General features: G+C 34.8%; 2 protein-coding genes across 2 annotated transcripts; both read right to left on the bottom strand.

The window, feature by feature from the left end:
* Nucleotides 1-5299: 5299 nt before the first annotated feature.
* LOC149570756 (leucine-rich repeat receptor protein kinase HPCA1-like) lies at nt 5300-11597 on the bottom strand. Its single transcript, XM_089823301.1, has 19 exons — nt 11230-11597; nt 10735-10855; nt 10484-10555; nt 10322-10396; nt 10163-10234; nt 9884-10045; nt 9727-9801; nt 9573-9644; nt 9336-9404; nt 9158-9229; nt 8891-8965; nt 8731-8802; nt 8502-8636; nt 7931-8409; nt 7692-7844; nt 7449-7585; nt 6729-6957; nt 6388-6638; nt 5300-6019 (listed from the first exon to the last, which is right to left on the bottom strand). The coding sequence occupies exons 1-19, from the start codon at nt 11315-11317 to the stop codon at nt 5498-5500; spliced, it is 2931 nt and encodes a 976-aa protein (XP_089679427.1). The 5' UTR covers nt 11318-11597; the 3' UTR covers nt 5300-5497.
* A 23940-nt stretch (nt 11598-35537) lies between these two features.
* On the bottom strand, nt 35538-89320 carry CHIP (carboxyl terminus of HSC70-interacting protein). Its single transcript, XM_089823300.1, has 8 exons — nt 89059-89320; nt 88918-88985; nt 88754-88817; nt 48405-48476; nt 37006-37139; nt 36533-36770; nt 36303-36413; nt 35538-36175 (listed from the first exon to the last, which is right to left on the bottom strand). The coding sequence occupies exons 1-8, from the start codon at nt 89170-89172 to the stop codon at nt 36056-36058; spliced, it is 921 nt and encodes a 306-aa protein (XP_089679426.1). The 5' UTR covers nt 89173-89320; the 3' UTR covers nt 35538-36055.
* Nucleotides 89321-144179: the final 54859 nt, after the last annotated feature.

Genomic DNA, 144179 nt, shown 5'->3' with positions numbered 1-144179 from the left:
ATCTTCTTAGCTTTCTAAACATATAAATTTTTCTATTTTTGGACAATATTTACAATGCAAACTTTATTTACTTTTACTAATGCCTTGACATTCCTCACAGACATATGTCTACCATTTTTTAATAACTTTTGATATACTTTAAAAAATTCAAAATAAATTATATATTATTGTTCTACACTTGATTCTATACACTTTTTTTTTTTTAAGTTTCCATTTTTTATTGTTTTGGTGCATGCACACGAATAGGTACCAAAATTTCAGGATGTAGTCAATTCAATAATTCATAAAAAAATAAAATACTCATCAAAATATTACAAAAAAATTCATAAATTCTAGATATGACTCTTAACTATCATCTTATAAAAGGGTTATGCAAAATACTAAATATAAATATGTCTTTTGTGATGCACATAAAAATAACTATGTTATGTTTTCTAAAAAAATTAGGAACTATTTTTCATGTGCGCAAGATTTGACCCACCTAATCTTATCCATTTTGTACAAACTCTAGTAATTTAGAAAGTAGATTCAAAGCACTACAATTTATATATTTTACATATATTGTCATTTTGAGTGGATTAACCTGAAATGTCTCCTCCAAGTCGTAATGTCCCCAATAGATAGGACAATAATACTTGCAAAACCAATGTTCAAATTTATACAATAATAAAATATATATTCTACTATTCTACCCTCTATCCTAACCCAACCTTAAAGACATCTCTAGATTAAGTTTTCTAACCCTTAGTTATTCAACCATCTTTTCTAGAGTGCACCCTTTAAGGTTCACATATGCATATGCTGACACCATTAGAATATTCCTTCCAGTACACTTCCTCAAGCATGTTGGTTAGATGGAGATAATTCTCGCATACCAACATTATAGAGGTTGTATCCATTAGGTAGCGTTTTGGCAAAAGGGTATTGCACCCATCTCTGGTACCAACACTTACATCTATCTCTATTGTGTTAGTTAAACGAGTAGTAATACCTATCTCTAATACTGACATTAATAGTTTTCCATTTACTTCATTGTATTAGCCAAACGAGAATGTACCTATCTTTGATACCAATACATAACATTATACCCTTTCCTTTTTAGAATATTTGTTAGTCCTTAAAATCAAACTAATAATATCTTATAATATATTAATTCCTTTCATAGTATCAAATATTTAATTATATTCTTGAATTGAAAATTAATTTTCCAACATTATTAGAATCAAAATTTAAATAAATTCTCACCCATAAATATGCTTATTATTATAAATATATGAATATAAAAGAAAATTCATATAATAAATATCTTCAACAAATAAGAACTACTTTTCTAGTTAAATAAACACTTACCTTTACATTACATACCTGCTATATTTGACTTCCTATAATTTAAGGTTTCATCTTTATGATTTTATATCCCACCCTTTTTAGAGTTAAGGTGTAAAAATAAGATGAAATCCACGTATGACATCCTTAATGTGGAAGATGCCTTATATACTAGTTCTCGCTCATTTTACTTTGTATTTAATTTTCTCATTTTTCATTCATGGATGCAATTGGAGATTCCTTGGGGCAAACTTTTTCATGTATCTTGTTATGTACTATTTGGTGTATGTCTCTACTCTATTCACCCGACTCCTTTAAATAGGGCGGGCCTACCATCTCAAAAAAGATTGTGTCCCTTTAAATATGATGACCAATATATCTAATTTAAACAATTATATTTGATTAATTTTATGTAGATTAATAATGATATGTTATTTATTTCTACTTGGTTGATAATATTATTTTAACTATATAGTTAGCAATTTGACCACTATATTATTGATCTACCTATAATCATTTAGTCATTCTAATTTATTAATTATTCAATTGTTTCAAAGAGAAATGTGGACTATTTACTATTGAATTTTATAATTAGAGGGAGATATTACATGAGTTCAAATTTACCTAATTTCATAAAAAAAGGTGTCCACTTATACCCCCCTTTTTGTACACCATCTTGGTGCACTCACCCAACTATTTTGCTCTCAATACTGATTATGCTAATTTTTGCTTTTGTAAAAAGGCAGGGCATGGTTTTAATGAGAAGGTTCTAATTAGAAAGTATAATTTATACATTCGCTTGCTTGTAATTTCCTAGGCTTGTTTGGTGAGGGAACACCTAGGCTAAAGGCTTCATACAAAGTATACAAAGCAAAAATTTATGAGCTAAATGTAAAAAATAAAAGTTGCTCTTGAGGTAAATTATATTTAAATATGACCTATGTTATTCAACATCTTCTAACAACCGTGCATTAATTATATTTTAGTTGATATTTATAAAAACTAAATTTTTGGATTGTGAATCATCACAAACATAGAAAGGAAATTATGGATTGTTTCGGTCTCTAAACTATAACGATTGGTTCTGGGTCCACAAATGCATTTAACATTTGTTAGAAGCATTAGTAGGAATGAAGGCATTTTTTCATATGCTTAGAAAAAAAAATTCACAAAGACTTGAACCAAACAACTAACACTCATTACTAAACTTCCTTTTTTGCCCTTTTTGTGTGAATGTAGTTGGAATTTTGGGTTTATTTTTATGGTTTGGGAAACATTAACTAGCATAGTTTTTTTTTACAACAATTCATGTCACACTATCATCTGTGCATTTTTCCCCCTTTTGTGCTACTTTTGATCTATTTAGAGGTTTCTCTATACTTTTGAGTCCCAAATTGATTTGCGGCCATGTATTCTAGAAAAAAATGTTACTACTATGTAAACATTTGAGCTATGGAAAAATTGGAATTTGAGATGAAAATTGGAGATTTTCATTGTAAATTTGGATACTACTATAATAATAATAAATTATAAAATTATTAAAAAAAAATTACTCACATACTATTAAAAAATAATGTTAATCTAACATTATTTTAACTAAATAAGCAAAGTTAGACATGTGTTTGAGAAGAGGAAAAGACTCTGGACATGTGTTTGACATGCATGAAGTCTTTCTCATGCAATAGACTAGTGGAATAGAAAAAGAATAAAGGAAAAGAAAAACTTGTACAACAGACAGGATTTAGATTTCAATGATTTTTGTCCTTATAGTCATTTTTTTGAATTGAGATGTAAAATCTAAGGCAGAAGGTAATGGAAGACAAATGTTTTATTGCATTTCTGAAAAATGCATTTTATTTTTGGTGCATTATAATTAGATCAAGTAGAAAATAGAAGCAGTTAACTTGTATAGTTTGTTTTAGGCTATGCAGGGTTAACTGAGCACATGGTAGGGTGCAAAAATATGTTTGAATACCTGGAGAAAAAAAATCTAGGGTTTGGACTGCACATACTACAAGTCTAATTTGTGCTAACAATTGTGAAAGCAATTCAGACGTAGCAACCGGGGTTGAGTCTATTGGGAAACCCTCAAGAATGAGAGTACGAATGAAGTAGTCTAGTGTTGGAGTGATTAGTAAGGATGGAAATTTAATTTTGGATTTGTCAACTTCAAATAAGGAAAATGAAAATATGAGCCCTCAAAAAATTGAGGGTAATGGCAAAAAAAAGGAAAGAGGAAGAGACCAATGCGTTAGTGTGTCCACTCGACTCAAGAAGATAAGAAATCGTCTAATGTAGAGGGTAGGGATGAAGCAGTCATTGATGCTTCCAATGCTAAAAGAAATATTAGGAGAAGTTCTAGATGAAAAGATATAGATTCTCCTCCTAAATAGGTCAAATTTCTTTTAAAAATTTATGATATAGAGTTTTAAGAGCTCTTTTGGATAGAATAGCTTAAACATTACACACTAAGACTTTATTCCTAAGATAAAAGTGTTAAATAGTCAAAGTTGACTTATTTTTCCAAGGTTAATTTTTCCATTAGTGTGTGATGTCTAAGGATGGCCCTTTTGGATAGTCTGCCTATAATTTTTTTGTTTAGCGTTTGAGTGAGCAAAATGGAAGTGAAATTGAAGCGAGAAGGACACCAAATGTTTATTCTTATTCTTGCCCTACATCGAGAGAGCAAGAGAGAACCTAAATTTCTCATGAGTGGAAATGGTAGTGCTAGAGATTTGGCTAGGTGGCTGACATTCGAAGAGTTAGGGGGCCCAAGCAGTAGTAATCAACAAAAGTATTCTTGGAGCATTTGCAGCATTGTTTAAAAATCCACAGCAGATTAGCCAGAGGACCAAAAATCAACAAAACTCATGTATATTATTCATAAAAAAGCACAAATTTACACACATCAATATGGGTCTCTAAAGGAAATATGGGTAGATAAGGTTATTGTGTAAAGAAACTTTGGAAATTTCCAATCAAATGCTAAAGACCCAAAATTGTTGTTTTATTCTAAGGACACGTATCTACAAAGTTACCAGTTCTTGTAAGCAGAGATTATATGTGCTTTTTCTTTCAAAATAGCCCATTTTCATGTGTTTGGGTTTTCAAGTTTTCCATGGGCATATTATCAAACTTTGCCTACTTTCGAGTCTACAAGTTCTACTCGACTCAATTGTCTAGAGTCAATCTTTTGCAGGAACAAGGAAGAGTATAATTGCTAAAAGTTGTTGACCGTTCAATGTCGATTTCAAGTCTACAAAAAAAGTATTCAAAGTTATATGACAAATAAAATCAGGAATTACGAACATAATCTATGGATGCAACTGAAACAAATGCATCAAAGCTTTTTCAAACCTGCAAAAAGAGAGAAAAGGCTTTTTTTAAACCTCCAAAACGAGAACAAAAATCCGAAAATCCGAAATAGTATCGATCTGTGGATGCACTATAGACAAATACATGTGAACAATGAACAAAGCAGAAATCAAGTTTTTAATTATCAATAAATGGATGAACTGGAGTATTTAGTATAATTTATTGAAGCCAGTTTACGATTAAAAATGCATTGTACACGTTAGACACATGTTTGATATATTCATTTTAATCTTCACTTATTGAAGCCAGTGTACGATTAAAAATGCATTGTACACGTTAGACACATGCTCAATATATTCATATTAATCTTCATTTAACAACAATAGTTCATTTGTCATTTTGTTTTAGTTTAATTAAAAAAATTTAATCTGATTTTTTAGTGTGACAGCCAATAGGAGTGTAGATAAAGCCTATTATTTGAAATATTTTAATCACTTTTAACTAACTTTTGAACACTAAACATTGGTCTATACAAACAATGGCAAAAAAATCTCAAATTTCATTGGTTCATTCAAAAAACTTTGGATTAAAGGAAACCATTAATATCCTACCGTAGGCAAGAACTAATAAACAGATAAAACAAATAAATAAATGCCAATTTAAGAAATAAAATTCTTAAAGCTGCTTGATGACTAAAACATAGGTAATGTTACATATTACAATTTTACTCGCTCTCTCCTGTGATACGTTCCATATAACAGGGCATCCTTGTTGGTTTTGGGAAATCAACGTTTGTCAGCACACCGGTAAAAATATATATCAAACAAGGAATGATTACAAAACGAATGATTACAACTCATTTGGGCTCCACGGTGGAAGGCACACTGAATCCACCACTGTAATCGAAGGAACCTTCGCCTCCCCCTCTGCCCCTGCTGGCCCCTCCCTTCTTAAGTAGGGCTGCATAAGGATGAGCATCACTTGCTACTGATGACGATGAATTGTCGTGGCCATACCCAACCTTATCGCTGGCTACAATGGCTTCCAGTTCCTTCACCACTTCACTCATGCTGGGCCTGTCCGCGGCCGCTTCCTCCACGCATCGCACTGCAACATTCACAAAACTTTCAAGCCCTGGAAGGCTGGCGTAAGAATCGGATTCCAAGTCTCTAAGCTGGATAAGCAGGGGATCCAGAAGCTCCTTGACACCATTCATTCCTTCCGTCTCTAACGCGCCTTTCACTTCACGGACTATGTATTTTCCTCGCTCGATCGGCTGCCGTGCCGTCAAGATTTCCATTAGGACGACACCGAAACTGTACACGTCGCTCTTCTCACTCAATTGCTGTGTCATATAGTACTCTGGATCCAGATACCCCTGAAAATGAAGTACAACATGCAAATTCTCATAAGCCCTTACAAATTATGACATGGGCTTTTACATGCAAATGCATTGTGATAGATGCTAGGTGGTTTCTGAATCTGATTGTCTAAATAAATTTTTAGAATATCAATGTTTCAGATCGTAATCTGTGATCCATTATCAGAATACCTGACGAAAGATGGATCACATAATATGATCTTGATGTTCATAAAAATTGTTCACATAATGGAATAAGAAAACCCCACACAAATGCATTCTCGAGACTTGAGTACCCAAAGCTCAAGAATTGGAAGATGCAACAGTGAGAAATTCGTCCAAGAGAGATGAGATGATAAAAGTGTGTCTTGTATAGGATTACTCACAAGTGTTCCTTTCACTTGGGTGGAGACATGACCTTTGCCCCCTCCATCGACGCCTCCATCCGCAACTAATTTGGACAGTCCAAAGTCTGCTACCTTGGCGGTCAGGTTTCCGTCCAACAAGATGTTGGTTGATTTCACGTCTCTGTGTATGATTGGCGGATTCGCATGTTCGTGGAGATAACTTAAGCCCTTAGCTGAACCTAGGGCAATGCGAACCCTCCTCCTCCAATCTATATAAATACCAGTTCTCCCTGCAGCGGTTTCACATAATGCAAGTTTAATTGAGAGAATACGGATAGATTAGTGAAAGCACTGGAATTAAATTGTTCCAACTCAATTACCTGACAGACTGTCTCTGAGCGTGCCATTAGACATGTACTCGTAAACAAGCATCTGCTCTCCTTGCTCAAAGCAGAAACCAATCAGTCCCACCAAGTTCTTGTGATGAACCCGAGAAAGTAACTCAATCTCATTCTTGAATTCGGTACCACCTTGCATAGAACCCTGTTGTGCTCTTTTGATGGCCACTATTTCACTTCCACCTAGAGCAGTCAAGATTCCTTTGTACACCTGAACACCAATCTCATGAATATTAATCTACCATAGACATACCTTATTGTATTACCATGCTCAATTTAAAGCCAGTGGGGGATATTAAGACCATGCCTATCAGAGCACTTTGTCATAATTGTTCTGCACTTACAATATTAAGACCAAGTCTATCAGGATGTTGAGGTTCAACTCTAAACCTACAATTTGTTTTGGAGAAGGTGAGACTAACAAAACAGAGTAGTTTCTAATTTTTGTCACTCCTCTGTTCCTTATTAAAATTAGCAACACAAGGAGCGACCTTGCGTTGCTAATCAAACTTCGCTGCTCATGTTTCACTTCTGTAGTCTACACCATAAGAGAGAACACAGTTCTGACCTTGGGGTTCACTATTCCATAGACTATATTAAGGTCTTGTTATCCGTAATGCCATCGACTATATTAAGGTCTTGTTAGCCGTAATACAATCAACTATCATTTCATATTTACAAGCGATATCAGATTAATAATACCTTTCCATAGCCTCCTGAGCCAATCACATTAGCCTCTGCAAAATTATTGCTCGCCGTTTTAAGCTCTTGAAATGAAAACCATCTGGCGCCTTTCAATTTCGGGGCTCCGCTTTCCCCACCGCTTGCTCCCCACGAAGCTATTTGAATCAGATCAGGAAAAGTGAAAAACGTTACTAATATTCTTAAACATTTCAAAATGTGCTGCATGACATTGGTTATGTTTGGGTAAACATGAGGAATTACCAAACGGTTTGCTGAACTCAAGTGCCTTTTCAGCTCTCCTCTTTTGCTTCAAAGCATAAATGCTCACACCAAAAATTAATAAGACCACGAATGCACTCGCAACTGCTATGCCTACAATTGTGCCCAAACTTAAGCTGTTCAGATTTCCCTCCCCTGCAGTCGATAACAGTGTTAAAAGAATAAAACCGCAGTTCTCAATGCATGTTCTTCAAAATAGACCGTAATATATTCCTATTTACCAGGAAAAATGTATGTATCGGCTATAAAGAAAAAGGGCCCAAATTCATGAGGGGGTTTGTATGTTTGCTTGCTCAGGGCAAAACCAATCCGCTGAATGTCTTTTCGCTTAAAATGTTTTCCGTCCGGTGGAAAAATTTGCAATTGCATGTTGAGATAATTGTTTTCGTCAAAACGAAGGCAGCAAATGAAGACATAACCTGCAGGAAGACTGAGATTGCGCCAAATCGAAGCTTCTAGCTGCTGAAACCTTGATGCATTTGATAAATCTGAGAACGATGGCGACCTGAAAATCAGTTCACCCGTTAATGGCACCTGGCATGCACAAGTGGCAGGGTTGAGTTTCTGATCATGGCCGTGGCATGATTTTGTGCCACACTTGGATAAAGAAGTCTTGTATGAAGCATCTGTTGGCGCGGGCTTGCATATTTTATTGTTGGATAACAAACTACCATCCTCACAAGCTGGGTTCCCCAACAGCCTGCAATATCATTGTTGTCAATACAAAAAAGCAATGCAGATCTAGGTCCACGCACATCCCCATTACTTCATAATTTACAGCTACAAACTTACAACAGAACTCTATTGTAATTTTCTCCCACGGCGACGTTTTGAATATTATTGTACTCAAAATCTACATAAAGAAGCTGCGGGCCTATCTCACTATCCATCTTCAGGGTATTGTTGAAAGAGTTGTGTCGAAGTTTTCTGCTCTATACAAAAGAAAAATAGTCAAATTTTCAGTTATTGAGGCAACGAGAACTGGTAACTCGGCAGTGCGCACATATTTCGTAATACCTACACTGTCTGAAGTTGAGGCAAGCTAAAAAGCTCAGGCGGAACTTGTCCTTCCAATCTCCCGTTCTCCACCACTCTGTAAAGAAATTATTTCAAATAAATAACTGCATTCTCACAGTAAAAAGCACGTAAAATCTCGGGCCAAGCTCGCTTAAATATCTTACAGCGTAGTCAACGATTCTAATTTCGGCAGCCAATCCGGAGCTGCTGAATTTGTAAATGAATTGTTACTCAGGTCTCTGCAGCATTATTAAATAATAATAAATAATAACAACGATCATATTTTAAAACATCGTTTTTGAGTAGTATAACCAATAAAAATAGGATATTTATTATTATTTATCATATCTTGGTATGAACGAAATGCAAAATAATGTGCATTGTCATCTGAAACTATTGAACAAAGGCTGTAAAGTGGAAGGTGATCTTACAAATAATTTAAGCTGTGCCTCATAGGAAATAAGTTTGGAAGAAGACCTTCCAGTCGATTGTTGGAGAGATGCCTAGTAGCATGTCAAAACGTTTCTAAGTTTTGGTCAAAACAGTATAGGTGCTCCTATAATGCCTTCTATGCTTTGTAGATTGAAAAATAACAAGTTGACATCTTACAATTCATTGATTTTTGTCAGATTTGTCAGCAGTGGAACAGAACCTTCCAAAGAGTTTCGATCGAGCCTCCTGTTTAACCAAAAAACAATGTTTTAACGTCATTTTTCGCAGACGAGTCAGGTCAACAAGGATTAGATACATCACGGGTACCGTACTCTGTAAACATACAGCTAGCTTACAAGTGACAGAACGAGCTCTCAACAATGCTAAGGGATTCAAGGGCAATGAGGGACATACAAAACCTCTAAAGTCGAGACCATACCAACAGTCTCAGGGATCGTGCCTGTCAAACGATTACTGTCAAACAGTCTGCACAAGATAATTTGTTGAAATTAGCAACCATTTTAGAACTCTGGAGGAATCCGCTCCTCGATGTTTTACTGAAACTTACACGTGAATCAGCTTCATGTCCTCGTTGAAAATCTCTGGCGGTATTTGTCCGACTAATTGATTTTTGTTGAAGTGACTGCGTTAAAAAGAGAGAAAAGTAATGGTCAGTATTAAAACAAGGACAAAAAGCAGAGCTAACTAAGGTCGATTGAACATACAAATGTTTGGCTGCCGTGAGTTTGTCTAAGCCGGGAGAAGTAGCTGTTGAAACGGGTAGCGATCCCTCAATCTGATTGTCTGCGATGTCTAACCAGTAAAGTTGATTAAGATTGCCAATTGACGCCGGTATTTCCCCGCTCAATTTATTCGAGTTCAACGCTCTGACAAGACAATACGGACGCCTTAAGGTGTCAGGTGACCTTACTGGCCTTTCATAAAAACTTTTGTATCTGTAGGTACTTTCGTGCTAAATGTGTCGGTTAAAATATTTATCTTACAGAAACGTCAAGTTGAGCAAATTCCCCAGCTCTTGTGGGATAGCTCCCGTAAAACCACACCCGATCATGATCCTGAACAGAGAAGGCTCTTAAATTGAAGTGAAAAAGATAAATTCATTTAGCCTAAAGGACAATTTCAATTAATCGATAAAAGATTACAAGGTGTCCAAGTGAAGCAATTGCCCGATGGAATTTGGAATCGGTCCAGTCAACTCTTTGTTGTAGGATAAGTCCCTGCATCAAAGAACGAAAGGTAATATAATCACAGAGTCAAGCTTAATGCTGTATAAGAACAGTTCTGCATTTGAGCTCATAGCTTACAGTGATCGGAGGTCACTTAAGGAACCGATATCGCTAGCCAGGGTTCCTTTAAGATCCATAGTTGAGAGGCTCCTACGCCATTATTAAAACGCATTAAACTTTGCATAAGTGAGCAACCTAAATTGCATATATTTCCTCCCACGCCATTCAAATAAACGCATTAAACTTTACAAAAGGGAGCGACCTAAATTGCCTTATAGTTTCAGGCAAAATTCTATGATAAAGATTAACAGGAGAAGTGCAAGACTTACAATGAGCTAACTTTAGAGTCGGTGCAGATTACCCCATCCCAATTAGAGCCGCAAGGATCTGGACCGTTCCAATCCGGGGGTGTATTTTGCCATTCCGACTTAAGTGCCCTCAGAGCAGCAACTGAGACGAAAACAAACAATTTTCACGTAAATCTCCAAACTTTTAGAAGCGCTAGGTTTTTTCTATTCCAAATCAGGGATGCTGTAAAGCTTAGGAGAAAACTGTGTAAAGCTTTAGAAGAAAATTGTGTAAAGCTTTAGGAGGAGATTCTAGAAACTTTAGGAGGAGATTCTATAAAGCTTCAGGAGAAAATTGTCCAAAAATTTAGGAGATTACTCTGTAAAGCTTCAGGCCAAAATTGTGTAAAGACTTAGGAGAAAATCGCGTAAAGCTTTAGGAGAAGTACAGTCTACAAAGCTTCACGAGAAAACTGCACAGTAGATTTTAAAGATAAAGTGAACGAGATATGAAACACGCAGGGAAACAAAATTTACCATTTTCTCCATCTGTAAATGCAATGATCCCATTCGCATAGCAAAGCAGAAGCAGACACAGCAATGCGACCAAAGCTACAACAGCCATTAATGCCGGATCTCGAAAATGTTAAGCTCTTTCGGAAGTTCAGAAATGGGAATGAGCCATCGCTCTAATGCCTACCCCGTAGAATTTGGGTTTGCGACATGAGATTAACTATTTCACGCTTTCCGGACGATTCACCGAGCACAAACAAAGAATTTGAAGCTCTTCAGACGATCGCATAATAACATTCTGATGCGCTGATGAGTCGAGTACAAGTCGATGATGATGACTCGCTCTCTTCCGACCCCTGCCGTGGCTTTGAAGGCAATTAATTTTCATCGTCGAGCCTTATCTTGAGGTCTACACCTTTTAAGTGCTCGCAGTCATGACTCTTTTAAAGTCCGACCAATAAAACGCAATCAAGTTATGATGAAATATCTTGTCACTGCACACCAAACTCCTCTGCCTATAGACTCTTCTATTCAACTCGTGAAGGATATTTTACATCTTACGGTTTTCGCAGGTTCTTTTGGGTTTTACTTGCTCCACATATTTCCTAAAGTGCCTCCAAAGTGACATGACCCGCATATATCCTAATTACTTTATCATATAATGCTTATATATTGGTTATGGTCCTTACGCAATAGACTATTGTATTGACTACAATAATTATATACATTTGTACCAATTATAATTAATAATTTTTAATAAATTTAATATTTCAAAAGTATTAAATTTATTCTTTAAATTTTGATGTGATACAATTTATTTATTTTTAATACTATTGACTCAATTGATTATATGTTATAGGAAACCTTTTCTAGAAGCTCTATCATATTGCATTTTTTGAGGTTAAATTTTTGCAAACAATTTTATATAACTTGTTAATACTAATATGTTTTTAATATGAAACTATAAATATATTCAATAAAATTATATAATACATAAATAAATTTATTGATAATTTATATATATCGACAAATTTTATTATTGGCACTCATAATTTTAATTATTATATATTATTTTTATATTTTGAACAATATTATAATATATTAGAATTATATATTCTAGAATATTTAATTAACTATACTTTCATATATACATGTTATAAAGTAACTATTACAATTTTTAAAATATAAATCATATAATAATATGATTTATATATAATATAATAATCTAATTTAACATTCTAAAATAGAATTAAATATACATTATAATAAATCTTATATTATCTAGCACAACCTTATCAATTACAATAATTTATTCTCTACAATATAATTCAAAACTATCGGCAAATACAAGCCACTATGTGGCACTTGTTAAAGAATCAAATATTGTGCAAACAAAAATCTTGGTTCTATTTTCACTTCCATACCCCTTAAATTTTATTTTTTTTAAATCACACTTCTATATGATGACATGTGTAGATATTTATTCTAGTTTTCACTTCAATATAACTAGTGCATTTGTACCTTTTAGGGGTGCAAGAGATGCGTCGATAGTGACACATAAATTTATGATTTTATTGTATTTAATATGTTGTATTTTGCAAAGAAGTACTAGTTTTTATAGTTGTTCATCATTAGTTATGTTTCTCAAATATAACAAGTGAGTTCAAATTTTAAGAAAGACAATATAGATTTTGAAAATAGAAATAAAATTGGACATGTTAAAAAAAGTCATTTAATATTGTCAATCTTAACCAAATTTATTGCAGTTTAAAATTTATACTTCTCCCATTGTAACTTATAACTCACACTTTTTATAGAATATTACATATCGAATAGTCTTGTTAGTTTCTACCACAGGCAGGATACTATAGCATCCATTGCATGCTATCCTTTATTTTGTTTGAACCAATCAGTTTGTAGTATTTTATTGAAGATGTCTATTTGTTAAAGTTATATGTTTTTTAGACATTTTATATCTATTTTGTAAAATGTGTTTTTCTATTATTTGATTGGTTCTATACTATGAACACTCATGGTGCCAAAGTTTTTTTCCTATTTTTGAAGCTATATGAGTTGATTTTTTTGGTTATACAGTAGGAGACCCCAACACCAATGAGTAGACATTTAATTCGGAGATGGTTGAATAGTTTAAATAGTTTATACAAGTACAATAATAGCCTTAGATTTCGTTAACATCATTGACTAAGTGTCTATTTTTTAATGTTTGCTATTATGAGGTGGAAAAATCTACCGACTTCTGCACAAATATTTTAGTTACTAGTACAAGAAACAATATTTCTTGTGGTTAAATACACTAGAAAATGATGTCAACCAATATAACTATTTTCCTACAATTGTCAAAGTTGTGATTGTTACATTATGGAAAATATAAGTTTCTTTTTTGCTCCTCGTATTTCCATACATCTGAATGTAATATTAGTATTGAAAACTAGTCATTTGTCAACTTTAGCATTTCAATAACTCTATTTAGTAAAACAATAAACTTGTTAGATTGATGTTAGTTATTCCATGTTTAGTTATCCGTCTTTGAAAATCAATTTGTGTCAAAAACATTTGTTTAGAATAAGATGCAATCTTACATTGACGGATGGTTTTTAAATTAGAATTTAATTTTATAAAGTTGATAAAGTTTAATAAATTATTTTTATTGCATTAGTCTGTATTTCAATTTAAAATAATCTTCATATCTATATTATTCAAATTACAAAATAAAAAATAACTTTTACATTTTTTAAAAAAAATCTAAATAACTTTTATATCTATTATTATTACTTTTAAAATAGCCTTCATTTTCATATGTTTTGAAGTTTATAAAGTAAGATACATTTAAAATTTAAAAAATTGAAGTCCAAAAAAATTTAAAAGGTCATTATTTAAAACTAGTTGTTTTGAGTTGATTACTTTATATTACTATCTTATAATGTTCCTCAACAATTTTATCTTATCTACTAGTAATCTACCCATACAACACTAATACACACTTTAAAAAACAATTGACAGGAACTAGATGCTATGTGTCTCTTGTTAATCTATTAGGAAACTTCAAGGGCTACCCCAACAATTAAGAAAATGAGAAACATAAAATTAATTTAATTTAAAAAATCAAAATTTAAGGAACTAAAAAAGTTGGGAAAAATTATTCTAATTTAAAAGTCTATTTGTAATGTAACAAATAATGAACATAACGTTATCTATGAATATTTAGCCAAAGTCATAAAAAAAATTTATTTCTAATAAGATGAAAAGTGAAGAATTAAAAATGTTATGAATAATCTATTATTTCTTTATTTTTTAAAATATTTTTTTGTAAATATACTTAAGATATTTATAAATTGAGATCTTGTATTAAAAAAAAATTAAAAGTTGAGAGTAATGAATTGGTATAATTGTTAAATTTTTATTGATGTCAAATATTACTAGTAAGACATTTTCTAACAGAGTCGAGTACCATATCAGTTGATTGATGGAGAGGATTTGAAAAGAATGATGTAAAGATGAACTAGTGGAATGGTTGAGTAGACAGGAGTTAGTATGATGGAATTACAATGGGCACTTGATCAGTTGGTACTTGACAAGATAATTTGTTGTTTAATCATAGTATGAAGTGGTGAAGAAAGATGAGTTTAAGTATAGAAAAGATGGTCAATAGAAATCAAGGAGTTATCTAATCACAAGCTTGACCGAGTAGCAGAACATTGTCGAGTAGAAGATTAAGGAAGTTAAAGTTTAAGCTGAGCGTGGAGTAGCAATTGAGTATAGTGAAGACCATGCAATACATTATAAGTTTAGTGAGATAGAACTATAGAAACTGAGCTACCTGGTGATGACCAAGAATAAGTTACACAGTAATGACTTAGTGTCGGCATTTTAACAATTTATAAAGGAATTAAAATTTGAGGTCAACATGGTTGAATTTTTGAATTATTCAAAGCATGTTGAAGATAAGGATTAATGAGTTGACGTATTTAATGCATGAATGGAGTGTGTTGAGTGATCTAAGGTGTGGATTCAAGGAGAAGTTTCTAAGGAAGAAGAAGAAAAGTAAATGGTGGATAGATTCAATGAATTTGATTAAACCCTAAGATCGACAACTATATTTAAGCTGAAAAACATCAAAGCTACCTATTTAAGGAGGCACAATATTTTTTTTTTAGTTGGGCTATTGAGTTCACTAGAGAATTCATGGAGAGAAAAGAGTTCAGAATATAGTTGCAGAGGAAAAGTGTGAAATTGTTGAAAAAGTGATTGCTTGAAGAGTTGCCAAGCAAATCATAGATGGAGAATGTGACATAGTCTATTTAATAAACTAGGAATGGCATGAATTGTGATCTATATGTGTAAAGTGAGTTGTATTTTATCATATCAAACTAGTTGTTACTTACTAACCATTGTGGTAGTCAAAATCCTTTAATCAAATCTGAACTAACAATCATTTGTAAATTATTTAATCAAGGTGGCATTCTAATGGAATGTTCTGAAGTCCTCTAACAAAGCCACTCCTAATAGAACGATTAAATCCTTTAATAGGGTCACACCTGGGTAAGTACAAGAAGTTGGGTCTCGCTTTTGGACAAAAAGTGGAAGTGTTGTTCCTATTTTTAAAATTTCTTGTCAATTAATGTCAAAATTTGAGGCATATAGTGATTGAATATATAAAAAATCAGAAATAAAAATTGTAGTGTTCGGAATCTACTTTTTCAATATGTAATTATTTGTGTACCTATATGATAGATTTTTTTTAGTATGGATCTTTAAAACCCACTTTTTCAAAATTCATGTTTCAAGACCATACCACACTCATGTACAAACATCATAATTTGACACAATTAAATGAATTTTTGTAAAACTTTTTAAAGAAAGTTACCTAATACACTTAAGATTGATGATAATATTTTTCCTTAATTTTTTATTGAATAGTTTTTATTATTAATTATTAATTGGCTATAAAGGTAAATTTTAAAACCTCTCGTGTATGGACACCATAATTTGATCAAAATTTCACTTTTTTCAAAAAATATTTTTTTAACTTCAAAAGAATTGTATGTAGATTGATGACATGTAAATTAATTTAAATAAAATCATAAAATAAAAATTTTATTAAAGTTTTAGTGAACCTCATTATTTTACATTAAGGCACCACCTTTGATTAAAAAATAATGCAAAAATAGAAAATAAAATCATACTAGTATAAAATTTATATTTCTAAAATCAGGATAGTGAGAACTCTAATGGGTTTTTGTTTTGTAAAATTTTTTTATTGGGAAGACCCTCTAAAAATTATGGCAAGGTGTGAATTTGTCAGTTCAATGCCTTAGCCAAATCTTGAGAGGTCAAGGCATAGGCTTCGCCAAATCTTGAGAGGTCAAGGCATAGGCTTGGTCTCACCAAGCCTATCCCAAACAAAATCTAAGGTAGGAGAAAAAAACCCCACCCCATGTTGTAAGAAATGGGCACCCGTTATTTGAAATTCAAAAAACGGGTACTCGTTTTGAAAGAGTAAAATCGGCATTTAAAACTCATTTAAAATCCCCCCCAAAAAATATTTTGAATTTTTAGAAATGAGTACCCATTTATAAATAATTCAAAAAAAAAATTCAAAAATGGGTAACCAATTTTTTAAAAGTGGGTGCCTATTTTTTAAATTTTGGATCAAGCACCCAAGTCTAATATGGGTCCCCGTTTTAAAAAATGGGTGCCTGTTTCTAAAATAGCATGATCTCAATGGACGTAGAATTGAAACCCAACTTCTTGCTTCTACCCACCTAATAGTGTGCTTTGTAATCTTTAACAGGGTTGGCTCTTAACTGAGCTCACTTTAGAAGAGTGAAAAAGTGGTAGCATGTTACTTGGTGGTTTTTCCCAAATTGGGTTTCCACATTAAGTCTTGGTGTTATACTTGTGTGAATGTTATTATGATGTGTTTGTTATTTATTGTTAAACATTTCTGAAAGTTGGCTATTACTAAAATAGAGAGTTGAGTGTTGGTATGAGTATGATGATTTATTAATGAGTTTCTACTTTGACCGAGTGGGATTAAGTTGTTTAAAGTTGTTAAAAAGTTGAATTGGTACATCTAGACCTGAGGATAATTGATTCAACCCCCTCTCATTTATTCTAAATCATTCTAACAATACATATCTCTATTTTGTCACATTCAAAATTTTAAACATAGTGGAAATGTGTCTTTGTTTAAGATACTCACTATTAAGTTATCATGATTGCATTAGTGATGACAACACAACAATTTGTATCAACAAATAATATTTCACGAAACCCTCTCTTCTATACAACTTTTACAAAGCATATGGATGTTTATTGTTGTCACAATATCTATCATGGCTACAAGCATAAGGTACGCATAAGTGCATTCATTTATAAAGCCAAACTATTATGTGATAGTCTTCCAAAAATGTACATCTATTCAATTCTCACATCTCCAAGAGTTGATCCATGTGCATAAAAATAAGCGTAGTGACAAACAAGACCAGCCAACATGTAGGAAAGCAATTTAGTGTAAGTTCAACTAAATACATATGCAATCAATAACTTAACCATATTTCTACTTGAAGGTGGAAGAAAACACGTTAAATTGAACATCACTTCAAGCACTTCGAGCACCATTTTGATTTCTATCTATGAGAAAGGACAAATTAAATTGAACAACAATCCTTTGCAAGAAAGTGCAATAAACATACATCACCTATCACAAAAGGAAAGTGCCTTACTTATTTTAATAATAATAAATAATACCTCAATCAAGAAGCACTTCACAAAATAAGGAAATATCTTCCCAAAATATTTACTTTAACCATTCTCACAAAGCAATTATATAAACATTTCCACACAACTTAACAAACTTTACAATGACATCCTTGTAAGCGATATAAATAGTATCTTATTCCATTCTTCAAACCATGTTGAGTTATTAGAAAAAGGTACCACTGCAAGGAAACATTGAACTTCTCAAAGAAAGTCATTATATCACAAAGTAATATTTTCATTTACAGATTATTTATTAATGTCCATTAACTTTAAAATTATCTATGTATGTATAACTTGTTCGTCCAAGATGAAATATGAATTTAAACCATAGTACCAAAATAGAAATAAAAACTATTCAACAATAAAGACCTGATTTGACTTAAGCAGGCCACTTGAATAGAAGCTCTTCCACTACTACCACTATTCTTACAAAGCTAAGCACAAAGTACTCATACAATGGCATCCACTTGACATTTCAAGAATTATCCAATAACTTTAAAATTTTCATTCAGAAGGATTATGTTATAAACATTCAAGTAGCATCACTTGGCATCTAATTCATGATGAACGATAAACACACAAAAAATAGATTTTTGAAAAGGAGAATTAAAAGATATTGAATGGGACCTAAGAACTGCAGTTATCTTTTCTTTCTTGAATGAAAGTGATCTCTTCTTCCTTGAATGACCCCTTTGTCAAATGTTTTACTTTAATCCATCTCTTGTTGCCACGTGTGCACAAAAATATGTGGAATACTATAAGGTAAGGTACCAAAAACTATGCTCATGCACCAGCTCTTTGTACAAAGATGTGATATCAAGTTGAGCATTCTTGTTTCCATAGTCAATTTTCCCTTTAGGGCTCATTTGGTTGTTGGAATATGATTTAGGAATTTGAATCTAAAACCCCTGATTTTGGATTCTGGAACTTGAAATCCATATTATGGTTTGTAGAATTTATTTAGGGACTGTTTGGTTCAAACCCAAAAATATTTGATATTTGAAATTTGTTATTCCAAGCCTGTTTGGTTCAAAATATATATAAAAAAATTACAGTGAGAAAGGTGGTTCATATCTCCAATTTGTTCAAGGTCATGTTCATGATACTTCCAACTCCACACATGTCAAAAATGTCGATGTTCATAGCAAAATAGAAATTCAAGAAAAAGTTAAAAGAAAGACCAAAAAAATTAGATATGTGTAGTACTAGTTATTTTATTTAATCCAAACATATGAGCAGGTGCAACAATAGCCAAAAAATTTCCCCTAATTTAAAAAAATTGTGTTCGTACGAATTTCCACAATAATCTTTCTAATTTCTTTAAACACTTGCTAATTTTTACAAAATGGCATTCAAAGGGTGCCCAAAGTAGATGCAAAGTGTATCATTTCTTGAAATACGTCACTCTCTTGATTACAACTCAATTAAATTTCAAAAATATGTGCAAAATAGGTGCTCCCGAATGGGCATCTAGATGGCAAACCCAATTAAATTTTACTTTAGTTGAAATCCTCATTTTCAAAAATTGGGAATTAAAACAAGAACTCCAAATAACAAGTATTTTGAGGGGAGACGAAATTCTTGTTTTGGGGGTCAAATGGGGATATTGAATCCACATTTCCTCAATTTTCAATTCTTATTTTGCAGGTGCAAAGAGTGAATTAGGAATTTCTAAGGATTCTGAATTTCAATTCGTGCTCAAATCCATGATCTAAATGGACCCTTAAGTTTTTTATCAAGAAGATTTTTATGACTTCTCCATTGAGAATTAGTGACCCCCCATTTCCATGTATATCGTCATTCACCACGTCAGTTCTTGGTGAGCAATTTTCAATCAGATTTGTAACTAATTATTTTTAAATTTCAATTATCAGTTATGCCAAAATATGCTATAAATATAATTTTGATTAAAATTTGTGAAAATTATTTACTTTCCATTTAAGTGGAAACGTATTACCAATTTATTTGGTGCCAAAAGAAGTGGTTGTGACAACTAACAAATCATTACATGCAAAAAAAAAAAAAAAAATGTAAGTGCTTTTGTAACAAAATCATGCTACCAAAGCCAACCTAAAAGTTGTATTCCATAACTGTTCATTTTCAAAATCAAGTTTACTCTATGTTCTATTACTATACTTATTGATAACTACACATCTATGGATCGGGTCATTCTTTAGAAGCATTCAATTTTTTTAACAGAAATACAACATAGCTATTATCAATGAACTTTCATTGATTGTAGACTCATATCTTCTATAATATACAAATTTTAGGCTATGATTGAAATGGATTTATCAAAACGCTTATGAAACTCTCAAGAAGATGTGATATGTAGACTTGGTGCCAGACCCCTATTGTGGCCAACATTCTTTAGCCCATGCAAATGGAGGTTTCAAAACAGTATATGGTCATCAATCAAAGGTGTAATTGAAGTTGAATTTTATTAAATGTTAAATGCCTTGGCATACATGAATGCAGAATGTGTTATCAAGCATTGACAAGGTGTGGTTGTTATTGCCTCAACATATACATCTTTCCAATTTCCCATAGACATACCTACCCTAATGAAGATTTTTCACATGAATCTCTCCCCTTTGACATCAATGGAAAAGGGTTCCATTTAATGTCAGGTATCTAAAATAATAATCTCTCTCCCTGAGATGATATTTCTTGTTGTCAAACTGATCTAAGTCCTTAAGAAATATATACAACACCTTGTATCCCAATAGCTACTTGGATCAAGCCAATATGCAACCAAAAAGGACAATCAAGTACCAACAAATTTTTATAACCAAAAACTCATAAAAAAGATCACTCAAACTTAGCTCTTCTTAATGCAACCACTCCCCCTTAAGAGAAGTACCAAGAATCATGTCCAAGTGTTGCTTTGATTTGTACTAGACTAATGCATACTTTCATCAATTAATCTATCACCCCAAGCATATCTCTGAGAAACTCAAAGGTGATTCTAAACAAAGGTTTAGTGAGAATATCTACAATTTGTTCCTTTGTTCTTACATATTTCAATTTGACTTCCTTCTCTACAACTTTCTCTCTCAGAAAATATAACTTATAGATATGTGCTTAGTCATTGAATGTAAAACAAGAATCTTTGACATGTTTATGTGAAAATTAACTATTGCAGTCACTGATTATTAATCTCCTATCGTAAATGATTATTAAACTATCAAAAATAAATTCCTAGCTAATATTGAAAAATAACACAACTCCAACTTCACTTATAAAATATGGAAAGAAATGCACAACACAATGAGCACAATATTTTCGGACAAATTGTCCCTAGAAAAACCCCTAAGGGAAAACCAGATCTATAGATGAGAAATTATATTAAACTTCAGCAAATCAAGAGATACAAAATTCTTTGCCTCTCACTAGTAAAATTTTGATAACCTCCTAATTTCTCGCACTGATATTCCCCACTGCTATTCCTATGCTCACACTATGCCTTTGCTAACATTGCAAGACTATTTGCTAACACTGCAAACTTACAAACTCATTTGCTAGCACTGCAAATGTTTCTCCAAACTTCTTTCTTGTTCTCTAAATGCCCCCTAGACCCCCTTTTATACTACTATCGTTGGTAAACCAACAACTAAGATTGATTCTCAATCGACGGTCGAGATTAAAACAACTTAACAACCCTAACCAAGTTGATTTCTAGTTGTTTCCAAAAGTGGTCAATTAATTAACAAATATTTGTCTCTAACCTAATCAATTAGTTAGCAAAACAATTACTTGCAAAATAATAGCATATGGACGAACAGCTATCCAAAGCTAACTAAACTAACAGTATATAGTACTTGTATTATCAAAAAGCATAATATCATGTTCACTAAAGGATAAACCCCTTTAACATATTTTTCATCCAAATCAACTATATGCAATTATATGCAACAACAACATACGATGCTTTTGCAGTAGATTGAAATATACAATCTTTCTTCTTTCTTAACCATGAAACCAATCCCCCACCTAGGAAGAATGCTCTTCCACTTTTGTTTTTTCTGTCATTAATGATTCCTACCCACTTTTTATCAATATAACAATATAAGGTAAAATCATTAGATTTTTCATATCATAGATTATATTCTAGTGTTCCTTTCAAGTATTCAAGATTCCTCATCATATCTACTAAATGCGATTCCTTAGGTTCTTCTTGATATCTAGCAACAATTCCAAATGCATTTGCTATATCTAGTTTAGTGTGAGTTAGATATTGTAATCCTCTTATCATAGATATGTAATCCTCTTATCATAGACATCTCAAAATCTCCTTTCATTTTATCAAAAAAATTATTACACATTTCATCATTTCCACCAAAAATAATGTCATCAACAAATACTTCAATAATCAAAAGACGTTTAGGATCAAATCTCTCAAGTTACTATTTGTACTACCTTTCTTGAAACCTAAATGTAATAAATACATGTATAACCTCGCATACCAAGTTCTTGGAGCTTGCTTCAATCCATAAAGTACTTTCTTTAATTCATGCATTATATCCCCTATTCTTTCAAAGGAGATCCATCAAGTTTCTGAATGTATACTTCATCTTCCAATTCTCCATCTAGCATCCATATGATACACTTTAAAATTGTTATTGGCTGTGTATGCCAAAAACAATTTGATTACCTCAATTGTAGCCATAGGAGAAAAAGTTTCCTCAAAATCAATACCTTCTTGTTGAGAATAACCTTTACATATCGATCTTTCCTTGTTTCTTGTAATTTCACCAATATTTACATTTTCTCTCCCAACAATCATGTTCAATCTTAGGCTATAACATCTGTAAGATTTTCTCATAGTATAATAACTAAGAAATATCACTTCTAGGATCAAACTTTCCTATCTCATCATCTCTCTTAATGCAACATTTGCTTCCAATTTTTTTGAAGAAGTTAACTATAGGCACATGACCAAACTAAAGCTCATAATAATTTTTACATCTTCCATGTCTTATTTGAACTCTAATCAAGGTATATATTATAGTATCTATTGTTTCTCTCCAATGAACATGTGGCACTTTTACTTTGAGCATTATGGTTCTTTCTATATCAAGAATTATCATATTCTTTATCTCTGCTACACCATTCTATTGTGATGGCCTAGGGGATAAAGTATGTCTGAAAATACCATTCTCCTCATATTATGCATTAAATATCATATTCTTTATCTCTGGTACAACATTCTATTATGGTGACCTAGAGAATAAAGTATGTCTAAAAATACCATTATCCTCATATTATGCATTAAATTTATTAGATGTAAACTCTCCTCCTTTATCAAACCTTGAACACTTATCTTCAATCAAAACTCATTCTCTACCTTAGCTTTATAAATCTTGAATTTATCAAAGGCTTTAGATTTTTCTCTCAGAAAAAAAACTCACACCATTCTACAATAATCATCAACAAAAAGAATAAATCATCTCTCAACTTCATATGTTCCTGTCTTAGTGGGAACAGATAAATTTGTATGCACCAAATCAAACTTCCCTTTAGCAGAAAATGTGTTGTTGTGAATATTGTTCTTGTTTGTTTATCGATCACACACTTTTTTCACATCATGTTAGTGGGCTTTATAATTCTAGGAAATTTTCTTACTGCATTAGAGGTATTTATTCTCACCATGTTATCAAAGTCTACACGACAAAACCTTCTATGTCATAATCAACTGTAATCTATCTTAGCAACAAATTAATGTGCCTTAAAAGGATTTAATTAAAAGACATTACCTATACTCTTAGTACCAATTGCTATCACATATCCTAATTAATCTCTTATTGAACATCTTCCATCTTTGAATTGCAAATGATAACCCTTATCCACAAGCTTTCCAACTCTCAAAAAGTTATCTTTCAAACCACCAACAAAAGGAACATAATCAGTGTTAGTTTTCCCATCAAGAGTTATAGAACTCTTTCCCTTAATCAGCCAAAGGGTATTGTCACCAAATCTGGCAACACTACCATCATAATTTTTGAACTCAACAAACGTGTCTTTTTGACATGTCATGTGATTTGAATATCAACTATCTATAATTAATTCTGATTTCTTTTCAACATGTGAAACTAAAGCTTTCTCTTCATTAACAAGACTTTCATCTTTAATAGCAACAAATCTTATTTCATCTTAATCATCACTATCCTCAAAATCAATATCGGGTTCATCTTCACTAGCATAGTAACATTCCTTAGGAATTTTTGACTTGTAAGGCTTAGGCTTGAACTTAGGTACTCTAGTAGGAAATCTAGATGCAAAGTAACCAATCTTTTGACATGAATAATGTAAGGAAACTTAGGTGCGGAAATAGCTTCCTACACTAGTCTCATAAGGAAAGTATGATGCAAATCCTATTAAAATCTTCTACACTTACAAATTCAATATCATGTAAACAACAATATTGCAGCCAAACATGCATACAAAAAATAGACAGAGAAAGGAACACATAACACAAGGATTTGCCAGTGGGGAAAAACCTTTCGGTAAAATAACCCCACCCCTTCAGAACCTGCACAATGTATTATCTTCAACACAAGGTTACAATACACTTGCAATGCAAGTTCAACATCAACAACAGAAGACTCCAGTAGCTACTCGCAATACCAACAATACACCTTTTTTGCATCACATCTTTTTGCAACCCTAAAAATGCTTATAACATGCGCTTCACTTTAGGGCTACTCCCAAAGGTAAACCGTATTAGGGTTTTACCATTCTTCGAGAAAATAGGAACCCAAAAAAAAAAATTCTACAGTACTCAAATATCTTAGTTGCCACATGTCTTCACATGTCATTGAATCTTCCTAACATAGCTCTTACGTGTCATAGGAATCTGTCATGACCGTTTTAGTCATGATCTCCTTACACACAATTCAAGATGTCGACACATCAACATTATTTGCAAGAAATACATTTTACAAAACAAATAATAAGAATAGGAATTATACAAGGTTGAGACACCTTATTCCTAACATTCTCCCACTTGTCGAACACCTTGTAAGAGCAACAGGAACATAACAGGAACTAACCACTATAGGCCGAAAGGCCCATAGACTCCGAACACCATCTAAACTTCTCAGTGCCCACTGGTTTCATTAATGCATCTGCAACATGCTTCACAGTATCTACCTTTTCCAAATTTATCTTTCCATCTTCCACCATATCTCTCACAAAGTGATACTGCACATCAATGTGCTTCGTTTTGGCATGGAAAGTTGGATTCTTTGCAAGGCAAATAGCACTCTGACTGTCACACCAAATAGTAATCTGTTATGCATCAACACCAACATCAGAACACAATCTCTTAAGCCAAATGGCTTCCTTACAAGCATGAGTAGCAGCCATGTACTCAGCTTCTGTAGTGGACAAAGCAACCACAGGTTGTTGCTTGCTCATCCAACTGATGGCACCACCAAACATAGTGAACACATAAGCACTGGTGGATCTCCTGCAGTCAATATCACCTGCCCAATCTAAATCCACAAACCCATGAATACAAACTGAATGCGGAGATCCAGAAGAGTTACCATGATAACATATGGAGTAATCTGATGTACCCCTCAAATATCTGAATACTTGCTTAACTGCATCCCAATGTATCCGTCCAGGATTAGCCATAAATCGACTCAGGACTCCCACTGCTTGGGCAATGTCTGATCTAGTACAGACCATAGCATACATAAGACTACCAACTGCACTAGCATAAGGTACTCTACTCATGTCCTCCACCTCACTAGGAGATTTTGGACAATCATCTACAGATAACTTTGTTCTCACAGGAATAGGAACACATAGTGGTCTACAATCTACCATGCTGAACCTGTCCAACATAGACTTCACATACTTACTCTGACTTAACCAAAGTTTTCTATTAGACCTGTCTCTACTGATTTCCATACCCAAGATGTACCTAGCTGCCCCAAGATCTTTCATCTCAAACTGTGCTGACAACTGAGATTTAAAATCAGAAATCATACCCTTACCCTTCCCAAACAGCAACATATCATCAACATATAATGCAACAATAAGAAGGCGATCATTTTCAATTCTGAAATAAACACAATGATCTGATTTCGATCTTACAAATCCAATTGACAACACAAAGGCATCAAACTTAAGGTACCACATCCTAGGAGATTGCTTCAAACCATATAGAGATTTCTTTAATCTGCAAACTAAGGATTCTTTACCTTTAACAATGTAGTGCTCAGGCTATGACATATAAATCTCTTCCTCCAAATCACCATGAAGGAAAGCTGTCTACACATCCATCTGTTCTATCTCTAAATCATATGATGTAGCAAGAGATAACAGAAATCTAATGGATGTCAACTTTGCAACAAGAGAGAATATTTCACCATAATCTATTCCTTCTACCTGTGAATACCCCTTTGCAACCAATCTAGCTTTGTACCTTTCAACACTGCCATCTGCACAGAATTTCTTCTTGAACACCCATTTACAGCCAACAAATTTTATCCCTTTAGGCAAAGGTACAAGGTCCCATGTTTTTTTTTTTTCTAATGAAGCCATCTCATCATCCATAGCCTCAATCCAGGAACCTGCATCTTCCATGCCCAAAGCCTCTTTCACAGATCTAGGCTCATCAGTGTTAGTAAAAAAAGCAAAAGCGCAACTGGAATCTAACATAGAATAACCAAACCTTTCTGGTTGCTTTCTTTCTCTCGTGGATCTCCTCAAGGGCTGAGGTTGAGGTTGTTCTTCCTCTTCTTCTGAACTATCAGAGCTGCAAGAGCTCTCCTCATCATTAGACCCAACATGGTCTCTCTATTCAGTCTTCTCAGGGGTAGGAGGCAATTGAACAACATCTTTTTCCTTTTCTTTTTCATCTGGTTGTAGCACAATAGGAGAAGATGTTAGCTCTCTAAAAATAATATTTCTACTATACAACACCTTACTAGTCACAGGATCCCAAAGCTTGTATCCTTTCACACTAGCACTGTACCCGATGAAAATACATTTAACAGCTTTGTTTTCCAACTTAGATCTTTTCTCCTTTGGAATATGTGCATAAGCTTCACAACCAAAAACACGAAGATGTCTAACTGAAGGCTTCTTACCAGACCACACCTCCATGGGTGTCTTACCAACAAGAGCTGATGTAGGAGATCTGTTAACCAGATAGCAAGCAGTGGCCACAGCTTCGGCCCAAAACCTTTGTTCTAAACCAGCTCCACTAAGCATACTCCTAGCCTTCTCCATCAGTGTCCTATTCATTCTCTCTACAACTCCATTTTGCTGCAGGGTATAAGGAGTTGTCTTATGCCTCTCGATATCTTGTTCTTTACAGAACTATTCAAACTCTGCTGAGAAAAACTCACCACCATTGTCAGTTCTCACACACTTAATCTTCTTACTAGTCTGATTATCTACAAGGGCTTTAAATTCCTTGAATCGACTAAAGACTTGTGTCTTACTTTTAAGGAAATAAATCCATGTCCTTCTACTGTAATCATCTATGAAAGATACAAAAAATACAAACTTAGAGATTGAAGGAACTTTTATAGGACCAAATACATCAGAATGAATAAGATCCAAAACATCAGAAGATTTGTGAGAACTAGAGTAAAACTAAACACGATTTTGTTTACCATATACACAGTGTTCACAGAAGTCAAACTCGAGATTGCAATCATTTAACCCCTCAACGAGATTTTTATTTTTCAGGGTTCTGAGACCCTTCTCACCAATGTGGCCAAATCTCATATGCCACAACATTATCTTTTCTACAAGAAGCTTACCTTCCAAAGTTTTTGCATTGCCATCAGAACCAATAACCACAGTCTTCTTTACTGCTCGTTCAGATGGTGGGGATGAAGTGATAGTTGTTCTCTTCTTCGAAACAGAAGAACTATTACACTGAGAAATGTATGCATCAAGCTGAAACAAAGTACCTCTCCTAGTACCCTTAGCAAGCACCATAGCTCCTCTCATCATCTTACATCCATCTTTAGAAAAAACAACTTGCACACCTACATCATTCAGCATACTTACAGATAATAGTTTTCGTGCCAAAACTGGAATGTGCATAACTCCATTGATTCCCTTTACTCGTCCATCAGGAAATTTGATAGTGACCCTTCCGCGTCCAACTATCTTTAGGTGAGAATCATCACCCAAGTACACCTTTCCACCATCGAACTCTTCATATCTTGAGAACTAGTTTCGATGAGAGATCATGTAAAAAGATGCACCCGAGTCAACCAACCACACATCATCAGATGCATGGGCTGCCAAAGCTACAATGAATGCATCGCCATCTTTTTAAGATTTTTCAGAACCAGAATCTGAGGCTTTCTTCTTCTTCTTAGGCTCTTTACAGTCTTTACGGAAGTGCCCAGTCTTATCACAGTTCCAACATTTTGCCTTGGACTTATTGGAAGTCTTTGACTTCCCACGGGATTTGGATCTACCCTTATTGTCAGACTTATTGTCATTTTTCTTCCCTCTTTCCGTGGATCTCCCATGAACAGCAAGGGCTTCTTTTTCCGAAACGGAAGCCTTTCTCCGCATCTCCTCTGATAGCAGTGAAGACACCACATCATCCATTTTGAAGGTGACTAATGTGCTTCCAAGAGCCATCACAAGATGGTCCCATGAATCCAGTAAAGAACACAAAAGTGTGTAGCAAACGATCCTCCTCCTCTAACTTGACACCAGTTGATGTCAACTGTGCAGCCAGCAGATTAAATGCATTTAAATGATCCGTTAAGGATCCACCTTCCTCCATTCGCAGAGAATACAACTTCTTCCTCGGGAACAACTTGTTCACCAAAGATTTAGCTTGATACATGGCCCCAAGTCTCTCCCACAAACTATATGTGGTTTTCTCATCTAGAACATTCAGAAGGATTGCATCGGTTAAACAAAGTCTTATGAGACCCTTAGCTTTACGATCTTTGATATCCCAATCTGCTTGAGCTATAGTTGCTGGTCTTGTAGCGCTTGTAGTTGCTTCCCATAGGTCACGATCTTCCAACATGTCTTCCATCTTGAGTTTCCACAACTCGAAATTAGTGCCATTAAATTCCTCCACCTCCATTCTCCCATATGATGAACTTGCCATCTCAATCTGCAAACAAGATTCAGGATGCTCTGCACAAGACTCCCGCTCAACTTGAGATTAGCTCAAAAAACCCTACCCAACAACTAGGATCAAAAGTTGATCAAGCTCTGATACCACTTGTAAGGAAACTCAGGTGCGGAAACAACTTCCTACACTAATCTCATAAGGAAAGTATGATGCAAATCCTATTAAAATCTTGTACACTTATAGATTCAATATCATGTAAACAACAATATTGCAGCCAAACATGCATACAAAAAATAGATAGAGAAAGGAACACATAACACAAGGATTTGCCGGTGGGGAAAAACCTTTTGGTAAAACAACCCCACCCCTTCAGAACCTGCACAATGTATTATCTTCAACACAAGGTTACAATACACTTGCAATGCAAGTTCAACATCAACAACAGAAGACTCCAGTAGCTACTTGCAGTACCAACAATACACCTTTTTCACATCACATCTTTTCACAACCCTATAAACGCTTATAACATGTGCTTCACTTTAGGGCTACTCCCAAAGGTAAACCGTATTAGGGTTTTACCATTCTTAGAGAAAATAGGAACCCCAAAAAAAAATTAACCCCACTATTGGGGTAGAGTGTACAGTACTCAAATATCTTAGTTGCCACATGTCTTCACATGTCATTGAATCTTCCTAACATAGCTCTTACGTGTCATAGGAATCTGTCATAACCGTTTTAGTCATGATCTCCTTACACACAATTCAAGATGTCGACACATCAACATTATTTGCAAGAAATACATTTTACAAAACAAATAATAAGAATAGAAATTATACAAGGTTGAGACACCTTATTCCTAACAAATAACATATTGTAGGTAATTCCCCTTCAAACTTTCTCTTACCTCTATGTTCTCTCTTAGCGATCAAAGTTTCAAGATCATTCATCTTCCTTTCTTCTTCCTCTATTTCTACCAAATTCTTAGCATATTCTCCAAGATTTCCACAAGCTCTACTAGTTATCGCATTCTTTTTTAGCATTCTTTTATCTTTATGAACTATAGCCTTAGAAGCATATTCAATCTTAGATTTAAAAAAATATCTTTTGATCTTTTTGTTGAATCCTAGAATGAGAGGAATCACTTCCTCAATAGCATTAATCTTGTTCTCATAGGATGGTATTGAGAATCTAAGAGTCTTCTACACAATTTCATCTTTTGGTATGATTCCACCAATACTCCTTACCCCTATAACAATAAGTGTAACTCTTGGAACATAGGTTCTAACTAATTCATCCTGATGCATTATTTGATTCTCCAACTTTTCTTTTGAGTTCTCCAACTTTGCTTGCTCAGTGTCTTGATCTCCATATGGTCTCTCCATTTTTTCCAAAATATCATGAGTTGAATCCAGTTCTTTCACTTCCATAAATTTTTCTTCTGATAATGCACTAATTAATGTCTCTTTTGCAATCATGTTACACTAAAATTATTTATTTTCATCATTTGTACATGAAGATAAATCAATCTCTTATTTTACAACAGACTTTTTCTTTGTAATCAACCAAAAATCAATTCCAGTACACATCAAGTGAGTTCTCTTATTCGCTATCATAGTTCTCTTCATCAAACTTAGGACTTTCCTTCTTGTAAACCATCCTTGATCTCCTCACGTTGTTAATATTCCTTCTCAAAGAGGACCTAATGCTCTAATACCAATTGTTAATAAGAAAATTCCACACCTCACAAGTAGTGGGGCAAGGGGAAGGAGAGTTAGTTGTGGATAAATACAATTAATTGAAAACTTATCAAACTAATCACCAACTAAAAAGATAGTAATGAACAATAACAAGAAAGCCAACACCATAACACAATGATTTTTGTTCTCAAGGAGAACCCTTGATTAGAGGGGAAAACCATGGTGGGGATGGTACCCCCTATATATTGTACTTATATATAAATTCTTATGATTCAATTGCACTACATTTAGTATAATTTTCCTTGTTAAAGGAAAAATCCATGTTAAAGAACCTTGAACCTATGTTAAAATGTTCACAACCTTTTTAGGAGTTGAAGAGAACATAAGGGCTCATTTCCCGACCACACTGCCCAAAGGATTAAAAATGGATCTTTCTAGATAACAAATCCAATATGCATGAACGGACTAAGCAACATCACACTTGTCAAAATACTTCCTTTGAAGTATAGATTCCACTTATACCTCTTTTCAAATCATCCAAAAATAGTTTAGCTTTTCTTTGATTAAGCAACATCAAGGCTCGAATACAAACTAATCATTCCACACATTACAAATGAAGAAAACTACTTTCCTTTATACTATTTAGAAATAAGAAATTAGGTCAATATGTTAGGACTTCCTCCATGGACAAATAAATACATAAGACCAAACTAAGGCACACACACCTTAAAATAATTATACAACTATTACATAAGTAATCCACACACTAAAATTCATAATTAACCCTTGCCAATAAAGATCTACACACTACATCATCTAGTTGGTTCCTAGTGTATTATATCGCACATTACACATCAATGACCAATCCAACATGAACCAAATGATCCACATATTTGAAGATAAGAAAAACAAAAGTCTTCTTAGTTCTACCATCTTTTATGCTTGCAAACATTAATCCCAACTCATCATCGAGTTATAGCCAAAATATTGCAATTGCCTCTAGCATTGCCCATTGATTTGTAACCAAACTTTACTAAATCAGCCATAGACATAATATCTATACTCATCTTGAAACACAAAATCATGTTCACTTATTCATGATTGTCAATCATTGTCCCTACTATTTTTATCAATAACCTGCAACATATAGAATCTAAGTCTACATGAAACCATAGAATATACATTGACATCAATGACAAAATCTATCATCAACACATGCCTGCCATCTCAAAATTATCCTCGAGTACCAACAATCTCCCACATTTTCAACAGGTTTATGTCGTAGTGTATCTTATATGAAATTTGAAAGATATTCAAATAATTTATTTGTTTTCCCTCTCAAAGCAACCTTTATTTATTCTTTTTCAAAACACTCCATCCAAGAGATATGACTCTCTAGGAAAGTTGGCTCGAATAACATTAAGTATATTAACTATAGCATATTTCCACAATCCATGATATTATATTTATTCTTTTAGACAAGACTGTGTGCAAGTTTATTAAAATCAACATTTCAAATCATCGTACTTAATGATTCTTGAGCTCTCTCATCTTGATGATGGATCATTAAGTATGATTCAAGATGTTGATGTTAATAAATTTGCACACTTCCAAAAGCATAAATATAATTAAGTATATTTTTAGTTTATGACTAGGAGGGTTTAGCACATCTTGAAAATATTTTTGTGTGATTTAAAATGCATTACAAATATTATTTTACAATTTAAAAATTTCTACAAAGGGAATTGGAAATGGGAAGGCCCATGTGAAGTATAAACACACACACACGCATGCACACGCACACGCACACGCATAGGCACATGCGCACACCCGCACACACACATGCAATTTAATCATCTCCTTGATCAACAAAATCTTTGATAATATTGCATGGTTTAATGCTCTATATTTTAGTATTTACTTCTAATGTCAATGACAATTATTTTCAACAAGAAGACCCTAGGTGGTGGCAAGGCCGAGAATAAATCAAAGATGAAGATAAGGATGTGCACATCAAATATTAGGATGAGTCAAAGATTGTTTTTGTTAAATCTGTTTATCATGGCTTGTTTAAATGATCAATAGCATCCCTACCTTGTAACCAATAAAAAATGTTTCTATTGAGATAAAGGCTTCGAGTAGTATTTATGCATGGGAGTTGCAGAGGGGATTTCTTCTCTACCTTGTGAATCTCTTTTGCAACCCAAATTCATTCTAGGTTTTCCTTTGTCAACCATTACAAGGAAATTCTTCTAATTGTCATCTCTTTTAATGAACTTGACAAAAAGTGGAGCAATATTGAAGTGTTAAGGAGCCATGTAAGGGATATACTCAGAAGCATGGATATACTCCAATTGCTTGGCTTGGGGAAGCAATGTGGAAGTTTTTGGGGTAAATACATTGTGTTTGTAAGGCCTCTCCTTGGCAATAGAGTTTTGGTACTTCAAGGACCCCTTTTCTCCAAAGGCATTGAGGCATACATCCATAGGCATGTTGTTACAAATGTTGCACAGGCTCAAGTTTCTATAATTAAGCCATTAGAATCAAGTTTCCTCACTGCATGTTTCTAACTTGCCCCCAAATGAAGCCTTTCACACCTTGGAAAAATCATTCACTATCAAGAGAGTTCTTAATGTTATTGTAAATAGTACTACTTGCTTAGGGAATGCCCTTATTTAGAGATTCTAAATCTTTCGTTTAAATATTGATATCCGCTAAGGTTGGAGTTTTAAAAGCCAACTAAAATCATTAAAAATTGGATAGTTGTGACAAATAGATTTGGTCTAGTTGTATTTTCAAACCCTTGAGGATTGCATAGGAATTCTACTAGATCATTAGTTCCTTGGTTAAATTAAAAAGATGGCCTAGTGGAATTAAGATGCTTTGTTGGGTTGAGATCTTAGGGCTTCTATTTGAATACTGGAATGTAGAGATCATATGAGGTATTGTTAAATTCATTTGGTCATTTTTTATCTATTAAAAAGATACATTATATTCAAATGTGTATCACTTCGTCCCTTAATCATGTAATGAGGCAAAGGAACTGGAATATACAATTGATGATCCGATAGAGAATACATGAGGTTGTGAACTAGATGTTGTGGCTAAGTGTGCTTATATCAAGCCTAGATCTTCCAAAAAAAGCAAGATGGCCCAAATATATCATTTTTTAACTCGGCTTCAAAGTTGTCTAGAGTCATTTAGATTCAAACTTTCATGATGGTTTTGTTGTTTCTTAAATTGCCTTTTTGGATTTAAAACCCAAATCTTTGCTTTTTGGAGTCTCATGTTGTTGCAACCTTTTCTTGTTTAAAAAACATTACAATCATTCCAAACCTCTCTTCTCTCTGTAAACCCTATTCAAAGATGATTATCTAGTAAAGAAACAATGAAATTTGGCATGGCTAATCCTAGAGACATGCATAAAGGACTTGTAAGTGATTATAGATGATAAGTTTATAAAAACTCCTCCATACCTTATAGTAAGCTAGATCTTAATTTTTACATTATGAATATCAAATCATCCTAGATCCTTGTACATAATGTGGTACATCTCTTGTCGTAATGTTTATCCAAAAAGAGAGTAGCTTTTTTAAGCAAGAAATCTATTATTTGCTGATATTTGGATTCGAACCTTCATGATTGTTGTTTTGACTATCCCTTTGATATGGTTCTGTTGATTGTTTCTAGAAGGTCTTTTTGGTTTTGAGGCACATTGCTTTGTTGGTTCTAGTCTCATAATGCAACCTTTACTTGATGGTCAAAGTTTTATGTTCCTTGCAAAACCATCTTCTATTTGCTAACCTTATTCAAAAACATTTATCTAATAAAACACAATGAATATTGACATAGTCAATTGTAGATATATATATATATATATATAGGCAATGTAGGTGGCCATGTATATAGGCATGGCCAACCCTACATTGATTTTACAATGAATGTAAGAATGTAGGACTCCTTTTTAGAGAGAAATATATTATGTGTTGATGTTGATTCTATCTTCATACATAAAATTTTGTTGCGAAAGCATAAAAATGTTTAACAACATTTACATATATTGACAAAGTTCAAGCCATCAATCCAATATCTGGAGCTCCAAAAGTACTGATTAAAGATTCCATACCTTATGAAGAAAATTGCTACATAACAATACCAAGAGTCATTTTGGATAGTCTAAGAATCCATGGCTGGACTCAATTTCAATAAGATGTAATAATATAAAGTGATACACTGTGAGGATTGGCTTAATAATATAAAGTGATACACTGTGAGGATTGGCTCAAAAGTATGAGATTAGAAATTAACAAACATGTGCAAGTTGAAGAAGTTCATCAACTGAAATTTCACTTATCCTTCTAGACAATGGATATTCATTGCTCATACATATCATATTTAGCCTTGTAACCTTAAGGACCAGTTATCCTTTGATTCTCAGTAGCATTTACAGAGGAGAATAGAAAAAGGGCATTTAATATATTCTCACACATGTTACAGCGAGTTTGGTCTTCAACTGTGTCTGCAGTGTTTTCTGCTCCAATTTAGGTTAGTCTGCAAAATTTTGTTGTTTTATATCAATTTATCTGAAATGATTAATTTGCCTGATATTTGGAGCAATGTATTAGGTTTTGTAAGGCTCATTTGCAAGATATTAAGAAAATATTTTTCTACTTTCTAACGCTGATTCCCCTCATGTTCCAAAATGCATTTACATTAATTCAATTTAGCAAACTGCAGAACAGATCCATCATAGTCAGATTCTTAGAGATCTAAAATCAAGAAATTTAACAGCTCAAAACTTTGGCATTATACACAGAATGAGATGTAAAATAGTAACCATCCCGCACTCGACAAACTAACATGCATTGAGAGTATCCTAGGATGGCTTTCTAGAAAGAATCTTAACTCTCAAAACACTGATAATATGTAAGCGTTGACAATGTATCTCCCTTAGCACACATCACGGATAGAAAAATGAATTTCTTTTAACATTTTTTTTTATGATGATGGTCTGCCCTTGGCTGTGGCTTGAGGAAGGAAATATCTAATTGTTTCATTGATTGGTTAGTTTCTGTAGATCATATAATTTCCTATTTGAGCAGGAAGCCCTCAAATAAAACTCAGGAAAAGGAGGACATTTATGTACATCTCTCATCATCACCATAAAAGTTGAATTAAGTTGTGAGCCTATAGCCTGAACACACCGATAGCATTGGAAGAACTTGAAACCGTAGGCCCAAGATCACATAATTTATTACATTTGATACCATTTCTTGAGAGGTCCAGTTTCATGTCATTTGTAAGCCCAACCATGATTGTCCAAGTAAGCTTGAACAGCTTCTTTAATAGCAAAGTTTGGTACCAACTGAGAAGCTTGGAGAGGCTCCCTTGTAATTGGGTCAAAATTACCAACCTGCAAGATTTTTCCCCAAACAGGACTTATTGAGAAAGCCTCGGAAGTTGCCTCACACGCAAATTTAAATTACTATTGAAATATGATAAATATATCCTTAAAAATTTTACTTCAGAAATTGTATCACCTTTTGGATGTGTTCCAAAATAACAGCCCTTTCATATGTAACTCCACTAGAAGTGATAACTGGATCACGAAAGATGTCCAATGTAATTTTGCAACACAGGTACTCAGGTACCTACATTAATGATTAACAAATTATCTAAAATTGGTACTAATGCTTGGCAAATATCTTAAATTGTTTCTTATATAGGCAGAGACTTTTCCCAATATTAGTTGATAGTTTTTGTTTCCTACCTCGGTAGGGATGTCTGCCTCTGCTGCTTTGTTAAATACATCAGAAAGGATTTCACAATGTTCCTTGTAAACTTTTGCTAAATCTAAATTTGATGAATCTTGACGAGTAATGAATTCGCCTTCCAAATTAATTGATTCTGAATCACCATCATTCCTGTTTCTCAGGCTCCCATTAGATTGACTGCTACATATAACGGTGCTCTCATGTTCTTGCTGCAATGCTCTTTCACAAATTACCCTGCAATTGCAAAGTCAATTTATATCACAGATAAGCTGTATACAAGGTAAAAGTCAGTAATCATTACACCTATATGCAGAATATCAGTTAAATATCATCAGGGTGCCTCAGTGCACATAGCCTGTAAGAGGGAGAGATCTCATTAGCTAAGAAGATTGTGTTTGCACATTTTTCAAATGCCTGAACTTAACTAAAAACATGTTATGGGGAACCAAATCAAACCATTTCAATCTACCTCAACTCTTGCTGCTTCTTCAAACGAATGGATGAAGCAGACTCCCATTCTAAGTATTTTGCTTTTGCAAGTTCCTGCCAGATTTCTTCCACCATATAACTTGATGGGTTCGCCCCTCTCCCAAGCTCCAATGCCTGTTCACATTTATAGAGAACAAATTTCCATTTAATATTCGAAAAAACAGATTCTCTAATGTCCCCTTTTAATATAATTAAGGGATTAAGATTAAGTTGTTGAAAACTAAATAGATTAAAAGACATGTAGTTTTACTTTTCATTCAGACATATTCATAAAAGGCATGCTGTCTAATGTTGATTTTATAGCAGAAATGGCATAATATAAAGAACAGATAACTCAAAACACAAAATACAATAGTTATTCTGGGAAAAACCTCCAACTTAAAGGAAAAACCCAGCCACACCAAAATATCACTTTATTGAATAATAATAGAAGTTTGATATTACAATGCTCACAAAGAACTCTCTCTGCTAATGCACAAAGTAATGACAACTCAATACACACAGTTCTCAATCACTCTGAGACAACAAAACATAGCAAGAACAAAATTCTGCTACACAGCAAGCATCATCAATAAGCTATTATTATCTCTGGTGAAAGAAAAACAGTAACCTTTCACCATCATGCCGAAAGCAATCAAATAGAAGAAAATATAAACAGCTCATGAAAGAGTGGACTCTTTATCATCTACAGCAATGATGAGTTTGGCATTACAATTCAATTAATGCCATGGTACATGACTCTTCATCGACCTGCAGTAATTGTAGTGACAAGTAACCCGACTACTGTTATACAAGAGAAATGACTCTTTAATATCAAAACCAGTATATTCAATCGTTGCCTCCAGTGTAAGAGTATATGAAACATTCAGATACCTCCACGTGAACTGACTATTCAGTGCCTTAAGTTAATGAAACATAAGAAAGAGCAATCCCTGGCATAGAACAAAACAACAACCAGCTGCATATTACATACATCTTCAAAATTAAATCATACATAGCACATAAGATGGAGACCCAGCAGACTGCTACATGAGATGGCAGTCTCTGACAGAGAAGACTATTGCAGCTACATAGTGCCAACACCCCCTCTTAGCAAAGATTTCTTATCAAATGCTCATGTCATGGAATCTCTCAACGAAACACACACAATGGCTACACCCATTTATCACAAATTCTCTCAACATAATAACATCATGGACTCACTCATATGATATTCACCATGGCCACTCCAATGTGTGAATAGAACATATACACAAACTTTTGTCAGGGAATCACTCAATGTGATATCATCATGGAATCTCTCAACATGATGTCCACCATGGCTACTCCCATGTGCACATCTCTCAAACTCTTTTGCCTCATATTTCTCCATCTCAGAGAAATATGCACTTTAGAACAGCAACATATCTCAAAGGCTTTAACCTCATATTTCTCCATCTCAGAAAAATATGCATTTTAGCATATATAAGAAATAATCACTGATGTTGAGACTCCCTCTCAACAAGAATAACAACATTCTCTACAACTCCAAGCTTGTCTCTAAAATGTACAAATTTTACCTGAGAGAGAGGTTTGGTGAGAATGTCAGTTGTTTGTTCATCACTGCTAATATATTGGAGTTAATAGCTTTTCTCTGCACCATATCTCTGATATAATGATATTCGATCACCATATTTTTGTTCTATCATCTGGATTCACAAAAAGCTTCACACAACTTTGATTATGACAAGAAATCACAGCTGGCTCTAATGATTGACCAAACAAACCTGCAAGAAGTTTTCAAAGCCACAAGGCTTTTCAAGCAGCTACCCAAGCTGCAATATATTCAGCTTCTACAGTGCTTTGAGCCACATAAGTCTGCTTCCTACTATAGTAGGAGATCATGGAAAACCCCAAACTAAAACAACATCCAGAAGTGTGTTTCATATCAATTACACTCCTAGCACAATCAGAATCAGAATACCCCTATGAATTCAGATCTAAATCTGAAGCATATCTCAAGCCAAATCCAGTTATGTCATGCAAGCATCTCAAAATATGCTTGGCTGCAACTAAATGGATGTATTGGTTCACACATGAACTAACTAAGATAAATCGAAGATCTAATCAGTTGTTTGTACATGGTCGAATTTACCAAATCAGAACTAGCTGCAGCAACTCTCAACTTCTTCAAGTTTGTCTCCAAGGGAGTAGCCATGGACTTGCAATCCAATACCCTAAACCTCTTCAAGATTTCTAAAGTGTATTTTCCTTGACTAAGAATAATCTCATTGAATCTTTGTCATACTTTCAGTCCTAGAAAGTAATGCCTTAGTTGCCAGATTCATCCTACACAACCCAGATCCAGATTCAGATCCTGATGGATCCACAAGCAGAATCAAGGATCCTGCCTGGACCCTCAAGGATCATAATGTCATTTTGTAATCAGTAATCCAATGTTATTGTGTTGATTTTCTTTATAATCATGAAAATAGATCAATTATCAAGTATACTAGATTCATGGATCCATACTAGAATCATAGACTCATACTATGAAATGATTTAGTTTTAGGACTATGTAAATTTCTCTTCATTTTAAGTGTGTGTGTAGATAGATAGATAGATATACACACACAAATCCTCGACGAATCATAACTGGAAAAATCCATGGATCCGATTCACATGCCTGAATCGGCAACTAAGAGTAATGCATGACACCAAGATCCTTCATCTCAAGCTTATAGGTTAAATCTTTGTTGCCTTAACAATGAGAGGTAAGAATTAAATCATCAACATAAAGAGCCATAATTAAAATTTGACCATTAAGCTTTGGTAAACCAGTAAACAACTTCTCCATGGATGGAAAAGCTTTGAAGTGTAAGTGACCAAGTCTCCTATGCCAAAGCTCACTTGAATAAATGGAGTCATATACTAATACTTGAGATGGATGAGAGAAAGTTTGTAAAGACTCTTGACGAACACCAATCACACAAGCAAATTAAAACTAGAGTGCTTTGACCAAGCAAGAACTTTTCCTTCATGAAACGCAACTTGATACCCTTTGTCCTCTAATGCTGAAATTGAAATCAAATTCCTTTTGATTCCTGGAACAAACAAAACCTCACTCAAATGATGAGGGATACCAGAATCGAAGTCAAGAGAAGTGGCTCAAACACCTTTTACTGAATAACTTGCATATCTCCAACTATCACTTGTAAATTTGTTTCTCTTTCTATCAAATAAGAAAGATGAATCAGTACCCCCTATCAATCAGCCAATGTTATTATCGATTGGAACGTTTCTTGAGACTGTTGAGATGAATAGAAATCATTTGAAGTTGTCACTGGATACTTTTTTAGGTGGCATCTCCTCCACATATGCAGCAGCAGCATGATGTTTATTTCTTTTGACACAATCTTGAGCAAAATGACCATACTTGTCACATCAGAAACATTTAATGTGAGAGTGATCCTTCTGCTTTGGTTTTGGAGCTGAATCAGACTTTTGTCTCTATTCCTCTTGAAATTTTCTTTTCTCCCTTCTCTTTCTTTTCCTCTGGATGTTTGAGCAGCAAGAACAAGATTTTCTTCATTATGAGAGCTTCTTGCTTTTCTTGTTCATATCAACCTAAATACCTCTTCATGCAATCAGCTCTAAGACGATCAAACTTAGGAATTTCAGATCTTGCAGAAATGCCTTAGATGAAAGACTCCGAAGATTTAAAAAGACCATTCATTGCCAATATGACTTGGTGCCTATTTTCAACTATATCTCCACCAGTATACAACTGATCTTTTAACTCAGTAATCTTTATGAAGTAGGAAATGACTGACTCGACTTCAGCCATTTAAATATGGAGTAGTTGTTTTAAGGCAAGAGTTATTGTTGATCTCATACAGATCTTGAAGAGACTTGAACACAATTCTAGTACTTTTCATCTTGGATAGAATTGGCACAAGATGATCCTATCGAGTCTATCAAAAACTTTCTAGCTTTAGTGTCATTCTTCTTCCATTGGGTTTTCTAAGCCTCATCAGTTGCTTCAGGCACCTTAGTCTCCAAATATTCTAGAAGATCATTTTCTTCCAATATAATGATAACTCTGAATTTCCAAGATGTAAAGTTTGATACACCATCAAGCATGTCCTCAATCTTGAGATTGTTTGCCATCTTGGATGATTAGAAAATTAAAATGAGAAGAAAAATAAGAAGAGCTTTATTTACTTTGAATGAATAAGATCCTCGGTTTGCTTAAACCTGCTCTAATACCATGTTGATTTTATAGCCAAGATAGCATAATATAAAGAATAGATAACTCAAAACACAAAACACAATAGTTATCCTGGGAAAACCCTCTAACTTAAGGCGAAAAACCTAGCCACATCAAAAGATTACTGGATTTCACCTTAGAAACTGCAATATCCAATTGAATTCCAAATAGCACTCTCAAATGACAAACATAAGAAAAGTTGATCAATAACCATATTGCTCTACCAAAATCCAAAGAAGTATGCTGCTCAAGAGTTAGAATCTAAACTAGTTGGCTAACCCAAATGGGTGCCACAATTGCTAAACTTAAAATAGGTCTAACAGATGGGAATTTTATGCCACTACAACATGCAGAATTGAAGACTTAATATTTCGAGATGAACTAGTTGGCTAACCCAAATGGGTGCCACAATTGCTAAACTTAAAATAGGTCTAACAGATGGGAGTTTTATGCCACTACAATATTGCAGATTCCAAACTCTCCTGAATAAAGAAAATTCTTATGCTCAGATTGGAATAAGAGATCATAAGGTGACTCGAGGTTCCTTTAAGTGATGGATACTTGATGAAAATAATGCGATATGCTGGTATCACAAGGGGACTTGCATTGTTTATTAGGACTTGTCAACTTGTCTTTGATTGATTTGGCTTCATCATGTGCAATGAAAATATACCCTAGCTTCGAACTTACAAAATGTAATCTTGTCAACTAGATGTTGTCTTGTCCACTCACCTAGTGCATGCTTCTAGGGTGTGTTCAAATGATTTTCAAATCAATACCATTTCTTTAATCCTGTCTATGGATGCAAATCAAAGATCAAGTCTGGATTGAACTTATCCCCATTCAAAGATCAGTAACTGGCTAGTAATTTGGTCTATGATTGAGTCAAGCAAGTATGCATTCACAATTACTCTTATCCAACTAAATTAATCAAAGCGAACTCTAGTTAACAGTTTGAAATCAACTCTATCATAATTGACCATCATAGATCACCATGTAATACATCCCAAATAGATCACAATTATTCACCATGTAAAACATAAAAAATGAATAGTAGAGTGGCAGTAAATAAGCAACAAATCTCTCTTACAAAAAATGGGAGCAGACCTTATAGTGGGGCTCAATTACAATGAATGGCCAAGATTAAATTAGAATCAATGGCCTAGATTTATTCCTTACAACCCCTGATTAGGGTTACCACCCCAATCATATAATGACATCAAAGCATCACCGCGTGGAACAGTAGAAAAATTATAATGTTTTGAAAGAGTCAATGGTAAATGAGTTAGGTATAAGCTACAATTAAAAGGCACAAGATTGAGGACCAAAAAAATACAAAGTAGCTAATTATGAGTCAATTAGAAAATTAAATGCCACATAGGCTTACATTGAATCTTCCTTTAGAAGATGATTTACTTGGATCTTCTTTGATCTTCTCTATTTGCAAATTCAACGAACCTGGCTAAAACATTATTGAGCTCATCCATTGGAAGACTTGGCACCCTCTGCAACTTCCAATCAGCAATATCCATTCAGCAGTACATGTGATAAGAATTCTCCCCCAATCTGGCATAGTGTCATTCATAGAGGCTATGAAGGACCTCAATGTTGCAACTCTTCTCAATTGCTCCCTTTTGATGGTGTTGCCTTATCCAAAGTGGAGTGCCCTCATTCTTTCTCAAGGTTATGAGAGACGGGGAGACTTGGAGGTCTCTGGTACTCATAATGGTACCGATGCGGTTATTTTTCAAAAGTAGGAGACATGGATACTTGGAGACAGCAAGTTTTTCTACTAGTTTAAAGAGTCTAAAACTAAATACAAAATAGTAAAACTGTAAAACTAAAAGACTAAAGTAAATACTAACAGTAACCTCACAATAATAGAGTCAAATTGTTCAAAACTCTGATTACATATCTCATAGTCATAATGTCTAATTTCTGAATATAGCATATGATCGTCAACTATCAGATTAATAATCACCGAGAATATCATTTCATATTCAAATTTTAGATTCAAAATATGTAGTTTGATGCTAAATCGCTGATATACAAAAAAAAAAAACTTAAGAGCTGTAAACAAAAATCAGAAATCTATCTAGTATCAAGTATGATGATGATATTATCATCTACTCCACAAGGTTGTGATCCAAAATTTTCAAGTTTCAACGAGTTTCAACAAATCTCCACAAATGTCCGCCGTTGCAGGTAGGGTTGGGAGTAAAATAAATAAAAATAAAATAAAATATTTCTAATGTCCTTAAGTTATCAAAATAAAATATTTTTGATAATCATTGGTTTGGTTGGATTCTATAACTATGGAATAAAAATGAAAAATGTTTATAATGTTTTTTAAGTTGTATAATAAAATAATAAAATGACTTAAACGATTAAATTGTTTAAATTGTCATTGGTTCTTTACTTAAAAACACTACAATGAGAGCGAAAATGCATAAATTAATTTAATATTATATTTATATTTATTTTGAAGATATTGTTGAGATTCCCAAAACTGAGAAGGAGAAAAAGAAAGGGAATGAGGAGAAAAACCTAAAGGAGACTAAAAGTCAGGGTAAAAAGGATAAGCCTAGAACTGAAAATACTATTAAAAGACCATGCCAAGCAACCAAAGACCATGCCGAGTTTCAGACCATGCCGAGCAACCAAAGACAATGTCGAGTTCTCAAACCATGCCAAGCTCCCAATGTATGTTGAACACCAATATCTGCGAAGCTTCACAATACTTAACCAAAATTCCTCCAAACATGCAGGATTGCAAGCAAACCCAAGATGCTCCTACATCAGATAGTTTGTTCATGGCATGCTTCAAGTCCCTATTCTATGCTCTAGGTCTCCTGTCCTACTCTGGTTAGTCTGTCTCCCTTTTTTTATTTAAGTATTGAACAAAGGACAAATTTTGCTTAATCGGATCAGGGAATAAATCTCATCTAGCATACATTGCCATAACGTTATCTGATAGTAAGTTTGGCTACGGGTGGTGCTACCTCTTTTTCTGCATTAAAAACGGGCATCAAAGGCCTGTCAATGTTCTGTGTGGGGGCCCTAGCAGCTCGGGGGGATTCTGCCACACTACCACTTCCACTGTGATGACTCGGGGCTGTCCTATGAGGCAGAGCTAACTGGTGCATAGCACCTGTAAGCTGCTAAAGTGAAGTGGCTATATTGTTATGCCCATCTCTAATAGCCCTCAAAGTTTCCCTCACTTCCGATTCTTGTTCATTCTCATTGCCAGCCATTTGAGTGTCATGTACCTGTTCAATCTGCTCAATCTGTTCAACCTATTAACTTGTCCCAAAAGTTAACTCCTCATCAATTGAATAACTATCCTCAATATCAATCTGATCTGAAGATTCTGCCTGCTCAGGTTGGAAGTGACTAAATTTATAAAGTTTCCTCCTCATGCCTGTCATTTTTCCTGTTTAACCCAGCCTGTTACTTGATAATTTTTCCCACAAGATGGCAGGTCTTATGGCTCTAATACCATTGTAATGTACCTCCTTGTAATCCACTAAAAGAAGTTGAGTCACTAATCAAAGCATTTTAGCATAAAGTTGACAAACGCGTGACTGCTGTAAAATAATGGTATCACTGTAGTGCCAATTAAAGGTTGTGTATACAAACTAATAGATAGTCACTCAGCAAACTAATTCAATGTTTCTAAGAACTCACATCCATGGTGCATAAGAGTATTAAATTTGCAATACATACAAGTTGTGGGCAGTAATCAAATAGTATTTTCCAAATAGTGAGAACATCTACATACTAGGAAATTACATGATACATACGTAATTGCCAAGAGATATATGTTGTTAGCATACAGACCCGATTTCCAAACTGGAGAATGTTGACGATTGAAGGAGAGATTATCCTTGCAGCTGCCATGTGAGGTCACTGTTAGCCCCTCTGTAAGTTCCCTGCAGTCACCAGCAGTCCATGCATTCTATTCTTATTACCATATTATGCCCATCACGACTGTCATGAAGGAGTTTCGTGCGGAGTGTTCACTGCAGGATTAGTTTGGGTGCCGGCCAACTGCTTCCAACTTCCACGTTAACCCTTTTGTTGATTAATGTTAGGAGGAAGCCAACTATACCATGAACCCGTAACAATGAAAAGGTAAACCCATGCAAGGTCTCACCTCTTGTTCTCGGATATGAAGTGACCATTCTCCTGCCTGCCAACTAAGCTCACGTCTGCCTGTTGTTGACCAGTATGTCACTAGCACAATATGATATCTTCAGTCACCTATTTCTGCTGTTGAAACTCCAACTTACTTCAGATTGTCCAATGTATCAATTTCGAACTCCAGTTCTAGCATGAAGTGTGAGTTATTCGGTTTGTGTCTAGTCTCACTCTTTGCCTCAAGGAGTTTCATCCTTAAGAAAGAGCCCAGTCACATTTCAGAAACCTTTTAGGATTTTGAATAACAAAACATTCCATGATATCAATCTCAATGCAACTACTTTATTTTATAACCTCGAAGTGAGGGGAGATGCGAACAACTAAGCAATGTGGGATAAAAGCCTATTTTGTCTTTTAATCACTTAAGTCATTTTGTCATAAAGTGACTTTAAATAATAAAGCACTTTATGAATCAACTTAATAAAACAAAGTGACTTTAACCTTAGAATTTCCCACTTAAATATCTCCTCTACTGAAACCAAAAAAACTCTTGTGATTGGCAGGCATCCTAAAAACAAATGTCGTTAGCCTATCCGCATGGAAAGATAGACCAACTAGGCGCCATTAGGTCTAGTGTGGAGAAGGGGGCATTACATCAGTGAATGTAAATTAAACCTATTATCAGACTGGTATAGTAATGGCTATTTTGGGGTATTCTCAATTTAGTTTTGCTTTGCAAATGATAATCAAATAAGTGTGGGTCTGAATTACAATAATATTGCACACTGTGTGTCAAGTCCGAATGTATATAACTTGATCTCTGAAATCGCTGATCTGAAGAAAATAATGCATTTATGTATTTCAGCAGATAAGATAAGGTAAATTATTAATATCCAACTAGAGACCATCAAAAGGGTTTAGAGGACTGAAAGTTAAAACAAAGAAAAAGCCAGCAACCGGGGCACCAAACGGTGCCCAGGGAAAGAACACGCAACCAAGAAACAAAAGAGAAAACCACAAAAACACCACCACAAGGACACCTAGCTAGGAGTCCCTAACTGTAGGGAGGTACCCCAAAACAAAAGGGTAACCACCGGGGCAAAGGGGGTTCGGGGCTTTCTCCAAGAACCACAAGGAATGAAGCATTGCCACCAAGGTATATGGTCTCTATGAGATCTCGTAGACCTAGTATGAACTGAAGTAGAAGGGCCCAACGAATGCTTAGCACCTCTAGTGGAGGTGACCAACGTGAACGAAGTGATGAGCTGAGCTAGCCTAGGTCTTGGGGGAGACTAAAAATGTAAGGTGTGATCATGAAGACATGTAGCCTCCTAGAGATAGAGCACCAAGCACCATTGATCAAGGTATCTAAAAAAGGAAGCTAAGGACCGAAAATCCCTATATGGACAATGAAATCTCCCACAAATCTCATAATAGATAGGGCAATGGAATAGAAAGTATAACTCCATCTTGGCAACACCCATATCAAAAAGCTAGCAAATTTGACCATCTTTTTCGATCTGGTAGTATGGTACCAATTTGAGATTTAAAAGGCCTTCTTTGGGTAGAACTTGAAAATTGGCTAAGTTTAGAAGTCATAAGTAAAGAGAAATTTTGAGCCGAGGAGAGCAAAATCACTAAGTATGAAATAGAATTGAGATGGAGCACCTCTTCGTCTCAAGTGAAGGAGATGAAGCCTTTTCTCATCGCAAACGTGATAGACAAAGCCTCTTCTCATCATTGAATAAAGAAAGGAGATAAGGCATAGGTTTGATCCTAGCTGGAAGAGCCTAAAAGTCATATCCATGGGCACAAAACTCTAAGGAACAAACCCTCGTTGTTGAGGTAGGTGGCTTGGGCCATGAGCCAAATATAAAGGCAATGTAGGCAGCTCTATACAACATGACTGATCTTGGACCATATGGACCAGGCTATAGCTTGATAGGGAAGGCATTCATGTCTATCATGAATCACAAGCTGTTTTGTAAAGATTATGACAGTGTAAATGATTTCAAAGATTTTTCCAAAACTCTTTTATGATTTTATCTTTAAATTATGGATCACGAAATTTGTAAGTCTATATATCCTAAACCTTTTTCAAATATGAGAGCCAAAAGTATATTGTTTTATTCTCTAAGGAGTTGTTTTAGAATGAATAGCGTTATTCATTAGAGAACTGTCTTACAATGAAGGATACTAGTTGACTAGGATCTCATCATAATTCTGGTTGTCAATGGACAACCCTTAACCTATTCTGCAGGATTGAAGTTCCTCATATATAGGCTGCTTTACACATTGAATGTTTCTAAGAGTATATTAGGATTTTCAAAGATGCGTGCAGCATCTACCTAGACTAGCATTGATTACACATAGTAGATAGTGAGCACAATAACCTAATATAGTTTCTCATAGGGTCACTGGTACAACACATGAAGAAGTGCATTAATCAATGATGCAGTCAAAAGGATTTCACCCTTGGATAATAACTTCAGAAGACTGAATGATAGTTTAGGAGGTACACAGGTGTCATCATCTCAATGAACCGCATAGCATTCAATCTTCCCACAGTCCAACATTTATTTTCCTTATTCAGAATGCTAACATGTCTTCGCAAAAGTACTTATAGTTATTCAAGTCTCTTTGTGAACTCTTTTTATGTACTTAACATTAGAAAAATTTAACAGCAACATTTCAAAAAACGTGCTGTCCTCCAGAGAATTTCTTAAAGGCAATTTCAATGTTTCTTTTGAGAGATACCCTATGTTGTTTCTACTTTTGTCAAATTCCAAAAATATTTTTAATTCATTGAGAACCCAAGAAACTTTCATGTCAAAATTAAACACTGGTGACCTTTCTTCGTGGAGATCATGTTAGGCAAGAATTCATTGAATTGAAAAGCTATGCGGCATCATCAGAAACTAAGAACATTTAAAATTAGTAGACAAAAAAGGATAAGTACTCAAATTAAAAAGGCATTTATGTATACTCACCTTTTGAAGTTGCTTAACTCCCCCTGCATAATTCTTACATTGAAGCAATGCAAGTCCTAACATGTAATAAGCCTGTCAAGCATTAAAACAAACCAGAATTAATGATAACTGAAAGTGTCCAAGCACGTGTGTTATAAATACATCCAACTTATAAAAACTTTATAAAAGGTAAAATGCAAAGGGACTGCATAAAAGCCTGCAACAAATCATGGAGCTATTAACTTTGCAAGCGTTAAGGAGGAATTGAAAAATAGGTCAGCTACTCTAGCTAAAGATAGGCACCTATTTCTTTTGACATGATATTAAGCCATTTACCAAATAATTTGACAATAAAAGGTGCTCGATGATATATTTATATTCCTTGAATGTCACTTCACAACTGTTGTTGTCTAGTGTGAAAGCGCATGCCTCGACCCCTAGGCTGCTTAAAAGATAGACATGTTACACTTATAGTATTTTAAACAACGCCAAATACATGCACATATTTTCTTTTCTGCATCTGTTTGCTTAGACCTGGGTACATGATTGTGTACATCCACTTAACAGCCCTTTCGCGTCTGTTGATTAGAAATAAATTCTAGCAAATTTAATCACGGTAGTTACAGAAAAATATTTTGATTTATTAAAGTTGTTGCCTAAAATATTAACTATAAAGTTCTTTTATTTAATTGACATGATTCCTTTTGAAGAGGGCACCAAATTATCACCTATACAATTTTACATTTAGCTACTTCAAAAGCTTTCATAGTATTGATCTAATAATACCTTTTAATAGTAAAGATGAAGCAATTCACAATCTTTCTTTGCTGTTCATTTTTTTAGCAAGGTCTCTTAAGTAACATGGATCGGTTTCTACAAATGTAATTACACTACCATTGTTATAGGTGTGTTCCAAATGCAGATCCCAATCTCTTATAAATATAAGAGTAGGAGACATGTCTCATAAAGAGACATGTCTCTATGATTAATCATTATTAGTTAACAATAAAAATCACAATATAACATATGTATTATATATAGTATATATGTATAATATAATATAATGTATTTATAATATTATATGTAGAGTATAATTATATAATATATTATATCAACATTGTATGTTAAGATTAAATCAATCCAACTGTAGCTATAATCTTAACACTCCCTCTTAGTTAGGGATGATTGATATAGAACACATTATGCTCTTAAGTATAGGAAGAGATATCATCTCAATATGATATTCCTGGAATGGAATATTAAGGACATCAACATAAATCCATCAACACACACATATATTTAACATATATTACATATGGAATTTGCTTCAATTCACTATGAGGATAAATTTCTCAACACTCCCTCTTTAGCAAAGAGAGAATTAAAGCAATTATAATACATTATTTGAACACCACCTTAAGTGAGGTCTATGTTAGATTCAAGTCATGGTGTCCGGCAAGATTTGGCCCGAAGAACCATAACAAATTGATTTTTATGGTGTCCAGCAAAATCCAGCCCAAAGTACCATGATGAGTCAATTGTTAAGGTCTCTAGCAAAATTTGGCACAAAGAACCATGATGAGTCAATTATCAAGGTGTCCGGCAAAATCCAGCCCGAAGAACCATGATGAGTCAGTTATCAAGGTGTCTAGCAAAATCCGGCTTGAAGAACCATGATAACACTTGCTCCAACACATTTTAGTTTTAGGAGATAGATCAACTATTGATAAGGTTGTCACCTTACAATAGTCACCTCACACATATGAAAGATTATCACCTTTCATAACACACAATTGCAAAAATTTAATCTTTCTGTAACAACTTAATGAAGTCTGTTATGATACATTTTTTATCATGACTTTCAACAATTTGGGACAACAACTCAATGAAGTCTGTCATGATAATGAGGTCTACCATTTATAAAATTGTTATCTTACAATGATTACCTTCTGTTAATATATGTCAATGAAAGCTCGTCACCTTCATTACATATCATATGCAAAATAGTATCCACCATGAACCAAGTCAAAGGGTGGTACAAAGGCTTTCACCTTAATTTTCTCTCACAGAGAAGAATGCATTATTGAAGTGTAGCATCAATCGAAGTGATGTACTCATTACATTGAGTATTTGTATTCGTAATTCATATGAATATTGTTTTATGTCTTATTTTATTGATAAGAATAATATATGTGTGTGTGTGTGTGTGTTGTGTGTGTGTGTGTGTCTATTTATTTATAAATGACTTCACTTAACTAATCGGGCTCTTATAATCAGAAGAGACTATTATGTTATCAGGTTCCTAAATGTAATTGTTTTACCACCGCATGATTGTCGATTGAGAATCAAACTAATTGTATTTTCTTATACACCGATGATGATCAGTTATGTCCACATAGGGACATGACCCAAAGGCCATGTAGCGTCATGCCTCTACGAGGACATGACTTTGTTGTTAAGGTTGAAGCTTATGTCGGTTTGAATTTATCATGAGATACCTTGTTGATGGTAAATTATCTTTAAGATAAACATCTTATATATATAATATATTATATATTAATATAATAATATATTACATATATGGTTAATATATTAATATTACATATATGCTTAAAGATGAGTTATACATATGGTTATTTATTAAATTATGATGATCAAATATAGAGACATGTCTCTTCATGAGACATGTCTTCTCTCATATTTATGAGTTCTCAAATATGCATTTGGAAGATCATCAATAACAATGGTCATGATTCTACATTCGCAAAAACAATCTTAGTTACTTAACATGCATTACAAGGAGTTTCACTTAGAGCTTCTCCTTGTAGAGAAGATATCATTTACAAAGGATTGCGCCTCAAAATTCTCCCTCTGAACATTGATCCTGGAAAGTCAAGTCCTCTAGTTACTTCCTCAGAAGCTCTCTTCACCCAAGGATGTCTGTCAAACTCACTCAGAATCTTATATCAATCTTTTGATTTTCTAGTGATAAGTCAATACTTCCTCATGTTATACATAGGAGTAGGCTCATCAAAATCATATGGTCACAGACATGTATTTCTAGACTCCCTCTAAGTATCAATCTTCTAAGCTCCTGCTTTGCTTTAGAAGTGTCATACTCCTTCTTAATGTAGAAGAACTCATAATCTCAACCATCAAAGATGTTTGCTTCAAGAGCCTCATTTTATCCATCTTGATCATCAAGGTCTTTGGAGCTACTATCATTAGATTGAGTCTACACAATATTAGGCAGCATAAGTAAAGTACCAACCTTCTTTTCCTATAAGAATATCCTCAAACACAAAGGAAAAAAATCAAAGCAAATAACCCTTATAGTATGTATAGAATTACAAATAAGAGAGAGACTACAAAGAGTAGATAAATGTAAAAGATAAGAATACTTATCTACACATGAAGATTCAGAAATTGTCTTTTTAGATTATTTGAGAATGGAACATCTCCTCTCTAAATAAGGTTCAAGTGGGAATGGAACATTGACTATTATTCTCCCCACAATGTAAAATTTCCACTCATTCTTATATTGTTGAATAATTTTGTATCAAATATGACAACTCCTTTCTAAGTTTCAACTTGCTCTTTTTATCCATTGAAGGTCCAAACATTCATTTAGCTTAACAATAGAAGCGAACATGTCCTTTCATTTTCTCAAACTTGTCCACAACACTTAAGTACGATTGTGTCATGTGAATGACTCTACAACTCATACGTCGAGTTTCACTCATCAAAGGGAGACTCATAGATGGTTCAAATTAATTCTTAAAAGCTTCATTAACATCTCACAATAACTCAATTTTCCTTTGTTCATGCACAGGTATTTGTTAGATCTTTTGATTAAGCCTATATTATGCATCACATAAGATCGTCATCATATATCAAGGGGCAGGCCCATTAAAATCACAGTCACGAGGTATATTCATGAAGCATAATCATCTTGATCGCTACAATTTATTGATCACTAAAGACTCCATCTCAACATGGTTTACTCCCTCTGAATCAATATGATTGAGATCACCGAAGGTTAATTGAATCATATCCTCTATCTGCTCCCTCTCTTTCAAGGTTGACTGAATCATATCCTCTATCTACTATAACATTCTCGGAGGAAAAGACCAAATCAAATAACTTTCATAGTACATATAAGAGATAGACCAGACTAACTAGATAAATAAAATACATAACGATAACAAATAAAATACTTATCTGCACATCAATATCCTTTTATCTAATCTTTCATTCTTTTAGACCTTAATATTGTAATTTTAAAATAATTGTTCATTAAAAATTATAATGGTTTACTATAACTTTACATGTCTAAAGAACATAATATCATTCTTATTGCATTAATATAAGTTCATATATATCCATATATATCTTTCTACATATACTTCACATAATATTAAAAAATATATACATATATATAGTATAAACAAATAATTAATTCATAACATATCATACCTTATATCTTTGAATTATAATGTCCTATGGAATGAGTATTAGCACGAAAATATACCTCAATACCCACCTTTAAACACCGGTCCTTGATGCCTCTAATACCTTCACATTATGCTTAGTCAATATTTTATAGTGAGTATCGATTATACCTCCTTTCATCTATCTATGTAATGGTCGGCTGAATTAGGTACTCCAAATCCATGTGGATATCCCCCATTTAATGCCATGTGTAAATATTTAACTGATGATCCATCAAGTGTCCGATCCTTGTTCGTATATCAAACACCACTTTTGTCTAACCTTGTTCCTTGTGGAGGGTTCCTAGGCAATTGACCTATTCATACATACTCCTCAATACCCACCTCTGTATTGGCCCACAATTTGAGTGTAGATTTAACTGGCCAGTAATTATTGACTGCATCAAGAATGGTTGATTGTGCTCGTCCTTATCTTCCATGTTGATTGCTTCTCTAATTCCCCTTTCCTGTGTGCGCTTCTTATCGATGTGGGAGAACATTGTTTGTGATCATCGTAATTTATCGCATGGGTGCCAGTGGTGGTGAGATACACAGACTTCAAACTCCGTTCTCTACATTTACTTAGGGAGTGTATTTTTCCCTTTTACAACACAAATCCGAGAACTGGCCGACAAATTGGAGTGTAGTGACTTTGTCTAAAATATATTTCATAGACACAAATGCTACCATTCGAATATGTTCTTATGTCAGAAGATATGTATTGCAGTCATATATTATTGCATTCAAGTATGAATTTGATGATTTCCACCTCTAAATGCCGAAGATAGTACATTTCACAAATGTTTTGTCCACTTTCCTTGGTTATAATTCTAGACATAACATTTCTGAACAGTGGAGCTACAGCCTGTACTCTTCAACAAAATATATGGAGTGTCATTTCAATTTTAAAAGAACACTGCACATATTTGGTCAATGATAACCTGTATTATTTTGACATATCTCCTGCCAAACTTATATTCATTCTATCATGTTCAATGATGCTCTAAAATTATTCAATTTGTCACACTGTTAATGAGAACTCTCGACTATAGGAAAGATCTTGTATTTATTAATTATTTTAATATTTTATCACAGTCCTCTCTAATATTACAGACATTGTGACCTCTAACTTACAATAATAAATTTTCAGAGTATATATATTATATTCATTTGCAGTCTGGCTCTGATACCATGTTAAGTAACATGGATTGGTTTCTACAAATATAATTACACTGCCATTGTTATAGGTGTGTTCCAAATGCAAATCCCAATCTCTTATAAATATAAGAGTAGGAGACATGTCTCTATGATAAATCATTATTAGTTAACAATATAAATCACAATATAACATTTGTATTATATAGAGTATATGTGTATAATATAATATATCTATAATATAATATATTTATAATATTATATATAAAGTATATTTATATAATACATTTTATCAACATTGTATGTTAAGATTAAATCAATCCGACTGCAGCTATAATCTTAACAAGGTCAACCTTTTGTGGTGACTGATACCTAATTTTATTTATCTCAGTAATAAGTTATCATTTTATTCATAAAGTAAGAAATGATACATTAAAGATCCTCAAATAACAAAGTTCAGGAGGCTCATGATTCAACTTATACAATAATTTCTAAAGCCCAATCGACCAAAAAACAAAAACTGGATAACCACAAAATCATTACAGTTGACTGTCATATCTGAACTGTTTGTTCCGAGTTACTCTGCAAACTTGTCAAAAATGGTGAAGCTTAAACAACAAACTGGCAACATTCTGAACTTACCAGCATCCCTCTGTGAGGCAATCCATAAATCTTAAACTGCAAACTTAAAACACCCAACCCTACCACCATTCTTTTTCTACATGAAAACATCATTTACAGCCCTAATCGAGTAACCATGGAGACAGACCAAAATGCGATAGTCTGTTCTGTTACCATTTCCAAATTTGAATGAATGGATGATGAACATAGATGTTGCTATCTGCTAGAATTTACAACTTCCCTGAGAATAACCATACTAAATTTGTCAGCATTTGCAGATCGTCAGAATTGAAGTTGTGAAACTGTAAAAACCAACCCCAATTCAGCCCTTTTCACCTAGCAAAAGGACTATGTAGCTCTTAAACAAAAAAGCCTCAAGTCTTTAAAAGCCAAAAGAAAGCCCCAAATCTTCAAATCCATTGAAACTGGGGGAAAAGTACCAATTGAAACAAAATTGTTCAAACTTACTAACAACTAAAAACATCTACAATCCACATAAAACCCACTTAAGGGTTGGCCAGGCTTCAACATAGGGCTGGAGGAATAAAGCCCTCAGTACGTTCAAAAAACAATGCATTTAATTTATGCTCTAGCCAAGAGCTATCCTCTTGGTTTACCTACTTTGCCATTGCCTGTGCTTTCATGTGTTCGTTCAGGTTTGCTTTGTCCTCTTGTGTCCAACCAACCCTAGTCTTCATTGCTGCAATGTCTTGGTCAATTATGTGCTCCATTATCAACAATTTCAGGCCATACCAACCATTTCTGGTTTGTTTGAATCTTTGGTATCGCTTACTCTTCACAAACCACCACACAAAGTGGTGAGCTTGGTGCCTAGAATTTTCTCAATCCCTGTTTCCTTTTCCCCTAAAATGAGCCCCCATCCAAGGACCGAAATGGCAAGAATCTCCTCGAGACCTTGCAGGGCTTTTTCTGGAACAAGCTTATGCATTACATAGTGGAGGGCCCAAGTCATTATCATTGAATAAACATCAATGTTTGTTCAATGTTGGTTGTCCACAAGGAAAACATGTCCCCTAACAGCAATCCTACATCTGTGAGCCGTGGATGCACAAATTAAAACATGTTGTCCAGTTTGGACTTCCCAGCCACTACATGGACCAGATGTTGTTTGTTGCATGTAAGGGTAAATGAAGCCTCTATTGAAACACTCTTAAAAACACTCAAGCCACCTTGAAATGAGATTGCGAATTGGGCGAAGAAGAAGGCTGCAACTTAAGGTGGTGAGTGATGTTCTCATAAATGCCTGTCCCGTCAACTTCAAACCATGCATGTGACACACTTCACTAAGTGAATTTAGCTTCAAGCTCATTGAAGATCATTTAGGATATGTCTCTTTCCCCGGTTATGCCTAGGAATGTGGTTCTCCAACATCTTGTGAATGTGCACTTTTTGAAGTCCTCGATTATTGTTTCAGACACATTAAGATTTAGTGCCTAATTGGACATTTGACCTGCTTTAGAGTTACCAACTCTTTTGATGTAGGCTACTTAGGGTGGCCAGTTCTTGATTGATGCTGGTGATGTATTTTACAGGTATCAAGCCTCCATGGTGCCTTTGATAACAACATTAATGATAATAAGTGAGTCCCCTCCACATGTAGCTTGGTCACCCTTAGTTTTTTGGATGCTCGGATAGCCAACAAGGCAGCCTCAGCTTCAGCTACATTGTTGGTTCCATCCCAAAGCCTTTTACCCCATTGTTGGTTCCATCACAAAGCCTTTTACCCCCAAGGGCAATGAGGTCAACATTGTCCTCTCTAATGATGAAGTCTGCTCCTAAAGGTCCTAGCTTGTGGTTTTTCCTAAATAATTGAAAGCTTGGGAAGGGTAAGAATAACCTTAACAGACCCATTTACGAGTAACTCAAACATAATTTTTGAAAACTAACAAAAACATATATAGCTATCATGAGTTACATATTACAATAATATTGTAATATTTCAATATAATGGTCATCTTGGAATTTAGAAACTTCCTTTTACGTCTTCTTTCTTTATTAAGTTTTAGTGTTTCTATCCTCAATTGTTTTTGTTATGCAAAGATTGCCTAGTATCCTCTATTTTAGAAGCCTTTGTCTCATTTATTAATATTAAATATCAATCAATTCTCATTTCATGGTATTAGAGCCCATTGGTTAACTTTTAGCTAATTTTCAAAATTTGTTGATTCATTGTGTAGAATTTATTTCCATAAGATTTTCAACATTTTTTTATGAAAAATAGTAAGGTGTCCTAAGAAATTCTTCATAAATTTCTAGAAATTTTTAACCAATTTTTTTATAAAATTGAAGTTTCCTAAATCATGTTGAGTTTTAGGAGTTTTTTTATTTTTATAAATAATCATTGTTTTTCAAAGGGTTTTAGTGATCTTCCTAGAAAAAATGTGTAAAGTTTTGTTGTTTGAAATTGTTTTTATTGTGCAATGGAAGTTTGTTTCTATGAATGCAACATCTAGGGTTCAAGTTCATCCATAACCTATTGCATTCTCTTTTGGCCTATTGCTCTTATGAGACAATTGTGGGCTCCTATCTAGCTAACAAGGCCCATTGTTGGCACGTCGAGACTTCTTCTTTGTTGGGTTCGGTGGGGATTGAGATTGACCATCTCCCCTCTTTCTAGCTCTCTCTAGATGCACCCGCCCACCTTCTTCCCTCTTAGCAAGAGCTAAACAAGCGTGTCAAACAACATTTACAAACAGTACAGTATCACGACATGTACTGACCTGCCAAGGAGACTCGGCTCAAGGACAACCTTTTATGTTGAACACTATATAGATATTCAAGATGTTATTATCGTGCAACCTTCGTACCTTGCTTGTTGCTAGACTCCTACCCTCATCTTTCTTTGGGTTCTTTCAAAGTCGACCCTCACCTGCTCTGCATCCAAACAAACCATCAAATTGACAAAGCAAAATAGATTTGCCACCTTTACACTTTGGTGAAGCAAAAACAAAGACACGCTTCATTCTCTGTTACCCCATCTACTACGAGATTAGTGGAAGGTTTCACTGGCTTTCCAAGATTATCCCTTTCCTCTTTCTTCGGTTACATTGATTAGTGGTGTCTTGCACTTTATCTCCAATAGGCCACATTCTTCATGATCAAACTTTGCAGGTTCAATTCCTGTCAAGGCATACTTCAAATCTGCTTATCACCTCCATTTTTTACTTTTGTGTCTCTAGCTCGAGACAATAAGTGGTCACTCAATCCTCCCCCTTCCAAACAAACTAGACCTATGAGGCTTCGTAGAGAGTGCACTTGGTTACAGCACCCCCACCTCCAACGGTTCTTCGAGACAACTCGGGGCTTACTACCACCCCAGATTATATCCTTCAATGTTGTATAACCTCTCATCTAAGAGTGTTGTTAGTCTTCTCTTCCTGGATCTTTTGCTTTCTTGCTTTCTTTCCCTAAACACCGTTTGGTGCTCTTGTTGTTGGTTGTCACCTTGTTGTATGCTTTCAGTCCCTTAGACCCTTTGTCGTCTCTTATTGGACATTAATAAATTAAACTTATCTCTTCCCAAACTTCCTTGGGCATGTGTAGCACCTCCAGTCTCATATCTAAGATTATGTGACATGTTCCTCAGCAATCCAATTTGAAATGATAATTGATTGTTTAAATAATCAATTATACATGAGACAAAGGCTTTTAAATTAAAAAACTACAAAGATGATATTTATAAAATAAACAATTATTAACTAAAAACAGAAATAGAAATATACTAAACTATCTAACTGACTAGATACATTAAGAGCCTAGATACATTTGAAGATACATTAAGCAACTTAAATGACCATTATGAGGTAAATAATATAATATTACTCTAAAACCCTCTCTTAATGGTCAATTTATTAACTAACTAGATCATTTGTCATAAATGCATAGAAGGTCGCCCCCTTCTCATTAGAATACTTTGTGACATGAACTTGCTACTGAGACCCTCCCTAGTGTTGCAAAGCTTCTAGATATGACCAAGTATACCATTATCCTTACAAAATGATGTCGAGTAACATAACATGTTCAGTAACAAAACAATCTGATGAGAACCAATATCTTATAGCATAATGAAAGTCAATCCACAAAGTCACAGTATATATATGTATATATATGCTTATTTTGAATGTGACTTCTCTGTGTCCGTAGGCTGCAATATTGCCTTATTTTATACATTACAATAGCTTAATTAAGTTCATAATGAATACTAATATTTAGAATATAGTTTCAACCTCCTATAATGTTGTTCAAACAAAATTTATTCAGAAGTTTCATAGTCTCCTCTATTTACCTATCAAGACAAACACCAAAAACATGCACCTGCTTTAACTCCAAGGGAACCAAAACTTGTTCATGAACTACTAGCCATGACGTCCTCAATGCCCACTTGTTAGTTGCAAAAAGCTTCTCCATAACATTTTAACAAGATCTCTCCTAACTTGGAATTTATTTGGTTCTCTTTGCTGGAACATTCTACTTTGCTCTCATGGGCAATGGCTACAAGCATTAACATGGGCTGCAATTTCTCACAAAAATAGTTTGCTATGAGATCTCCATGCAGAGTCTTTATCAACTCAACGCTTGCTCCTCCACACTAATGCACACAGCTCCAACAGCAACAGCATGCCTTTTTTAAATCGATACATTGATTTGCTTTTCAAACTGAGCTGAAAAGGCAGCAACAAGATGAATGGTACTCATTTTGGCAGTGGGAGCAAAGGTCTCCTCATAGTCAAATGCCCTCCTTTTGTGAAAACCATTTAGCTACTAATTGTGCCTTGTATTTATGAAATGTGCCATAAGCTTTATTCTTGACCTTATGGACCTATTTGCAGCCAATGGGCTTCTTCCCTAGTGGAAGATCAGACAGCACCCAAGTGTCGTTTTACATGACTCTATCATTCAATTGCCATAAGCTTATTCCCACTCTAATATACCCTTAGCCTCTATATATGTTTGAGCTCAAAAATATTGTGAAAATTGGCCATAAGAGCAGAATTTATTGTGGTACGTTGACTTTCCCTTATTCCTCACAGATCTACCCTTAACAAGGTCATCATCATGAAGATCATTAATGGTCTTGGCCCACCAATTAGGCTAATGAGTGGAAGAACCAACATCCACGACAAGAAGAATAACCACCATGAACTGCTCGATGTGGAGCTTGAATATTTTGTAGAGGGTGGCACAATGTCAACTAAATCCCTCCAATTAGATGAATTGAATAGAATACAAACATCCAAATCTGTAGCCTACGGAGTTTGATCCTCAAAGCTCAAAATCAAATAAGGCTAAAATGGACTAATATGAGGCAACTAATATCAACGCCAATCAATCAATAAGCCTTGTGTGTATCACTGTACTTTGTGAACATCAAATTCTGAGTCTACGAATCCAGTTTGGTGCACTTGGCATTTAGAATCCAAACATAAGTTATAGAGCCAAAAACCTTCAAATGACTGATTTTGGGCTTCTATTCAGACCAAGCTTCCTCTGGAGTCATAAAGGCCTTTGTGGGAGACTTATTCAAAAAATAAGTTGTTGTGTAAACAGTCTCAGCCCAAAACGTTTTTGGAACATTTCTATGCTCCAGCAAAGATCAAGCCAATTCTAAGTCTATGAATCCAGTTTGGTGCACTTGGCATTTAGAATCCAAACATAAGTTATAGAGCCAAAAACCTTCAAATGACTGATTTTGGGCTTCTATTCAGACCAAGCTTCCTCTGGAGTCATAAAGGCCTTTGTGGGAGACTGATTCAAAAAATAAATTGTTGTGTAAACAGTCTCAGCCCAAAACGTTTTTGGAACATTTCTATGCTCCAGCAAAGATCAAGCCACCTTAATGATTGTGTGATTCAACAACATCATTTTGTTGTGTGGTGTAAGTTTTAGTAAGTTTACACTTAATCCATGTGATGCACAAATGTTGGAGAGCTCAAATGAACAGAATTCTCCACCATTGTCAGAGAAAAGATTGACAATCTAACAACCTGAGTCTTTTTCTACTAAGGCCGTGAACTTTTGAAACATGTTGAACATCTCTAATTTACATTGAAGAAAATAAACCCACATTTTCTTGCCAAAATCGTCAACAAATGGGAGAATGTATCTTGTAACAGATGAAGTGTTCATGGGTCCACAAATATCTACATAAACCAACTATAAGACCTCAGATGCCCTCAAAGCATCACCATTAGAAAACGGAGTTCAGTGCTGCTTCCCAGTATAACATTTTCTGCAAACTCCATGATTGTGTATCTGAATCTCAGGTAATCCAACATAAAGACTATCTCGAGCCAACTAAGAGTTATAGTTAATATTCAAATCCCCATATTGTTGATGCCAACAGTTGCTGATGGAAATGTTTCTGATTGCCATAGCATACTCCTGAGAATCATTTGTATCAACGAGTTTACATAGACTATGATCATTAAGACCAAGTTCAACTGTAGTTTGGAACCTATTGTTAACATTAACAATACTGCACTTGCACAAGCTAAAGATGACAACCAACCAGGGAGAATGAAGTATAACCTAACTGACTGACAGTATATTGAACTCCATGCCTGGGAGAAAGTATACATCCCTCCCACAAAGTGAAATCTGAATGTTTCCTTTACCCACAACTATATACTCCTCACCTCTTTGAAAGACCATTGAATCAGAGACAGGATGGGCATGTGGCCATGATTGCAGAGTCAATCTCCCTTTGATCACAATGCATCTGCCAACTGTTTCTTGTAATTTATCTTCATGTGACCAAACTTGTTACAATAATTACACTGAACACTGTTCTTCTTTGATGGCAGTTGATGTTTCCTATGTTTCCTAGTGCATTTTGCTGGGAACGAGATTTACCCTTGTTCTTGTTCAAGGCTTTGGCTGTGAAGGCCGCCTGTTCAGAAGAGGACAAATTAGCATTGCTTCCAAACTGTTGCTTCCATCTTATCATGTCACAGAAGCTTGTTGCAGAGATTAGCAAACTTTAGATCAATACTAATAGAAGTGACATTAAGCATCTCAATGAAAAACAATTTGTAGCTCGTTATTTTAAAGTCTTAGTTAATGGTGACTTAGGTTCTTTTTTTAGTTGTCTTAATTAGAATATTTTTAATCGTCTATATTTAGACAACTTTGATTTTTGGTTGAAAGCTTTTATAAACTTTATATATTTGTGGATCAAAATTTTTGGGTGAGAACCATACAACACCCTCCATATTTTTTTTTTAGGAAAAACAAAAATCAGAAAACCCTCCGTCCATGATGTTTTCATATAAAATGTTCAGCAAACACTACATCCATGACTTTTTGTGGGAAAATTTTAAAAGTCTTCCCTCAATGAGCAAACGTGAAGATCCGAGAACGTGAAGATCCTAGAATGTAAAAAGTAAAACCTCCAAAAAATATAGATTTGAGATAGAAAACCCTCGTGCTCAATAGAAAAAACTTCAAAATCTTCAGAAATCTGCAATTTCAAAACCCTCATTTTGAAACCTTCAATTTTTATTTGAAAATCAAAAGGAAATCTTCTAAAGATTTCAAGGTTTCTACACATTTTCATAATAAATTGTTAAATATTTCTACAATTCAATGTCAGGATGCACTATGGGCTCAAATACCATGAAATGATGATCGACTGATTACACAAGAGACAAAGGCTCCTTGATTAAAATACAAAGCCAATGTTTCTAGAAGAAACAGTTGTTAAGTGAGAATTGAAATAGAAATAAACTACACTAACTAGATACATTAAGTGACCAGATATATTTAAAGAAATAGACTTAAATAACAATTAAGAGTAGATAACACAATTGTCATTAATATTCTACAAACTTGTTTTTTCCTTAATAAAAATAGCTGCTCCTAAATATGAATTTTGGCATGATAAGTGAGGTTAAACTCTTTGATATAGTAAGACTAAGCTTTCTTCAGTCCAACATGCCTGTCCACACAAAAGTCCTGATTTTTTTTTGTAGCGCACTATTTTATTTCTCCATTGTTGCTAGAACACTAATGTAAAATGGTGCCCCACTTGCTTAGCCACTTGTTTTTCTGCTTCATCCATGTTTTGTTCCTGCAACCTAATTCTTCTTCCATAAATACTTTGAGCCAGAAGTGGTTAACCAGGTTTTCAATCTTGTTTAGGTAGTTTAGCAACAGGCTTACCATTACTGCCTTTGGTGCTAAGGTCACACCTTCAGCTAAAAGAAAAGGAGATCTCATAGGGGACCAGGAAATGGACTGATGAAATTAAATAGAAATGAAAAAGTGAAACACAAATCTCATTCACATGAAAATGTGATACAAAGTACATACTTATCACATTTAAATGATTGTTAAGCTTCTAATGTATCTAGGTAGTAAATAACTTTTTATTATTATTATGATGTTTATGCCTACACCTAGGATTACATGCAATAATAGTGGTACACCCCTCCCCTTATATGCAGGGATAGTTATGAACCCATTGCTTGAGTTGCCCATTTTGAAATTAAAATTGTGTATTTGGGCACCTCATTTTCTTGATACACAGCTCCAGACCTCTGCTGAAGGTATTGCCTAAGTAACTTGTGTTAAGGTTGTAGCTTCAGACGGATGTTGATTCAATATGAGATATGTTATTGCTATTGGTAAATCATCATTTCCTATATATACTTATTCTGTTATTCATGTTAAATAGTATATATTATTGTATATATTATAGTATATAATATATATATATATATATATATATATATATTGTTATACATATTATTATTTTTGTTAATATATGATTATTAATTAAATGATGATTAAACCATAGAGACACATGTCTCCTCTCATATTTATATGAGATTCAAATTTGCATTTGGAACACCAATACCCTGGCAGTGTTATTACATTTCCAGAAACGATCCTTAAAACATTAACATTGTATCAGAGCAGGCTGCAAATGTAAGATAAGAATGAAGGAATGAAAACAATGCACAACACTTGAATTCAAGCAGAGAACAGTCCAAGCATAATAGCCAATTAGGAAGGGAATGACAAAATTGATGTGTTCTGCAAATATTTGGCACATACATTCAAGGGAATATTCAACTCATCGCTTATTGCAGGCCTTCATTTCTTTTTTAATGGACAGTAAGCAAATAGGCAAGGGAGAGGTCATTTGTTTGAAATCTGAACAGGCTATCGAGGAAGCAAAAATTCACAATCCTATTTTTCCCAAGCTATGCCAAATTGTGGTGGAGCCTCTAGGAGGCTAAACAGATGTTATAATCCAATGGGAGGTTTTCAAGGCTCACAAAAGCAAGGACAGAGTAGAAGATAAATTAAGACACTGAAGTATTGAAAAATATCAGGAGCAATATTGTGTGCGACTTATTCCAATTCAAGTTTTGATGAACCCCTTACATCATCAATAAATTATAATATCGTGGGCAAATCTAATTCCAAATGTTATTTAGTACGTATGTGATATACAAAGTATGAAAAACTTACGATTTTGCATGAAGATTAGATAGCAAATCTCAGTACCGATTGATTAACAATAGAAGCTCAACAAAAAGGATTTGGCTACTCCTCAATAGACACAACATGTCAGAATTATGATACATCTCATGATTGATTCACCACGACAGTCTATGGCCCCCATACTTGACTGTCATTGAAGAAGATGAAAAGGGTAGCTCAAAACACTTTAAACTGATCAATAAATTGTCAAACATTATAGAGTCATTAATCATTCACCTATTTCTCCCATTTGATATGTACACTGTATTTGCATTTACTGGTGGACTTCACTTGTGTGGGGCTACATATGCAGTCTTAAATATTTGCGGATAACGAGTTGCCCCCTCCCTTGGTCAATTCGGATAGCCACAGTGATCTCCACGTAGGCCACCTTCAAGTGCGGTAGGAGACATGTATGGGTCACATAATCTGCTGCACCTTAATGTTCTCTTACATCCGATCAATCATTACAGATTACACAAATATGGATTTATTAACAAGGTTACAGATTTCCAAGTTGTAAAGACAAACTCTAGAATCCTCTACTAGTATCTCTCTTGCCTATGTATGCTAATGGAAGCACTTAATTAGGCACGTAGACTGCACAGAATAAATGTTCGCATAAAGACAAGTATCAGATATGTATATCAAGTGTCAGTTTTAGAAGGTATTTTGTGGTTACTGACAAACAAACACACATCTTAGAATTCAAGTAATAAATCATGATGATTAATTCCACCTAGACTAAAAAGTGTTTGTTTAAACATGATTATGATCTTACATGTTTGTGAAAAGGTGCAACTGCTGGAAACGACAGTTCAGTTAACAGTTGCAATAAAACTAAAATCTTTCCTATTATTTAGTCAGTTGTATTATTTTGTAAAAAAATTGAGAAGAACAATGAATAAAAGCTATTGGTGCTGGAAGAAAATTCTGGAAGGGCAATGAGAACAAAAGAAAGATAAAGGAGCAGACTCAGTCAGCACTGTATCAAATACTAATGAAAGTTTACAATTATAAATGCCTATCATATTAAAGGTAGATATTCAGATTAAATGGCCATTTGTTACATCCCAACTTTTGACCTAATTTAAATTATAAACGTTGTGGTTCACATGAAGTCAGTTGACAGTTAAATTTGTTATAATCTTGCGAAATAGTAAGATGGTTAGTCATTATAATTATTTATCACGAATTCACGGAATTCAATAGGGGGTTAGCCGTTATGATTATTTATGATTAAATAACGTGTTATGGTAATATGATTTAACCGCAGTGAATTTCCTTGCAGGAAGCATGTCGAAGGGGTGGAAGCATTGTCAGAAAAGAATTGGACATAGGAGCATCACCATCACTGAGCAAATGGGTATGAATCGTGAATCACCATGGTTGAGGATTTAGTGACTTGAACATCAGGATACAATCAATGAAACCGCATGAGCTATTAAATAAATAATTTAAAACATAAAATAATTTAATTGAATTATAAAATGTACCTCAAAGGATTTAAAATAATCTTTCACCATATTATTGCAATATGTATGTATATACATACATATAGATATAAAAATGAAATGGCACCATTATATTATAATAATATAATAAATTAATGTCACCACATTAATATATTTACATGAATGTATGTAAATATAAACTATAACGATAATCAAATTATAACTTTCCAACTTTTCTTCCATCCTTTTTTATTTTTCTTCTTGATTGTAACCGATTAAGCAATTGGTGTTCTTATTTGACAAATATTTTTAAGTTACGAAAGCCAAGAAGTCATGCTTTTGTTCTTATAATATGGAAGCCGTGAGAAGAGAGGGATATATAGTTCATACACCTGACTATCTTCTACTACGTTTCTAGTCTTCTCTCTGCCTCCATAACACCTGACTTACAGATATTTCATGTGCCAAATTCATTGTTATTTCAATTTGCACTTTTCATTCATAAGCAGCACCTTAGAACTCTGTCATATGTGATTCGATCATTACTGAAGACTAAGTATCTCTGCATTTTGGATACATCCACAACAATTGAAGGAGAGTTGACTACCAAGTCGAATTGCAAATACTTCAGGACAGACCCAAACTTATATCAGGTCATGTGAAAAACCATTCCAATTCAAATTATCTAGGTTATGTGGAACACCCGAATCCAATGTTTTCAATCTGTTCTTTCTTGAACAAATGATGCAATAACATCAAATTTCATAGCAGTAAGCTACAATATTTATCATGATGATATCTTGTTTGATTTTACAGATTGAACTTCTTTTAATTTAGCTTTGTTCATGGCAAGTGATAGCCAAGTAATCATAGTATGGATCCATAAATTGTTATGTCAAAGTATATTAGAATTAAACAATCAATTCTCCAATCTTTAAAGAATATAATTTCTCAAACCACAGATTGTGATAAGCTGGAATATATATTAATTATGAAACAGTTGAGAATCAACAAAAAGAACCAGTTGTTCTGAGAATTCAAACACCTAGGACTCACCCAACTGTATAGCCAAGAAAAAGGGTGAAGAGGTGATAGAAAGAGATCTGCAATAACAAGAAAACAGAATTAGATGTAATATAACAATGTTTATTATTTTTAGAAGGAATCATTTAATAGCTCATGCATGATCATCTTTATTGTATTTTCTTGCTGTCAAGTCAAGTGGTGTGATTAGATACCAGGATGCTCAGTGGATGACAAGATGTTCCCTGTCTTTTCCAGGTAGAGAGGGCCTTTCTCGTTAGAGATTGTGTAGGGGATAAGTTATGGTCCAAAGTTGGGTGACTAAGCCCCTAACAATGCTTTCCCTCTCCACAAGATGTCAGACGCGCATCAAATAAAGATAAGTTGAGCAATTCAAACAATTGTTGGAAACAGGTATTTTTACTTTTATGATGTATATTCAAGTAGAAGGTAAAATTAATTGAGTTGTATCATCGTTACAATTATTTCTTAAAAATGAAAGCAATTCTTATCGTCAATATAATTGGCTACTAGTTAGATCGATTGATCTTCTAACTAAATACAAAATATATCTATAGGATTGTTATTTCAGTTTTTCATTTATAAGAATAATGATTATGAGCATATTTTCTAATTATTGCCACAATTAAGCAATCGAAAGGAAGGGATTGGTACAATGGTATTGACGCCCAAATGATACAGTGGTACCTAATGCCCTAATTGATATAGTGGTATCTGAAACCCTAAATGATCCAATGGCAATTGAAGTCCTAAATGATATAGTGGTATCTAACGCCCTAAATGATCCAATGGTAATCGATGCCCTAATTGATACAATGGAATGTGATGCCCTAAATGATATAGTGGTATTTAAAGGCAATCATCATTTGATTTTGATATAGTGGTATTTGATGGTAATCATCAATTTATCCTAAACGATATTTGTGGACTAACCTAGGTGATTGCAGAAGCATCCCTACAATGATTTCTTGGTTCAAATTCCATAGTATGTAGATTTTGATTTCCATAGTAAATTATTGATGGTGTTTTTCAGATGTTAGTTATGAGTTTTCTATTTACGTAATTGTAATTGTTAATCTCATTCATATGAACAAAACTGATATAACTGTCTTCCTATGAAATTGAAGTAATAACTGTATTTTTTTTAGTATGTTAGTTGTTAATTAAGACCCGGGAAAAGTGGATGTTACACCATTAATAAAAGGATATAAATAAAGAGAATCTATATAGACAGTCTATAAGATCCAATCAGCAACTGCATTGAAGTGGATAGATAATCATTGGATCTACCATTGCAAAGGTTCCTATATTGTAGATTCATTAAATACAACAAATATATGGAAGCTAGATATATCTAAAGATTAGAGCATTCTCATCTTCATACTAGAAGAAAGAATTATATTTGTATTGCAGATCCATCATCGTTATTACACAAATGACAAGTCAGATCAGGAATTGAGATTTGTAACAATTTGGTTCACTGCCCCTAAATATCAAGAAAGTCTAATAGGGGAGACCAAAAAATTAGTTTTCTTGCTAAACATCATCCCAACTCCTAGTTATGTGATATTCTCTATGATGATAACAAATTGGGGCCGGTTATGATAAGTCCTTGAAAGTGAAAGAAAATAGTGATATTATTGTGTGGAGCATCTCCTTGCCAATTCATCACTATCTTCAAGACCACCAATGAGAAGGCCACATTATTCTTGAATGTAGCAATAATAGAGTTGTGAGGGTTGAATTACTTTGGCTAAATCAATTGGGCTCATTTAACAAGAACAATGTCCTAGAGTTGTGAACCCTGTCCATATAAAAACAACTTTATAAATAATTGACTTAAATGAATTTCAAGGTTTCATTCCATATTTAATAAATAATCTTTTACATTTATCTACTCATTATAGTCTCCTCCTATTTGTAATTCTATACATACTAGAAGAGTTATTTGCCTTGATCTTTTCTTCTATGTCTGAGGATGTTCTTGCAGGAAAAGAAGGCTGGTACACATGCTACTTTACATGTGCTACCAAAATTGTGCAAACACAATCTTATGACAGTAGCTTCAAAAAAATGCTAATGATCAAGATGATAAAGTGAGGCTCTTGATGCAAATATCTTTGATGATTGAGACTATGAGTATCCTTGTACATTAAGAGAGAGTATGACACTTCTTCAAAGGCAACATAGGAGCTTAAAAAATTGCTACACAGAGGGAGTCTAGAAATACACGTGAGTGACTGCATGATTTTGATGGGCCTAAACTTGTGTACATCATGAGGAAGTAATGACTTATCACCAAAAAATCAGAAAAACAATATCAGATTCAAAGGGAGTTTGACTAACATCCTTGGACGAAGAGAGCCTCTAAGGGAGTAACTAAAGACCCTGACTTTCCCAGGATCATTGTTCAGAGGGAGAATTTTGAGGTGCAATCCCTTGCGATAATATATTCTCTCTGAGGGAGAAGTTCTAAGTGGAATTCCTTGTAATGCATTCTTCTCTGTGAGAGAGAAGTTGACATGAAAGCCCTTGTTTCACCCTCTGGTTGGCTCATGGTGGTTACTATTTTGCATATGTGGATCATGTCATGAAAGGTGACAATCATTCATTGATGAATTTTCTGAGGATTGCTATTGTAAGGTGATAATCTTATCAATAGCCTGACCTGTTATCGTGACAAACTACATTCATTTGCTGTCCTGGAGTGCTCGTATTCATGATAACGAAAGTATCATGATTAGACTTCATTTTTTGTCCCAGAGTGCCAGAGATCATGATACTTGTCATAATAGAGACAATGACATTGTGACTTCTTGTTATCTGATAGACTACATTAAGTTGTTTTCCCAGAGTGTTGGAAATCAAACAACATATTCTTTTGATAGGCATTAAGGATTTTTTTGATGTTAGTGCACATACCAAAAGAATGAGTATGATGAATATCATATGATTGATATTTGTATGATGAATATTTCTTGAGAATCATTGCAAACGTACTAAACACTGTCATTTAATATATGTGTGTTCCAAAAGCAGCTCTCCTCATATTAATAAGCATAAGCCATTAATAGAAATACGTCTATTTGTTAATAAATAATTAATATTATAATAAATATAACCATAGATATATATTATTATATTAATTTATTTCAAATAATAATAAACACACACACACACACATATATAACTCTATGAATTATTATTATATTAATTTATCTCAAATAATAATAAACACATACAACTATATCTCATAGATAATTATATATAGGTTTATCCAACTGAAGCTACCACACATCAACACTCCTTTTCAGCTAGGGAGGATAAACACATGACCATATATTACCTCAGTATAAGAATATCTTTAATCCGAAGATATTCAACATTTTGATATCATGAGTATTGGTGTTCCAAAATATCAACATATGATATTCACCAATTACTCCAATAGGGTTTTAATATCACATCTCATATCAAGAGTATTGGTCTCCCAGAATATCTACATCCAATATTCATCAAGTACTCAACTAAGGTGTGATATCACATCTAATATAACCAGTATTGGTCTCCCAAAATATCATACAATATTCACCAAGTACTCAAAATAAAGTTTGATATCACATCTGATATCAAGAGTATTGGCCTCCCAAAATATCAATAATATTCACCAAATACTCTGAGTAATGGTCTTGCAGACTGTTGAGATGCAAGACATTCACCATTTACTCAATTTATTTGATCTCATAATATAAGTTATTGTAAGATTATCGCCTTACAACAACTTCTCCAAATACAGGTGATGATCATTTGGAAATTGTTACTTTCTCGTGATGTACACAAGAAGTAGGCCCATTAAAATCACATGGTCACGATGTATGAACCACGCTCCTCTTGAATGCGACAATTTATTGATCACTACAGAATCCATCTCATCATGATTTACTCCCTCTAAATCAATACAATCAAGATCACCGAAGGTTGACTTAATCATATCCTGTATCTGCTGCCTCTCATCTCATTCAAGGTTGCCCCTAATGAAATGACAAGCTCCCTCTAAATCTCAATCCCCATCTTCCTGCAATAACATTCTCAGAAGAAAAGATCAACGCACATAGCTCTTATAGAAAAAATAAGAATGTCAACATTAATTTAAATATAAGTAATTTTACTCATTTCCATTACTTACTCATTCTCATTACTAACATCTCTCTTTATTTTCAATAATAAAATTAAGATAACACAATACTTAACTTCTATATATATGACTTGCCCATAGACAACATATTCTCGTAGAAATTTAATATGTATAATTATATTCAAATTTCATTTATATTTATAGATATAACCTTTAATACCTTATAATAATGTGAATGAAACTTACCATAACTCATCCACTTACCTTTATGGGACAGATGCCCTACATAGGTCAAATGAAATTTAATTTGATGGACATCTCGAATGTCTCCTTATCTTTAATGATTACTTAGGCCCACATTATCGTTTAAACATAACTAAGTGTGTATCCACCACCAATATTGTAGTCAAGTCACTATAATGATGACTTGCCTTGAGTTGTATGTTTTGTGCCTGATGCAAAAGTTTCTTCCATGCAGTTGGGTAATGATTTTCCCTTAAGGTTGATTTGTGACTTTACACCCTCTTTCGTGTTTATTGATTTTTTCTTCTTTGTTTGTATATTAAGGAGACTGTAGAAGGGGAGTAATTGATATATACACAGTCATCTCTCTTTGTACCGTCAGCAACAAACATTATTCAAACAATATGAAAAGCATTAACATTATAAATTAGAGTTTGAAACTAGTGTTAACTGAGGTACACATCACATCACGTTTTAATAATATCGGCATTCATTGGGTTTCTACGTGGTTGGTCTAACTAAGATCTTTTCTTGTTGAACTTGCTAATCAAAGAGTCACATTTTGTTTTACATGGATAGTTTCCTGGGCCACATCGCATCCACCAAGATGCCACCACATTTGTATGCATTCCCGAGCCAAATTAAAGATCTTGAAGTACTTCACTTATGCTCGGCATGAATGAATGGTTTTGACCTCTAAAGCAAATCATTGTCTTGACAAATATCGAACTAAATTCTTGTTGCTGCATAGGAACCAAAGTTTATGATGAATTCATTGTTGTAAGTGTACGCCATGCTTCTCTCTATTCACATCTGCACACTTCATCCTTATCTCTTGATACATATGTTGTTGTTCTTTCTTATGAGCCCAAGAGATTGGACACGATTAAGAAATATAATTCTTTCATTGATATTTTAGCAAGCACTCTTTGATTGTCTCTGTCACAATTCTGTTGTTTGCTTCTAGCTTGATTTATTCAATGTTTATAGAGAAAGTCTACATACACCATCGCTCTTCTTTTGATTTCAGATTGGTTATTGTAGTTGTCTCAATATTAAAAGGTCTGAGAGTCGCCTTCTCTGATACCATGTTGATTTTCTTGAGAATCACTGCAAATGTACTAAGCAGTGTCATTTAATATATGTGTTCCAAAAACAACTCTCATCATATTAATAAGCATAAGCCATGAATAGACATGTCCCTTAAAGGGACATGTCTATTTGTTAATAAATAATTAATATTATAATAAATATAACCCTAGATATATATATTATTATTATATTAATTTATCTTATATAATAATAAACACATATATATAACTATATCTCATAGATAATTATATATAGGTTTATCCAACTGAAGCTACCACACATCAACACTTGTTGAATCATACTCCAAATGATATTGAAAGATAACATCTAAGTTGATGGATATATGTTGATATCCTTAAACGCTTGAAAGTGTGATGTGTTCTACAAATCCTCCCTAGCTAAGAGGGAGTGTTAAGGTTGTAGCTTCATATGGATTGATTTGATCTATGATACACTATTGTTATTAGTAAATCATCATTTCCTATATATACTTATTCAAGTTAAATAATATATATTATTTTGTACAATACATACATACATACATATATATATATTGTTATACATATTATTATTTTTGTTAATATATGATTATTTAATAAAAGATGATTAAACTATAGACACGTCTCATGAACTCCTCTCATATTTATATGAGATTCGAATCTGCATTTGGAACACACCAATACCATGGCAGTGTTATTACATCTGCAGAAAGGATCCTTAGAACATTAACTTGTTCTCTTCTACAGTTTTAGATTTTTCATCAACCTAGTGAACACTTGAGTTTACCTAAGAAAATTTCTCAAGTTGACTCTCTAATGTCCCCCTTTTGGGATTGGCCTAATTCTTTTCACCAAAATAAAAAATGCATTAAAATAGGAATCGTAAGATTGTTAGAGATATAACTTTACCACTTAAGATAGCCTAATAATCCCTGATTTAGGTCCTACAATCAACAAAGAAGAAAAAAGTACATGCACACACATACATATACATACAGATTGATTATATTGTTAGTATACTACAATCTGCCTATATGGTTATGAATTCTCACAATAATTCTTCCATATGAACTATCCTTCACAAATAGTGCCATTGTATAATGTAGATCATGCCCATTCTACTGCAGGCCTTATCTAGCGCTTTTGTATGATGTAGCCCATGCCCATTCCACCACATACCTCATCTAGTGCCTTTGCATGATGTAGCATGGTCAGTTCCACCGCAGGACTTACCTGTCTTGTGAAGTAATGATCAGATGCACTATAAATACATGTAGTATTCTACCTAAGTCACACATTCCACTTGCAGACTTATGAATATCATATAAAAAAAGATTTCAATTAAACGATGCAGAGCCTGATCACATGTGATTATTGTAGAGCAGATACCAGTAATATGATGATGCATAAACAGTCCCTTGTGTATATCAGTTCAATGTAATCAATTGCATATTTATTTAATAGGGTGCAGTCAAAGATGATACAGTGATCCCAAGTTCAGAAATTGCTGACGGCTGTTAATCCCTTCTTGTCCTCTCACTTGAATCACTATCTCTTCTTGCTGATGATGATCAGATTGTGTTTCCTATTTAATATATAAATTCTTCTGTATTTGATGCTTCTTCTGCTGTATGATCCAAAATGTGGGTTTGTCTCTCTTATGTAAATTCCAATATCGGAAGGTTATATATTATGGATGTGAAGAGATGTTTCCTTCCCTTAACCACCTCTTTTTATTGACATCAATTCATCCCTTTATTGTATCTTTCCATCCTCACAAGCTAAGTGACTTAATCGCTTCTCTTCTTTATTCAGTACCATGTGTAGTCACTGCTCAATACTTTGATATTGCTTTGTTTATGATTGATTAGTCTTCTAAAACTTGAAACGCTGTCTCTTAGCAACTTTCTGATATATCTTCTACTAGTCAACACTTATCCACTATATTCAACCATGAATTCCTGAGCCATTTGTAGACAAGCAAGGCATTTATACATCCTATGATAAGATATCCACCAAATAAATATTGTGTCCCTCCCTGATTCTCATAATAGTGCTGTTTTGTGTCCTTCCTTGTTTGGTCATTGACATGTCTTCTCACTGCGGCTGTGATTTATGATCCAAGGCATGTACCTTGTCTGGCATCAGTTATAGTCACTGTTGTAAAGGGCAAAGATAGTTTATAATCACACCAACGCTTAGTGCAGTCATTTATGAATAATGTTTTCTATTAATTAATATGGATAAACTTTTCATAAGCTGTGTAAGACTCTATTCTAGAGTCATTTGAATGTGATCAATGTGTGGTATTGATATTTTGGTGTATATATTATTATATATACTTTTACTAATATATGATATTTATTATAATATATTTCAGTTTATATTATGAGATTGCAGAATTAAGCCAATAGTGGCATGTTGTGATAGTTATGTTGTTGAGTTGTTATCCTTGCCATCAAGGTTTGAATCTATTAGGGATGAGGTCCCCCGTTTGTGGCCTCACTGGTTCATAGCTCCAGGTCAAAGCGTTTACCCCTTTTTTTTCAAAAAAAGATTGCAGAATTAAGGATATTAGCATTTCGTATTTATTATATAATTTTTTATTAATATATATTTCAGAATTATATTATGAAATATTTAATTAATATATGTATTTTAGATGTATGATATTTATATGGTATAATTATATTATAAATGATACTAGGATAATATTTTATTTAATATCACTTAATATTTAATTATTAATTATTATCATAGCAACCTATGGCAGAGCACAAAGAAAAATTCACAAATCTAAAAAACTATTCAAAACAATCCACAAAAAACAAAATGTGCAACCCAATATCCAGAAAATGTGGAAGAAATAACAATGAAAACCAGGAAGCAGTGCCATTCTCTGAGAAGTGGCCATCAAAAGAGCAACCACCAAGCTAAATTATGTCGCAACACCATCTATCGTTTGCAGAAATAGCCTAGAAGCCCTCTCAAAGCTCCACGAAGAAAGAGGGAAGAAGATATCGCAGACCTGGAAAAATCAAAATAATCTCAACAAATCCTCCCAGTCGACCAGATCAGATCATGGCTCAAATAAGGAAATAGGCATCAATGATCCCCTCAAAATCTCATGGAGACAAACTACAAAAAAGATCAAAAAGAGCGATAGAAGCTAGTCCAGAAAAGGAAAGTATCCAAGGTGCAGAAGAGTATTAACCTTAGACATCCCTTGGCTATAGGTGTGAATTCAATCCCTGTAAATTCAAAAAGACACATATCGGAACACAACGTTAAAGCCCGTAATTCGGCAAAATACCTAAAAATCCTCCCATACAAGGAGCTACCCACATTCAAAAATCCAAAGGGGAGATAGAGTAACAATCAAGAAGCCATAAAAAGTATAGCAAGCAAATCGATCACACCTGCAGTGCAGGTGGCTAATGACAAGGGTGAAGTTGTAACAAAACACTTAGCAACAACAAGGAAACATCAAGTAGGTGGTCAGGACAATACATCATTGTTAGCAACAACTATTCTGAAGAATGCTGGTATAATTGCAAAAGCCTTGGCCTCTTTGCTCTCTGGAATGGTCCCAGACTAAAGATCCAAAGCGCTAGGCGAACAAGTAACTATTACCTCTCTCTCTCTGATAAAATGATTCACTTGCATTGTAATAACAGAATTATTAGGGATAATCTACTTTATGGACCAGTCTGTTTTTTTGAAGGATATAGTATTAATTTCTTTAAATTGAAACCGAACTTGAGTTTAATTCATATGAATCATCAAACCATTCTGACATGGGTTGTAATTAAAAAAATTCCAGCAGAGTTACTTCACCGCCAAATTTTAAAATGCATTGGGAATTCGTTAGGAGAAATGATAAAAAATAGAGGTAGATAGAGGTGGATAAATTAACAAAAAAGTTAAGCATCTGGCAATCTGTCTGAGTAGAATCATTAGGAGTGTTTGGAGGACTAGCCATTTTATGGGACCCTAGGAAAATCAGCTTTGAAAGTGTAACACTCAACTCTAATTGGATAACTCGAAAAGTTAAAGAGGTTCTTATACAAGAAACCAAGCTAGCAAAATAGAGGTAGATAAATTAACAAAAAAGTTAAGCATCTGGCAATCTGTCTGAATAGAATCATTAGGAGTGTCTGGAGGACTAGCCATTTTATGGGACCCTAGGAAAATCAGCTTTGAAAGTATAGCACTCATCTCTAATTGGATAACTTGAAAAGTTAAAAGTGTAAATAGTAATCTTACCTTTGTAATTATTAATATCTATGGCCCAATAATCACTGCAAATAGATAAGTATGGAATCAGATCGGCAATTTTATGTCCTCCAATATCTCAGAAGCTTTCATACTTGAGGAGATTTTAATGCAGTATTAGATAACAGTGAAAAATATGGCAGACACAAGCGTATCTCACAAGCTCAAGAGGATTTTTTCCAGTGGGTCACAGCTACGAATTTTGTAGATATTAAAACTAATAACGGTACTTACACCTGGACCAATAAGAGGAAGGACTTCAATCAAATAACTGAGAGACTAGACAGATTCATGTTCGGAGATGCCTTCTCTAGCTTTGACTTCTCCTTAGGGGCTGAAATCCTAAAAATCTCAGGGTCAGACCATTTCCCTGTTAAGTTAGAAATTTTTGAACCCACTCTCCCTCCCAGACAACCCTTCCAATTTGAAAACATGTGGTTCCAGCATAGAGACTTTTTGGATTTAATAGATTTATGGTGAAATGAACCAAAGTTGAAGGGTTCAAGATGTTCTGCTTTTTATCCAAACTCAAATTCATTAAAAACAAATTAATAGTCTAGAATAGAGAACATTTTCATAATATATTTAATGAGAAACTTAAGATAGAACAAGAATGGCAAATCTCAATGAGGAAGTTATTAAGGTTATATGAAGAATGACAATTATCACAAAGAAAAAGAACCACTAGCTAAACAAGAGGATATCTTAGCAAAAGAAGAAATTTACTAGAAACAAAAATATAGGGAAGCATGGTTATCAGAGGGAGATGAAAACACAATTTTTACATAATAGCAAAAAAAAAAAGAAGAGCTATTAACAAAATAACTAAATTAATAATAGACAAGGACAGCTTCTAGAAAGCCCTAAGGAAATTGCCAAGGAAATAGTGAGCTCCTGTCGACATATATAATAAATGATCATTCAAATTTAGTAGCACAAAAAGAAATGCTATCATCAATTCCAACTCTAATAACAAAACACAACAAATGGATTAACAGTAAATTAACATTAGAAGAACTTAGAGTGGCAGTTTTTCAAATGCACCCATATAACGCTCCCAAACTTGATGGCTTTAATACCATGTTTTTCCAAAAATGTTGGAACATCATAGGAAAGGATTTATTTGAAACAATAGAAGCAACTAGGAACTCAGGAACGCTATTATCAGAAATTTATAACACCTTTTTGAAATTAATACCTAGGAAGTCTAATTATTCTAACGTATGTGATTTTAGACCAATAGCTCTTTGCAATACAATTTACAAAATTCTATCTAAGACTTTAGCAAATAGACTTAAAGTATTACCCCCCAAAATTATCTTTGAGGAACAAACAAGGTTTGTTCCAAACAGATCCATCCTAGAAGGAATAATCATAGCCCAAGAAATTATACATACAGCATATACAAACAAGGAACCATGAATAATGATAAAACTTGACATCCAGAAGGCGTATGATAAAGTAAATTGGAGATTTCTATGCAAGTGTCTAATAGCTTTTGGCTTTTCCAAAAAATGAATAAATCTCATCCATAGTTGTGTTTCAACTCCAAAGATGTCAATTTTAGTTAATGGGAATCCTGAAGGTTTTTTAGCATAACAAATGGTATTAGACAGGGTGACTAGGTAGATCTATACAGAAAGTACGGAAAAGAAAATAGAAGGGGTCAAGATCACTGATAATTCCCCTAACAATACCCATCAACGATTTGCAGATGATACTATCCTCCCTGATAAAAGCTCTAGGGCAGAAGCAACACAGATTAAGTATATTCTCAACAAGTATATGGATACTTCTTATCGATGAGTAAATGTGGAGGGGCCAGAAATCTTCTTTCTCAATACAGATTATGTATTGGAAGCAAAACTTTGTCAAATTTTAGGCTCTAAAATAGGCAACTTTCATGCAAATACTTAGGTATCCCTCTAGATGAAGGCACCAAAATTAATAAGTTATGGGACCATATCCTCCACAAATCTTCTTTCTCAATACAGATTATGTATTGGAAGCGAAAATTTGTCAAATTTTAGGCTTTAAAATAGGCAACTTTCCATGCAAATACTTAGGTATCCCTCTAGATGAAGGCACCAAAAGTAATAAGTTATGCGACCATATATTAACCACGTTACACCAACAAGGTAGATATTTGGAAAGGCAAACGATTATCAAACACAGGTAGAATAACCATAATTAAATCTGTTTTATCAGCAATCCCTATTTATCAAATGTCTATTCTTCCTCTTTTGAACTCTACCAAAAACAAATTAGCTTCAAAACTAAGGAAAATATTTTTGGCAAGGTTCTTCAGAAAATTAAAAAATGACATTGATTAAATGTAAAAACATATGTAAACCCTTAGGAGTAGGAGGTCTATGGATTAAAAACGCGATATGGAAAACTTTAGCCATAGGTGCCAAACTAGTGTGGAAAATCTTTCACTTGAAAGAAAATGGGCTTCTATTCTTCTAAACAAATGTATATGGAATGTTGTTCCCATTAATTTATTCAGGGCTAAAAGCCACCCTAACAGATCAAGGATTTGGAACTTCATCAAATCATGCATACCTATTAATAATGAGAAACTAACTTGGGATATAGGAAATGAGGAAACAACCCTCTTCTAGGAAGAAACTTGGATTCGAGACAATCCCTAGAATCCTTAAGCTTAAATCCCAGCATTAAATCCACTTTACTCCAATATAGAGGTAAAAATCTTTGCGATTACATTATTAAGGATGAGGCGAACCCTGCAATTGGATGGAGATGGAAAGATGCGGATAATGTTCTGCTTCAAGAACATCACAAATCAAAGCTATTAAAACTACTTTCAAAAAGACAATTGGTTGTTAAAGAAAGACGGGATAGGTTAGCATAAGGAGGGTCGAAGGACAGAATATATAAAGTTAAAGAATTTTACAACCAGATTTCAAACTCACAGAATTGGGAAATATCGGATTATCCTCTCAATCTATGTTGGGATAAATTTTGCTCTCCTAAGGCAAGAACCTTTTTTGGGCTACTAGGCAAAATAGAATCCTTACAGCTGATTGGTTGAAAAAATAAGGCTACAAGGGCCCACCTAAATGTATCTTATGTATAAATGCAGAAGAAACAAGGGAGCATATTTTACTTAATTGTCCCTTCGCTAAATAATGTTCGTTAGATATATGTCAAAATCTCCTTTGGTCCACGGCTCATCATTTTTCTTTTATAGACTTCTTTAAACAATGGCCAACTAAGATATATAAAGGCCTATACCACAAAATATGGATTTTAACCCCTTTTATAGTTGCTTGGGAACTATGGAAGGAACTCAATTGTAGCCTCTTCCAAGATAAGGGAATGTTAGTTCAAATGCTTGGTAACAAAATCGAAGCAAGCATTGTGGAAACCCTCAACAATAGATCCATAACATTAATCACTCGAAAGGTATATTTTCTCATATGGATGGGATTATGCGTAAGAATTGGTTTGGTCTGATTATCCCTCCTCAATTTGGGAAAGGGGGACTCAAGAGTAAGGAGGGTCAAGCTGATTGTAAATGGCAACCACCAAAACAGGGATGATACAAATTGAACTTTGATGGAGCTTCTAAGGAAACCCAGGAGTTTTTGGCATTGGTTGCATTGTTCACAATAATGAAGGGAAGGTTATAGCCTGCCTGGTAAAACCTTTGCCCGAATCTACAAATAATAAGGCTTAAATTATGTCACTAACCGAAGGTTTAATATTGAGTGAGAACCTAGGCTTAAGATCCTTAGAAATAGAAGGTGACCCTCTAATAGTCATTATGCATTAAGAACTGGGAAAACTCCCAATTGGATGCTTCAATCCTTTCTCAAGCAATTTCAGACACTTATATCCTCTTTTCCAAATACTGAATTTGAACATTTCTATAGGGACACCGTTTGGTGCTCCCTTTGCTGGTTGCGGCCCTGTTGAACTCTCTTCAGTCCCTTAGATCCATTTGTGGTCTCTTGTTGGACATTTAATAAATTTATCTTATCTTATCTTATAGGGAAGGTAAAATTGTAGCCGATGAGTTGGCTAACAAGGGAGCAGTCAGCCTCGATTTTATAAACATTCATATTTGAGTAATATATCTAGAAATCTTTGGTCTAACTAGTCACTATTAAATTTTTTACCATAGCTTTTTTCCACAACAATATCTAATACTAAGAAATATGTGTAATTTCCAAATCATTAGCCCAATATCTTTACAAATTATCATATATTTAGATATACAAAGACTACCCTTATAAGGAAGGGTCCTCATAGTACACCTCCCTCAATCATATTACAGCCATACAAATTAATAGATATAAAATAAAATATAATCGGAAAGTAAATCATGAAAATAACATAGAAATGTTTTAGCATGTTTATAGTCATGACAGAGAATGCCCTATTCAAATCTTATTTGCTGCCGTTCTCTAACACTCACACCAGTTATCATCAATCCATCAGCACGTGTCAAAGGTATAATCATCCACTTGCACTAATCATCTAGATATCCCAATTTTCACTATCTTTTCAAGCATAAGGTGAGGTTTTTAAGACTAATGTAGTTAAATGATATAAAGATTACAAAATCTTCCTAAATGATTGCAAAGAAATTATGAAGCGTCAATAGCTCATAGTGAATTATCATTATCCCTTTTTGAAACAGTTGCCAAATGGTAGTTTTACCAGTTCTTTAATCAAAAAACCCTAGCCAATGTTACCTTACATTTTAAATTTCTCTAATCTCAAGAACATATTTGACCTTAAACATAGGAATTATTATCTCAATCCAGTAATCTATCCCAAGCGAGGTACTATATCTTACAATCATGAGTTGCCACCATAAATGCTTATCTTACTCATGACCAAAGGCATTATCATCTAGAGTAAAGCAGAGTTCATATTTGCCTATATACTACTAATTGGCTTCCATCATTGCAAATTTGTGAGAGTGTTAGCTAAAACCTGTAAGATGGATACAGACATAGTGCTCTTCCATGAAAGTAAACATTGAACAATGGCCTTTGTAAGGTAGACTAAACTTGAATGTTGGAACCCTAACCTGAATGACCTTTATGACCTAACTAGGCAGGAAGTGGAGAGGGTGTTAGGTGAAAGGCATTTTAACTATACTAATACTTGGTGAGCCAACAGTGACATAGTAGGTTCCTTAATTGCCTGTCTTTTTTGTGCTAAGCTAAACAAGTGATATTTTGGGACTGTGTCAAATCATATTTGAGAGAACCTGGCTTAAGAGCTTGAACAATGCAATCTTCAATGTGAACAAAAGGGAGAAAATCCCTTATCCAGAGGAATATATGGACACACCTATAGGGAGTCTGGAAAATGCTAAAACCATTAGGCGCCCAATCCTGGTTATTAGGGACCCCCTTGCCTTTGACACTTGTTGGTCGGATATGGAAAAGAACGTCAATTTTCTAATGAGATGGTTCGGAATCATTCAAAGAAGAAAAATCAGAATGGCTGGATACTTACTTTCGATCCTATGGATATATTATACCCCCTTCCTTGGCCTTGGAAAATCTGGACCAGATGAAGTTTATTCTGCCAAAATTGGTTAAGTTCAGCAGGCTAAAGAAGATGGCAGCCCAGGATGATGCTAAAGGCAAAACTAAAATATGAGTTGGGCCACATTCCGAGGATTCAGATGATGAAATTACTGTCAGTCACCAACTGTGACAGTGCTCTCTATCACTTGGTTTCTGGTTATATGGCTAAATTACAGCTTTCACTATAGCAATTAAAGCATTAGCCTAGGAGCTTTTGTCTCTGTAGTGCTAGCTAGCGTGGATCATTTTCTCTAATAGGATCCATTATAATAACTTCTCCCCTATAAACTGGTTATTATTAATCTATGAACAGCTTTGGAATGTAATGCAAATATATGATTGATATAAGTTTGTATAGTTATTATGTTTGTGTTTCCTCTCTCCCTCTCAAAAACCTAGTTTTATGAATATCTCTACAACAACATTGTCGGTATCTTCTTTAATTGTTAATGTTGTAACTGCAGTCAGATTGAATTGACCTAGAGATAATCCTTCTATGATTATTGGTTAATCATCAATTAGACAAAACATCATCATCATATATATATAGTTTGATTAATGATTAATTTTATAAATTACCATAGAGACATGTCACTTCTACACATATTTATGTAACATTCAAATCTGCATTGGATCACACAGAAAAAAGGTAGTGTTATTACATTTGCAGAGATCATTCCCTCAACAATATAAGGTAAGAACTAAGAGCGCATATAAAAAATCCTCCTTGTAATAAGTTTTGAATGCTCAAATTCTCTTAGATTTCAGCGACTTGATTACACAGTTCAGGGAGTATAAATGTTATCTTCTCTTTAAATTTGGTCTGCTCAAATTGGATCACATTTGCTAAGAAAACTTTAATAGGGCCTTTATTTTCATTCTTATCCAAGCTTTGATTCGTGGAGGAGTTAATTCTGTTAAAGCTCCAGCATCACTTTATAACCACAATCAACGGTTGCATTATTTAATGTGTTTTCTATAGGATGAAGGATGTTTTGATTAATACTTGTTTCACTTTCCCTAGAGACCATAATAACCTAAGACTAGTTTCCTCCTTCATTTTGTAGTTATCTTTGTTAACCTGTAGGTCATTGTTTGCTAGTCTCTTTCACCCTTTGAGTGTCATCTTTCATTTGTAGATTGTCTCTGGTCTTTCCCTCCCTCGATATCTCCCCCTCACCCCGGCAGCAGCCTGCTTTTCTCTCTATGCCATTTTGGTTTTTGTTCCCCAGTTTTCTCTTTTCCCTGGTTTTTCCCTCCTTTCAGATCTGGGTGGCATGAGCGGTTTGTCCAGTGTTTTAGGTGTGATACAGCTCTCTTTCTCCTTTTGTCTCTGTTTTGTTGTTGACCTTCTTTGTTTCTTGTTGTTTTCTTCAACCCTTATCATCTTTTTTAGTCTTCCTTAGGTGTGTCGGATCTTGGTGTCCTTCCTCCAGCCTCCTTTGCTCATTTTTGTGCTTCTGTTTTCCTTGTCATGCTCTTATTTAAGTTCTTTTTTGGTTTTTCTTTCAGTCTTTGGTGTTTCAGCCTCCTATTATTTTGCAGATCTGGATCAATTGTACTTATGCCATTTCCATCCTTCTTACTCTCTTTACGTAGGATTGTACCTTATTCTGTTTGATAATGCAAGGCTTTTGTGGCATAGTAGACTACTTCACCATTTAATACTGACTGTTGACTTCAATAGTAATGATACATTTAGCATTATCATTCATGTTTTTAAGTGAAAAGACCCTTATGAGTGTATAAGAACATTCCTAACATTGCAGCTAAGATCAGATACTGAGTCTTTGATTATCAACTGGCCTATTCAATAAGTTTTCTATCCGCATTCCTCCAACCTGCTCTTTGGCACATTACCATTGATAGTAGTCTAACATCACTATGACCCACTTAATGTTTTACCATCCACAACTATATCATCCTGGTAAATCAAATTTCTTAAAGTCGGCCTAATGCCTGGTCAATCAAATTAACCAGGCCAATTTAATAAAGGAAAGAGGAGAACTACCAAGAAAAATGATTGGCTAAGAAATAATTTACTCTCGTAAATTTATCAGAAACACATTTCATTATTGTTTATTCACTTTCTCAGAGCATTAGAACTAGCAATGCTCTTAGCCAGATGGAAGAATACTGTGATAAAGAAAATCAGCATCAAAGTAGAGTGAAGCAGTAAAACACTCTGAAAACCAAAGCAGATTCCACCATAAGAGATGAAGTACCTTCTCAAAGTTCTTGCAAACCAGGGGCATTCTTTGTAATCCAGTTTTATCCATAGAATTGTACTAGTATAAGGGAATGTATGCATTCCAAAACCTCTTTTGTGAAATTAAGAGGCAAACCTACAAAGTACTAATGAGATAAAATTTATAAATACGTAAGGGAAGGTATGTCTTGTTAGAGTGGGGTTGCCGTTGCACCAAAAGACTGATTTGTCAATGCTTGACACAACCACTCAACTTATAGTACACAGGAGGAGGTTAAGCCCTACTCATGAATCCCAAGGGGAGCACGGAACTAATTTCCAACAATCTCCCCCTCAGCGTTACCCAAGGGCCTGAGTCTTCGAACTTGTGACCAAGCTCTAATACCACTTGTTAGAGTGGGGTTGTCGTTGCACCAAAAGACCGATCTGTCAATGCCCAATACAACCACTCAACTTATACTACACAAGAGGCGGTTAAGCCCTTGTCACGAATCTCAAGGGGAGCACTAAGCAAATTTCCAACATCTCTTTCCAAAGTCCTCTCTCATAAATAGAGACAATTGTAATTATAAACAAACAGGATGCTTGCATCCTAAGCTAGAATGGGGGTTTTCTTCCCCGTTCTTTCCCCCCAGTGCTTGCACTTTGAATGGGGGAAAAAAAAAGATTGTAAATGTTTAAAATTAATAAAATATTGGCAATACCCTACTATCGATCAAAAAAATTCTTCAATCTCCGTATATTATCCATTTCTTCTTGAAATACTATTTTGTTCCTTCTTCAACATAGATTTACCAGTATTTTTTGTTCTCAGTGATGAATTTATTTGCAGAAGATATTTATTGATATTCAACTTCTGTCTCTGCATATGTATTTATCCTTTCCATGACACAATTGTCAACAGAAAAGATAACAAGTCCTGCAAAATTGTACAGTGAGAAAATCTGGTGAATTGGCACAGCAGCAGCTACAGGCCTCAAAAACTATCAGTTGGCAACATTTGCTGCTCTATATCTCGGTCTGGGTTGGATCTTCAAAAGTATACATAACAGTGGTTTTGGGGCCATGGGAAGTGATACATGTAGCTCTTGGAATACTCCGTTGCCAGTCAATCCTCTTAGGGAAGCAGTATCAAGGACCCAATGGGAATGAGATGGCTCAACTTACTATGGGGTTTCGCCAAAATCCTGGTCTCCAAATTTTAGGAAGACAAGAAGGCAGTTTTTGTTTGATGGGTAGAACTGCGAGGATGTTGAGGCCTCTGACTTGATTAAGCCCTCGGAATCTTACAATGATGATTTTATAATTCATTGGAGACGTGGAGCTTCTGATGCCACCAAAAAAAACATCTTTATTGGGAAGCAACAATTTTTCAGAATTGAAGCCAACAAAAAACCACAGACTATTCAAAACGCTTTGGGTTTGTTCAGAGCAGACTGATGATGAAAACTATCCATGTTATCAGAAGATATGAGATAGAATTCACTCTACCTTTTCTGAATGGGGCTTGAACAGTTGCTCAGCATCCTAAAACCTAGTCCAAATGGATAAATAATAAATATCAAATTGGAATGCCCTACTTCTGAAAAAATGATTCCATCTCATGTTCATCCAACCCTACGTTCCTCATGCAGGTGCACTAGTTCTTACACAATCATATTTTTTCAAACTTTCAAAAATTCCGATTCATTGTTCCTTTGGTAATTTTGTAAGAAAAGAAAAGAAAAAAACCAAAGTCCCCATGTAGCATTGCGCCAGCCTTGTGAATATAATCCTAAACGTCAACAGCAGTTGTGCAACCCAGTGCAATCACAACAAAATGTTTAATCTCTGAGAAAATGTGCTGCTACTCTTCAATTGCTCTCTTAGCTCTGTTCGGTCTTTAATTCTGCATGTTTTCAAATATTTGAAAAAAGAAAAAAAGTAGAGAAAAAATGGGAGGGATAAAAGGAATTCAAATTTAATAGGGTTTCAAATAGTATAGAACAATATAAGGATTGAAAAAATGCTGCAAATAAATGTTTGCGGTTGATTTATTTGTTGTCAGTAAAAACATTTTCTACCATGAAATGGAGAATCAAAAAATTCAACAAATAAGTTTTAGTAAGACTTATTTTGCTGTGAATGGATTTTCCCAAACACTTTGATACTAATATCAGACCAGGGAATGGACCGTGAAAATGAAATAAAAAGGGAAAAGTGAAACCTGTTTCTCATTTACTTAATACATATCTATCAACATGAAATGACTACTCAGCTTTTAATGTATGTGTGCTAAGTTGCCTATTCGGGTGCTGATACAGATGCGGACACGAGAATCGAGTGCATGGATGTGTGAAAAAAAAATTTGGAGGGATGTGGATTTGTTTGACTATGTTAAAATATATATTATAAATAGATGTTCCCTATTAAATATTATATACATGATACATATTATTTGATATTTATATTATAAAATAACAATTGTTAGTCAAATGACAAATAAGATCAATCCCCAAGATGAATGACCAAACACAAGAATATATTATCAATATACATTCTATATTACAGTGTAGTCTATATTTAACACTTTTATAAGGAATTTCAAGTTCAATCATCATTCATCTTGGGTGATTTTTAAATTTTCTTGTTAACACTTTTGTATGGAATGCAACCAAGTAATAGGTCCCTCTTAAAGAAAAATCTAAGTCATATTCACAGCCAGGTCCCCGACTCCCCACATAAAGCCAATGTCAGTCTGCTACTATCATCTTAATCTACATCATTCCTCTTGGAAGGAACCTCTTGATGTCCAACCACAAAGCTTTAAGAATGCATACTTAAGAGGAGCCTTCATGAAGAAGTTAATGAGCTGCATCATGGATGAAACATGCTTAAAATCCACAGCACTACAGTGAAACCATTACTTTTAAATGGCACTCTAGCTAAAACTATGTGTGATCATGGTGTTGCTTAGGAAAACCAGTCTATGAAAGAAAAGTTTGAAGACACATGAGCTGACATATTTGATTGAACTAAGATTCAAAACGTACATTGAAATGATATTCGGTTTGTCAAACAGTTGATAGTACACTTGAAATTAATAACAGAGGAGATGATTGGAAACAATTAAACTATCTTCTATTCAATATAATATCATCATTTATAAAGATTTCAAATGTGTAGTATTAATAGTTTGCATGTAACTTATGCATCATGTGTACCTCCCCAGCAGATCCGCCTTTGGAGGCATCGGCATCCACCTCTGACCCTAGACTGAGGGCATTGGTGACTAAGTATCTATGTGAAAATTATACAAAATATTATTATTGCATTTATTGTCTGCACTTAAGATTATGTGCAATAGTGTTATATCTTCTTAGTTGTCTCAGAGGATACAATCAACATTACTTTTGTAAGAAATGATGGGTGTTTACCTCTATTTGTTATATCTATTTCCTAAATCTTCTACATATCAAATTTGAAGTGATCCATACAGAAAACACCCAGTGACATGTGCCTAAGAGAGCAATGAATCTCAAAGCACTGCAAGAGTAAATTGTCCAAGCTGAAGAACACAATATAACCAGAAATGGAGGTTAGTTAGAACAGCCCTTTTGACGAGGCATTCTTCAGTGTAACAAGGAGGGGTTTTTGGGATCCTAGATTTGCAAGGTAGATGTAAGTCAAACTTTTGAGAACAATGCTAGTTACTTCCAAGAATAGTTTGCTGTCATATTCATTTAAGGGGAGTCTATTTCATGACAATTTGGTTTTATAGACAATCTAAAGAGATCCTGACTTCTGTTATCCAACTTACTGCAATTTTATTACCCTGTAGTTTAAAAGATGTTATTACTAATTACCTTTTTGAGTTTGATCCCTCCCGATGATATTGGAGTAACCTATGTTTTCATATATATTATTCCTGGAGTGAATGGATTAAGGAGGCATTCAAAGCTACATCAGAAGATGGAAATCCATGGCAGGAAAAATTGAACGATACATATGAGCTAAAGTGATATGTGCCCTTGTTACAAAACGCAAGTATGATTCACTAACAAGAACATTCTCGCTAGGCTGTGACCTAGAAATCGCTTATTTCACAAATGAATATTCCTGAGAAAACTTGAATTGAAAAATATTAATATACTAATACTTTGGATCAAACCTTGTTATCCGTCATCAGAATAGAGCAATAGATTAGGATTATAGCGTCAAAATCTCACAGCAATAACTTCAATACAATCACACAAGGTATATCTGTTTTTTCAATAACGAGATTGCAAAGACCTAATTAAACTAAAATTTCGTGTGGTATTGGGTAATTAGGCATCCGAATTAGTGCCAAGCTTTTACAATTTTAAAATTAGTGGATTTTAAATGCAAGCCACAGATAGAAATAGTGGTTTCTATTGGGCTCATAAATTTTGAATTCCCTGTTGTCAAAGTAAGTAAATGTCACTGTTCGCTGCAGATGTAGGGTTTGCGGAAAACAGTATCAGTAGATACAAAAGATTCGTATTTTGGAGGGTTGACAATGTTATATCTTCAAATAAATAATATGCGCAATGGCAACATTTATTCTGACCTTAACAGAACTAGCGTCGAGCTCTAGAGCTTTTCTGCAATCAGCTTCCACTTTCTCCCAATCACTGTTGTTGAAAACAAAAATTACAGGCTCCAATGCTAGTGAATAAAACAATACAAAGGAAAAAGTAAAAGATTGATTAAAAAAATGGATGCGATACTTACTCGCGTTTCCTATGACAAAGTGCTCTGTTTGTCCAATAAGCGGGCACATTTGGGCACAGAGTTATCGCCTACCAAAAAGAAAAGATGCACAGATTAGCTTATTTAACAATTAAATTAGTACATTAAAGAGGGGAAAGTTACCTGTGTATAGGCTTCAATTGCTGCTCCTAAACGGTCCTTCTTAAAATAAGAATTGCCTTCTTGCTTCAATAATTCCGCTTGTTTCACAACATTGACATTCCATCCAGGAGCCATTACAATTATTATTTGTGCTATTAGAGATTTCCTTGCCGGAATGATTTTGGAATGCGTTCCAATCAGAGCATCCCTGCCAATGCATTGGCCGCCATGAAAACCAGATCAATGTCGTAATTATTTTACATATGCGCTCCCTCTGGAAACTAATATTACTGTATTTTTTATTTTATTTTATTAGGTAGACTTGATCATCTAAAGTAGCTATTCAAGGTTTCGTTTCCATGTGCAGAAATAACCGACGACTTCGTCCAATTTGGCCAGTTTAGCCCCCGGTAAACAAAATTTCTTCTTATTTAAACTCCGAGTTTTTCCTTTTTGTATTTTTATTTCAGAAAACGGTGGAATTTTCTTGATTTTGAATTTTAGTGAATGACATAATTTTTAATTGTTCAGTATGATAATTTAATAATATTGTTATTTATTTTAAACAATTTTAATAAGTCTCAAATAAATATATTTTTAATTTTAAAAAACTGAATTTTAAATTGTTGTTTTAATTTTAAATTTATTTTAGTTTATTTTTTCCTTGATAAAAGGCTGAAGTCCTATATTTATACAAATGAATAAATAAGATTACAAAGTCTCCATTCAAGCGGGCACTAATAGGAAAGAACGAAGGAAGAAAACCTCCAGTCTTTTCAAGGACCTTGGTACTATTTTGGACAAAATTAAAAAGGGCATACCCTAGTTAGATTTTAGATGAATTTAAAAGAATCAAATTACAGATGCCCTTGTTTTAATTGGGGTCTTAGGAAGGCATTCTTCTATCCCTACTAACCAGGTGGGGTTGAAAATGTTATAACAGAGACGTAGAATTTCCCATTGACCAATGCCATCCCTAAACAACCAAGCTATGGAGGACCCTACAACATCGCTATTGGTATGCCACAAAAAACTATAATCAAAAAACCTTTCCCCAAGGGCTCTACTAATGGCCACCCTAGTCATGTCATCAACACGATTAAGAATCTTGTTCCAATGCTTAGACTTAATTGAACCCATGAAAGCCATGGTTCTTGCCTCAGTCGCATGAAACAAAGTGATGGTTAACTCCATGATGTTAACTAAAAAATCAACACGCTTAAATGTTGATTTAGTGAATGAATAGGGTTCCTTAAATAGACCAATAAAAGCATTCATACTACGATGAGGACATGATGATTCTAGAAGGAGATCATGTGAAGCACCTCGAGACTACAAACATTACTAATTCATGATGGCACTGAAGAAAGGACAGCAAGTTAAATAATTATTGGGGCATCCTTACTATATTACATTAAATTCTTAACTCAACATATAATAATACGAGGGACACAAAGTTAAATGAAGTTAAAGCAAACTAGCGGAAATCTAAGCTAAATGTAGAGGGAAAAACTAAGAGTTGGATACCATAATGGTAATATCTTCACCATCTACACCCTTGTTGGCCAAATGGTTTACTATTTTATTTCTCTCTCAATAAAGATGAAAAAATCTTGTTTCTTCAAATTTATCTATGCTATTTAAAATTGTCTCTAATTTCAAATTAATGAGATCCAATTCGGTGTCACCATTTTTGTAAGAGCATTGATAATGATTTGAGAGCCCCCTTCTATGATAATTTTCTTAATTCCTAATTTTAAACTCTAAAAGAGTTCCTCCTAAAGTGCTTCTAATTTTGCTATATTATTTGTTGCTATCCCAATAGGTTTATCTCTCATGGGTAACCAATCTCTTGTTTCTAAGCTAATGATACAACCTATCCCTAATACTCCTAGATTTCCTCTTGATGCTCCATTGAAGTTTAGTTTTTTCCATCAATTTGGAGGTAGAACCCATCTACAATCCCTTCTAGCTTGAGAGTTTTTCTTGGGAAAAATTAAAGGTGGATTAGTTAAATTTGTCCAATTCTTTTTCATATTGGCATCCCAATTTAAAAAGGATCCCTCTTCTCTAGAAACTTTTCTTAAATGACTATTCATAACTTTTGTTATACATGTTTCTACATTTCATCATAGAGTTCCATAGCTTAGATCCTTCGGGTGGATTACAAACTCTAAATACTAATGAAGGGTTAGAGTAGTTTAAGTATTTATGATACACGATCTTGGCCCATTTACTATTTCTTTCTTGGTACATTCTCCAAACTAATTTTGCACCTAATGTTTCATTCCGCCAGTTTAGGTTCTTGATTCCCAACCTTCCCATTTCTTTGGGTTTACATATATTATCCCACTTAATGAGTGTCATTTTCTTTTTCTCTTCCAATCCTTTCCAAAAAAAAAACTAAATTTTCCTTCCAATTTTTTATTCACACTTTTGGGTAAAGGTAGACATGACAATTGGTATGTTGGGATATTTGAGAGAGTTGATTTGATTTTCAGGGTTCTTCTTGCCTTGGTCAACCATCTCCCTTTCCAATTTTCCATTATCTTATATATTGTTTCTAAAATTTTATTCCAGGTCTTGGTACTTTTAATGTGTTTTTCTAAATATATCCCTAGGTACTTACATGGGAATACACCTTTTCTAAATCCCATTTCTCTGCTTATATCTTCCTCAAACTCTTGTTTTGCATTGATGAAGAATATCTCTGATTTTTCTACCTTTACTTTTTGTCCGGATGCTTCAGTATATTTAAGAATGATCCATTTGAAGTTCTATGCTTCTATTAGTGTACTCACCCCTAGTAGGATAGTGTCTATTAGAAATGCTTTATAATAACTAAGAGGGGGGGGGGGGGGGGGGGGGGGTGTCGAGGGGTGAATCAATTATTCAAGGTCCAAATGTCCTACTCAAACTTTTCACTAAGTATAGTGAGCCCATTCAACTATTCATTCATCCAAGCTTTAACTTTTCTAACCAGCAAGTTACTATAAATCAACATGCAAGCATAACACATAAGAAATCAACACATAACATAGTGATTTACGTGGACACCCAATTTGGGAAAAACTACCAGTAACATGCTACTCAATTCTCACTCTTTTGAAGTGATGCCCTGTGAAAGGCCTGCCCTGTTAAAGGCTTACAACACACTGTCAAATGTGATCTTGTTAGAGGATTTAACCACTCTATTAGAAGTGGGCTTGGTTAAAGGACTTTAGAACATTCACTTGGAATGCCACCTTGTTAAAGGATTTACAAATGGCTGTTAGGCCAACCTAAGTCCATAGGATTTTCATGTCTAATAAAATTGCTAGAGAGTATTAGAAATAAACTTTGACTTGACTACAACATACAACTTATCTTGCAGATCTCATATCACTTCTCAGCTCATACCCTTGCCGGGCCTTTCATCACTGCAACTCTGACAGCTTGCCCTCCTTTCAAGCTTAGTCTCCTTGAGTCTCCATGCTCAATGTACCAATGCAATCATCTCTTCATGACCACTCGTAGAAGTAGAGCCTCTATGTTCTTCCTTCTCCTAGATGTCACTATCTACTTCGCAATTTGGCACTTTAGCAGCAACAATATCAGTAGCATTAACTTCTTGGTCTATGACTTCCTTAAATAGAAGTCTTGGAGTCCTTTTCCTACTTGATTCTTTCATCCTTTAATTTCAATTTGCATGGATTAGGTAGGATTCATTGCATCTAACTCATATTTTGTTTCCTCTAGAAACTTCTTGAATAATCCTTTAAAATTCACCCAAAAATGGTTTTCATAGAATTTTATGCCACCAACTCATCATCCTTATCTTCCAACTCGTTCACAAAATTCAAGACAACCACTTTGTTGGCTCAGATTTAGTGAATCTTCATCATTTAAAATAATGCAACAACTCAACACGATTGAAATACTGGTGCTTGGCACATATTGCATTACTTGACATCAACTGTGTTTTTCCTGATGCTCGACACTTGAAGATTACTCAGCACCAACTAAGATTTTCTGATGTTCGACACCTAATCTTCACTCGGCCCCTAAAGATCACTCGACGCACACTAGAATTTACCATTACTCGACTCCTACTAAGATTTTGCTCAGCTTCAACTAACTTGCTTGGCACCCACTAATGATCTTAGTTTAAGCTTTGCATTCCACCTTGTTACAACTTCTTCCTCCAATGTTTCTAAGTGTGACCAACCTCTATATCTTTGAGTATGCTATCAATACATCATTTAACCATTGTCTTAGCTTATCCTTGCACTTCATTACAACATCATAACTCAACCTTTCCCTTAGGTGCTCTTGTTACATCTTATTGATCAAATCCTCTTCATTAATTAACTAAGTGATAGTACTTGGATCTTATAAGCAAATGTCATTCCTACAAATAGCAGGTTTGACATCAATGACAAAACAATGATTGAAAACAACAATCTTCTTTCTTTGCAACAATCTCCCTCTTTGATCTTCAACAATGAGCTTTTCAATCAGATTTCCAACAAGTGTCATCTGTGAATTGCTAATGTGTGACATTCAGGATATTTTCTACTATCATCACTCCTTGCATTTTCCTATCTGATTATGCTTTACTTATTGCTCTACCAAATGTCTCTTCCATAATAATAAATGGAAAGGGTGAAATAGGATCACCTTGTCTAATCCTCAAGAGATGTCAAAAAAACCTTCTAGATTACCATTGATCAACAATGAGATATTTGGAGTTGATATACATATGAGAGAATCTAAAGGATTCTAATATTTTACAGAGGAACAACCAATCTACCATGTCATAAGCATTTTGAATGTCTAGTTTCATGAACATACATGCTTCTTTGTTGGTTTTATCTAAGTGTATGGTTTCCTGAATGATTGTAATGACATCTAAAATAGATCTACCAGGAACAAAATTGGTTTGTTCTTCTAAAATGAGTTGTAATACCTACCTCTAGTTGACTTTTCTGATTGTATTATTGGATTCTTTTAGGTTAGTTTTTTTACTATATTTTATGACTATCGGTGCTTGGTTACAGGATTTGATTAGATACTCAGTTGACTATATGTGATGAGTTTCTAGTTATTTAATGTGTTTATAATAATTTTGATGATGATATAGGTATGTTCAGTTAGTGATTTCAGTTATCTCATGATGGTTAGATAGATGGATTTATTATATGCAGTTTCTATGGTTACTTACCCCATACTTGCATGTGTATGGTGTACGTATACATTTTCTTTATGTTTGACGTTCTTGATGTGGTTGAGGGAGGGAGTCATAGTCACCTGCTAGTCGAGATCTACATGATGTGTCACTCCCCGCCATTACCTATTTAGCTTAGAATATATGTGTTTTTACATTCGTAGATTTTATGCAAATTGTAGGTACCGAGTATCGACTTCCCTAAATTGCCAGGATGAGCGTACTCTATCATAGTATTTCATTGGTATAAGTGGGGAGATAACTCTTAAGGGGGGGTGGGGGTGAATCAATTATTCAAGGTCCAAATGTCCTACTCAAACTTTTCACTAAGTATAGTGAGCCCATTCAACTATTCATTCATCCAAGCTTTAACTTTTCTAACCAGCAAGTTACTGTAAATCAATAAGCAAGCATAACACATAAGAAATTAACACATAACACAGTGATTTATGTGGAAACCTAACTTGGGAAAAACCACCAGTAATATGCTACTCAATTCTCACTCTTCTGAAGTGATGCCCTATGAAAGACCTGCCATGTTAAAGTCTTACAACACACTGTCAAATGTGAGCTTGTTAGAGGATTTAACCACCTTGTTAGAAGCAGGCCTGGTTAAAGGACTTTAAAACATTCACTTGGAATGCCACCCTGTTAAAGTATTTACAAATGGCTGTTAGGCCAACCTAAGTCCATAGGATTTTCATGTCTAATACAATTACTAGAAAGTATTAGAAATAAACTTTGGCCTGACTACAACATACAACTTATCTTGCAGATCTCAGATCACTTCTCAGCTCACACCCTTGCCTGGCCTTTCATCACTACAACTTTGTCTTCATGACCACTCGTAGAAGAAAAACCTTTGTGGTCTTCCTTATCCTAGATGTCACTTCCTTGACACCCTTCCATCTACTTCACAATTTGGCACTTTAGCAGCAACATTCGATTCTTGGTCTATGACTTCCTTAAAATAGAAGTCTTGGAGTCCTTTTCCCACTTGATTCTTTCATCCTTTAATTTCAATTTGCATGGATTAGGTAGGATTCATTGCATATAACTCATATTTTGTTTCCTCTAGAAACTTCTTGAATAATCCTTTAGAATTCACCCAAAAATGGTTTTCATAGAATTCTATGCCACTAGCTCATCATCCTTATCTTCCAACTCGTTCACAAAATTCAAGACAACCACTTTGTTAGCTCAGATTTGGTTAATCTTCATCATTTAAAATAATGCAACAACTTAGCACTATTGAAATACTGGTGCTCGACACATACTGTGTTACTCGGCATCAACTGTGTTTTTCTTGATGCTCAGCACTTGAAGATTACTTGGCACCAACTAAGATTTTCTGATGCTCGACACCTAATCTTCACTCAACACTTGAAGATCACTCGGTGAACACTAGAATTTACTATTACTTGAATCCTACTAAGATTTTTCTCGGCTTCAACTAACTTTCTTGGCACCCACTAATGATCTTAGTTTAAGCTTTGCATTCCACCTTGTTACAACTTCTTCCTCCAATGTTTCTAAGTGTGACCAACCTCTATATCTTTGAGTATGCTATCAATACATCATTTAATCGTTGTCTTAGCTGATCCTTGCACTTCATTACAACATCATAACTCAACCTTTCCCTTAGGTGCTCTTGTTACATCTTGTTGATCAAATCCTCTTCATCAATTAACTAAGTGATAGTACTTGGATCTTATAAGAAAATGTCATTCCTACAAATAGTAGGTTTGACATCAATGAAAAAACAATGATTGAAAACAACAATCTTCTTTCTTTGCAACAATCTCCCTCTTTGATCTTCAACAATGAGCTTTTCAATCAGATTTCCAACAAGTGTCATTTGTGAATTGCTAATGTGCGACATTCAGGATATTTTCTGCTATCATCACTCCTTGCATTTTCCTATTTGATTGTGCTTTACTTATTGCTCTACTAAATGTCTCTTCCATAATAATAAATAGAAAGGGTGAAATAGGATCACCTTGTCTAATCCTCAAGAGATGTCAAAAAAACCTTCTAGATTACCATTGATCAACAATGAGATATTTGGAGTTGATATACATATGAGAGAATCTAAAGGATTCTAATATTTTACAGAGGAACCGCCAATCTACCATGTCATAAGCTTTTTGAATGTCTAGTTTCATGAACATGCATGCTTCTTTGTTGGTTTTAGCTAAGTGTATGGTTTTCTGAATGATTGTAATGCCATCTAAAATAGATCTACCAGGAACAAAACTGGTTTGTTCTTCTGAAATGAGCTGTAATACCTACCTCTAGTTGACTTTTCTAATTGTATTACGGGATTCTTTTAGGTTAGTTTTTTTACTATATTTTATGATTATTGATGCTTGGTTATGGGATTTGATTAGATACTCAATTGATTATATGTGATGAGTTTCTAGTTATTTAATGTGTTTATAATAATTTTGATGATGATATAGGTATGTTCAGTTAGTGATTTCAATTATCTCATGATGGTTAGATAGATGGATTTATTATATGCAGTTTCTATGGTTACTTACCCCATACTTGCATGTGTATGGTGTACGTATACGTTTTCTTTATGTTTGATGTTCCTGATGTGGTTGAGGGAGGGAGTCATAGTCACCTGCTAGTCGGGATCTACATGATGTGTCACTCCCCACCATTACCTATTTAGCTTAGAATATATGTGTTTGTACATTCGTAGATTTTATGCAAATTGTAGGTACCGAGTATCGACTTCCCTGAATTGCCAGGATGAGCATACTCTATCATAGTATTTCATTGGTATAAGTGGGGAGATAACTCTTAAGTCTGCATCCTATCCTTAAACCATTTATCCTAAAAAGTAGGACAATAATCTGAGTTGTCTACCTTCTGAATTCGTCAAGTGATGGGGTAAGTGCACCAAGTTGTGGTGCCAAAAGGGGGGTATAAGTGGACACCTTTTTCCTGAAATCTGCAAATTTTGAACTTCAACAAGAATTTGAAGATAGTTCCGCTCAAAATTTTAAGATATGATAAAAACAAAAGTCGCAATCCTTTGAATCTAGTTTCTAAACTACTAATTTTTTTTCAAAATGGTTTAGTTTTAGGTCCTCAAAAAAGGGGGCCACAAAAAGTGGTACTATTTATTCCAAAAAAACATAACATAGTACAAAGTGTGACCCCCCTAAAATTTTAACTTTTTTTTTGAAATTCTTTAATCGCTCTGGTCAAAAGTTACTTAACACTATGTAGTTTATCCCAAATTTTTTGGGTAATTTTATAATGTGTATTTTTTTTTAATGAATTTTTTAACTAGACACATTCCAAAAATGTGAAATATTTGTGTGCTCCGCCTAGAAATAATTGAAAACTAATCTAAAATCAAAACTTATTTTTTTTTAAAGTGTGTAGAATGGAGTCTAGTTTCTAAAAAACTAAGTTGTTGCAAAATTCGATGAATGAGCTAAAATCTATAGCCCAATTAGTACATGGTGGTTTTTGACAAAAAATGAACATACATTCAAAAGAAATTATAGATGAAAGCCTTGAAATAGTTCAAATTAAAAATAAATTATATGGTTAGATAGCTAACACGGAGACCTATAATGCTATGTAACCTGATCTTATCAATATCCAACCATGAGGAATCTTGAAGGGGAGCACACAAGAAAAATCAATCATTTTTGGTATGTTTGCTGGAAAACACGTCTCAGACCTATTTATAAACTCCAAACCTTTGGGTTGGATCTCCAAGGAAAAACCAAGCCTTAGGCTTGGGTTTAATGCAAAGCTTTCAATAGCGTGCACGCGCTATTAGAAGCATTGAATTCTCAGTAGCGCGTGCGTGCTATAGGGCGAACACCCTATTGAGGCCTAAATTGCAAACCAAGACCAAAAGAGAGCTGGGTGGGGGGGGGGGCAGGGGAATGGCTATGTGTGTGTGAGAGAGAGACAAAGAGATAGAGAGAGTAGACAATGGGAGACAAAGTGGGAGAGGAAGAGTGAGAGAGAGGAGGATGGGAGTGCATGTGTGTGAAAGAGAGAGAGTATGGAATGGAAGAGGGGGAAGACAGAGCAGCTCGAGAGAGAGTAGGGGATGGAAGAGAGAGTAGGCAATGGGAGAGGGAGAGAGAGCGGGGATAGAAATGTGTGTAAGAGAGAAAGAGAGAGAGAGAGTAGGGGATAGGAGAGAGTGTGAAAATGTAAGAGAGAGTAGGGGGTAGCAGAGACAGAGTATAGAGAGGGGGAGAGAGAGAGAGAGAGAGAGAGTGGGCAGTGGGAGAGGGAGTGGGAGAGGGAGAGCGAGTGATAGAAAAAGTAGGAGATGGGAGAGGAGAGAGGGGGGATGGGAGTGTGTGTGTGTGAAAGAGAGAGAGTAGGGAATGAGAGAGGGGAGAGAAAGATAGAGAGAGTAGGCAATGTCAGAGGGATGGGAGAGAGAGGGAGAGAGTGAGAGTGAGAAAGAGAGAGAGAGATAGTAGGCGGTGGGAGAGGGAGTGGGAGGGAGAGAGAGGTGGAATGGAAGTGTGTAAGAGAGATAGAGCAGGGGATGGGAGAGAGTAGGCAGTGGGAGAGGGACTGCGAGAGAGAGAGGGAGGGAATGGGAATGTGTATTTATTTATAAGAGAGAAAAAGTAGGGGATGGGAGAGAGTGTGAGAGTTTGAGAGAGAGTAGGAGGTGGTAGAGAGAGCTCGTATGGGATGGGGGCAAGAGAGAGAGAGTAGGGGATGGGAGAGAGTGTGAGAGTTTGAGAGAGAGTAGGAAGTGGCAGAGAGAGCTCATATGGGATGGGGGCGAGAGAGAGAGAGTAGGGGATGGGAGAGAGTAGGGGATGGAAGAGAGAGAGTGAGAGTAGGGGATGGGAGAGAGAAAGTAGAGAGGGAGAGAGAGTACTTGAGAGAGAGAGAGATAGTAGGCAGTGCAAGAGGGAGTGGGAGAGGGAGAGAGAGGGGGATGGGAGTGTGTGTGACAAATCTAGAGAGTAGGGGATGGGAGAGGAGAGAGGGGGGATGGGAGTGTGTGTGTGAGAGAGATAGAGTAGGGGATGGGAGAGAGTGTGAGAGCGTGAGAGAGAGTAGGTGGTGGCAGAGAGAGCTCATACCGGATGGGAGAGAGAGAGAGAGAGTGAGATTAGGGGATGGGAGAGTGTGAGAGAGAGTAGGGGATGGGAGAGAGAGAGTGAGAGTAAGGGATGGGAGAGAGAGAGAATAGAGAGGAAGAGAGAGAACTTGAGAAAGAGAGATAGTAGGTGGTAGGAGAGGGAGTGGGAGAGGGAGTAGGAGAGGGAGAGGGAGAGAGATAGGGGGGATGGGAGTGTGCGTGACAGATGTAGAGAGTAGGGGATGGGAGAGAAGAAGAGTGGGGGGATAAGAGTGTGTGTGTCTATGAAAGAGAGAGAGAGTAGGGGATGGGAGAGAGAGTGTGAGAGTGTGAGAGAGATTAGGGGATGGGAGAGAGTGTGAGAGTGTGTGAGAGAGTAGGGGGTGGCAGAGAGAGATTATGACGATGGGGGAGAGAAAGTAGGCAGTGGGAGAGGGAGAAAGAGAGGGGGGATGGGAGTGTGTGTGTAAGAGAGACAGAGTAGGGGATGAGAGAGAGTGTGAGAGAGTAGGGGATGGGAGAGGAGAGAGAGAGAGTAGGGGATGGGGGGGAGAAAGTAGGTGGTGGGAGAGGGAGTGGGAGAGGGAGAGAGAGGGGGGATGGTAGTGTGTGTGTAAGAGAGATAGAGTAGGGGATGGGAGAGAGTGTGAGTGAGTAGGTGGTGGCAGAGAGAGCTCGTACAGGATGGGAGAGAGAGAGAGAGAGTAGAGAGGGAGAGAGAGAGAGAGATAGTGGGCAGTAGGAGAGGGAGTGGGAGAGGGAGAGGGAGTGGGAGAGGGAGAGGGAGAGAGATAGGGAGGATGTGAGAGAAGAGAGTGGGGGAATAAGAGTGTGTGTGTCTATGAAAGAGAGAGAGTAGGGGATGGGAGAGAGTGTGAGAGAGAGTAGAGAGGAAGAGAGAAAACTTGAGATAGAGAGATAGTAGGCAGTAGGAGAGGGAGTGGGAGAGGGAGAGGGAGAGAGATAGGGGGATGGGAGTGTGTGTGACAAATGTAGAGAGTAGGGGATGGGAGAGAAGAAGTGTGGGGGGATAAGAGTGTGTGTGTCTATGAAAGAGAGAGAGTGTGAGAGAGAGTAGGGGATGGGAGAGAGTGTGAGAGTGTGTGAGAGAGTAGGGGGTGGCAGAGAGATAGAGTACAGTGATGGGGGAGAGAAAGTAGGTGGTGGGAGAGGGAGAAAGAGAGGGGGGATGGGAGTGTGTGTATAAGAGAGATAGAGTAGGGGATGGGAGAGAGTGTGAGAGTGTGAGAGAGTAGGGGATGGGAGAGGAGAGAGAGAGTAGGGGATGGGAGAGAGAAAGTAGGTGGTGGGAGAGGGACTGGAAGAGGGAGAGAGAGAGAGAGGGGGGGATGGGAGTGTGTGTGTAAGAGAGATAGAGTAGGGGATGGGAGAGAGTGTGAGAGTGAGTAGGTGGTGGCAGAGAGAGCTTGTACAAGATGGGAGAGAGAGAGAGAGAGAGTAGAGAGGGAGAGAGAACTTGAGAGAGAGAGATAGTAGGCAGTAGGAGAGGGAGTCAGAGAGGGAGAGGGAGAGAGATAGGGGGGATGGGAGAGAAGAGAGTGGGGGGATAAGAGTGTGTGTGTTTGTGAAAGAGAGAGAGTAGGGGATGGGAGAGAGTGTGAGTGTGAGAGAGAGTAGGGGGTGGCAGAGAGAGTATGACGATGGGGGAGAGAAAGTAGGTGGTGGGAGAGGGAGAGAGAGAGGGGGAATGGGAATGTGTGTAAGAGAGACAAAGTAGGGGATGGGAGAGAGTATGAGAGTGTGAGAGTAGGGGATGGGAGAGGAGAGATAGAGTAGGGGATGGGGGAGAGAATGTAGGCAGTGGGAGAGGGAGAGAGGGGGGATGGGAGTGTGTGTGTAAGAGAGATAGAGTAGGGGATGGGAGAGAGAGTGTGAGAGTGAGTAGGTGGTGGCAGAGAGAGCTCGTACGGGATGGGAGAGAGAGAGTGAGATTAGGGGATGGGAGAGTGTGAGAGAGAGTAGGGGATGGGAGAGAGAGAGTGAGAGTAAGGGATGGGAGAGAGAGAGAGAGAGTAAAGAGGGAGAGAGAGAGATTGTAGGCAGTAGGAGAGGGAGAGGGAAAGAGATTGGGGGATGGGAGTGTGTGTGATAGATGTAGAGAGTAGGGGATTGGAGAGAAGAGAGTGGGGGGATAAGAGTGTGTGTGAGAGATCTAAAGAGTTGGGGATGGGAGAGGAGAGAGGGTGAGAGAGGTAGAGAGAGTAGGCAGTGGGAGAGGGAGAGTGAGAGTGAGAGAGTAAAGGATGGGAGAGGGGAGAGAGAGAGTGTGTAAGGGATGGGAGAGGGGAGAGAGAGTAGGAAGAGAGAGAGGGTAGGGGATGGGAGAGAGAGTAGGGAGGATAGAGAGTAAGGAAGATGGAGAGTGATGCATTTCCACATAGTGCGTATGCACTATAGTGCATACACGCTTTATAGTGCATATGCACTATAGTGCGTACACGCTTTATAGTGCATATGCACTATAGTGCGTACACACTATGAGAAATCACCTAAAAATAGGCAAAAAGCAACTTTGGGGCCCATTTCATCCATTCTCTACTTTTGGTCTGTAATGCACTCTATTATTCCAATAGAAATCATGGGTTTCAACACAACAAACACTATTTCAACACTTTTGGAACCTAGCAAACACCAAATTCAATCATTGGATACGTGATTTGAAGACTTTTTGAATATTCCTTGTATAGAAAAGGTTAGTGCAATCTATTTTAAATATTTTTTGTTGATATATAGATACAAATTTGATTATAATTTTACATGTTGTTTAATATATAGTGAATTCATTGAAATTTGTATGTTTGAACGAAATGTTATTTCGAAATGGTTAGAAATTCGACAAGTCATTTGATATATATTGTGTATTCATTCAAATAATTATAATTTTTATATGTATTTGAATAATTTGTAATTTACACATTTTAAGTAATTTAGATTTTTGAATAATTTGACATGTAGAAATCATCATCATGCCAAGGAAGAAACCAAAAACTCAAACAAATGAAGATAGAGAGAGAGAGATTTGGCAATTAAAAGAGATAAAATGAAATTACTATGTAAGCAAAGAAAATTACAAAGCAAGAATGAAGAATTGACTTTTGAAGAGGATCAAGAACCACCGGTACAAAGAAACAAAGAGGAAGAATTGGAAAGACAAAGAGAACGAATGATACTGTTACGCTCAAGAAGACAATTGAATTGTGAAGCTACACCATCTTCCAATGTTGGAGTCATATCCTCCGCTACACCATTTTCCAATGTTGGAGTCATATCGTCTGCTACACCATCTTCTAATGTTGGAGTCATATTGTCCGCTACACCATCTTCCAATGTTGAAGTCATATCGTCCTCTCATGTTGAAGAGACACTGATTTGTAGATTCGACAATATATACACTCCATCATGTCATGTTGAAGGCACAACATCAACACATCAAGTAGGTGATATTCCATCTTTTGCATCTTATTGTCAAGGAACATCATCTTGAGTTCAAGGTACGATTCAAATGAAAAAATATATTGTAAAGAATCTAATGAGTGCTTATGAAAAAGTGGGTTGTAAATCACGCACCAAAGATAGTAATATCACAAGATGAGTACTTACATCGACAATAGTAAGTAACCAAATGAAGAAAGCTTGACTCATGAGAAAGACAAGAAAAACATTTTAAAATGGTAGAGGTACTCTAAGGAGAGGCATGCTAAGGTGTGAGAGATTGGAAGATCCAACAAAAAATGAGTTATGGATATTTAGCAGTAGACTACCGTGAAAAGATAAAAAAATTAGTGAAGCCTTGAAATCATTGATCGAAATTTTTTGGAAAAATAACACACGCGTTTCCCATAATCAAAGAGATGTTGTAAGAAGGAGAATTGGTAGCCAAAATCGCGACCCACATGCGAAACATTTTTTGGACTCAACTCAGACACAATTTTTTGCAAAATTTATTGGTATGTATCCTCAAATTCGAATAAGTCAAAGATTTTTTGAGATGGGTAAACCTTTTTATGTGAAGATAAATCACACACGCACAACTTGTTGTTGTAGGATACACATTGAATTTTCTAACCATTTTGATATTTTTAGGCATATATGCATAGTTTTGCATTCTCAGTTTGTTTTGCAAGGAAATTCATATCCAACATTTTATGTGAAATAGGGGACAACAAACAATTTTATAAGACATCATGCTTGGATGGTACGTGCTTATTTTGTGTTCTTTGCAACTTTTATCAACTTGTCAACATATGGATAGTACACATGCAATTGAAAATGAAATAGTAGATTACGAAAAATTTAAGACAGTGACATATGCTTTAAAAAATGGGAAAAATGGTCAAATATGTGATTTAGTCATTGAAAAGATTCCAGTGTATGAGTTCGTGAAGATTTTTCGTGAAAAGATTATTTACGAGTACGCAAGGCATACCCATAGAGCTCGATGGCTGGATTTGCAATTCAAGTTGTACAAGGATACGTTTCCACTGGATACCATTGTTTCAGTTGTAGATTTCATAGAGAACTACACACTACAACCACAAAATGAGGTGTAAGCAAAGTATTATACTTCTCAACAGGTTTCCATATTTGTTCACATAACATTCATGCATTCACCTACAAGTACAGAGGATGATAGAAAGATTTTGAGGGAGTACCATTTTTACATCAACGATGATTGATCATATTCTATGGAGTTCATACATGGTTGTTTTCAACTATTTTATGGAGATTTGGCTAACAGGGTTATAACATATCGTCAGCACATTATTTTGTCAGACAATTGCACATCTCAATTCAAGAATGCACGGATGTTCTATTGGTTGAGCAGGATGCACAAGTTGTGTAGAATTCAATATATGTGGAATTTCATAGAGGCTAGTCATGGTAAGGGAGAGCATGATGGTGCAGGGGCATGCATTAAAAGAGCCTTGGCTTGTGAAGAACTAAAGTACAAAGATGGCGCAATATTGATAGATGCAAAATCCATCATCCAATGGTGTAACGCTACAATGGGTCCAGGTAAGGAAGGTGATTCTACGGTTTGTAGATTTTTTTGGTTGATAGATAATACTAACATTGCACCATATCAAGATTGTTGCACATTAACAGGATCTAGTGAGTTACACTCTTTTAGAAGCTCTAATGCAGGTTCATGGAGTATCCACACACGAAAAATGGCATGCTATTGTCCATCATGTGCAGAGGAAAATTGGGATGATTGTGAGTCAACTGAATAGGTGGACAAATGGGATATACGGGTTTTGGACCCAACTGACACCTATCGTCCCCCACAAGCACTAGAAATGGTAGAGATGGATACGTCTATTGACTTTGACCACTTGTCAGATCTAGTGCAACCTGGTAATATATATATTTATATATCTTTGTAATATCAATATGTAACTTTATAACTTTTACCCAAGTATTTTATGAATTAATGACCGCATTTTGTACATTTGTCACTGCAAGCCATGTTTTTGTTGTTATTTCAACTGAAGACAATGAAGAAGGGACAGATTATTATTTGTGTCATTTTGTTGAAGCTAAAAAAAAATTGGATCACTCAGTTATAGATGGTGAAGGTTTAGAGTATCATGTCAGTGCAGTGGTTGTAACAGGCACATGGCTTAGACGATATTCTATGAAGAACCCTAACTTGTGGTTATTCGAGGATTGGCAAACAAAGAGGAAGATTCTTCATTATTCAAACCTTGTTGTTGCATCAAATGTCCACTTGATAAAATATGGTGGAAAACCACATAATAAGATTCTTTGGAAAGTTCACGAGTTAGACCACGAGGCAATACTTGAGACATTAAAATGTCGAGCATATCCAGTTGGCTCATTAGATTGAATAGAGAGAGAGAGAGAGAGAGAGAGAGAGAGAGAGAGAGAGAGAGAGAGAGAGAGAGAGAGAGAGAGAGAGAGAGAGAGAGAGAGAGAGAGAGAGAGAGGGCTAATTCTTATCTTAGATTTTTTATTGTGCTAATTCTTCATTTGCAGGTCACCAAAGAAGAGGGCTAATAAAGTTGATGCACAAGTGATAAAGGGTGAGATGCCAAAATCATCTACAAAATGGTATTATCAATTCACATCCTCAATATTTATTAGTGTTATTTGTTCAAGTACCATTGTATGTTAATCATCTTATGATAATGGGGCAGTGATAGATATAGTTCTCTCTAAGGATAATGTAGCTATTCAAATCATGCATCTTTGATGGCCATTTCCCTCTATTTTGTAGTCCTTTTTCACAACACTATTTCTAACATGGTGTTGTTCAAGTTCATGAATGATGATAATATCCGTGACTATACAACAAGTGTGTGTGTTTGATAAAAAGCCCTCCTATATTCCCCTAGGAACCATAACTCAACTTTAGGATTCTCTTGTATTCTTGGAATCTACCCAAGGAATTAGATTCTACTAGGGTTCAAGAGGAGGTATCTGAATTGGTAACATCTTCCTACAACCATGTCTAAGAGGTTATAACCCAAATCTTCAGTTTGTCTTCTAAACAGTCACATTGTTCACCATGCATCTAGTGTACCCTAGTGCCTCCAACATACCAAAACTCGTCCTTGGCTTCATACCATGACCCCAACACCTTCAATCATCTCGAAACATCCCATCTAACATGTTCCAACTCCTTGCACACTCTCAGCAACTCATCTCTTAGACTTTCTCGATTTTGCCTCTTCTAGGCTTGTTCCAACTAGCCCTTGCTAGTCACTAATTTGTTGTTTTCTCAAAACTTTCCCCTAGAAATTCCTAAACTATTGGGTGATTAAAATACCCTTTTCCTCACTCTAAAATATACTCCAAAACCAACTACACTTGTTTTGTAAAATATCACTCAAAATTGGCTATTTCAGTCTGCCAACTAGACCTAGTTTAAGGTCATTTACAAAGCAACTCACAATCCCTTGACTTTTGGAACTCCCATGACCAAAAATAGTCTTAAGAGATGACTCAAATGCAAGGATTCTTCTATTTTTTTGGTCTCATGATCAATTTTACAATGGTTTTTACGAAATCCTCTTTTCTAGCCCCTTTACCCTAGGGCTTTCTAGAAATCTTACTTTGCAATGTCTCTAGAACCCCAAAATGGTTGAAACACCTTCACTTTGGTTATATTAGATGAATTCCGACATAAAATGCAACTCTTGTTTGGAGAAAACACTAAATCCACCTTTGGAGCAATCACATACCCCTTTTTATGCACTCAAATTTTAGGGAAAACTATACATTCATTAAGGCTTACATTAATGCTTTGATTATAATACGATCACTCTATGATCAAAACAAGATCACATGTCCATGATTAAACTCATTACAAGTTTTAATGACCTTAGAAGGCCATTTGTAACAATGAGCAAATAATAACATAAAGAGGTCAATTAGAGTTAATTTATGTCCTCAATTAGCATGTGTAAAATAATTCACAAACCACTAATAGATGTTTGAACTACCCATAGCTAGGAATCCCTCCTAGAATTTGTGACAAAATTGAAGAGTAGTGAAGTTCTCAAGGAAAAACCCTGAAAGTAGTTCCAAAGAGAAAAAATAAGCTAAGCCCTATGTCTCGTATTCTAAAGATAAAATCTCACCTCATGTTTCCCTTGAAGAATTTTCTCTTGATAAAAAAATGTGAAAAGAAAAGCTTCGAATACTAAAAGTAACCTTGACAAAACTAGAAAATTGAAACCCCAAAAGAAGAAAATATATTGGCATTGACTAGGGAGATTTTGACAAGGAAACCCAATAAGAGGAGGATAGAAAAATTATACATGGAAAAAAATAAGAAAAATTAGTCTATCTTAGGAGAAAGGAGGTTGTTGAGGTTTAGAAGTAAGAAAGACACTATGAAGAAAGTTAAAGAAGAGGAAGCAGCTTGTAAAGAAAAGAAAGAGTATACCTTTGTGGATCCTAAAGAAACCATTAGTTATAAGGAAAAATATTATGAGAAAGAGGAATAAATTGAGGATTCAAAGGATGAAAATTCTACTCATACTTTAGTAAATCAAAGGAATGTGCAAGAAATGAGGAATTTAGAGTGTAATTCCCTACCCACATAGGAACTAGGAAGGAAAACCCTATTCAAGAAAGCCAAATGTAGATTGCTACTATCGAAGGAAATGTCATGGGTTATATTGAGACCCTACACAATAGAACTCTTGCATCAAAATAGGTCATTCCTAATACTATCTCAATGGAATAATTTTATTCTTTTGTCACTTCTATATGTATGGTACAATATGGTCTAATAATCTGAGAAAACTAAATAAGTACTTGAAAATAAATAGGAAGGAAGAAGAGAACAAGGATATTTAGGAAGAAGAGGATGAAGAAAGATAGAAAAGATAGCTTAAAGGCATCACCAAACACTGGGAGGATATCAATAGTTCTAAATGATTTTATGCTTTGTTAGTGTCGACAACACTACTATGGTTTTCTAGACTTGGTTGTTATCTTTCTATTTGTATAACATGCTTAAGAATTCAAAGGACTTCATTCCTACTATTAGGTAGATAGGGTCATGTTCTAGATAGTATGTTGAACCTTTCAATAGCTTTGTACCTTTCTCTACTCTTTGTAATCAAGTTATTGGTAATTATTATCATATCACAACTATTCTTAATGGTTCATGCCCATTATGTGTTTCCCAATCTCATGAAGGAAGTTTTTGATTGATGAACCATATATAATGGAACATATCTTGATGTTCTTGACCTTATGTGGACTTGAATCTTGTTAGAATCTGATAAGATTAAGAACCCAGAAAACTAGTGCAAAGATTAAATATCTAAACTATGAATGCAAATGATACAAAATCAAAATAGCATCATAGAGTTAGTCTCCAAGAGAGTAATGCAAATGTTGGAAGCAAAATAGCATTAAGAGGGTGCAAAAACAAGAGATGCAAATACAAGCCAGGTAGCATGCTTATATAGGCTAGGAAGAGGGAGGAGGTGGCAAGACCAACCAATGAGGAGCAACCATCTATCAGACTAAAGATAGCAAAGTATCTTCCCAAGATAGCTAATGGATGCTCACATGTAGGAAGGTGACACCTCACAACCATTCACCTAATAAGACATGCTTTATTAACCTAAGCGAGATTATTAAAAGTGTAGGAAAAACCTAGAAAAATATAAAAAATTAAAAACTACACTAACAAATCTTGGCTTTCCAATAATTTCACATCTCATGGAAATAGATCCATATTATTTGGTTCCTGGCCTATATTTGTTATACATTTTCTTAGCATTTGGAAATTTAATATTTATTATGTTGATGTGTTGGTCACATAATTATATAAATTTAGGTAGTTATCCTTAATCAAAAAAGTATTATGAAATTAGTAACAAGACTAGATCTCAGAATTTCGAGGATAAGATATTTGAATTTAAAGTTAGAGTTGTATGCCTAACATGTAAAACTGCATGTTACAGGCTCATTGTAACTAAATTTCTAAATCTAGTAGTTTTCTTATCCTTGTCTCTCAAAGAAATATCTTAGTATGACAAACTATACTAAGGAAATTTATTTATTAGATATCAGATCCAGGGTTATAGAGATGATGAAGTTAAAAGGCTTGAAAGGTATTTGAATACTTTTATAGAGCTTCAATACAAGATAATATTAAATAAGTTAAGTTTCAAAACATAACATAAGATTATTAGTACCCTAAAGACTAAGTATAATTTTAAAAAAGATGAGAAAACGTAAGGTGGAAGAGGTGGAAGATTTCAAGATGGAATTTTTAGGTCAACTCAAAATGAGCAAATTTGTAACAATGTGCCAAGTGACCCTTCTAGGTCCTGATGGGAAAATCCCACAAACAGTCAACTCTAGGATGTTTTTAGGCTTTAATAGGTTTTTTCTAGCCTATCTAGCATGTTCCTATCAACACCTTTCAGTTTCCATACCTTGCAAGCCAAAATGCATGATTCACCCAAATGTTGTCAATGCATTTTCACAAGTCTGTGACAGTAGCAAGACAAAATGATGGATAAATTTTGATTTTTTCAAATGAATCCTTGAATAAATGACCTTTCTAGATACCCTTTATCCTTGTCTAAAACATATGTAAGACTTAGATGCAACTCCTACACACTGCCCCTGTTTTCATCAATGAAGCAATAATGCATTTACAAAGCAACATATAGAAATACTCAATGTATGGACTCAAACTTTGCATAAGCTCCTAAAATGACTTCAATTAGAAAAATCCACTCTCTATTTCAGTCTATGGGTTCCCTAACCCCAAAAGCCCCAATTCACCTTCTCAAAACCCTTGTTCCTAGGGCATCACCAATCTCACACGTGCCAAGCCTTCTTGGACTAATTCAAAATTCAAACATCTATGTTTTATCACCATAAACATGAATCAACTCACAAACACTGCCCTCCTTAAGGAAAATCTCTTCCTAATTGACTATCCCCTCCAAATAACCCTTGTTCTCACAACTTTATTTGATTTGGTGGCCACCAATCTCAAGTTAGATCTTCATTTCATGGTTAGAAATATTTGTAGAAGTTAGATAAATGGCATCCCATGAAGAAAAAATGAGCATTTCATGGAACGACTATGATTAGATGCAAAAAACTGTCAAAATGTTTAGAAATAAGACTGCTACAGCCAACATTATAGAAATTTGATGAACAAAACTTCAAGTTTGAATGCTAAACTGAGTAAAGAATCTCAAAACATGTCTGCTAAGATGTTACCAATCATTCCAACACATGAAAGCAATCACAAAGCAAAGAGATCTTCAAATTACTCTTGAAACCAAGCACTTTCCTTCTATTTTTCTGAGATAGTCCGTACAATCTATGTTTACAGTCCATACAAAACAAATATTTATAGACTTGGGAAATAGAAACTAACCCCCTTAACCAACTCCAACTGGTTTCACTTCCTATTCCTTCATAAAATTTAAACTATGGAGTTTCCCTCCAAAATGCCCATGTAGCTGTTTCATTCAAGATTTAAATTTTTTAACTATTAAACTATGTTTTTAAAGACCTTTTTGAATTTTAACTTATCAAATGACATGCTAAGGTTATGATAACCTATAGGACCCTATCAAAGGACTCTCCTACCCTATGAAATCCCTAGATCCTATTCAATGGCTCAATTACAACTTTTCCAACATTGAAATCCATCAAGACATCATACAACATTATGACTTTTTTATGCTTTCAAATGCCATGATTTGTTGAAGGATTGCCCAATTGACTCTAGGAGATTCTCCATGACCTCTGTGATGACTTGGACCTCCAATGTGCCTTTGATAAGCATATGATGCTCTTGTATCACAACCTAAGCTTCTCTTGAAACTTTTTTTATAGTTCTTAATTTCAAAATAGATACGAATTTTTCATTGTAACATGTAGGCACAAATCTCATAATTTTACTCATGTTCATCATCATCGCTTAATGGTGTAGGGGCACCAAGGTCATTCTATGAAGATACATTCATTGAAGACACCAAGGACTAAGGATCCAATGGACTTCTAATACAGGGAGACTTTGCCCTGCAAGTGGACTCCACTTCACAAGCCCAACCCTCAAACTTAGGGTACTCAAACAACTTGGATCAACACTTAGGAACTCCCTGCCACCAATAGGCCTACAAAGGAAAATACTTATTAAATGGTTTCAAAACTCAACTTTTTAGATGGAAATGGTTATTATTGACTCAAACCAACAAGAAAAATCTCAAACTTGAGGTTTCTCAACACTCAACAATCAAATTTCAAAATTGTTACCAACACTTCCTACTAGGACAATTTCTAGTTTTAATGGTCAAACTCCCAAACCATAAAAAGGACCCCTTTCTATTTTTTCATTTTTAAATACTCTTCAACATCCCCTAAGAGATTCCAAAAGATTAACCAACAACTCTGCTCTAGCATCAAGTTATGCCCACTTTGTGTCATAGTCCTAAATGGCCAATTTAGGATGGGTTACAAGGAAAACATAAACAAATGGGTTCATATACTTGGTTCAACCCCTTGGATCTCTACTTTATATCAAACTTTTCCTTCTACACCCTTCACTTGGGTCTGATTAATTAGTTTAGGAGCCTGATCCTTCTTTTTCCTTCAAATCTAGACTAGACATAAGATTATGTTCAGTTTAGGGCTTGCTGGTAAAAATAGATGCCATGCTCCTACAGCCCTAAATATCTTCCATCGCAAAGAACCCTCTCCTAACTTGTATTCCACAAAGCAACATTGAAATCCCACGGTGGGTTTACAAGTTAGGATTCCATCTTGCTGAAACTGTCAAATTTGGAGTAAATCTGACCTACCTACACTAAAACTGATATAAATTTTTTTGTATACAAGATAAATACCTCAAACCAATTGAAATGGAATCTTGACTCAACCCTCTATCCAATGATATAAGACTTGTACCACCACCAATCTGTACAGGCCATACATAATTGAAAAAATAGTAAAAAAGGCATAAAATCTAAGTTTTTTATTGACCAATGCTGTCCACCATCTGTATAATGACCTTTTAGACATGTGGGGATCTTAAGTACATGCCTTTGAGTAGTTATAACTTCCATTTGGATGGTTGGAACACCATACAACCTCATGTTCAGTTTGACAACTATTATTTGCAAAAATTGCTCTTAGCAACTTTTTGCATTTTGCAATTTTTTGTACTTTTTTAGGTTGGTTTAGTGGTTTTGAGTCTATAATAATCATTTGGAATGATTAGGATTCATTTAGGTTGGTGGTTAGTTGAAATTCCAAAAAGTGCAAAAATTGCAAAGTTGCATTAGCAACTTTTGCAACAATTTAGCAACTTTTAGGAAATAACCATAAAATTATTTATATTCCTATATTCCTTTGAGGTTTTACTATTTCTGAAACTTTTCTAAGTCATAGAATTGGAATCAAGTGAAAAATGTAAAAATTGCACCTTTTGTGCAAAGTTGCATTGTTGAAAGTTGTAAAAGTTGCTCAAATTTGTAACTTAGTGGAAAAAGGGTTGTGGGATTGAACTGTCTGCTCCATTAGCTCTGGGTGGCTGGGTAAACCCTATCCCCAACCTTATCCTAGCCCCTTCAATGCTTGAGCACTCTCGAGCACGCCGAACCAGAATGTCCCTAAGGGTCACTAAATGTCGTAGGGCTGCGATCTTTGATGGGGCATATCTCGGAGCTCGTGTGACGTATGGATGCAATTCTAGTTCCTACAGGACCGTGTTGTGGAGACCTACAATAACCTCTCTCACTTTTTGGAGATCACACTTTGTTTTCATTTTACGACGCCATCTCGGGTGATGCTAAAACTTGCAGTATTGGCTAGTACAAAGTTGCCAACTGCCAAATCTCTCTCACCTTTCATCATGGGATCAAACTGTCTTCTCTGTTAGCTTTGAGTGGCCGGGTAAAACCTATCCCTAACCTCATCCTATCCCCTTCAGTGCTCGAACATTCTCAGGCATGCCAAATCAGAATGTCCCTAAGGGTCACTAAATGCCATAGGGCTGCGATCTTTGACGAGGCATATCTCAGAGCTCGTGTGAGGTATGGATGCGATTCTAGTTCCTACAGGACCATTTTTTGGACACCTAAAATAATATATCTCACTTTTTGGAGATCATATGCTATTTTCATTTTACGATGCCATCTCGGGTGATGCTAAAACTTGCAGTATTGGCTAGTACAAAGTTGCCAATTGCCAAATCTCTCTCACCTTTCGTCATGGGATTGAACTGTCTACTCCATTAGCTCCGGGTGGCCAAGTAAACCCTATCCCCAATCTCATCCTATCCCCTTCAGTGCTCGAATGTTCTCGGGCACACTGAACTAGAATGTCCCTAAGGGTCACTAAATGCCATAGGGCTGCGATCTTTGACGGGGCATATCTCAGAGCTCGTGTGAGGTATGGATACGATTCTAGTTCCTACAAGATCATGTTGTAGAGACCTACAATAACCTCTCTCACTTTGTGGAGATCACACTCTATTTTCATTTCACGACGCCATCTCGGGTGATTCTCAAACTTGTAGTATTGGCCAGTACAAAGTTGCCAACTACCAAATCTCTCTCACCTTTCATCATGGGATTGAAATTTCTGCTCCATTAACTCCATGTGGCTGAGTAAAACCTATCCCCAACCTTGTCCTATCCCATTCAGTGCTCGAACATTCTTGGGCATGCTGAACTGGAATGTCCCTAAGGGTCACTAAATGCCATAGGGCTGCAATCTTTGACGGGGCATATCTCAGAGCTCATGTGAGGTATGGATGCAATTCTAGTTCCTACAGGATCGTGTTACGGAGACCTACAATAACCTCTCTCACTTTTTGGAGATCACACTCTATTTTTATTTTACAATGCCATCTCAGGTGATGCTAAAACTTGCAGTATTGGCTAGTCCAAAGTTGCCAACTGCCAAATCTCTCTCACCTTTCATTGTGGGATCAAACTGTCTACTCCGTTAGCTCTGAGTGGCTGGGTAAACCCTATCCCTAACCTTGTTCTATCCCCTTCAGTGCTGGAACATTCTCAGGCACGCCAAATTGGAATGTCCCTAAGGGTCACTAAATGCCATAGGGCTGCGATCTTTGACGGGGCATATCTCAAAGCTCGTGTGAGGTATGGATACGATTCTAGTTTCTATAGGACCGTATTGCAGAGACCTACAATAACCTCTCTCACTTTTTGAAGATCACACTTTGTTTTCATTTTACGATGCCATCTCGGGTGATGCTGAAACTTGTAGTATTGGCCAGTACAAAGTTGCCAACTGCCAAATCTCTCTTACTTTTCATCGTGGGATCGAACTATCTACTCTGTTAGCTCTGGGTGGCTGGGTAAACCCTATCCCCAACCTCATCCTATCCCCTTTAGCACTCAAACATTCTCGGGCACACCAAACTAGAATGTCCCTAAGGGCCACTAAATGCCATAGGGCTGCGATCTTTGACAGGGCATATCTCAGAGCTCGTACGAGGTATGGATGCGATTCTAGTTCCTATAGGACTATGTTGTGGAGACCTACAATAACCTTTCTCACTTTTTGAAGATCACAATCTATTTTCATTTTACGATGCCATCTCGGGTGATGCTGAAACTTGCAGTATTGGCCAGTACAAAGTTGCCAACTGCCAAATCTCTCTCACCTTTTGTCGTGGGATCGAATTGTCTGCTCTATTAGCTCTGGGTGGCTGGGTAAACCCTATCACTAACCTCATCCTATCCCCTTTAGCGCTCGAACATTCTCGGGCACGCCGAACCAAAATGTCCCTAAGGGTCACTAAATGCCATAGGGCTGCGATCTTTGACAGGGCATATCTCGGAGCTCGTGTGAGGTATGGATGAAATTCTAGTTCCTACAAGACCATGTTGCAGAGGCCTACAATAACCTCTCTCACTTTTTGGAGATCACACTCCATTTTTATTTTACAATGCCATCTCGGGTGATGCTAAAACTTGCTATATTGGCCAGTACAAAGTTGCCAACTGCCAAATCTCTCTCACCTTTCATCGTGGGATCAAACTGTTTGTTCTGTTAGCTCTAAGTAGTTGGATAAACCCTATCCCTAACCTCATCCTATCCCCTTCAATGCTCGAACATTCTTAGGCATTCTCAAAAATTCTCCACTACACTAATTACAAACACTTTTGAGTTGTTTAGGAGTCTTTAAGACCTTCAAAATTGACTTGTAACTTTTTATGCCAACTTCAAAAATAAGAAATTTTATTACATTAAATCTAGGCATAATCTTTCAACAAAAATTTATTAGCATTCTTATTTAGCCCCATCCAAAGTTTCGAGATAGGTCTAGGAATAATTTGTGCTGAAATGTAAACTTAATTTAAATAGTAACCTTATGCAAATTCAAGGTTGACATTGTCCATGAACAAATCATTGTTCAATCAACCTTGTCCTCTCCAATTTGGAGTTCTCCCTTGTCTACCAAATTAGTCTACAAAAAAACTCAAAAAAGCCTAATCATTCTCAAATTGATCATGTTTGAGAAGGGTACATTGCACTCACCTTCAAGGTGTGAATCTCTTTGTAATGATAACATTGCTCTCACAAAAGCCATAATATTGAAACCCAATGAATGCATGCAAATACCACATTGTAGGTCATGTGTCTAATGGCTTCTTGTTTACTCTTTTTTTTATATTCATTACACATCCAAATTGTCACCAACTCTGTAACTCTCTATCCTCCACTAAAAACATCAAATTGCTAGAGGCAACTCATTGTTATGTGTTGCTTGTCATGACTAGGGATGATAAGAGTATGAGTAGATATAAAATATTTTCTACAAAATATAAATATATTCCTATGCGACAATGGATAATCAATATTGACTAACTTTAAAGATGTTAAGAAAAAGGGGAAATTTAGTTTAAAACATTGGAAATTTAGTTAAAAACATTGATAAATTGTTAATGAAGATAAAATATTGAATGGAATTATATCAAAGGTAGTGATGTAAAAATAGAAGATATGAGTCAAAGGGGGAGAAATGAACTATTGGTGAATGCTACTCAGGAAGAGAAGTGTTATAGTTAAGATATGAGTCAAGCAGAGACATAAAGTAGATAAGTGTTGCAAGGAGGAGATGAAGGGTTTATTAATTCTATGAGTATTTCCATAAGGGGGAATATATAATAGAAAAAAGTGGAAACATTATTGTGTTTCATCATAATTTGAAGATGATAAATATTGGTGAGTAGATGAGGTTTGAGGCCATGCACCAATTATCTAGTAATTACTTTGAAAACCAAACCTAGTGTGACCTTATTAGGTCTATGTACTTTACATGGGTTAGGTGCTACAGGAATGGAATTGGGAATCTAGGCTTTGGAGTCTTAAATAAATTTCAAAAGGGTGTTTGAATCTACCCATAGAATAGTTAGATTTCAACCTAAGAGGAATTTAAGTCCAGAAAATTAGAGTAGGAGACCTACAAGGAATTCTATGATAGTCAACATTTTGTATTGTATGACAATTGGAGGGTTAAACCAAGAGTTGATTCTCAATCAATTCAACATAAGGAAGGTGTCCCAATAGAAACTTGGGGTTTGTGAAGCCATTGGTGAAGAGTTACAGTTATTGGCTTGCAATAGGGCTAGTATCCCTAAAACAAAAAGGTGCAAGATCTTGATTGGAGAAGTACTCACCTTGGAGGAGTTCACAAATGACCCTATCACTTTGGATAGGCCACAAAAATGATATCTTAAAGGAGTAAGATATTAGGAAGGCCACAAGTTTAGTTTGGTAGATTATGAAGAAGAAAGTGCTTAAACCTCACTTCTTGCTCAACATCTCTACATTAGTGAGGGGGAGATGAAGAGGATAGATGGCTACATAGATATGGAAAAAATAGAACTATAAAGAGGGGGGGGGAATAAGAGAGAGTGAGATACAAGATAGAGTGAGATACAAGGATAACATGAGCCAAAACTACCAAATTGCAGTGCTTGAATCCTTCATTAGAAAATCGACAACCAAATTTGAATACGAGACTACAAAACAACATGCTCCTTCCACTTGTCATACTCTTTTATTTCTTTTTAAAGATGCTCTATGATTTTCCATAACATGCATTGTAAATTTGTTAACAAGTATAGCTCCCTCTTACAAGTATCTTATGTGTCATCTTAGATTTGTCCCCCTCTCATGTGAGATATCTCTCTTTCTTATACATCACAACTATTTATTAAACTTTTATTTTTACCTTAATCTAGTTACTATAGAATAATAACAACACATTCCAATCAACTGGTGATTATGTTACAATCATTAATGTATGAAAACACATAAAACTATCAGTGATTATGTTACATTTATGATTTTTAAAATGACTTTTTTTTTTTTGCAAATAATCCATCTTTTCTCTACTATCTTTGACATTTTTCAATTGATGATAAAGAATGGTAGTTATGTATTGAAGCTCAACAAGCTAATTGTGTTTTTTCTTCTTGTCTATATTCTTTTTGTAACAATGATTTTTTCTTCTACACAAACTTTGTGACCACTTGTGATCAAATTTTTATCTTATTTTTAACATAAATGTTTAGAGAACTTTTGATCTAATTTTGTTGGATAGAGTAATTTCAAACTACTAATTTCTTTAATGGAGTTCCTAATAAATCTCAAGGTTCTCATTTAGGTGACCAATTGGCAGGAGGTCCACGAATATTGCCTGATAAAGTTTATTGCCAGGAGGTCCTAATCGATCTTGACTGATAAAGTTTATTGCCAATCAATATTGTATCAAAAATTCAAACTAATTAGGTATTGAATTAAACTTGATAAACAAATGATAGAGAAGCAAAACTTTAAACATGAATAAGATCATAAATCATATGACGATGACATATTGCAAATGATTAACTTATGCTTAAACAATGATAAAGTTTATTGTTAATCAATATTCTATCAAAGTTTTGAATAGATTAGGTATTGAATTTAATGTCATACATAAACATATCTAATTTAATGTCATACACGAACATATCTAATTTAATGTCATACATGAAAAAACATATAATATAAAATGATAACCAATAATGTCATGTACATTAACAAACACATAATATATTATGATAACCAATAATGTTGTATATGAACAAACATATCATATATTAACCAATAATGTCATAAGTTGAATACTGTCATACATCCAATAAATGTCATACATCAAATATAGAATGTCATATACATCAAATGTGTATCGAATATGTCCACTAATGCCTGTATATACACATGTCTAGATCAACTATATCTTTTCCTTCCCATGAGGGGAAGGAAACAAGTCTCTCGATGTCCTCTGTCGTTGTGTTGAGGGAGACGGTGGAGATGACAGGGTCCTCCTGACACGCTCACTCGACCTCTTGTTGAGGCTCTTCTCCAACTCCAACTGATACAAAGAAAGTAGATATGAATGAATATGTATTATACATTGAAATCAAATATATGTATACACAAAATCAATTATTTTCTTACTGCCATCAAATAGTCACTCTGTAAGTCCACCTCGAATGCTCGTGGATGATCAGGTGTGACGAGACCCTACAACAATTCAATAAATATAATCACTTATAAATAACATTAGAAATTTTGAGACTAACTATTATAAAAAACAACTAAAATGAAGAAAATTCTTTCATACCTCAGTCAATGGCTATGAGCTAGCCACAACTGCGGCCACTCCACTATCAACAGACTGTCGCAGATGAGGAGGTGTGTCCGCCATCATGAGCTGCATGTCATACAATACACGTTACATCTAACATGAAACATGAAATAAATATAATCAAATGAATTCAATTAACATGAAACAACTGTACCTATGTGAAGCTCGTACGATGTCTATGCTCCGAGTTCGTAGTAAAGGTTGAGGGTCCTGTGGAGAACTGATTGACATGCATAATTTTTTTTTCAATCCTTAATATGATTACATAATAAATATACGTATTAATTAAAATGATTAAATCGATACATACCTCTGGACTCGTGAAAGGGACAAAAAATAGGCCTGGAGGATCACTGCTAGGCCCAACAACACTTTGACCCTGAATTTTGAACAATGTCAATAGATGCTAATTAATTAATCATTCACTATACATATGAAATGTGATCAAATTAGTAAATTATAATTGTAATTTACCTGTGTGTCAATGCCAAATGTGTCATTCAGGAACTGATCGATGATAAGCCCATCATCCACACCATCTCTAGCATGAGTGCCAAATGTGCATAGGGATCCACATGAAGTGCACATGTGACCACGGTGCACAGAAGGCTCCCCCTCAACTAATGGGCTCATGGAATGGATGAGGGTCTATGTCAAAGCATTAATGGTCCCTAGAGTGCTGGCCTCTACATGTTCCTTCACAACTGAAGGAATGGTCACATGCTCAAGCTGTGGCTTAACCACAAGTGCCCTAACTACATTAGGGTCACGACGTGCTCCCAACCTCTCAAATGATGACCCCCCACCTCTACCCTAGGAGTCTAATATATCAAAATAATTGGGGATCTCCCCAAGGACAAACTCACAATATAATTTCTTCAAAAAATACATGGGGACCTCGTGATTGTTGCAAGGCGGGGCATCAAAAACCATCCACCATCTATCCCAAAAAATTATTTCTAATAGCATCGTGTATGCACCAATGGATGTGGAATCGTTTAGTACCCTCTCTAATAGTATTTTGCTCACTGAGTTTTCTAAATAATGCATATATACTACCTTTTGGTATTTTATTTATTTTTAACATCTTCATATGACAATTTATTTGCATTAAATATTTTTTGTTCATCCCTCTTAACCTGCCAAATATCTAATTGACCACTAACTGAGGCTATCTGGGTGTTAATGGATTCGAGGGATGGTGCCAATTGAGCCCTCATTGGATTGGTTTGTTCGAATTCTTTCAACCGAGCAATGAGTCTTTTTAATTTAGTTTTGCCTCTCTCTATTTCATTTATTATATTTTCTTGTGTGCCTGGCGGAGGTCTTGCAATTGGTTCAGGTTGTGGAATTTGTTGTTCTTCTTGAGGAGGGTTTTGGTTTTTAGGTTCTTGAGGGTTTTGAGGTTCTTGTGGATTTACCGGTTGATTATGAACATTTCCTAATAAAAAATCAATTGAAATCCAAATAAATAAACAAATCTAAATGAGATTTGTAAAAACCCTACAAAACAATATAAAAAACCTACAAAACAATATGAAAAACATCTCAAACAATGCAAAGTTAAGTTTATATCACTTACTGTGTCATCGTGGGTGCACTTGTGGTCTTGGATTTCATTGGCGAGGAGGCATTTTGGCAAAGGATGGTGAAAATGTTGGATTTTTAACTCGTGTACACGCTGCTCTCTGTAGGAATAGCAGAAAATGCTGATGAAAATGATGGGCTGTGAGTGTGCAGCCATCATATATACTTTTTTGATTTTGCTAATAGCGCGTACGCACTATTGAAAATAGCAAAAAAAAAAAAAAGCTTGTCACCTTTTTGGCACCACAACTCGGTGTATATGCCTGATGTAGATTTGTGATTATAACCCTTGAGTTTGATCTAGTTGTTTGTATTTTATTTTTGGTTTTTATTTTTAGTCTTGTGGGTCTTTGGTGTATTTTATGTTATAATTAAATCAATTTAATAAAATATTTAATGATTTAATTTAATGAAAATCTTATAAAGAAAATTCAATATTTAATTAATTGAGAAATTAATTAAATAAAATATTTTTATTTAAAGATTTTGTCAAAGTTCTAATTTTGGCGTTTTATATTTATTTAATTTAATAATAATTTATTTAGGAGTTTATTTTAATAATAAACTCTAAATAACATTATTAGTTAAATTAATAAATATTATATTAAAAACGTCTCACAAATTAATAAGAGAGAGTAAGCATAAATTTAATAAAGTTATTTTAATTATATTGCATAAAGGTTATGCATGAAATTAAAATATAATAAATTAATTTAAGAGAGAAAGCTAATTATTTAAATAAAGATATTTTATATTTAAATATCTAAAAGTTTGTGAATGAAAATGTAAAAACATAATAAAATATTAAAAGAAATTGATCAGCAAGTCTTCTTATGTGATTGCACAATCACTTATTAGAGATCTAGAGCTCATTTGCAATTACACAGGTTTGGAGGAACTGATTTTTTAGAAGAGGGTTTCAAAGGAAAAAAAGGGAATTATTTGTGGATTCTATGTGCTTGTTGTTTTAGCATCAAATCCAGGTAGGATCTTGTGGGTTTTACGCAGTAGATTCATTCTTAAATATATTTGTCTTCTCTATGTTTGATCAAAATTATTTTAAATTATATTCGAGTTGAAACCCTTCTGTATGAATTTGATTGTTCTTCATTTTCAAAAGCATCTCTGAACAAATTTAATATCTGAAACCCTCATTTGATTAATTGGATATTTTTAGTTTGAATCAATTAAGAAATTTATGTTTTCGAGATAAAGTTTGGGGAAAGTTTCCATTTTTAGCAAGTTTCCATTTTGGGTATGTTTACATTTTTAGCAAGCTCCATTTTGGGAATGTTCCCATTTTTAGTAGGTTTCCATTTTGGGAAAATTTTCATTTTTAGCGGGTTTCTATTTCGAGTAAGTTTCCATTTTGGGAAAGTTTCCATTTTTAGCAGGTTCCCGTTTCAAGAAAGTTTCCATTTTTAATAGGTTTCCATTTCAGGAAAGTTTCCATTTTTAATAGGTTTCATTTCAAGAAAGTTTTCATTTTTAGCATGTTTCCATTTTGGTAAAGTTTCCAATTTTAGCAAGTTTCCTTTTTGGGAAAGTTTCCATTTTTAGTAGGTTTCCTTTTCGAATTTTTTTTTCAAAGTTTAATAAATTTAAAATTATTATGGTAATAATTGATAATAATAATAATTATTAAATTTAATAAGTATTGTTAAAATTTTAAATTTAATTATTTGAAAATTTGATTTATTACTTTATTATTTAAATATAATTCTAAAGTAAATTGAAAATCAAAGAAATTAATTGGGAGAATTAATGTTTTCTTTTATAAACTTGGATGTGTTTATATTGTTTAGATATATGAAAATGATTTGTAATACTAGGGAAATTTTAAGATTAAAAAACCTTAGTAATTATAATACTTTGAGAAAACAAAAACGTGAACTGTGATTGAGATTGAAAACTCTATAAACAGTAATACTTGGAAAATAAAATTTAAACCCTGATTGAGATTGAAAACATTATGAACTGTAATATTTGGAAATGAAAATGAAAGCTTGAAACCATAGTGAAAATTAAACCTTTGTGTTTTCAAAACCTAATGTATTATGAAAGTTACATTGTGTGTACTGTATGTAACATGTGATTTACTAGTGTTGGGTTTCGGGGTTGACTTAGCTTTGACCAAATTAGGATGTTCACCAAAGGCTTGGGAGTTTTGTTCTGTGATGTCATGATGATGTTTGATTACAATCTTTTATACATGACCATGGTGATATATATCTTACACATTGTCAAGTCAGTAATGAATTGAGATGAAATGGAATCCACATTGACTAATAACCCTCCACTAAAATGGAATCTAGTAAGATATCACTAGCTTCAAATACATCTGTCCTACAATCCCATAGAGACTACTTTACTATGCATGGTTACTTCAACTAGAGGAGACAATAAATTTAACATTAGAAATGCTGATCTCAAATGGAATTAAGACCACACAAGACTTAGTTGTAGATATCAATCAAATCCTTCATTTCATACAACCTCTCAATTCTCACTTAGTATCTAGAAATATAGGGGAAAGAATTGCATAAAATTGCCCATCTTTGTATTAACTATGAAAGTTACATTTATAGGCCTTTAGATACCTATCCATTACAATTCATTATTACATTTTGGAGCACTTGAACTATTTAGAATAGGATAGACAAACAATTGCCTATTACATAATCATACATCAAAGAGAGAAGAAGAAATTGTAAAGATAAGGTTGATAATGAAGCATCAAACAACACTTTTGGCATGATCTAGGCAGTTAACCTTCCTTGTTGACACCCGACACCACCCATGGCTTTTGCAATCCTTGGATTACCCTCAGAAACATTCAATCTTCCTTTTGCGCCATCAACTGCATCTTCATATTCTAACTGACACCCAAGTTTAAATTACCATCGTCGATATATCTTTCCTTATTTCCTGATGGACAATCGCAATTAAGTCTTTGTGTGTTGACAAATAAAATGCCTTTACCTTCTCCTGACACGTGGCACTTTTTAATTTGTTTTTGAGCTTAAACCCTTTAGCGTGATGTCTTTCCTTTACTTTGTCTTAGGAGACCTTTTGATAATGAGCCCATTAAGACACATGTCCAATGTTCACATTCTCACTTTGGTTATTCTTCATGCATCTTTAAAAAGTGAGAAAGTGACAGGCATTGATATGCTTTTGATCAATGACTTTCATAAAATGAAGATCCTTTATAACAGTTAGAAACTCCAACCAACTTGAGTGTGCCATCTGGATAATTTATTCTAACGCATTCCTTTTTGTAGCTCATAGCTGAGTCTGGTTCCACCATCTTCATGTGTTGAATGCTTGCAATCTCGCTTTGGTTATTTCTTGTGCAACTTTATAAAGTGAGAAAGCGACATGCGTTGATCTAATATTTGTTGGATAGTTAGGATGCATTGATGATCTGGGTTACTATTCACAACTTTAAAACTTAGAATCCATTAACTACATTACTATCTATGATGTTGCAAGCACTAACTATTATTTCATTTCGTAGCTTTGTAACCTTAAGTTTTAATTTACAGGCAAGCTTTGTGATGGTGTGATACCATATTTCTTTAACTGTCAAATCTTCTTTGCAAATTCACAACTCAAAATATTTTCTCATGGCTTAACCATATGACGATGTGATCTGTTAACTTTTTTTTGTTTTGGCTCTTAATCCCTGCTTCTTAACTTGAAATATCTTGAATGCCTTTTAACCTACGATACTGCAATAACCATTTAGAGTTAATTGTTTCACTACCTTGCATCCCTAAATTTTAACCACAACTTTAACCTTGTGAGGATGCGATCATGGCTATCTCCTTTTAGCAACTTCATAGCTTTCTTTGAGAGTTAACATTGACACCTTACGATGATGCAATGACTACATAGAAGACTATTATCCATTTTTACAGCTTCATGGCCAAAGAGTTTAATTGATACTGAAACTATGTGACGACGTAATAACTGCATGAAATTGACTACTACCATTCATCGCAACCTTGCAACTTGGAGCCTTAACTCATCTATTAACCCTACAAAGCTATGAATGCATGCTTTCGTTTTATTGCAACACTAACCTTAGGTTACTCTTAATTGCCTACGAAGTAGAGATGACTTGTAATCTAATTGTTGTAGTTACCTCTTTTTGCACCTTCACAACTTAATATCTTAACTCATCATTTAGCCCAAGGAAGTTGTGATTATATGCCTTCACTCCTTTGCAACCCTAACCTTAGGTTACTTTTAACTACCAATGTTGATGTGATGAAGAACTTTCATTGCTTTGCCACCTTAACCAAAAGTTAGCCTTAGCTCCTTGTGAGGGTATGATTGCTTAGACCTTGATTGCTATGGTTAGCTCTTCCTTCTTTGCAACTTAAAATAATTAAGGAAACTTATCCTTCCATCTTAAAACACCATCCATTGATTCGATTCCCATCTAATGTTGAGGAATCCATCTCTAAGGGCTATTGACCTTTCAACTAGTTGTAGACACCTAAATATGATTACACCGCTTCGGTAATCTTATTTAGCTATCTCTAAAGGTATCATTAATTAAATTCCTATTTAATTAATCCTTTTGCCATCCCCTAGCTGATTAATTTAATTAATCATCTATAGTCCTAATTGATAAATCAAATAGCCCATTATTTATCAATTAATCCTATTCTCCTATCTAATTCCAAAACCCTCATTTATTAAATAAATCTATTTGATAAATAAAGCCCTCAAATCTAATAACCCCTAAACTATCCTAAATCCTCCATTTAGCCTAATCCACCCCATCCACCCATACTAACCAAGCTTAGCCACTAACTCACCCACCCTCATTGAATGCCATCCACTTGCATATCTCTAACAAGCTTAGTCTAATCCTAAATCACCTCTAATCCCCCCCCTAACCTTGTCACATTCCCTAAGTAAGCTTAAGACTTTCCTAAGCCAAGAAAAGTCAACAATCTCTACCCCCTCCAAAATATCCCAACCACTAAGCTTTGAATGCTCTTAGAAAGGCCATAAAGACTCTTACAAGCCCATTCATTTCTCTTACAAGCCATTATGAAGGATCTTTATGAAGATATTATCCCTTGAGCCTCCTTTGTTGACTCATCCATCCCCTTGCCTCCATCCACTCACCCTGTGACATGTGTCACTCCCTGGTTGGTGCTAAACAAGCACAATCCATGTGCTCCCCTTTGAGTGCATCCTAGCCCTCCTTAAGCTTTCATCTCTCCTTGCATCTTAACCCTCCATCCCTCAAGCCCTTAGCCTATAAATTGAATCCCCTCCCAAGCCATTTCATCACAATCCTTGAGTTAAATTTATAATGCTAGTTTGAGAAACCAAAGCCCTTAACCATACCCTTATAATGCCAAATTGAGAGCTCACAAAGCTACCAATTTGCCATTTTTCATCTCCATTGAAGCATAGTTTGAGTATCTTGAGCACACATACCAAATCTAAGCAAATAGACTCATCTCTAAATCAAGTGACCATCCTCATTGGGAGAGCCATTCTATGGCTCATATTCTCATTTGAGGGTTTCACTTTGTCTCTCATATATGTTATGATTTTTATGCTAGTTAATGCTTTGTTCTCTTAATATATTAGTATTTCTTGACATGGAGATTTTGATTCATTCTGCGTCATTGATGATTTCCATCTTCGTTCTTTCCATATTTGACTAGGGTGTTCACCATTGATGGATATTTGAGTTCTTCCTCTACATCAGATTTGAATGCTTTTCTTTTTAACCTATTTCTATGATCTACATCATATCCTCTGGCCTTGATCTTGATTTTCTCTGTTGCCTTTTGCTCTAAGTATAAGTGTGATCTTCTTTTTGAAAGCATCCTATCTTCACCATGAATACTTGATCAAAGCATTGGAGTTTTAGAAAAACTTCCCTCTCATCTTGAAAATGCATAGACTTACCCTTCATTTCCTAATCACCTGATATGAATGAATGCATTAGATTGCTTTTGAATGCCCACCTAGGTGTACACAAAGGGATAGATGAGAAGAGAAGTTCCTTAAGGGCAATCTAGACATAGACATGACATCATATTGGCTCAACCCTAATCCTAGAAATTTGAAAAATATAGGGGAACTGAAAGTGCTCTAACACATATATACATACATACATGAAAATAACAATGCACTTTCTAAGAGTTTACAATTATTCAACAAAATTAATGTTTTACAAGAAAATGCACCTAAAGAACTGTTAGTTAATAAGTAAGAACATAGTGTTGAAACAATACATAAAGGGCTTGATATGAGATGTCCACAAGTGAGGGCGTTGAGCAATCTTGAAAACTTGATATTTGAAATGAAACCTATTGATGATCAAACACCTATGCCAGAGTTACAACACAATGTGAAGTTGATTTTAGATAAGGTAGAGGTAGATATTTAGAAGTTTGATAATCTAAATTTTCATGGGAGTGAAGGATGAGGAGTGGCTTTAGAAAGAGAAGGAAAAGGAGCGACTTTAGAAAGAGACTGCATGACAGAAACAACAACTAGACAACATAGAGGATATTATGGGAACCACTGAATAGAATCTAAGAAGTTTTGTACTAGGTACTATGGCATTGGAATCACTTGAAAGTATCTTTGAGAATTTACAGTCCTAATATCAGGAGGTCTACAAGTTATACAATTTGTCATGTATTGCACTTGCATTTTCTTATAAGAGTGTTTCAAGTATTGGCACACTCTCCTTGCGATGATCCCAAGTATCAAATTCTTATAAGAGTGTTTCAAGGTTGGGAACCATGTCAACATCCTTTGCATGGTTTAGAGGTATTACAAGGGAATGAGCCTCATGATTATGACATTTACAAAGAAGTAGAACTTGATTCTTCAACTCCTTACACTCAAATCTTCACTAAAGTTATTCTTTGATTCCTCGCATATGCAATTTTATTACCTTGGAAAACTATATTTGATAGTTGGGAACAACTGATTGTTCATTTTATTGTACCTAATCTGATGATAGTTCTACAATAATTTGTAATCAACAACTAGACCCATTTAATTGGGTTATGGCTAGTTTCTTTCTAAAATATATTCTATGATATGTTTTCGTAAAATTTCTTGTGAACTCAGCCCATTTTTCTGTATTTGCATTAGTTTTTAGCAAGATGTTGAGGTAAGTCACTCAATATGGGTTGAGTGGGTTTTATTGTTTTATTTTTTTGCATTCTATAATATGTATGTAGCTAGATCAATTTTTTTGTTGTGGTAAGATGTAATAAGCACCTTAAAAAAGATCCCTAAGATATACGCATTTGGAAGGAATTTAAAAGGGATACCTATTTATATGAAAAAGAAATGAACATTTACATATCCCTTGAAGAAAATTGTAGAGAAAGGGCACAAAAATGAAATCATATAGCAAGGGTATGACATGATAATGAAGTCACAGAGCAAGGACACGAAGATCATCCAATTTCATTTCATTACATCCCACATTTTATTACATCAAATTTTATTAAATTAAATTTCATTTCTTTATATATCACATTTCATTTCATCTCATTATATTTCATTTACACATATTTCATTACATTCATACCATTACGTCATATTTCCATTCATTACATTTCATTTCATTAGCACATTTCACTCATGCATGTCAATCAACTACTTCTTTCACTATCCACATATCATGCTAATCTATATACTACATTAATCATCCACAATGCATCAACATCTACAACTATCATATTGATTAATTCACAACATCACACAAATGCATTCATCCATAACATCAGATATATGTAACGCCCTACCAAGGGATCCAAAAGAATTAACCTAAAGTTTTACTAAGTTTGCTAAACATTAAAAAAAAAAAAAACAAGAAAGATAGATCATGCACATTAAACAAATAGTAGTAGAAGCAATAACATACAATCAAATGTAAACATACATAATAGGTTACATTCCTTAAGGATCCCATGACATTGAGTCACATTTAAATTTAATTAATTCTACGTCTAACAACTACCACATCTACATGAAAGAACAATGAAAAGTCTGAAATGTCCCTTTTCTGATTTTTCATGATATTTCCAACCTCTAATCAGATCTTTAAAATCAAACAGCTAATATCCCAAAGATCCACCAAATTCCTCAAGAAACCCCAAATCGGGTATGTTGAAAATAGTGCTAAAAGCTTCACAACTTCACAAATTATTAATGAATCTGAAAATGGAAATTTTTACAGAACTTTCAGCAGCATAACAGCCTACAAATTGACATTTCCAGATCCGTATAGCCTTTACACAACAGCTCGAAAATGTAGGACCAAAACTATGCTCATCAGGCTCCCGAAATAGCACAAAATATGCCCGAAAACACCACAAGAACACTAATAATCCATCTCAGAAGTTTAATCACATCCCAATATATATATTCAGCTCTATTTTAACAGCTTAAAGTATAAAATACAGCAGCAACCAAAACTGATATGAAATACTCAATCGGAAACACCAAACTCTTACAAAAATACACCCGGAAACTCACAAATCTGCACTGTTCAGCACAAAGACAAACTCTGTATGAGCATGCACATGGAATGGCTTCAAACTCCCGTCCTTAGCCTTCCTGGAAACCTGCAAACTCCCGTTCTTGGGTCTCCCTGGAAACCTGCAAACTCCCGTTCTTGGGTCTCCTTCTCCACAGGTTTGGTAGCCTCTGAAGAATAACAAAGAATGAGCAAAAATCAAGTTCTGGAATGAGCCCAAAATGCCTCCAAACCCCTTAAAAGAGGGCATAACTGTAACTCACGTCCAAGAGAGGTTAATGAAACTTATTTTAATAATAATTTTCATTTATTAGTCCAACGGTTTCCAAAGATTAACTCCCTTTTTCCGAAACTTCACTTTCTTGGGCCCGCCTGCCTTAGCAAAGATTTTCTTTTTTAATTATTTGAAAAGGGGACATGACAAGTCCTCCCCTCCCAATCATTGCTTGTCCTCAAGCAATGGCTAAACAATAAACCAATCAATCCACCTGGATCCCAAATGTAGTCATGAACTATACTACTACCAATTAACACAGGCTCCTGTAATATCCTCTGCAATATGACCAAGAGGAATCCATAATCAAATTGATAATTATAGCTCAACCAAACTCCAAAATCACCACTACCACAATCAAAAACCCATGAGGCACAAACTCTTAGAACATCAGAACCCAAGTAAAGTGGACAAATCAAACTACCAACACAGTAAATACCATCAACGCATCCCACTGGCCTATATGGAATGTACAATCCAACTCTGCAAAAATGGTGAACCCTCTCGAATGAAACTGTACCAAGTATGGAGAATTCACACACTGTACAACTCCTACAGTCAACACAACTCTGCAAATCATCGGCCACTATCTCATAACCATAACTCCCATACACTGCTGATGGTGAAAAGACATTACAAGATAACGAGTAAGAAATGGAATCCAAACCAAATTTGTCTGCCATCAACTCCTCAGCACAGGGATCAAATGCTAACTGATGTACATACCCTGCAATATAATGTTGATAAAAAAAACCAACCTCAGTCAACAGCTCACCATGAAGAAGTGATACAACCCACTGATCACCAGCTAAGTCAAGAGATGTCATAGCCAAAGGAGTAGAATCAATAACAACACCTGCTAAAGCATCACTCCAAAAATCCTGCTCTAAGTCATGTATTATCAACCTGTCAATTGCAGGACCTATCACCATGTCATGCCCATCACAAATCTCATCCCGAGGCATCAAACTATCCCATAACTGATGATAAGCACTAGGAACCAAAGTACATCTCTGTACCATCATCTCATCAACATGGTCATCAAAGGTAGATAGATGAGCATACCTCACAATGTAATGCCGATAGAATGCACCAATCTCAGTTAGTGGCTTAGACTGCAATCCAGATGTAACTAACTGCAATCAATCATTAACCAAGTTGGAACTGACTACTACCTCTGAAGACATTGCGAAGGGAGTAGTATTACTAGTAGGAACCATGCCAACTATCAGCTGACCAACATCACACATGGTCTTTGATACAACATCTCTAGTCTTCGTGCCATTAGTACTAGAGGTCACCACCATGTCAGGCACACCACAAAAATCTGCTACAGCACCCAACTCAATTGAACCTGACTCTAGTGGGAATGAACCTGATATGCCAATGTTAGTATCAAGGATGGATGCATCCCCATCTCCACTGTCTCTAACAATCTCGGCCATGGACATCCTCGGATCACCAAACACCATAGCTTGTGACTGTATAGAATCAGGTAAAGACTATAGTCGCTCTAACTCCATGGTCACCTTAGCCAAATGAAACTGTGACTCCTTGAGAGCCAATTGTGTACTCTCAAGAATCTCAGAAGTCACCTCAAGCTGCTCAGTAAGATCACTCACCTCATCTTCCTTGGCCAACAATGCATCACATGCTGTACTGCCCCACTCCATAAGATAATCTCTGTCGGCTACCAACTGCATATAATTCTGTCTCAAAATCCGAATAGCCTCCCATAAAGAGTGGATCTCTGTCAAGGAAAGATAACTTCCTCCCTACTCATCACTAGTAGGAGAACCCCATCCATAAACTGCTAACAACTGACGAGCAGCATCAAAATGTTGGCAAGTGATAGAAATGTCTTGGTCACTAACTCTCAACTGATTAGACACATGATGGCACTGACTTGACTATCTCCTACAAACCTCCTCTGATGCACTGTCTGAAGGAGTGTCCTCAAAGTTACTAGTCTCTAGAGTATTACCATCCATATCCTGTGAATCAAATCTAAAGCTCATATCAACATACGGAGTATCAAAAACATTAGCATTGCTGTCCAACTCCTCTATACCCAAGGAAACTAAGTCTTCAAAACTGCCCATTGCATCCTTCTGGATGTCATCAATGCCAATGTGATCCTGGGACTCATCTATACACACTGCCAAATATGAAATATCATCAACACATTCCAGCAAGTATGGCCGACTGGATATATGAACAAAGCCCAACATTGGTGTATAAAAACTAATACCAACATCAGACAAGATACTGGCACAAGAAAAGACAACACCATGTAATCTGCTAATCAAATCCATGATAGCACCCAAACAAACACTGCTACCAAAAAGTGTTAAAGATCTCCAGTCAACTGAATCCCAAATGCCAATATAACAATCTCGAGTCCATATTCGTAAACTAGAATAAGCTGGTAACTCAAGCAAAATCCTGACTTGAGTAATATGACCAATACCAACTAACTCCACATACCTGTCATGATGAGATAATGTAGTGACAATACTGTCTTCACACACCTTCAGCTGGCGGGATAAATCATGTGAAGTACTACTAGCCTCAACCTCATGTGACGAAGCATCTAACTGTGCCTGGTACTCTCTCTCAAAAAAGTCATGAATGCTCAATGTCTGCTCATCTACACCAGGTATCTCACCATCATGCACAACAACATCCTCATAATCATCATCCTTGAGGTCAAATCTATCTATCACTCTTTGACTAAAATCATCAAATGTAGTTACCTGATCATGACCTTGAGTAGTCATTCCATGATACCACCAATCATAGGCTGCATCTTCCAAGTGTAGACTTGCAATTTGAACAACATCACTCTCCTTCATAGGGTTAAGTGTGAAGAAGGTCTGTAATTTTTGTAGCCATGCTCTAGCTGAAATTTTATTTGTTCCATCAAAAGTAGGTGCTATAAACTTGCTTATTTTATTTTTGAGCTCTCTTCCACTTATGTCATGCTCCCTTCTGTACTCTTTCTTGGGCATCAAAGTGTTCATCATATCCACATATTCTCTAAAAGGAACTGAACTATGAAAGTCATCATCTAAGCCATTATAAGTAGCTCTTAATGTAATCAAGTTACCTGTAACCTCTTCCATAGGATTAATGGCTGGATTTGGTACTGGTGGCTCATCTGCAGGCAAGAAAATAGTTTTGGTTGATTTAGATGGTGTGGATTTCAGATTTCTTGGCTCCTCTGAAGTGCTCCCTTTCTCATTAATAGATGCAACTCCTTGTAGTTTTTCTGTCAATATTCGCAAAGCCTCTCTAGTTTTTGCCAAACTATCCACTGTTTGCTTCTGAGTATTTTGGATGTCTTGGAAGAATTTATTTGCCATCTTATCTGGATCAGCCATACTTTTCCCTTCCTTGGATTTTGTACTTTTACTTTCAACTGGAGGTTTGATCAAAATTTCTTTATTCTTTTCTCGCTGCAAATATCTTTTTTCTCTTTCACTTAGTTGCATGCAACCATAAATTTTGACATGCAACTGATTAGAAGCAACATGCAACCACCAAATTCACCAAGAACTAACATGCATATGATTAGAAGTAGAATGCAACCATAAATTTTGACATGCAAGATTTGGGTAGTTATCAAAACTGACATGCAAGATCTGGGTAGTTGTCAAAACTAACATGCAAGATCTGGGTAGTTGTCAAAACTGACCTGCAACTTCTACAAACCCTCAGGCTGGCAAGATCATAGCTCTGATACCACTGAAATGTCCCTTTTCTGATTTTTTATGATATTTCCAACCTCTAATCAGATCTTTAAAATCAAACAGCTAATATCCCAAAGATCCACCAAATTCCTCAAGAAACCCCAAATCGGGTATGTTGAAAATAGTGCTAAAAGCTTCACAACTTCACAAATTATTAATGAATCTGAAAATGGAAATTTTTACAGAACTTTCAGCAGCATAACAGCCTACAAATTGACATTTCCAGATCCGTATAGCCTTTACACAACAGCTCGAAAATGTAGGACCAAAACTATGCTCATCGGGCTCCCGAAATAGCACAAAATATGCCCGGAAACACCACAAGAACACTAATAATCCATCTCAGAAGTTTAATCACATCCCAATATATATATTCAGCTCTATTTTAACAGCTTAAAGTATAAAATACAGCAGCAACCAAAACTGATATGAAATACTCAACCGGAAACACCAAACTCTTACAAAAATACACCCGGAAACTCACAAATCTGCACTGTTCAGCACAAAGGCAAACTCTGTATGAGCATGCACATGGAATGGCTTCAAACTCCCATCCTTAGCCTTCCTGGAAACCTACAAACTCCCATTCTTGGGTCTCCCTGGAAACCTGCAAACTCCCGTTCTTGGGTCTCCTTCTCCACAGGTTTGGTAGCCTCTGAAGAATAACAAAGAATGAGCAAAAATCAAGTTCTGGAATGAGCCCAAAATACCTCCAAACCCCTTAAAAGAGGGCATAACTGTAACTCATGTCCAAGAGAGGTTAATGAAACTTATTTTAATAATAATTTTCATTTATTAGTCCAACGGTTTCCAAAGATTAACCCCCTTTTTCCGAAACTTCACTTTCTTGGGCCCGCCTGCCTTAGCAAAGATTTTCTTTTTTAATTATTTGAAAAGGGGACATGACAAATTCCAATGTCCATAATATAAATTTTTTCTGAATGCCTCTTGGCAAATTAAATCTGGAATGCTCAACCATCCATTGTACATGTCACAGGGTATGAAAGGCTTAAAAGAATATACATATGTAGAAATAGAAATACATCACCATCCTCAAATCCATGATACAAGTGCAATAAAATAAATGAAACTAATAACATAAATGATACATCTATCCATCATAAAGATATAACATCATAAAACACATCTAACTAAGTGTGTGTTTCCTCCCAACCGTCAATAGCATCATTAGACCATTGTGGGCCCTAGCCATCCCCCACGCATAACATCCCAAGCCATCGAAGATATCATTGGTACTATAGTAATAGGGATGTCACACCTAAACATGCTACAACATAATCATAAAGAAATCTAACATACTAGAATATGACATAAGAAGAACCAAGAAGCTCCAGCCACGGTGACTACAAATGGATCTCAAATGGTAAGAGTGAAAAAGCACTACCACCTGACCACGTGAAACCTAAATGGTCCACTCCCACCACGCTAAGGAGATAGTCTCAAGTCCCATACAAGATATCAAATCACATAATCACAAGTACTCTCTAAGTCCAAGAATCCTAAAAGTATACTAACTCAAGGGTTCCAACACATAGATCGACATCTAGACCCAGAGGCATCACAAAGACACGTAGGAAACCTATTATGTAAGCATGAAAGTGTCATCGCAAAAGTCACGTAGAAGTTACCCTAGCAATCCCTGAGCAATCTCACGAGAATCTCAGGTCCCTAGTGATCCCTGCGGCCAATAGTATCCTCTCATACTGACGAGGCATACTATGGAATGAAAGATCATAACCAAGCATTCTTTCTACCCCATCCTAATCTGTACTAGAAATCAAGGCATGAGAGAGAACATACAATTATCTTATTAGGTTCATTTTAATCCCCATTTAGTGTAAATGTTATCACTTATTAAAACAACAACTTACAATGAGTCATCCCCAGGGCCACTTTAGGGCCCCCGTCCCCCATTGCAAGCCACTTCTCGACACTACACATAGATAACCCACCCAAGGTTCATGAAATCACAAATCAAAAAATCACCTTAGCCCTATACAAGCAGCTGGAAAGCATCAAAAGATAAGCCACAATAATCACATCAATTCTCCATGAGCAACTGGAAAGCATCAAATAATAATCATAATGATCACAACAGTTCTCTATCAGCAACTGAAGGCATCAGTGATAAATCACAATATCCTTGGGTTCTCCAACAAGCAACCAAAAAGTATCCCAATAATAAATCACCATACTGATCGAAGACTCCAAAATGGTCAAGTCAAAACATGTCACACAATGACATCATCAAGAACAAATCACACACTTTAGTCCTCTCAAAGCGATTGGAAGGCAAATCAGATATAACTAATCAATGAATAAAAAATGGTTAAGTTAGGTATCTCATAAACATACACCTCATCTTCACACAAGGAAATTGGAAAGCAATAACAACTAGTAATTACATCGATCATAAAGCATACTATCACATTACCTTAGTTGGGTTTAAGAGATCGAGAACAAATCATCATAACATCACATTCACAAACCCCTAAGCCTCTGGTAATGACCTAGGATTGGTCAAGCTAATACAACCCCCAACACCCCAAAGCATAGATAGAAATGGAAAACATCATAGTTTCATAGTTGGTTTGATTTGAAAGCAGATAGTTTTGAGTTAAACAATAAGGTTTAAATTCCATATTCATATATGTTTCAAGTAATAAGCTGTCGCAATTAACCCTTACATTTAACCCATTCTTTAAAAAAAATAAAATTATTTTGTGCAATTACCCCTATTTGATTTTGAGACATCTTCTTAAGATAATCTTATTTATTTAAATTATTAAAATAATGCTTGTTGATTTGCCAAGAGAATAATCAACGATTGTATAAAAATCAATATTATAATAATTTAATAAGTTTAAAACTTAAAGCAAACAACTTTCTTTATTAATTAATCCTAACTAAATCACAATTTAATTAGATTAATTGATAAAGTATATGATTCGCATCTACGATTCCAACACAATTTAATAATAACTTAATTTATGACTTAATTAGATATTATTAAAAATTTAAGTCACGTATCTAAATCATTAATATATCTTCTTTATTTAAATATAACTTAAATTATTATTAAACAACTATATGTTTAATTAATAATCTAATATTTAATAATTAATTAACATTTTATAAAATTAAACTTCTTAAATATCTATTATATATTAAATAACATTTAATACCCATTAAATATCATATTAATTAATATTAACTAAGTTTTATATACTTAAAACTTTATTATTGAAAAGTAATAATAAACAATTCCAAAGTTTAAAAAAAAAAACAAAGTATGCGATTTAAATCGCAGTAGGTCATAAATATAAAGGCCAACCCTTATGAGGGTGGCTACCGTGCACAGCAGGCCTGCTGTCGCAGGGCCTGCGGTGGCCTTGCTGACATAGTCCTTGTGCCAACAATGACTGCTGGTGGCGTCAGCATAGGGGTGTGTGTGTTGGGGTATTGCTCCTCACCACCCATTACAAATTAGATAATTTTTTAAAAAAAAATTATTATTTCTTTTTAACATTGTTTATAGTTATATAAAAATAATTTTTGTATAAAAAAAATCCTCTTTCCAAACTTGCTTGTATAAATATATATATTTATAAATATTTGCAATCCTAGTCTGATGGGAGAAATTCGACTAACCACTCAAGTTCCTAGATTAAAATTTTCTTTAAAAGAATATCATCTTTTTTCAATATAAAGTTTATATAAACAAATTTCTTCTCTCACTCTTTTAATAAACTTTTCCAATACGGATTTAGAATGGAAGTCCAGATTCATCAGTTAAATTCTAAACAATAAAATTTATTTCCTTTTTAAATCTCAAATCCTCCTCGGTTTAATATCTAATTTGCAAAATTAATGGACAAGGTTTTCTAAGAACTTCAACTTCTACGTATACAGAGAAATTTAACATGCATACTAGAAATTCATAGAATTGAAAGCACCCATCATAAGAAATATCCAGATAGTCGTTCAATAGACACGAAGAAGACAAGATTATTTAACAACATAATTTTAACTAGGTGAATCAAAACTCAAGAACCTACCTGGTTTTGATGCTAAAATCGCAACACTCAAAAGTCTTTGCGAGAGAACTTGCTCCTATCCAAGAACATCTCACTGAAACTTTCCCCAAAATTTTCCCTTTCAAAATTCGCTTCCAAATTTTGCTCCCCAAAAATTTGCATCCAAGTTCCTCCTCCAAAATCCTCTCTCAGAAATGAACCCTTCAATTGTGATAAAGAGTTCTCTCATTAAATCGGGGCACTAATTGTGCATTCACTCGGGAGAACTCCTTGCTCACAACCCTTAACTCCATATTAACTTTTATTAATATTTTCTTTTATCTTCCATTAATCTTTTTCATGCACGTTTATGAATTATTAAATAACTTTATTTAATTTTCCACTTGGCTTCTATTTTAATTTATTAAGTTTTAAACTCATGCGCACATCATGCAATTAAAATATCTTTATTAAGTTCACATGTTTTATCTTAAAATTAATTTCTTATATTTTCAACTCATGCATATCATACGAACTCAAAAATGTTTTTTAATAATTTAATATCTTTTCACTTTTTAAATCATTTTTGAAACTTAATTGATAAAATATTTATTAACTCAAATAATAATAATATTTAGCATTTACTTAAAAATGAACTCTAAATATATTATTATTAAATTAACTAAATATTATCACGTTCTAAATTTAAACTTTTCACTCTATCCCCAAATTTAATTCTTTTTATTTAATTAATTTCTCAATTAATTAAATACCATTAAATATTAAAGTGTCATAATATTTTCCATTAAATTAAAACATTAATTTAATCTTTTTAATTAAACTTAATTAATAGAAATCATTAAGGACTCATAAACAACATACGGAAACCCATCATAGAAGAACATATACTAAATCAAACAAAAAATATTATAATCATGAATTAACGTCATTCGACACATTTAGAGGGTACATGACTCAGATACTTGTCCTAATTATCAATTAGGACAAATGGCTTAAGGGTTTAGGATTTGGACTTAAGAATTTATCTCCCCTCTCTTACCATTGAGATAATGTGATAGGGTATGCTTATCCTGGCAATTCAAGGAAGTCGATACCTGGTACCTGCAACCTACATAAAATCCACACATATACAAACACAATATTCTAAGCTAAATAGGCAATGGCAAGAAGTGGTACATCGTGTAGATCTTGACTAGTAGGTGACTAGGACTCCCTTCCTTAACCACATTAGAAACGCCATACATAAAGAAAACAAACACGCACACCATACACATGCAATATGGGGTAAGTATCCATAAGAAGCACATATTATAATCCATCTAACTTAAACATCATCAATAACTGAAATTACTGAATAATCATCAAACATAAAATTGGCCTAAAAAGGGTTAAGCAATGATAACAAAAATGTGAACTAGGGGCAGGCACTACAATATATAAAGTCAATGATACAATAAGTGCACAAATTCGAACATCAAAAAGCTTGAATATCTCATATATCAAGCAATCATCAACACCAACATCAAAAGGTCAAAAGGTCATCAACATCGACATCCCAAGGTTATCATAAATGTTACACATGATAAGCCAATAAAAGTGCAATACAAAATGATACACAAATCAATCCTATGTCTCACCTCTTGCATCATCTGTCTATGTCTGATCCAGAGGTCCCTTCTCACTAGGAGCTCTCATTCCAACTGCAAAATGTCTAAGAACCTACATCTATAAAATCACCTATCAATCGGTCATTGATAATTTGTCAAAACTCTCCAATGGCCCTAGGTACAATCCCCAAACCATGAGCTTCCTCCTACATAACTATTTCATCAACAAATCAAACAACGACATCCATTTTTAGGACAAGTGATCATCCTACGTCAATCAAATATCAACATCTAGCTATTCAACTAATGGTTCTATCTTGAACCTGTTATTTGTCCTACTCTATATCTTGATCTAGACATGTTAGTTTTCCCTAATCTATATCTTGAGGGGGGAACTAGTTTTCTACTTATCCAACATCACTAGATTGATTTTACACACCACTTTGATGAAACACATTATTGAACCAATTATCTATCCTGCTTTGTATCCTAAGATGGACTTGTTAGTTTTCCCTACTCTATATCCTAAGGGAGGACACTTTTTTGATCTACCCACTATCATCTAATTGTTGCTACCCCATTGTACCATCATTTGTTCTCATCAATATTTTTAGAAATAAGATTGGAATATCCTTTTTTTTTTAACATCCATTTTTCCAATTTCATTTTTCGGGGGCAGTATATCCATATCAAACTAGGGCATCAAAAATTTCCAAATATAAAAATGTTCTACCCTAGCCAACATTTTAACATGAAATCAAATTGGGGCATCCAATCAAGTTATCCTAAGTGAAGGATTTTAAAACATCAAAATTGAATCACACATCAAATTGTTAGCAATCAGACATCAAATCATCGATGATCAAACATCAAGTCATCAACAATCAGACATCATATCAACCTCGAAACATCAAAACATCATTGATCAGACATTCAATCATCAGAATTTGACCTAAAATTAGAGAATCAAGACAATCTTTGAACTAATATGCTTCACATATTAGCTCAAAGAATGGCATTTGTAGACACCCAAAATTTGGCAAAGACCTAAACAACACAATTTTGATCAAACAACGTGAATTTAGGATTAAACCATAGGAACACAATGAAATTTCAAATCAATCATTACATCAAGTCATTAATCAATCAATTAAATATCAAATAAAAAAAACCTAAATCACTTGAAAAGAGGAAAAACAATTCATAAATCACAAAATGAAATAAAAAAGGGAAAAAGGAAAAGACAAAAAGTTGAAAATAAATGGAACAATAAATAAATCAATAAAATCCATTTATCCTCTCAAAAGTGAAAATCTCCTTTTATCCTCACAAACTAAGTCTGTTGGACTTTTCCTCTTGGTGCCTTATGAGATATTTTTAGTTTCACCTCCATTGTCTAGTCAAAGGTAAAATCTTGATTCTTACCCCAACCCCTTCTGAAATCCTATAAATAGGAGGGAAATTCAAGAGCAAAGGGACCCAAGTTTTAGACATTTGCACTATAGGCACATTTAGAGTTATCATGCTAGCATTGTTATTTAAGCAATTTCATGTCATTTTAATAGCATTTTAGCATTCTTTTCATGTTATTTGGTATCATTTAGCATATGTTTAGTTTATTTCATGCTCATATCATATTATTCTAGAGTTATCATACTTGTATAATCTACATTATCACATAGATCTTGCATTCATATTTGTAGATCTACATTCATGGCATACTCCTATTCTAGAACTGTCATTGAGATGTTGGTCTGAGAGAAATCTTTGTGGTTGTAGTTAGGAAAACATGGGATGTTCATAGAGTCTCTATTTGGCAATGATTTCTTGGGTTTAGATTAGTTCATTGTCATTCTATTTGCACTCTACTCTAAAGTCTCTTGAATACGTGAATCTATCATGTACAACATACTTAGACACATCTCTCTTGGAAACACTCTCACCTCTACCAATGTCTTCAAGATTTTAAAGGGTAAGACTAAAACTTGGCAACAATTGACTTTGACTAGGGACTTAGGCATTGTGAACATTTGAGAAGGGACTGCGAATCTCTAGTTTCACAGAGTTGGAATGACAAATTATAATGGGCAGCTAAACTAAGCATGCAAACAGAAAGGAAATCTAATCTAGGAAAGCAAGAAAACAAAGCATGAAAAGATGCAAAACAAACCTACCTAGACTAAAATTAACTGTAGGGATTACCTTCTTTTCAATTATTAACTTTATACAACTTTAGATCCTATCTATTGTAGGAAAATGGAAGAACCTCTCTAGAAGGATACACCAGATTGAAAGAATTGTTCTGGTTTTCTTGCATAATCTTGAAGGGGCCCTTCTAGAGGGTGTCAAATTTATGATGCATACCTTTGGGCTTGTACCTTCTATCCCATAATAGGACCAAGTCACCCTCTATGAGCTTCCTTAGTCTAGCCTTCTTATTGAAGAATGTCTTCACACACTTCTGATGTTTTGTAATATGATCGACCATCCTTTTGCATTCTTCTTCTAGCTTAGTTAGATACACAATTTGCTTCTCCAATCCATCTTGGAATTGTATATCCTTAATCACATGTTGTAGTCTATAAATGTATAGCTCTAGTGGAAGAAGACTAGCTTCAACTCTGTATAATAGCTCAAATGGGGAAATCCTGATTGCCTTCTTAGGTGTAACTCTGTCCATCCAGAGCACACCATACAATTTCTTGTGCTAGTTCTTCCAGTTCTTAAAGACCAATTTCTTCATGATATTGATCAAGTTCTTATTTCTTGATTCTACTTGACCATTTTCTTGAGGGAAATAGTTTTATGAATGACTTACGTGTATATTGTTGTCATAGAAAAGTTTTGTAATTTCTGTAGAAGAAAAATGAGAAGTGTTATCCATGAAAAGATTCATTGGCATTCCAAATCTTATCAAAATATTCTCCTTGATGAACTCACAGACAACCTTAGAAGTAGTCTTCTTAGTTTGTTTGGTCTCCACCCATTATTGAAGTAGTCTGTAGTAGTGATGACATACAAATGACCAACAAATGAGGGTAGATTGATTGGTCCAATGAAATCAATTCCCCATTACTGAAAGGGGCCTTCAATTACAACTAGCTACTCACTTATAAGCATCCTTGAACATGCTAGGCTAGTAATAGCATTGCCTCAAAATCTTGTGTGCTGTAACCATTGATGAAAAATGACCACCACAGGCCTCATTATGGAAACTATGAAGCAACCTCTCTTATTGAGGTTTATCCACACATCTTAGAAAGGTCCCATTAATTTCCCTCTTGTATAGTTGGTCATCATATATGACATAATTAGCTGATTTGATTATGAGGTCTCATTTCTTCTTGTATGTCAGTCCATTAGGGAAATCTCCATAAGTTAGAAAGTAGGCAATGTTTGAGAACTGGGGATCCTAAAGTCTGACCATTAATGCCTCTAAAGATTCATCTTATTGGCTCAAGTCTTGATTTTTTGAAATTATCTTGCACAAGCCATTTCCTCTCATTAATTTGGTTGGCTTTAGGTCGATGCCATATTCTTGAACCTTTACTATCCGTGCACCTCTAGCATCACAACCTATCTCTTGTTGAGTCAATATGGTTTTGACATCTGAATCAGTTACAAAAATGATAGAATGAGAGCTCTTACCACTACATAGGATTGCTTCTCCATTTCAGAGTATCTCAACTCATGCTCCTTAAGGGGGGTAATCATGAAAGAAATTGGTGCTTCGATTCATTCCTTATTCTCTTGCATGAGTATCGTAGACAATGTATGGGCTAAGGCATAGTAGTACAACATGAACCCCTTAGTGTAATATGGATGTACCAACATGGGTTCTTTAGCTATGGCGTCCTTAATTTGATTGAAAGCCATTGAAGTCAACTTTGGTCTAGAACCAAATTTAGGAGGGGTCTAGATGGAACACTTCTTAGATGTTTAGAAAAGGAAGAATCTAATCAAGCATTAATTGACATCCATGAGGGCATCTATGGGGGCCATTCCAAAGGTCTTTCCATGGCTCAAAGTTTTCTTAGGGTGGGGTACTATTAGCCCATGATGCAGATTGATGTCATAGCTTTTGTAAAGTCATGTGAAAAGTGTCAAAAACATGGTAATCTGATACATGCTCTAGGTAGGGAACTTATTCCTTCTATCTCTCATTAGTCATTTCATAGTTGGGCCTTTGATCTTGTTGGGAAGATTCATCCCAAGTCATCATGTGGACACAAGTTTATTATCATGGCTACTAATTACTTCACTAAATGGGTAGAAGTTGTCCCACTTTCTATTGCCTCGGGCAAGATAGTTTCTCTATTTATTTTGAATCATATTATCTATAGATATGGAGTTCCTTCTAAGATTATCACCGACAATGAAGGCTAGTTTAAAAATAAGGATCTTAAACAACTTTGTAAGAAATTCAAGATAAAACAACATTGGTCTTCCATTTACTTCCTGCAAGGAAATGGTCAAGCATAAGCATCAAATCAAACCATTCTCAAAATCTTAAATAGAACAGTTCATAAGAATGGTAGAGATTGACACTTACAAATAAATCTGGCTTTGTGGGCCTATAGAATGAGTATTCATACTCCTATTGGGGCTACTCCTTTTGCTCTTACATATGGTGTTGAAGCAATTTTACCTTTAGAGGTCGAGATTCCTTCACTCAGAGTTTCCCTCAAAGTTATAGATTAAGACTACTACACCATGAGACTTCAAGAGTTAGAACTTCTAGATGAGAAATGCCAAGCATTATTTAACCATATGAGGGTCTAACAAAAGCACATGTCAAAAGCATTCAACAAAAGGTTCACCCTAGAGAATTCCAAGTGGGAGATCTTGTCCTACATGAAAATCCTAAGAATCAACAAAATAAAGATCACAATGGTAAATTTGAACATAATTGGCTTGGACCTTACATTATTTTTACAACAACTTTTGGGTCTGGTACCTATTTACTGTCTATAGTAGAGGGAGAGCAACTCCCTGATCCTATCAATGTCTTGCACCTAAAGAAGTTCTATCCATGATGCTTATTTTGTTTGGGGGCATCTTTGTACATATTTATTGATCCTAAAAAAATACAAAAAAATGAAATATTTCAAAAATACAAAAAAAATGATATATTGTCAAAATTCTAAAAATTGGAAAATGTCATGAAAAAATGATCATCTTAGTAATAAGCGCTTTGATGTATCTCCATAAAATTATATATTCCTAAAAAAAAAAGAAAAAAAAAAAAGAAACAAAAAATAACAATCCAAGTGGTGAAATCTTGGAAATGGGCGCTACTTGAGGCCTTTGCACCCCTATTTCTTAGCATGTATCCTCAACACTTGGCCTTTCACCATCATACCTTGTCCTTGTTTCCTTGGTTTGGAATTGGTCTTTGTATAAGGGGCATAATTATTTTAGCTTTGGTCTCTTGGATACGTTAGTCTTTAGGAAACCTTGCAAACGATGTTTTTCAACACCACCCCAACTATATTTTTCAATACAACCCCTAACATCAAGTGTTTTTCAACACTTATCAGTTTGGTCTTACCCTGTTTCATCATGTGATCTTTCCTACTTGCAAGCATTAGATCCTTATCCTCAAAACTCAATATCAATTAACATACTTAAATTTTTAAACACAAACACTTAATGTTTGACCTATGTCATGATCTTTCCTTTGTGTGCTAATTGTTATTGATTTTCATTAAGTGTCTTATCTAGTAAGTCTCTCCAGGCTGCATAGCTAGAGGACTTGGAGCATCGGACATGTTTTTATTTGTTTTCTACTTGTGGGTGTGGTCTTGA

Source organism: Cupressus sempervirens, chromosome 3 (genome assembly GCF_028749045.1).
Source record: "Cupressus sempervirens isolate cs-2001-9-10 chromosome 3, ASM2874904v1, whole genome shotgun sequence".
In the NCBI taxonomy this organism is placed as follows: domain Eukaryota; kingdom Viridiplantae; phylum Streptophyta; class Pinopsida; order Cupressales; family Cupressaceae; genus Cupressus; species Cupressus sempervirens.
Note: the sequence above shows the minus strand (reverse complement) of the source record. Positions and strands in the feature narration are given on the sequence as shown.

Excerpts from the sequence above, each read along its gene's own strand:
- LOC149570756 (XM_089823301.1), bottom strand. The coding sequence starts at position 11,317 with ATGGCTGTTGTAGCTTTGGTCGCATTGCTGTGTCTGCTTCTGCTTTGC. Across the intron at positions 8,803-8,890 it reads TTAGAATCGTTGACTACGCT|AGTGGTGGAGAACGGGAGAT; the intron begins GTAAGATATTTA and ends ATTTCTTTACAG. Across the intron at positions 6,639-6,728 it reads GCTCAGAGACAGTCTGTCAG|GGAGAACTGGTATTTATATA; the intron begins GTAATTGAGTTG and ends AAACCGCTGCAG.
- CHIP (XM_089823300.1), bottom strand. The coding sequence starts at position 89,172 with ATGGCTCCTGGATGGAATGTCAATGTTGTGAAACAAGCGGAATTATTG. Across the intron at positions 88,818-88,917 it reads CTTTGTCATAGGAAACGCGA|TGATTGGGAGAAAGTGGAAG; the intron begins GTAAGTATCGCA and ends TTTCAACAACAG. Across the intron at positions 36,414-36,532 it reads AGGCAGACATCCCTACCGAG|GTACCTGAGTACCTGTGTTG; the intron begins GTAGGAAACAAA and ends TCATTAATGTAG.